Below are 144,179 nucleotides of genomic sequence, written 5' to 3' on the forward strand. Positions count from 1 at the left end.
GGGTAAGTTCACCCAAAAATGAAAATTTTGTCATTAATCACTTACTCCCATGACGTTCCAAACCTGTAAAAGCTCTGTTCATCTTCGGAACACAATTTAAGATATTTTGGATAAAAACCTGGAGGCTTGAGACTGTCCTATAGACTGCCAAGTAAATAACAGTGTCAAGGTCCATAAAAGGTATGAAAGTCGTCTCCAGAATACTCCATCTGCCATCAGACGTGCAATCTGGGTTATATGAAGCGACGGGAACACTTTCTGTAAGCGAAGAAAACTAAAATAACGACTTTATTCAATAATTCCACAAGGATGCACTGTTTCTAAGTGTATTTAGCTTTGATTTGGAAAAAAAAAATAGCGCATCCTTGTGGCACGGAGGACACAGAAGAGCATACACAGCATACGGTGATAATGAGAAACACAGAAGAGACTGTTGACAAAGGAATTATTGAATAAAGTCATTATTTTTGTTTTCTTCGCTTACAAAAAGTGTTCCCGTCGCTTCATATAACCCAGATATATATGCACGTCTGATGACAGATGGAGTATTCTGACGACGACTATCATACCTTTTATGGACCTTGACAGTGTTATTTATTTGGCAGTCTATGGGACAGTCACAGGCCTCCCGGTTTTCATCCAAAATATCTTAACTTGTTTTCCAAAGACGAACAGAGCTTTTACGGGTTTGGAACGACATGGGGGTAAGTGATTAATGACATAATTTTCATTTTTGGGTGAACTAACCCTTTCAGACAAGAACGCTTTTAGATTTTAGGACAACTTTGATGAAAGGTTTTGATCCACATCAAATGTTGACTACTGTAATTTAACGTAGTTTGAAAGTTTGTGGAGATTTAAATACTGTTACCAAGAATTTGCCACAAATTTGGTTCGATTTTTGCATATGAATTTGTCTGTTTAGACCAATGCATAAAAATGGACGACAGGCTGAATAAAAATGCTAATTTGAACTGTAACAGTAGTGGCTTTGGACATGTTATCACATGTGAGAATTTTATTGGTTGGCCAGTTTTCTTCGCAGTGTAATGGAAAAAGAATAGAACACCCTTCTGTAAAATTAAATAAATTGTCACATTGTGTACGAAGGTTCATGTTGGTCTGAACAGACAGATTTAACAGCTGTTGATTTAAAATTTAACATTTTATTGCACCAATTTGTCCCAACAAATACTCATTTTGATGTGAACTTGTTACTTGTTTGTAATTTGCAGTGCTTAATGGGAGTGGGTAGTCATTACTGAACTCTTGCTGCGATTTTTGTTTCCATGATAGCAGCAAAGTCTCTGATTGGTTGAGCTCTCTTCAGAATTATGGGTAGTGTAGTTTTTCACCGTAAATTCCTTTTTTTTTTTTTTATTTTTAATGACATTGAAACTTTGCTCATCTTTTTCAGAGGTTTTCATGTTAAAAACCGGTTGCTGTATGGAGTAAGTAAATGGGATTTTTACTTTCAAAACCGCACTGTTGCGCTCTATTGGACGTTCAAATGGTCTGCCCTAATTGGCCGAGGCAAGTTAACACCTTAAAAATGTCTTGTTGCCTACGAGAAAAAGAATATACAGGTATCGACAAAAGATAACCTGCTTTATACCATTTTAACTAGACGTCGATGTCTTAGTGTCTGTGTAACCACCAGATGTACTCTCTAACTTATGCACCTGTACAGACAAGTTAGGCTCTCCATTGTCATCTCACTCTGCTCCTCACATTTCTGCTTTCGTACGCTTGGAAACCCCTCTCTCTTCATTGGTAAAAGGAGGGTGTGAGATATGCCACGTTTCGGCCTTTGTGTTGAACTTCTCAAAAGAGTGACATGCTTACATACTCTCTGCTAATAGACAGCACCTTCTATTTATTCGGGGGGTTTTCTTTTAATCTCTTTTGGTTCTTTTAAGCTTTGTGATTGATCATGCCACCTCCATGCCTATACTCTTATCCTCTATGTAAAATACAATGAGATGTATATGGAATTTGTGCGTTAACTTTCATAATGGATCTAGGACATGGGCAGACTTTCTTTTTTAATGTAAATTTAGAATACTACAATAAAAACGGCACACAGCTTTTGATGAAAACCAAACCCCATCCTCTTACTCTCTGTGACTGTGGTCTGAATACTAGTCACATCAGCCTATTTATAAATTTACCCTACTTCCCATTCATACAAAAGTATTGCTACACACAAAAGGTTTTGAAAAAATCTACTTTTTTTGCGTCTGTGCCATAAATAGAATGAAAAGAACTAGATACTTGATGCTAGCCCACACAAAATTGACCTCCATAAATGTTTCATACAGTTTTTAGCACAAGTGCATCATCTGGGTATTTTAAGTGCACTTATTGGAATTTTTAGTGTTAATACATATTGCCTCAATTTATTGGAAGTGTATATGAGTTAGTTAAAATACACTATGCACACTTTTCATAGTCGACATATTGGACTGAATAGTGGAAAGTATTCTAAAGACTAGTTTACCCAGAGATAAAAATGTGCTGACCCTAAGACCATCCAAGGTGTATATGAGTTAGTTAATTTTGAACTGATTTTGAGAAATCTAGCATTACATCAGTTGCTCACCAGTGAATCCACTGCAGTGAATGGGTGCCATCAGAATCAGAGCTGATAAAAATATCACAATAATCCACATGTAATCTACACAACTCCAATCTGTCAGTTAATGTCTTGTGAAGAAAAACAGTTGTGTTTGTCATCAATCCATCAAGACATTTTTAACTTCAAACTGTTGCTTCTGGACAAAATATAAGAGTCCTTTATCCATAATCAGTGCTGGGAAGATTACTTACGTACTTTATCACATTGATTTAATCTTGTACCAAGTCACCCTTATTTATATAGCGCTTTATACACAACAAATTGTGTCAAAGCAACTGAACAACATTAATTAGGAAAACAGTGTCAATAATGCAAAATGACAGTTAAAGTCAGTTCATCACCCCAAAATGAAATTCAGTCATTAATCACTGATTCCCATGTCGCTCATTTCAGTTTAAATAGTAGCTGTGCAATCATTTGCAATCAAGTCAATATATTTATCGCTGTAAATGGGGTGTATGCTAGGACTGTATATTATATTATATAAATATATATATATAGGTCCAGAATAGTATATATATATCATCAGAACAGTTCCATCTGCCATTAAAAAAAAAAAATCCAAGGAGAAATAAAATATACTCATAACTCGATATTAACTAAAAGAATAACTAAACATTGCTTAAACATTACATAACCAAATACACAAAAATACCATGAAAGTGATCGGCTGACATAAAGTTGAGAACCCTTGCATTGCATGTACTGTTAATAAGATATAATGTGAATTTATGCATTGTAATGTACTGGAAAGACAAAGGCCTTCCAAAGACATAGTAATACATTGTTAAATAACCCACTGAAGGATAATTAAAAAAAAAAAATTAATGTGTTCATCAGTAATTGATGCAGAGTTAAAATGTTGAGAAAACACATTTTAAATTGAAATGATTTTTGTAAATTGGGTAAATATTATGTAATTGATAAAGAAGTAACTAGTATGATTCAGAGCATTTTAATATGTAATCTAATTACAAGTACTTTATCCAGATTGCATGTAATCTGTTACTACCCAGCATTGTCCATAATATTTCCTCCACCAAAAAAATAAAATCTGTCTCTGAATCATAAGAGAAATAATAACAAAAAAACAACCACCTACAACAGAAAACAAAAATCAAATAAAAAAAAAATACATCAGCTTCTTTACACAACAACAAACAGAGCGACTAAATCTGAAATAATGTGATTACAACTTTATGGACTGGCATTTTGGCCAGAAGTTATTACAAACATGCAGCTTTTTGCTTCACGAGACATTAATTGCTGGACTGGAATCATGTGATTACATGTGAATTACTGTGATGACGGCACTTATTCACTACAGAGGATTCATTGGTGAGCAAGTGTTGTAATGCTAGATTTCTCAAAATCTATTCTGTACAAACAAACTTACTTACATCTTGGAAGGCCTGAGGTTGAGTACATTTTCAGCAATTTTCATTTTTGGATTTATAATATTAAGCTGATAATAAAAAAAAAAAAGAATCAAACAAAACCAAGTTACCACAAAAGCAAATATCACAAACACAGTTAATACTTTAGCCCTCAAGTCTCAAGATACCTGATGCCATTTTCACAGTTTACCTGCAAGGCATGCATTGTGCCAGCTACTACGGATTGTCTATGTGAATTGTGCCATGGTTTGGAGCAGCTAGCCCTTCACTTCACTGGCTATTGTTAGACCTAAATATTAGCCTTGGGATTCTTTTCATGCCATACATGAAGTGGCCTTTCTACCAAAATAACCCTTTATGAGCAAGCACATAATACGAATCATTCAAAACAATTTCTTTCTTCACTGTCATAAAAATAGAATGGAGAAAAATAAGTGGTGTTAAGTTCTTGAAAGTAGTAAATAGTAAACAAGAGTTTATTTTGCTACATTGTTGTGACATGAATTATGCGTACTTTTATTTTATAGCCACTGGTCCTTACACATTAAGATTAATATTTTTGCTTAAATATACCAAAAACAGACATTATGCATGTACTATATGCTACAGTTTAGGAATTTATGTTCAGTGATTTATTTAATTTTTTTAAGGATGCATTAAATCATAACTGACAGTAAAGATTTCTGCAAGATCATGTGACACTGAAGACTGCAGTAATGGCTGCTAAAAATTCAGCCTTGCCATTACAGGAATAAATAACTTTTAAATTCTAACTATGCAAATATAGAGAGAAATAGACACATGCACAACCACACAAAAATATGTGTGTATATCTATCTTTAATTTTTTTATTTATTTTTTTATGAGGAAAACAAGCAGTTAGTAAATGAATATAGTGCTAAGTTTAAAGGGGGTATTTCTTTTTTTAAGAATAGAATTAGAATAGAGAGTGCTAGAGTGGGAGGGTCAAATAAAGATGGAAGAGTGTGTTTTTAGTCTATTCTTGAAGATGCTCAGATTGAGTTGGGCAGGTCATTCCACCAGGAGGGAACATTTAATGTAAAGTGAAAGTGTTTTTGTGCCTCTGGGATGACACAATAATGTGCCGTTTACTTGCAGAACACAAGCTTCTAGAGGGCACATAAGTCTAAAGGAATGAATTTAGGTAAAGGGGTGCAGAGCCAGTGGTGGTTTTGCGGGCAAACATTAATGCCTTGAATTTTATGCGAGCAGCTATTGGTAGCTAGTGCAAATTGATAAACAGAGGTGTGACGGATGTTCTTTTCGGCTCATTAAAAATTAATCTTGCAGCCGCATTCTGGATTAATTGTAAAGGTTTGATAGAACTGGCTGCAATAGTCCAGCCTGGACAGAACAAGAGCTTGAACAAGGAGTTGTGAAGCATGTTCTGAAAGAAAGGGGCTGATCTTCCTGATGTTGAATAAAGCAATCTGCAGGACTGGGTAGATTTATCAATGTGGTCTGAGAAAGTCAGCTGATGATCAATCATAACTCCAAGGTTTCAGGCTGTTTTAGAAGGAGTTATGGTTGATGTCCCTAACTGGATGGTGAAATTGTGATGAAATTGTTTGGTGGAACCACAAGCAGTTCTGTCTTGGCAAGGTTGAGTTGAAAGTGATGGTCCTTCATCCAGCAAGAAATTTCTGAAAAGCTAAGTTGTGAGCAGCTATCATCGGATCATCAGGCTGGAATAAGAGGTGGAGTTGTGTGTCATCAGCATAGCAGTTACATGAAAAGTCATGTTTCTGAATGACAGAACCTAGTGAAGTCATGTAGACAGATAAGAGAAGTGGTCTAAGCCCTGAGGCACCCTAGTGGTTAGATGTTGCGACTTGGACACCTCATGTCTCCAAGATACCTTGAAGGACCTATCTGAGAGGTAAGACTCCAACCACTAGAATGCTGTTCCTGAGATGCCCTTTGCCAATAGGGTTGACGGGATGATCTAATGGTTAACCAGGTCAAAAGCAGCAGACAGATCCAGCAAGATAAGTATTGAAGATTTGGAATCTGCTCTTGCCAGTCTTAGGGCTTCAACAACTGAGAGGCAGTCTCAGTTGAATGTCCACTTCTGAAACCAGACTGGGTAATATGTGTTTGTGTGTACATGTATGTGTGTGTGTGTGTGTATATAAGAGATATAAATATCTATATACACACACACTCATATATATGTTTGTGTGGTTGTGCATGTGTGTCTATTTCTCTCTTTATATTTGTATCTGCATAGTAGTTACGAATAAAATTTGCAACATTATACACAATGTAGTAAGACAAACCACTTTTATTAAATGCACAGTATTACAAGGAACATTTCCACTGACTGCAGAGAAGCTTCTCACAGGATGCACAAGCATAGAGTACTGACACCTAAAGCCGTGAGAGATTGAGTCTGCCGGGAGCACACACACACACGCACACACACATTCACTCACAACCAGTGATCCAGCTAAACAAATAAAAGAAAGGGGAACATAAATGTCAAATTCCAGTTATCTTAACAGGTGTGTTTCACAAAGAAATATCCAGGTTATATTTCATCCCAAAATCAAAAAAAAAAAAAAAAAAAAAAAACTTAATTGACCTTAAATAGGCCTATTTTCTTCTCATGTATTCTTTCTCTTTTGATTTTGGACTGACCGGGACATTTCTCAACACTTTAAGTTAGATACACCCAGTGGAGCATAAAGTCTTGCCTTACAAAATAATGCATAAACAGTGTTCCAGTACTCAGTCACAGTTCTTCATTCATATACAATATTAAGAGCTTTCCAGAAATCAAACAAGGATGGGGGTTCTCTTGGCACTTTCCCCCTGGACATGAATCAACCCTCAGTGTAAAAAAAAAAAAAAAAAAAGGGCGCAGTAAGTGTCGGTAACATTAAATTATTTACTACACAGGGGAAAGGGCTAGTTGATCAATTACAGATTTAAAAAAAATTATAATTGAATCATATTATTTTTTTTTTATGAAACAACCACAGGAAAAAGAACTTATACATTGTCACGCAAAATAACCTGTATTTACACTCACATATTGCCAGAGGCCCATTACATGTTTTTCTTCCCTTTACAATGTCACACATTTGACATGATGCCTGTTTGAAACAGAATATATAGAGAGAACATACTTTTTATATAGACATCTATTAGAACTGTACAGAATGGATTATAAAGTACAGGCTGGCTATTAGAACACAGAAATCTGTATAGCAAAAAACAAACAAACAAAACAAAAATGTCATATTTGTTCAATAAAGTCTTCACATAGTCAGTCTGCCACAACAAAAGAAAAATTGTTTAGCATAACTGACTGAATACATTTCTTCGATATCTGTAACATTACCAAATAATCAGATTCAATGTAAATAACATCTTTCAGTGCATTCTTTTTCCTTTTTTTTTCTTTCTTTTTTTTTTTTTTTTTGCAGTGCTTACAATTGTAGGGTGAAAACTACAAAAATATGAGCAGTACATCTATAAAGAAAGTGCAAAGCTCTAAGAGGTCACAAGTCACTTCTCAAAAGATCATGACCATAATGACCGACACTTTACTTGATTGGACGCTGTTCGACGACTCGTGAAGTCGGCTGTTAAAAGTAGGTCCTGCCAATGTACTGTTTGGAAAGAATTTGACATCAGTGTACAAAGAATGATTGATCCTGCTCATGTATATTTACAGTCTAATTGCATATATACAGATGCATTCAAAGCAACACATCTCCGGTACTTCACACCCTGAAGAATCAGTAAGTCGGTGCAAAATGTGTTGCTGGGGCCCACGAGGAGCCCCGTCAATCTGAATTGAGAAAAAAACATTTACTCCCGCAGAGGAGGACAAGTCGAATACTGTAGCCCTGGATTTAGTCAACAGTAATGAGAGTCGTTAGGAGATTTCGTTTTGACCGGTCTGGTTTGTGTAATAATCAAATAAGCCACAACTATTAAAAAACATTAAATCCGATTCAAGGTTAGCATGAATTCATAACACCACTAAGGGAATAATTACGATGGATTCAGAAAGTTCACCACCTTAATTTCTTCATAAAAATGATGGATTCAGAAATTATTCAGTGTTTTCCTTCATTTTTTTTTTCAGTCTAAACTCTTTCACAGCAAAAACCATCACATGCACAAAGTATTTAAGGGCCAACTTGTGTACAACATGGCGATGAATGAAGAAAAGAAGGTCCCTTTTGAAACCGCTGATTTGCGAAATCTGCATGGAGGTAGAATACATGCAAAATTCTTATTGAAATGTAGTGTGGATTTCACCTTTGGCCCAAACGTGAGCGGCACACATCAAAACTAGCTAAACTCCTTTTACATCATAACAGAATCAACCATTGAAGCAAAACCATCCCAACAGCTGCCTGCGTACAGCATGCACTGGCGCACACACTGAAGTGGAGAGCCAGAGCTGAAAGTTGAATAAAGTCGAATACAGGGCTATTCTTTAATGAAAACACTGATCCAAATTCTGCACTCCATACTTTTATGGACCTTGACAGTGTATTTTACTTGGGACTCTATGCACAGCCAAGCCCCCCCGGTTTTTCATCCAAAATATCTGTTTGTGTTCTGAAGAGGAACGAAGCTTTTACAGATTTGGAACGACATGGGGTAAGTGATTAATGACAAACGAATTTTGGGGTGTCCCTTTAAGAATCTGAATACTGTTAATTAAATGTACAATGTTTTCTTTTATACATTTGCAGTTTTCACAATTTTGTTTTTTGCTAGTCTAAAGGAGAGTGGGAAAATATGTTTTTATCATAGGGCAGTCATAAAAATGACAATTTTATTTGTAATTCAGTCCTTTGTAGTCCTCACAATTTTATTTGTAATTCAGTCCTTTGTAGTCCTCCTCTGGTAACTTGTTTTGTGGGGTTGAAACACACAGGTTGTCTGGACGGTCCCTTCATAGGGTCTTCCTATTGTGACCTCAGGGACAGTCCGACTCGCATCATTCTCACATGAACATTCACTTCACAGTGCCCACCAAGCCCATCGCTTTGAAACGGCCCACAATACATCAAAACAAATCGATCATAGATTATCACATACACGTATTATTAAGCAGTTGATACATAAACAGATAATAATGAATAATCCGAGATCAAATGGAATCCAGCTGTTCAGGCAGGCCTGTTGTGTTATGGACAACATCTATGGATATACTTCCCAGGAACAGGTAAGAAAGAAATCTTCAGTCTTCGCAAAGACAAAGTCCATCAAATTGCAACATGACAACAATTAAGGGTGCCTACACACTAGTTTGCGCTTTGTCAAAGAATGCTGGGAATTTGTTGACTTTGATGCTCCTTTATGTGACCAAAAGTGGAGGGAATTTGTACTTTGGCTGGAATGCACTCTGATATAGGGATGTACTGAGAATCCCAGGGAGGTGGGTCCAGTTGTGCTTTCAGAAATCCAATTGGCTTTATTTCAAACGATCCTGGCACTTTCCATCCATCTGTAATCCAAAACAGATTGTCCGATGTAGAGTCGTAGGGATCCTGGAAACTATCTCAACCTCTCGGGCCGAAGGCAGGGAAATATCCTGGATGAATTATCCAGTCCGGCTCTTTCCACACCCTCTTGAACATTTCAATTCATTAAGCGTTCCCTCAGAGAGTTTTCTAGTGTGTAAGCACCCTAACGTTAAAAAATGACTGTTATCACTGACTGACACAAGAACAACATCTCTCTCATTGTTCCTCGGACCCCAGTAAGAGAGACAACCTCCCAATCAACCATAAATCCAAAAAAAAAGGCCAGGGACCCAAAAAAAACCTAAGTAAAAACTCCAGTGACACTGCCTCTTTACTTCACCCCAAACACTACTCTAAAACGCCAGGTGTCCAACCTCAAGCCTCTTCCAAAGAAAAAAAAAAAGAAGTCTTTGTCGCTGTGCTTCTATTACAAAGTTCGCACTGAGTAAGATGGGGCGCACCGTCATGTCCAAAAACGCCTTTCATCGACCTCAGCATTAGACATCAAAACTTGGCACAGATTAGTCTAAAATTAGATCAGATGTGTAAAAAAAAAAAAAAAAAAAAAGGAAACATGAATCTGGCAGTTCCATGATTGTAACTCGATAGTTCGCGGTATAAATAGTATTGCGATCTCCGTAAAGTCTGCCAGAATGACGCCAGGGCTTTGACAGCGTTGTGCTAATGACTGGGTCCTCATCAAGTCCGAATTCTGTCCATCTCGATAAATGGTAAAAGTAAAACAAATATAAACTTTTCTAGACCAAATGACCTTTTTCAAAAAGGTTGTTAAACAAAAGGTCTGCATTGTCTCTGACGCATATTTACAACAATCTGTAGACCATTTGGGGTTTTTAGAAAACATAATGATGCACGACAGAAGTGGACATGTCCAGATGTGGAAAAACTCAAAGCAATCCACACAGTCAACTTTAAGGCCTTTTAGTCTATGTGGTTAGAGTGCTGAAGCACAAGCCATTTTCATGAACACACACACAGAGATGGACACACATCTATATTCAATCACTCATTCTAATCAAAACCATCCCTAACTCCTTTTATACCACACATTCACACACACTTTTCTTACTAACAATTACACACCCAAACTGGCAAACGGATCAGCCCAGGATGTCCAAGTAAACAGGCGAGGCCTTGGCCAGGCTCTGGAGCAGGTTGTGGATTTCTTTGATGTTAAGTCTCATGTAGGGCTCCCTCTGCCAGCAGCCCAGCATCAGGTCATACACCTCTTTGGGGCAAGTACGAGGTCTCTGCAACACCCGACCCTGTGTGATAAAACACCATTTTTACCGGGTACCGGATTGATACAGTGAGTGCTTTTTATGAAAAACCAATCACTCTGTGAATAATCCATTGATACACATTAGATATGACTCTTTATGAGTGATGTGTCTTACCTCATTGTTACACATTAGATATGACTCTTTATGAGTGATGTGTCTTACCTCATTGTTTGAAAGCTGGTACCAGGGTTGCTTGCCATATGTGAATATTTCCCAGAGGACCACACCCAAACTCCACACATCACTCTCTGTGGTGAATCTCCTGTACATGATGCTCTCTGGGGGCATCCAGCGGATGGGCAGCATGGTGTGACCACCCACCTGAGATAAGAGATACAGATGCACATGCACATGCACTTATTAAATCCATCTCCTATCATTTCAATTTTAGATTCTCCATAATAAGCAAAGTAAACAAAAACATTTTTAGGGATGGACAATATATCAGCACCATGTTATCTGCTATTACTGTATAAGATTTTTTTTCTTTAAGTGTACCTGTATATTGTTGATATTTCATATTTAATTGTGCAAGCTAACTTTGCCTGTTTATACATTTAGATCACTTCTGCCATTCTCTAACACTCAATATTAATTTTTAAAAACAAAAATTATTATTATATAGCATTGTTAAATATAATCTTTTACAAATTTCAAAATGAATATGCATTTTTTCCTACTGTATATCACTTGTAGCATTTCAAATGGTTGATTTATACAAGGAATATTGGTAGCACTTTTTCTATTCATCTAAAGGCTAATCCATACCATACCAAGAGACATAAACCAATGTCCAGATGACAGTATGCCACTTCTCAAACACTGAACACATAATGTAACACTGAAAGCTGCAGTAATGGAGGCTGAAAATTCTGCTTTGCCATAACAGGAATAAATTACATTTTAAAATATATTAAAATAGAAAACAGTTGTAATATTCCTCAATATTACTGTTTTACTGTATTTTTGATCAAAAAAATGCTGCCTTGGTGAGCATAAAAACTTCTTTCAAAAACATTTTGAACAGAACTGTACATACTATGTACTTACTAGAGGATTTACAATAAGTGGGTAATAATTAGGTTACTACTCTTGAACCAATGCTTTATCCCAAGTAGTTACTTTACTCAATACACATACTATAAAATAAAGTGCAACCACAATACCCCCCCCACCCCAAAAAAAAATACAAATTGTCACTTGTAAATCCTCTTGTGTTGTTTCAAACCAAGTTGTGTTCTAAATACCAAGTCTTCTGAAGCCATAAAATAGCTTTGCAAGGAACAGAAGGAATTCATTGTTCATACTCAGCTCTCAAGTGTTAGATGCCATTGGTTCTTGCAGCAGGACTGAATGTGCAAAAGTGTAAATGAGACTGAAAAGGGGATAATTTTCTATAATTCTGGGCATAATTCTTTCTTAAGGAAAGCTACTGTATGGCTTCAGAAGACTTGGAATATGTAATTTTCCTGTGCTAAATTTTATAAGAGAGCACAAAGAACTTTCCACCTATTCAAGACCAAAAGAACAGAAATTGTGATACTCAAAATCACTGTTTCAATCTTGTTTAAATGTGAGACACTTCAGATTGAGCATATGGGTCTTTTATAGCATAAAACTGTATGTAAAACCACTGCCGTGTTTTGCCACAATACATTGTTTATTGCAAAACTTTGACCTCATTACCATGACATTGCAGGATTCCTAATAATCATGCAATGAAAAAATCCTGTGTTTTCTATTGTTATACAACAGACTCACCCAAAAACACACAAACTCTCTCTCCCTCTCTCTCTCTCTCTCTCTCTCTCTCTCTCTCTCTCTCTCTCTCTCTCTCTCACACACACACACACACACGCTGCTGACACAGCAGAGTGTTTCCGGCTGTGTTGGCAGCATGCAGGTTTGGGAGAGCCCTTGAGTGTCAGATGGTCTGGTCTTTTTCTGGAAGAACTCGCTGTGGGGAACTGATGCTTTTTGAGGCACTTTCATATTTACAGTATTTAATCAGCTGTTCAGATGCATGCATTTAAATAGTTATTAGTCATTATAAACCATAATAATGAAAGACAAAACAGCAGCATATAGTTATATTATCCATTATGGATACACACAAACTGCATTTTGCTTTTTTGTGTTCATCCATTGTGTTCGTATGAATTTGTCAGATTCACAGAGATTAGATTCAACAGAGGTTCAACTGATAGATGTCACAGATATCTATTAATTTCTTTCTTTCTTTCATTCTGAAAAAAATCAGGAAACAGAAAGGAGAAGGCTGGGATCAGGAAATGACCCAAGCCAGAACTAACCTTAGATTAAACAAGTGCTACCAGAGAATCTCTGACAGTTGGCTGAACTGCTGAGAAGCAGAATGTGACGAGTGTAACACTGTAGTTTGTGGCATTTTCAAAACAATGCTCTGTTTCAGCAGCCCTGACTTTGACTGCAATGGTCTTCTATCATTTGTTGCTTAATATGCCCATGTTTACATTCACATTTGTGAGTGGGAATGTTCAAGCAAGAATCTGACATGGCCCTGTGGATTATTTTCTGTGGTTTCTCTTAGATTTCCTGTGTTCACACACTTCAGTTGTTTGTTTGAGCGACCAATGAAAATATAGCATACATATCATCCAACTATTCTCAACAAATGCAATAATCATAAAACTGTAAACAAAATCAATTTGTGCTAGCAGTCAGTTGCAACAAATGCAACTGCAATATGTTTATTTTAGCAAAATGACACTATGACAGTATCTATATTAGAAAACCCTGTCTTTCTTTTGGCATTTCTGTTTTGTGTCGCACAGAAATGAAACACTGCCACTTTAAGTAAAGCAAAATCACAAATAGCAGATCTTCTTCCTGTAAGAGGTAAGTGAAGAAAAACGTAATATATTTTCATTTACTAAGAGAGAACAGTTAATATCCATATTGCTAAACAACAAATGCAACAAAAGCCTTTCAGTACCTATACAGAAAGTACTGATTTAATTTTCCATCTAAGCTGTAAACACATGTTCAGGATTTTGGAAGATGTATTATGTAAAATGTAAGTTTAATTTAAGATACCAAGTTATAATTTAAGAACTAACCATTGAAGTATTCATATTGGGCAATAATCTCAGTGTATATGGTGGATAATGTTGCCATGATGTTTTTTAAGGGGTTTGTCATCTATATTTCATATTATATAATTGTTCGATTACTGTAATTTAAATAAAATCATATATAATGCAGTTACGCAATCAGGTTTCAAACAAAATAAGACCTTGTAGTAGATTTTGGGATCACTGTGATATGGAGATTTCCAAGGTGACCCACACTTACCCTATAGTAGTCGGTGCTGTACACATCTCTGGACATGCCGAAGTCTCCTATCTTGACAAGCAGGTTCTCTCCCACCAGGCAGTTGCGTGTGGCCAGGTCTCTGTGCACAAAATGCTGTGAGGCCAGATACACCATGCCTGCTGCTATCTGCTGAGCAATGTGCAGCATCTGAGACTGAGTTAACTCCACCAGCAAACTCTGCTGTCCATCTGCCATCAGCACTGCATCTGGTCCATGAGCCCTGTAAGAGAGAATATGAGAATAGCATGAGCATGACTGAACTAATTTGGAGGTCAGAAAGTGGGCAACATACAGACACATATTGCTTAGATCGAATTAACTATTTCTTTATTGAGATAATCCATGCAAGCTTTTTTTTTTTTTTTTTTAAATAATGAACTTTACAATAAAATGTGTTTCTTCTGCAGAACACAAAAGAAGATATTTTGAAAAATGTCACACAGGTCTGGAACAACATAAGGGCAAAGGATAGGAGTTTTCATTCATTTTGGGGTAAAACATCTTTGTTGGGTGGGTGGGTGTGATAAACACTCTCCTGCAAACCTGAGAAACTTGTTGAGGTCTCCATGTTTCATGTACTCAAACACCATGATGAGAGGGTCGCTTTCTACACACACACCATAAAACTTGACAATGTGATCATGCTGCAGGTTGGTCAGGAGCTCTGCCTCTCGGTAGAAATCTGCTCGCCCACTTTCACTGGCTTCCTTCAGAGTCTGTGATATAAGAAAGTGTGATGTTTTATTACAGAAATACCTACACTAAAGCCTTGTTACATAGCCACAACCTGAAATGTGCAGAATTTGTGCAGAATCAATGTTTTGTTGTGTAAATACACCATACCTTAACAGCCACCAAAATCTTCTCTTGGTCAGGATACAAGTTGTAACATTCAGCTAGGAACACTTTCCCAAAAGCCCCTTCTCCAAGCTCCCTCTTCAGCAAAATGTTGTGACGTTTTATGTGTTGGACGACTGCAAAACAAGGAACATGCATAGTTAAAACTAGATTTCTGACAATTTCTGAATACATTTGAGTGATGTCACTTAGCGGTCACTAAGGTGTACTGATTGCACTATTGATTGATTGAACATAAGAAAGAAACTTATAGAGGTTTGGAACAACATGAGGATGAGTAAATGATGGCAAAAGTTTCATTCTTGGGTAAACTATTCCTTAAATTGCAGTCTGCACTTATTGGCCAGTGTTATGTTAGTATTATTGATATACAATTATACTTTTTGTTAACATTTTTAATAAAAAAAAAAAAAAAATCTTTTTTTCCCCCTTTTGTTAAAGTGTTAGTAATTTAGTTGTGTATATGTATATATATATATATATATATATATATATATATATATATATATATATATATACTTTCAACCTAAATTTCAACTTATGAAAATTATATTGAAAATATTTTTTAGTTTTTTCATTGTTTTTAAAAGTATATTTTTGATTCTTTTAAAAAACTGAAGTTAAAAAACATTTATTTTATATTTACTTTGTAAATTATGAAACTTTATGTAAAAAAAAAAAGTCCCGCATTTTAATGTCACTACCAACACAAGTGTACTGTATGTTTTAGTCCATTGGCTATGACTGATTTTAACTACACCTGTAGTAAACTGTAGTAAAGTTATGCATTTTTTGTTTTTTTTGTATTTTTTTTAGTATAGTAGTGTTTTAGTATGCAAGTTAAAATTCTGTAATGTGATATGGTTGCTACCAAAACATTACCGAAAATAAGCAATCACACCAAAACATGGGATCTTTTTGAAAAATAAAGTATACTGAATTTTCAGCTAAGATGATATGATAGATTTTGGTTCAATGTACAGGTGCATCTCAATAAATTAGAATGTTTTGGAAAAGTTAATTTATTTCAGTAATTCAACTCAAATTGTGAAACTCATGTATTAAATAAATGCAATGCACACAGACTGAAGTAGTTTAAGTCTTTGGTTCTTTTAATTGTGATGATTTTGGCTCACATTTAACAAAAACCCACCAATTCACTATCTCAACAAATTAGAATATAGTGACATGCCAATCAGCTAATCAACTCAAAACACCTGCTAAGGTTTCCTGAGCCTTCAAAATGGTCTCTCAGTTTGGTTCACTAGGCTACACAATCATGGGGAAGACTGCATGATCTGACAGTTGTCCAGAAGACAATCATTGACCCCCTTCACAAGGAGGGTAAGCCACAAACATTCATCGCCAAAGAAGCTGGCTGTTCACAGAGTGCTGTATCCAAGCATGTTAACAGAAAGTTGAGTGGAAGGAAACTGGACTGAACTGAACTTGACTGTTGCCCAGTGGTACAAAGTCCTCTTTTCAGATGAGAGCAAGTTTTTTATTTCATTTGGAAACCAAGGTCCTAGAGTCTGGAGGAAGGTTGGAGAAGCTCATAGCACAAGTTGCTTGAAGTCCAGTGTTAAGTTTCCACAGTCTGTGATGATTTGGGGTGCAATGTCATCTGCTGGTGCTGGGTCCATTGTGTTTTTTGAAAACCAAAGTCACTGCACCCGTTTACCAAGATATTTTGGAGCACTTCATGCTTCCTTCTGCTGACCAGCTTTTTGAAGATGCTGATTTCATTTTCCAGCAGGACTTGGCACCTGCCCCCACTGCCAAAAGCACCAAAAGTTGGTTAAATGACCATGGTGTTGGTGTGCTTGACTGGCCAGCAAACTCACCAGACCTGAACCCCATAGAGAATCTATGGGGTATTGTCAAGAGGAAAATGAGAAACAAGAGACCAAAAAATGCAGATGAGCTGAAGGCCACTGTCAAAGAAACCTGGGATCCATACCACCTCAGCAGTGCCACAAACTGATCACCTCCATGCCACGCCAAATTGAGGCAGTAATTAAAGCAAAAGAAGCCCCTGCCAAATATTAAGTACATGTACAGTAAATGAACATACTTTCCAGATGGCCAAAAAATTCACTAAAAAGGTTTTTTATTTTTAATTTTTTTTATTGGTCTTATGAAGTATTCTAATTTGTCAAGTGAATTGGTGGGTTTCTGTTAAATGTGAGCCAAAATCATCATAATTAAAAGAACCAAAGACTTAAACTACTTCAGTCTGTGTGCACTGAATTTATACACGAGTTTCACAATTTGAGTAGAATTACTAAAATAAATGAACTTTTCCATGACATTCTAATTTATTGAGATGCACCTGTATATTTAAACTAATGAATCCTTAAAATTTAAATCAGTATGATCACTTTTTGCCTTTCACAAAGAAAATACAACAAATCTCATAAATTACAGATTAAATATTGTTAAAAATGTAATTGTCTTTGATTTACCTCTAATCTATCTATCTATCTATCTATCTATCTATCTATCTATCTATCTATCTATATATACACACACACACACATACATACATACAATGGAGATGTAAGCAAAATCTTACTATAATATAACCCTTCTAATTAAATTTTTATTACTGTGTTTTAGTGACATGTTTGGAGAGAGGACAAATATTCCCAAACTTTCAGACTTTTCAAAATGTGTACCTTGGATGTTATACAATTTGCATACATACAAATGTTTTGGAAAAGGGACATTTTTTTCAAGATGTTTCCAATTATGACGTTGGACCAATTCTGTACAATGGCCCATATAAATATAGATATGACGTCCCATTTTAGTGACTGTAACAAATTATTTACAAATGTGATTTTACATACACAGAAAGCATATTAAATTCAAGCGTCTGCTTTAATGTTTCAAATTACTTTTGTCAAAACAAAATGTCAAAACATGGGTGAATTATTGCTTCATCATCACCCAGTGTAACAGATATATTTATGTGAAATTGATACAACTTATTCTGACCAGCACTTGTTAAAACATATAAAAGAATAAGTGATCATATTATATTTTAAAACATCTTGCTGACGAAAGGGCTGCTAGTTTGAAGGATAGTAGCAAAATAGGTAGAGATTTGAAGTTACAAATAATTACTATTTTAGGACTAAAATCTAATCCTTAAATTAAGTCTTTAAATGTCAGCTAATTATTCTTGTTGTAACTATGCCTAACAAGAAGATTGTATTCTGAAATATTGTTACACCAAATTACTTTTTTTCTCTAAATCATGGTAATGTATAATCATTATTTTGTGCTTATAAAACCCCTACAACAAATAAAACCCTATGAAAAACCCTATAGATTAGGTTAGAGATCACACACACGCATATATATATATATATATATATATATATATATATATATATATATATATATGGTGGTACTGTACTTGAGTAGAATTAATCATTCATAATAACACCAGTAACATGCAATAAGAAAACAAATAGAGTCAATATTGATTTTATGCTGACTTAACACTACATATGAGCAACTATGTTAGTTACGATCAAAAAGACCAACATAAAATAAACAACAGCACTATTTACAGATCCTAAAATGTTAATAAATTTAAATGAAAAAAGCTTGCAGATACATCTAAAGACCAACAGTGATTAAGTTACACAGCGTCAGCCACCCTTGATATCATCGCCATGGTGATAGAAGGGGAGGTTACTATGACAACTGACCAGTGGCAACCTAGGCTGAAATCTATTTCAGCAGATGGAGTGGGGCCGCTGACGGCACAGCATGCCACAGCAACTCACAAGTGTCCGATTTCAGCATGCTGCCGGGGTTGCGGAAGTACTGGGGGTTCTCGATGACTGGAATCTTTGTCATTCCGATGATAACGGCATCTGGGCCCATCTCTGATGATGATGGCGTGTTGTTGCCATTGGAAACATGGTGAAGCGGGCTGTAAAAGACAACAACAAAAAAAAAGAAAAACAAAAATCCATATAGGAAAAAAATCATGTTGACCTCAACATGAAACATTAGCATACCACCAAACCAATTCTTTGCCACTACGCACCGCTCTTAAATAAATAGCTAATTCATTCTTTGCCACTAGGTGCCGCTTTTGGAGCGGTAAAAATAGCGGTTCCCTTTCGATTCGGTCACTTTACAGTGCTATGGGAATTACCCTTTCCTCCAAATACTACTGAAGCCTCATTGAATCACGCCAGTGAAACTGGTCAATGGCGTTCAAGTGCGCAAAATATGAGGGGCTCCCACTCTATATAAAGCAGTGATTGTACATCATCCATTCAGAATGTTTTTCTTCAGCCAACCTTCTACGAGAAGCAAGAAGCCTATCAACAAGACTTCTCACCGTGATCTACACGCTGCAGCGGACACGCTTTCTCTTCCCCGGCTGTGTTCCGGTGAGCTTCGGAAACAAGGATGACTCGCAATTGCCTCTCCTGCGCAGATCCAACTGAACTCTCTGATGGCCACTAGTCGTGTGTCTTCTGCCTGGATTGCACCCATGGTTTTTGCCTCCCCTGACTTTTACATGGTTTAGACTAGGTCCTATAGACCTGAGTTGTGTTTAACGAGCGCTGATATCATTCCTGCCAGTATTGCCAACTTAGCAATTTTGTTGCTAAATTTAGCAACTTTTCAGACTACCCTAGCAAATTTTTTCCCCAAAAGCACCTAGCAACAAAATTAGCATTTTTTAAAATTTATTTGGCAACTTTTAACAACTTTGATAAGTGACTAAGACAATAAAAAGGCACACATTTTCTATCCAAGTTACACAGAAAGAGGAAACCAAAGATGCTTAGCAGTACACACATCACATGAATTGAGTTAGCTGCTATTTGCAATTGTTGAATTTAATAATAATTTAATCATTGTTCATTTATGTTTTACAGACTTTTCTCAGAGCGTAGCATATTAACTACTTAAAACACACAATAAATCAAAATTTTTAAAAATTCTAATAAACAATATATTACCATCAATTCAATTATTCAAAAATCGTAATCATTCAAAACTGTGTAAGTGTTCAATAATTCAATGTATTTATGTTGTTATTTATATGTTATTATTATAGAATGCATATTATTTTACAAAGAAATAGAAATTAACATATATAAAATATTTTTTTGCTGAGATTTGATGTTTTGACAATTTGCGTTGTGTTTACGCAATGACGACGTCATCACAAAATGACATCACAACGTCATTTAGCAACTTTTAGCAACAAATCAACCTTCCTTTAGCAACTTTCTCTGAAAATTAGTTGGCAACACTGATTCCTGCTCTCATTACGGTTCCGTATGTGAAACTTGCCATACTTAGTCGAGTCAGGCTCCATGGCTGTGACACGGCGGGATTTTATACATTCCCATAGCAATGTAGAGTGACCGAATTGAAAGGGAAAGAGCGTTTCCCTGGTAACTCTGTACACACTGCACTCACAAACACTGCTTCATCAGGCATTACAGGCATGATGAAATGGAAATGAGACCACCCTTACCAAAAAGTAGTATACTTAACGTTCATTTTAAGTATACTCAAGTAAAGTTCAAGTATATTTTTAAGTATACTTTTTCAATACTTCTTGGGACTAAATTGGCCCACTTTCTAGTATATAAATGTATACTTTAAGTATAACAGTAGCAAACTTTGAGTACACAACTAGTTTACCTCTATGTTTGTAATTTGTACTGCAATTATACTAAAAGTGAATTTATAGGTATACTGATAGTTTACTAATTAAATACTTTGTACACTTTGAAGTATAGTCTCAGTAAACTCACTGCTGAAAAAAAACAGCATACTGGTTAGGTATGTTTTGATGCTGGGATGCTGGTTTATGCTGGTCCTTTGCTGGTTTATGCTGGTTCTTTCTTCATAAACCAGCACCCCAGCGTCAAAACATACCTAACCAGCATATGCTGTTTTTTTTCAGCAGGGCTACTAGTTTAGTAGTTTATACTGCAAGTGTACTCATAAGTTTTCTTTAAGTGAACTTTACATCATACTTTAAGTATACTACTATGTCCCTATTTAGGCTTTAAGTTTTATATATTTTGTTATATGAATATCTGAACATACAAAACATCCAAAGAAAGAACAGGGTATCTGCTTGTAAACAAAAACATTTTATTCTAGCTTCATGCATCCTTTTTTTTAAACACTTTAATATGGGTAAGTTTAATAAAAAATAAAGAAATAACATTTTGAACAAAAAGCTGAAAAAAAAGACTGAATTGGATTCAGAATGATAATCAAAGATGGAGTCGATCAACACCCCAAAGCTTGAAATTATTACCTCTTCATCGTCAACATTTTATTCCATAACGTTACAGTCTTGATGCTGTTTCATGTCGTGGGTGGGTGGAAACGTGCCGAATAAGGGGCGATAATATTATAATAACATCCCCTTTCATGGGGGGAGCGAAATCTGAGATGCTTTTTTTTCACAAGCTTAAAGAGAAAGGCTTATCAAAAAAATTTACTGGGTTGTTGTTGTTGTTGTTGTTTTCAAGTTTTCAGGGTTGGCAGATGCACTGGGGACCCGATTGTAGCACTTAAACATGGAAAAAGTATGATTTTCATGATATGTTGCCTTAAATTTCCATGGAATAACCAGGTATGTGAATTAAGAAGGTATGTTATGTTGACTTGAAAAATTCAGCAGAAGTTAAAAGATAAAGTGGTTTACTCACCTTTCATACCAAACTTGGAGCTTCTGCCATACTTGAGGAAAACTAACATCAGGATACATCCGGTTAAAGCAACCCCAGCTATTCCAACCACTATATAAACCTAAAATATATAAAGGTACAGTAGATTTTACTGAAGCAAGCATGTGGGGGGGGGGGGGGAATGTCTTGCTTTAATGATATTGTCACAAATGTAAATTATCCAATAATAAATCAAACAATAAACAGAATATCCTTGGTAAATATATGTTAAGCTCTTTCAACAGTATCTACAGCTTGCTGTCAATTACTACAGAAATTAAATGTGTCTAGTCTCTCAGTTTGTAAAAACAATTAAAAAAGGAAAGTCTATGGGGCAAAATTCTTCCATCTAGAAAGGTAGTCCCACTTCAACAAAAATGATTTAGACAACTTTAAAGCTCAAATAAACAATTTTTACTGAGGTGCTTAAACAAAAGTACAAGCTTCATATTTCTGCCTTCAAACTCTCTAGAATGCTGGCCCCATAGACTTCCAGTGTAAGTTCAAACTGATGGATGGGTCAAAATAGTTCCTATTCCTATAAAAAATAGTTTGTGTAACTGCACAAACCAATGGTGCTTTAGCCCGTTAGAAAGGATGGAGCCGACCACTATATAAGTCGGCTTAACACGCCATTTCATCAGAATCTTCTCCTTCATCAACGAGACCATCTCTTCGACTGACCCTACTACAAAGCTGAAGAAGCAAGAAAAGAAGACTGCTTACTAGAGGTCGACCGGTAGTGGATTTTGCTGATACTGATAGAATCAGAATCAGAAAGAGCTTTTATTGCCAAGTATGCTTGCGCATACAAGGAATTTGTTTTAGTGACATAAGCTTCCAGTACACAGAGACAACAACACACAGTCAAAAAAAAAAAAGATTAATTAACCAATAGTTTTTAAAATGGATACTGAACAAAAACTAAAATAGTGCTTTATTTAAAAAAATAAATAAAACACAGTACTGAATCATACTACTAGTAGTAATAATAATAAAAGTAATAATAATAGTAATAGTAAATGTTGAAATTACCACAAAATAATTTTTTTCCTAAATTCCGTTTAATTTTTTTCCAAATTCTGTTATTTCCGTTTGATTTTTCTGGATTCATTTTTTTCCGTTTTAATTTTTCTCCACTCCGTTTTAATAGTTAAAGTTTATTAATCAAAAAACAAGTCTAATTAATTAAAACCATGAAACGTATACATTTTCACATCAATTTAATAAATGTTTAACAAAAATTACACGTTTAGGGCCCTATGCAATGTTTTATTTTTTTCTCATCATATTATTTATTGCTACCAAATTGTGTGTTTTAGCATGTCTAATTATTTGAATCCATAAAACAATTTAATCTTTTAATTACTGAAAATTAAGCAAACTTTTTTTTGGCAAACAAAGGGGATTTACTATTAAAATTAAACATGAAAGAAATGTTGTGTGACTGTTCCTTAAAAAATAATGTTTGTTTCATTTTAGTAGTAGTAGTAGAAGTAGGCTATGTACATTCTATTGAAAAAAAAAACGGACTTTTATTTTGACGGGTTGCCGTGAATACCTTTACAGTTCTGTGTATGTGATATGAGACTAGATTTCCTCAAATCAAACGGTCAGAAGCTCATAAAGGCTCTCTTAGAGCAGTTCTGGAGATGTTGCTCATGTGTTTACGTCCTCATTTAGTGAGACACTAAAGAAGCTGAAATCACCGAGAGCGTCACACGCGCTTCAGTATAAATGAAACCTCGCATCTGCGCCATTCATTAGAGTCACGCAGAACATGCAGGATTCATATTTAAATTGACTTTTGCCTCTTAATAGTAACAGATACTAGTCCATATCGCGATTGGATTTAAGTGTAATGACCTACTTTTGATTAATTAATTCAAAATTTGACCAAGTCTGTGACATTCCTGCATTAAACTGTGAATTCTGTTTTTATGACTGGATTCCACGATTCTGTCCGCGTTTTCCACATCACGGAAGTCATAGGGCCCTACAATTATACCAGCACAATGTATACTCTCACACTTGAACTGCTTCTATTCTTGAACACTTAATGATTATCTAATCAAAATAAAAGAGCAGCGCTGAGTCTAGGAGAACTCATCGGTATCACACACACTCCGGACGCATCGCATTCAACTCGAGCAGCAGTCTAACAGTTTATTTATTCACCAAACGGACACAAGTTTACTTCAAGATTGAACAATGAGGCATAGAAAAGTTTGAAGTTCAGTGTTTAACTCTTTAGGCACAAGGGTTTTTTGGAAAAAATGCTGTATTTTGACACCAAGATTTCAAAAGCTTGTGGCTTGAAAGGGCTTAAAGATAGAGATCTACTGTAAATTAGAAAAATGTTGGGTATGACTGAAGGTTTATGTAGGGTGTAAATATACTCATCTTATTTGCATATTATGATGTCATCAGGGGGTGGCCATCTCGAATTCCATAATATTCAGGAAATAGTAGATATTGAATTGATGTTTGAACTTATTTGCATGTTTTTTTGTGTGTGTGTCTTTTTTATCCTCATTCCAAATGATCAGAAAAGAGGAAACCAACAATAAAACAGGAGAAAGCACTAAATTATTACTATACTATATAGTAGTAAAACGCATGTGAACAGTAGCCTACTTTTTGATCAGTTCATCAGTAATATTCAGGAAATAATAGATATTGAATGGATGTTTGAACTTATTTGCATGTTTTTTTATTTATTTATTTATTATGCTTTTTGTCTTTTTATTCTCATTCCAAATGATCAGGGAAAAAAATGAAAGAAAAAAAAATGGAAAGTTAAATTAGTAAATTATTAATATATTACTGGTGCCATAGTAAAATGCATGCTATTTTTTGATCAGTTGACCAGCTATCTGCCCAATCAGGTATCTAGGTGACACAGTTTATAGTTCTTGAGAGTATGGTACTGGTATCAACCTCTCATTGCATGGCACAGTGTAGAGCGCACCTAACCCACACTGACTGCACTTGTACTGTCTTCCGGCAGCCCTTAGAGTGTGCGCGATCACCAACAGCTCTCCTATGGACACTATGACCCACCACCATTCCCGTTGGGCAAAGGGAAATTTCCAGCGGCATTGTTGCAAATGTCGCTACGTGAGTGCAGATGGGCACAGTGAGTCCATTAGGCACATAACAAAGACACTAGGGTATCTTTCGGTGCTTCTGAAGAGGAGCTGATTGTTGACGACTCCATGTCTTGGAGTGACCAGCAAAGAGCCTGAAGCCCCTGCTCTATCTCAGTCTGCACGCCCCAGCATAGACTCAGAGCTGATCCACGTCCTCATGAAAGCAGAGGAACTCAGCCTGGATTGGATAGCCTCCTTGACAAGTGGTTCTTAAAGGGACACCATCAACCTTCACCTTGTCAGCGGTCAGCTCCCTTTCTGCCTGCTTTTCACGAAGTGCTCACTAAAACATGGCGGGCTCCCTACTCGGCGTGTGTTAACCCTTCCACTGCAGCTGCTCTCACCACCGTAGATGGCGCTGAAGAAAAGGGGTACAGTAAGCTCTCCCCTCTCGAAGAGGCTGTGTCGACCCATGGGCTCAAGTCTGTAGCGCACCCCTCTAGGCCCTGCAGAATGACGTCAGCTCTGGCCAACAAGGTTTATGCAGCAGCTGGCCAAGCCGGCTCAGCCCTGCATATGTCTGTCCTCCAAGTATTTCAAGCCAAACTTCTCAGTGACATGGACGAGTCTGGCAGAGATCAGCACTCACACATGCTAGTTCCCCGCCTTCACACGGTGAGGTGTCATTCATAAAAATGGAACCTCTCGCCACCTGGCTAATAGCTTGGAAAGCCATTCCTGGCATGTCAACATGGATCCTAAAAACGATAGAACAAGGATACTTGCTTCAGTTTGATCGCAGGTGTCCTCGTTTCAGAGGTGTCATTCAATCTTCGGTATCGAACAACGATTCTCATGTTCTTCGGTCCGAAGCAAACACATTGCTTGCAAAAGGTGCCATGGAACAGGTACCCTTAGCAGACAGCAAGATAGGTTTTTACAGTCGCTATTTCCTTGTTCCCAAAAAAAGACGTCGGGCTCAGACCAATTCTCGATCTCAGATGTCTGAATAGTGCTCTCATAAGACGGCCATTCAGAATGTTAACTTTGAAAGAGATCCTTGCACAAATTTGCCTCTGGACTGGTTTCTGCCATTGGATTGGAAAGACATGTACATTCATATCCAAATAGCCCCCAGTCACAGATCGTTCTTGAGATTCGCATTTGAGGGAATGGCCTATCAGTATACAATCCTGCCCTTCGGGACTCTGCATTTTGAATTACCTCGACAATTGGCTGATGCTGGCCAGATCCGAATGGGAACTTACCACTCACAGATGTTGTTTAAAGTGCTATATAAATAAAGGTGACAGATCGAATCAACCCGGCCAAGTGTTTTCTGACTCCCAGACAGCGGGTCTCCTTTCTGGGATCAGTTATAGACTATTATATTTATTGTAGTTATAGGGCAACTTGCAAGGGATGCCTACACATCAACTGCCTCAAAATGATGTTTGTCTGGCCCTAAAGACCTTCCTGCCAGTCTTAAAAGGGCACCACGTCTTGGTCCAGTCGGAAAACATGAATGTGGTAGCTTATATCAATCACCAAGATGGCCTCAGGTCACGTCCCCTGTAGAGTGGAGACTACATCCTCAGTCGGTTCAGATGATCTGGTCAGTTTTCAGCAAGGCAGAGGTGGACCTCTTCGCCTCCGAAGACAACTGTCACTGCCCAATCTATTTCTCAACACAATGGGATGCTCTGGCCCACGACTGGCCCAACACTCATCTGTATGCTTCCCTCCAATCGCTCTGCTCCCTCTGGTCATCAGGCGAGTCAGGGAAACAAGATGTGGTCTTCTCTTGGTGGCCCCACTTGGGAGGAAACAACCTTGGTTTTTGGAAATGGTCCAGCTGTCATCAGCAGCCTCATGGCCGATACCACTGAGGAAAGACCTACTCTCCGTATACAAGATGTCTCTATGCTCCCAAGAGGTCAGTATTTTGTGACTGGTGTTCAGCACAAGATCAGGGCCAAAACTCATGTGACGTGTCCCATGTGCTAACATTTCTTCAAGTGCTGTTGGACAAGGGGCGCACCCCATCTACACTTAAAGTCTACATGGCAGCCATTGCGGCAAATCATTCTCTCGTGGCTGGCCGGACTATTGGTAGGAATGACTTGGATTTTAAATTCCTGAGGGGCGCTCGGTGGTTAAATCCTCCTCATCCCAGGACTATGCTGACGTGGGATTTGTCTCTAGTCCTAAGGACCCTCAATGGCCCTACCTTTGAGCTGCTCCAATAGGCAGACTTATGGGTCATGATGCTCAAAACTGATTTGCTTTTAGCCTTAGCATCAATTAAATGATTGGGTGACTTGCAAGCCCTGTCAGTCAGTGCTTCCTGTCTCGAGTCTGGGCCCAACGACTGTAAAGTCATTTTCCAGCCGCATAGCGGTTATGTGCCTAAGATTATGTGCCGTTCAGAGGCCAGGTGATCTCCCTGCTGGCCCTTCCTGTAGTGGAGGGTGAACAGGGTCAGATCTTATTGTGCACGATCCGGGCACTCAGAGTTTACATTGAGCGCTCTAAGTCATTCAGACTTTGGAGGACGCTCTAAATGGCTGGCGGTCGCAAAGCATAGATTTCGCTGGATTGTAGATGCGTTCACCCTGGCTTAAGCCTCAGTGGGCTCGATGGCTGTGGCTTCAGTCAAAGTGATTCTGATGAAATGGTGCGTTGAGCCGACTTACAAATAGGTCAGCTCCGCTAAAGCGCCATTGGTTTGTGCAGTTACACAAACGTTAACAAATCAGGCTTCAGTAACAGGGTAAACAGGAGGATAACCTATAACACAATGCTCGTTCCCTTATCTCAGGGAACCGAGGTTACCTAAGTAACCGGAGCGTTTTCTATGGTAATCAACAGCAGTCCACAGATGTTGTCAATAAAACTTAAGATGTATTTAACCAGAAATTTTCCTTTAATCGCACTATGCAAAAACATACCGCGACTTTGTCCTCCAGTGGCGGGATTTCTTTAAAAAAAAAGGCAGATGAAACAAATTACACTATTTAAAGGACTGCAGTTCAAAACTATAAAAGCCTGAAGGTTTGAACAAATTCATGTGCTACATAAGTGATAAAAGGGAGGAACAGACTTACCTGGACTAAATGTTGTGTCTGTGTTACATCATTTAAATGGAAAGAAATATTTAAATGGATTATCTTGTGATATATAACATTCTATAAACATCACAATATTTAAATATACATATATATATATATACATTGCACACACAATACATACATATATATATATACATTGCCAAAATAAAAGCCTGCTGATTTTATGTTTGAAAATGATGAAAATGCTTTTATTTTTTATTTTTAGACGCTTTTATCCAAAGCAACTTACAATTGGGGAATACATAAAGCGATTCTTCTTAAAGAGGCAAACAAAGAAAGTAGTAGTAAATATTAGCATTTGATTTTTAAGTTTACTATAAAATAATTGTATTTGTATTTAATACTAAGCCTACCTTTTATTTTTAATAATATTATCACACATTATTATTTAGTTTATTATTTTATCAAAGAAAAAAACTAAATAAATAAAGTGCAGTAATATTATAACTATTATTAATTAATTTTTTATAGTTAAATTTAATGGGTCACGCTATATGCAGTGTGAGGACCAAACCAAATCTCCAGGTTGAGAACCAGGCTGAAAAAATGAAAAAAAACAACAAGAAAAAAACACATTAAAACAAAACAAAAATTCACAAATCACAAGCCAATAAATAAAAAAAAAACACATAAAATCAAAAAAAAAATATCAATAAATACAACTAACTGGTCATATTTCACCTCATTATCATAAGAAATTATATTATGCATAAGGAAAAATAAGTCTCTTTTTAGAACCATACATTTTTTTTTTTTTTTTTTTTTTGCGCTGTGCAATTATTTTCATAGCAATTAAGCACAACCCCCCTAATGGCAGTAGTCTACTTAGTCTACTTGCTTTTGAGATGTGTTTGTGATATTTTGGATGCAGTACTTCATTTGGCAAGAGATATGAGTCATTTTGCATTTTGTGTGTGCAATTTTCGGATTATTGTGTAAAGTTTGGAAAAGAAGGGGCAAAGATTTGAAAATGTAAGCAGTTTAAGCTGCAAATTACAGTAATTAATAGTATAATATCCAATAGTCTTTGTACTAAACATTATTTCCAATAATGATTTAAAATAAATAATTGTATCCAAACAGGATGGTTTTCATGAATTCAGTATCAAATTAAGAATAAGAGGTTTTCACAACATAGTAAATAAGAAAGAAAGAAAGAAAATTTTATTTTTTGAGGAAAACGTGCTTAATTAAAAAAAAAAAAAAAAAAAAAAAAAAAAAATAATATAGGGTCAAATTTTAGGGTCAATTTTAATCCAACTAACTTTATTATATTTAACATTTTGTTTGCTCTAATTAAACAAAATATTGTTTTACAATATAACTCACCATAATAGAACACTCCCTCTGTGGAAACAAAGATATGACAGATGTTTGATTGCACAAATTAATAGGCTGTATTATTTATAATAATAATTAAAATAAAACATACATTTTTGAGTGATGCAAGAAAACCCAAGCCCACCTGTCCCTGAGTGGTCCACATCAGGTGTGTGCATGAAGTGCGCCGACACGTTTCCCCTGTCCTCTCCGAACTCATTGCTAGCCACTAGCGTGTAAATGCCGTTATGGATATGAGTGGGAATGACCAGCTGCAGACAGCCGTGGTACTCCGTATCCGTGATTTCATGGATTTCGGTCCTGATGTACTGCTGCTCCTCCAGCAGCTTCCCCTCGTGGTACCAGTGCAGATCAGGCCTCGGGTTGCCCATCACAGTGAAAGGGATGCACCAGTCCTGGTTCCTCACGGGCTGGTACAGCTGCACGATACTAGGGGGAACTGACCCAGGAGAAAGAAGAAGGGGCAGAGGAATGAGAAAGAAGGAAAGAGGGGAGGAGGAGAGGAAGTGAGTTTGCCATGTGCCAAGTTTGAATTTGTGCAAGCATGAATCATACAGCTTCAAGACCTTTAAGATATTTTATAAAGCTTGTCAGCCTGTTTACTGTCTATTACCATTCAAAAGTTTAGGGTTGGTAAGGTTTTTTAAAAAAAATTATTCCTCTGATGGCAAGGTTTGTCACATGATCTTTCATAAATTAATGTAAAACACTGATTTCCTATATCCTAAAATAGTTAAAAAATTTTGTGGAAACGTTTTCAAGATTCTTGGCTTTTTTCAGGAAAGTGCAAAAGAACCATTTATTTGAAATAGGCCTAGATTTTTTTTTTTTTTTTTGTAACAATATAAAAGTCTTTATTGGAATTTTTAATGAGCACAGTTTATTGCATCCTTGCTGACTGAAAGTGCAGAATATTAATTGATGAACTTTTTTTTTTCTGAATCCAAACATTTGAATGTTATTGTATTTTATTTTACAAAAACGAGCAGTTTGGACTTTGTGCTAAACATTTGCTTTTGTGTTCCAGGGAAGACAGAAAATATGGGTTTGGAATGACATGAGGGTGCGTAAATGATCTTCACCAAATCCTCAACTTAAATTGTTTCCTTAATGTGTTAACTACTCCTTTAACTACACAAATATCAATAAAAAACACACAAAATAAAACGGGTAAATTCAATAAGGCTCAAAGCTTACTATTAAGAGGGAAAAGTTTTTGCAACAATGTGAGTTTTGTCAGGCCCAGTAGACTAATGTGATAGCTTGAGGGGAAACTTCCTGAATCTTAAGCATGTGGCACATTTTCAAATGTATCTTGAACTCTTAAAAACCCTCCAATAGTTCAACCTACCATTCTCTTAAAGGAAGCCATCTAATCTTTAAGCATTCATGTCAAATGACCCACAGCCTCCTATTCAGTTTGAAATCCTATTATTTTGTCAAAATGTCAAAATATACTTGGTAGACATCAAGCTTACAAATCAAAGAAAAATGACGGTAATATTAATCACTTACAAAGTTGCTGATGTGACTGCTCAATGACATGAATCATGATTTCAAATTCTAGGAAGTCAACTACACCTTTGATGAACAGACACATTCCACCACTGAAATAATCCTTCATGGGGAAATTATTGGAGGTTCAGTCAGTTTTACTTACAATACCAATTGAAGTTTGGACGCACTCAACTTGAATAAATACTTTCCATGCCTACATATCAATTCATCTTCAAAACTATAGTTATATAAAAAAAAAAAAAGATTGGTATTGGAACAGATTGTGAAAGAAAGACAGGCAACAAGTGTTTAGCATACATGAGGATGCCTTCAGTACAGTTTAAAATTAGGATGCGCCTCATGATTTTGCTTGAGGGAAGCCCAGAGTTTGCAGAGCTGTAAACAGTACCCCTGTAAAGGGCAAAGGGTGGAAACTTATAAGCTCAAATACAAGATTTAACATTTTTCACTTCATAATTCCAATGCCACCACCTGTATTTTTGTTTTGTTTTGATGACTTCACTATTATTCTAAAATGTGAAACAGTCATGATTAGGTCTGATGAAAACCTACATTCAACAATAATATTGTTTATTGCAGTATTGTGACTTTTCAATTTATTTGTAATTGTTTGTGCACATGAGAGCAGAGTTCTATATTTTCATGATAATGTTGGTAAATACAAACCAGATTTGTTAAATTCAGTAACCTAACAATAGCATTATCCTATGCATGGGAACATAAAATGTTCTAGGCTTCTAATACATGGTCATCTGTTATGTTGGGACAGCTTACCAAGTAATCTGTTACACTATTGCATAACTCTTAAAAAAAGTATCTAATTATGTTACATTATAACTTTTTCTTATGGAACTAATGAAGAAACTGACTGACTTTTAAGTGTTTATCTGAGCATGTATCATGGTCCTAAGGGACTACACACTTTGAGTACCTCTCACTTTCATTGCAAAGAAAATCTTTGGACTTTTATAAGTTGATAAACTGCCATACATGAAATAAAGGCATCCTCTATATTAGTAGTTTTTAGCTGTTTTACCTTGCATAGTCATCATTCATTGTATTTAAAGATGAGGATGTCACACTACCTCTCCAAGCTGAAATCTGCCAAATTTGGATTGCTTCTCTCAAGTGACATAGATTTGCACTAAAATACAATAAGATTCATTGGATACACAGCTTTAATGCCCTACTGATTTTATGGGGTGGGTTGTGCAATCAGTGGTGGACAGTAAAAAAGAATTTTGTTGTGTATATATTATTATATATATATTATATATATACAGTACAGACCAAAAGTTTGGAAACATTACTATTTTTAATGTTTTTCAAAGAAGTATCTTCTGCTCATCAAGCCTGCATTTATTTGATCAAAAATACAGAAAAAACAGTAATATTGTGAAATATTATTACAACTTAAAATAATAGATTTCTATTTGAATATACTTTAAAAAAAATAATTTATTCATGTGATGCAAAGCTGAATTTTCAGCATCATTACTCCAGCCTTCAGTGTCACATGTAACATCCAGTCTATCACATGATCATTTAGAAATCATTCTAATATTCTGATTTATTATGAGTGTTGGAACCAATTCTGCTGTCTAATATATTTGATGAATAAAAGGTTAAAAAGAACTGCATTTATTCAAAAATAAAAATAAAAATTCTAATAATATATATTCTAATAATATATTTTCTTTACTATCATTTTTTATCAATTTAACTCATCCTTGCTGAATAAAAGTATTGATTTTATTTAAAAAAAAGAAAGAAAAAAAATTACTGACCCCAAATTACTGACCAGTAGTGTATATTGTTATTACAAAATTTTTATATTTTAAAAACATAGCTTCTTTTTTTTTTTTTTTACTTTTAATTCATCAAAGTATCCTAAAAAAGTATCACATGTTCTGAAAAAAATATTAAGCAGCAGAACTGTTTCCAACTTTGATAATGAATCATCATATTAGAATGATTTCTAAAGGATCATGTGATAATGATCCTAAAAATTCAGCTTTGCATCACAGAAATAAATGATAATTTAAAGTATAATAAATTTAAAAAACAATTATTTTAAATTGTAATAATATATCACAACATTACATTTTCTTTCTGTATTTTTGATCAAATAAATGCAGGCTTGATGAGCAGAAGAAACTTCTTTCAAAAACATTAAAAATAGTAATGTTTCCAAACTTCTGGTCTGTACTGTATATTATATTTTATATATTATATATATGTGTGTATATATATTATCAGTTTTAATTTACTGCATTCTATGGCATAATGTCTCGACTTTATACTCCACTTAATTTCAGAAAAAAAACATGCAATTCCTAGTTATTTTTAAGTTAAGTATTTAAGAGATCCAGTAGTGATGTCCAATCACTGAATGAGTGAATCATTGATGTTTTTTTAAATCATTCAGTTGAACTGGTTCACAATTTGCAATTAATGCAATTGCATCAGTTAACTCTGATTTAACGATCTGGTCTGAGCAAGTCTAAAAAGCTAACAAATTACTGTACTGGTCTTATGCGACTCAAAATAAGCCAAGAACCGAGACTATTATGATCCTCCAGTGTGCTGACTACTAATAATTCATAATAATGTCAGACTGAGCTCTAACCTATTTTAGATCTATTATATCTGAGTGACTGGGACATTAGACCCCTCTCTCTTAAAATAGTTTTTTGAGCATGAGGATGAAGCACATTAAATTGCATAAAAATATATAATGATAATAATATGTAGTTCTTAGTAAGAACTACATATTATTATCATTATATATTTTTATGCAATCTGTAAGAACTTCTTACAGATCAGTACTCTTACTCAAGACGAAATTCAAAAGGAGTACTTATACATTTATATGTAAGTATGGAGTCATATCTCATCAGGGTATCTGGTAGCACTTTATTTTACAGTCCTGTTCCTCATGTACATACTACAGTATGTACTTATTATAGTAATTACAATAACTATGTAATACCTAAAGTACTAACCCTGAACCTACCCCTAAACCTAACCCTACCTCATGTAGTTACCTTGTATTACCAGAACTTTCTTAGATAAATACACTGTAAGTACACTATAAGTACATGTAAGTACACGTACTGTAAAATAAAGTGCAACCAGGTATCTTTAAAACAAGTACAGGACTTGTGTACTTTGTCCACCACTGGTCATGACCCACCATTTGAGCTCAAGGCCTTCTGTCACAGAGGACTGGAACGAACTTTAACTTGGGGCACATTCTGTCAAAGCAATGCAAAGCAAATCCACACAACACAATATGAGTTCTTACAAAGAATGTTGAGAAGGACTGAAGCCTCAGTCTGGCCCACAATGTTCTCGGCACTACAGGTGAGTTCTCGGCCGTTGTCATCAGGTGAAAGTCCACTTAGAGTCAGAATAGACTGCAGCTCCATTGTGTGAGAAATCTGTGAGAAAGAAACCACATCTCTGATCTGATCTGATTATGTTTAAACATATTTTAAACATTTGGCATTCATGCGCTTTGTGGTTGCCAGGGGTATTCTGGGTTGTGGTTGCCTGCTGACCAAAGTCAAAAGAGCTCACACACAGGTCTTTCTAATATTCTAGCACGCTGAAAAAAATAATGATACTTTGAATCAACTTAACAAAAAAAATACTCAGATTTGTTACAGCCAAATGTATTATTTTTCTTAAACTGGAGCTAAATAATCCAAGTTCTCATTCTACACTTCAATGTATTTAATCTGTCATACAAGCTGTTGTTTTCACCATGGGTGAAGGCTCCTTTAATGTAAGTAGTATTGTGAGCATTTTAAATATTAATGAAAACACAAATGCTTTCAATGGCTAGAGTCAAGCATCTGTGGTTTCAGCACTGTGATCAATCATGATATTTGAAAGCACATTATAGGATGCTACAGAGATTAAGTGTTTAAGTCTCCTAAATGTGTAAAACTGGCATAAGGAGGAGAGAGGTTGTAACTGATGTGAAGACGGCAGATATATAGGCCTAATAAAATAAATAGGGCTATCATGGTCTGTTAAAACACTGTTTTCCATCTAGTATTCCATCTGTAGTTTCAACTTAGGTTTACTTATGATTTTGTGGAAGATCTCACTATGCTATGTGTCTACAAGGAATATTAGATCTTATGCTAAAGCTCAAGAGACTTGGCTGTGTTCAGAATGTAATGCTATCATAATTGCATTGCATGAGTATGTCCAGTTGTTACATTTGAAATAAGAATGTTAAGTTTTGTGGGGGTTTTTTATAGAAAAAACTGAATTATGGATTTTATATTTTAATTCAATAAAAAAAGTATTTTTTCAAGATTGATCAACAGTCAAAATAGGGAAACTAAACATTCTGTCAAAAGTCACTAACTGTCATGTCCTTCTAAACCTATAAGACTTTCTTTTATCTTTGAAACACAAAAATATTTTTTAATGAATCCTGAGAGATTTCTGTCCCTCATTTGAAAATGCATTAAACCAAAACTTTCATGATTCAAAAAATTTTTAATGAATCAAGCAGTTTAATCCAATACTATTTTTAAGCAGTTAATAATCTTCTGAAGAGACATGATTGCTTTATATTATAAACTTTAAATTTGAGCATTTATTCATATATAAACATACATAGAGAACATCAAACAAGTCACATGCGGTCTAATGAGAATGCAACATAGATAAACATTGATCAATGTTTATATATGAATAAAAGGATATTAAATCTGTTTATCGTATGAAGCGATTGTGCCTCTTCAGAAAACTTGGATTAAACCACTTGTTTCATATGGATTTCTTTTATTCTTTATTGTATCACTTTATAAACTTCATACATAGTTTTGCTGGACTTTCAATGGAAAGACAGACATTTTTTAGATTTCATAAAAATATCTTTTGTACTTTTCAAAAATTTGTATTGTATAAAATGTTTAGTAAACTGCATTGTTGTGGGATACAATATTGCATACTTATTTTTTGTAATACTGCATATCTCAGCAAATGTAGCAAGTCAACCACATATTCTACATAGCTAATAATATTCTATTCACCTTGCATTCTGTCTACAGAAAGACTAAGAGCACTATAGTAGTATGCTATTCTGAACTAGCTTTATACTGAAAAGGCAAACAGGGTTTTACCTCATGGCTGGTTGAGAGAGGAGGGTGATCACTGGAGTTTAAGCTCCAGGACAGCTCAGGGGTCGGGGCTCCAGACACACTACACATCACTGTGGCATCACTTCCTGCCATTTGACTAACAACAGCAGGGATGACCTCGACACGTGGATACTCTGAAATAATGACATAATTTTCATGTTTGTGATAACGATCCTTTTTTTACTTCTTGGCGCAAATTGCGTGACTTAGATTTGAGTTAAACATCATATAGTTTAAGTTTCATTACCACATAAATTAAGAGTGAGTCTAGAGAGGGCTTTTGCTCTTCCTCCTTCCTGTAGACACTGCAGCCCCTCTCTCTCACTGTCATCCAACCAGACTTTGATCCAGATGTTCTTACATTCACATTGCAAAGGGTTCCCGGAGAGCAACCTAAAGCATATGCAAACAGACTTCAGGAACAGAAAGATGCTTTCTATGTATGCTGTACAAACAGAGCACTGTACATACTGTTTTGTACAATTTTTACTTACAAAGTTGACAAGTTTGAATTACGAAGTGCTCTCCAAGAGAGTGTTGATAAGTTATTGTCTCTGAGATTCCTACAGATAGAGAACAGAAGAAGACTCAATTAATTAAAGAATAAGCAGTATAGAATATTAGTTTGAAAGCATCCCATTTTTGTTTAATCTGCCTTAAATTTAATTAAATAAAGAAAAAACTCACAGATATTGAAGTTTGGAATTGTTGAAGAAGGCCATCGTAGATACATATGTCAGGTGAGTATTGGTCACTGTTCTGTGTGAGACAGAACATGCTCATATATGTTCTGCTGTTTCATAAAGTTTCATTAGCATTTTGCATGACCTTACATCAGATACTCACAAATTCCTGAGATTTGAGTAGAACTTCATATGATCCTCATTGATTGTAAGTAGCCTTTTTTGATTTGAGATGTATCTGTGGAATTGAAAGGAATGATTAGGCACGTTAGATTCATAAACACAGTAGCATTGTGGTACTGTGATACACAGCCAAAGTTTGGGGTCGGAGAGATTTTTTGATGTTTTGCAAGAAGTCTCATGCTCACCAATGCTGCGTTTACTTTATCATATCTATACAGTTAAAACAGCAATGTTGTGAAATATTATTACAATTTAAAATAACATAATGTAATTGGACATTTTATTTATTTCTGGGAAGGTAAAGCTGAGCATGATCCTTCAGAAATCATTCCAATTTGCTAAATTGGTGCTCAAGAAATATTTGTCATTATTATAAATGTCGAACACAATTGTGCTGCTAAATATAATCATGATACATATTTTCTAGACAGAAAGTTCAAAGAATAGAAAGTCACAATGTGAAAGTTTTCCAAAAATTTTGATCCAACGTGGCTATCCAAAACAAAACTAACCTATAAAAATAATTACATCACAAAAATTACATCCAACTACCACATCCAAAACAAAACTTGCCTTTACAAATAAGTACAGCATGGCATTTACATTCATGTACCACAGCATTTACATAGTAGGCTATTCCAAAGTACTTCGAGTGATGCTTTCATAGCACTTTCTATTTAAAGTTTCAGTAATATTATATGTGAACTTACAATTTAACTAGGCACGCGCCTTATAAAATCAAGCCAACTCGCACTGGCACGCGAAAACAATGATAGGACCAAATATTTAATATCATTCAATGTCAAATAGACCGTGTTTTCAGCGAAGGCTATAACAGACGCACCGTAATACGAAAATCCTTTATCAAACCGTCACCATATAAACAAGTTAATAAAGGTGCGCGTGAAAAAGCCATGAATTCACTACAGCGCGCACATGCCTGGAGTGGGTCCGGTGAGCCGTTGTCGTGGAAACGGAGTGACATATTTGCGTAGGCGCCGATGCCTATTGCTCTGCGGACACGTTAGACTACTCCCCAACTAACCTAAACAAAACAATTCATGAAATAACGTACGCGTAAAACTTAATTTCATTCGTAAATAACAGCAGTTTATTAGCGTATCCCTCACGGCAGGCATTTTTTTCCCCAAGACCAAGCCATTTGACGGTCTCGGCTCGCCTGTCAGTGCTGCCTAATGCAGGCACTCGAGCAGATCAGATCATCAGTTCACTATGAAGCGGACGCTGTATCTTCACCTATATGCATCTAATTGCGTTATGTGGTCAATTTATACATTTCGGTGTAAGCCGATAGTTTTTCCTATTCTTTTACATCAAATCCAGCAAACTACAGAAAGCAACCTCACAAAATACATCACCCACAAATAACCACTCTCTGAGTGACCATTTTCATAAAATAAAAAAACCCTTTATATGTGCTATCATACCGACTTATTGCTTATGACCGTGGCCCCCACCCCTTACAACCGCTCTCATCCTCTCTCTCTCTCACACACACACGACACATAATGTCTGTTGCATTCACACTCTATTCTCTTTTTATACGTAAAAACCCACATCCAACAGAACCCCACAAATTAAACTAGCAAACCACACAAAAGCAATCAACGAAGCTAGATCGATGTCATGGAATAGCGGTGCACTAAACTTATTTTGGCCCTTAGACGAATTGAGGAATCTACCCACACACTCCTCACGCGCACACGCTCACAAACACACGCGCGTGTTTTTTTCACGCATCCGTGAAGCTGGAGCGGGTCTCCCGGTTTATTTCTCCACGAAAACACTCCACTTACATATCCGTAATGTTTTCCATGTCAGACTCCGGCACCAAGACAGGGAAATCCTCGATCCCTGGTTCTTGATCGATACACGAGATCCTCGAGGCATTGCAAAAGCACGACCCAGGACAAGCCGAGCTGAGCCTCAGCAGCCCCATTAAAAGCCCCAAGCCCCAGCGAGCCATTCCTTGAACCCCTGCGGTCATGGCAGGTCTAGCGCGGTGCATTCAGCGTCGTGTAACGTCTTATAGTATTTTCAGCAATTCCGAGATGAGACGCCGCTGCTGTGGGATGCGCAAAGACGTTGTGCGCGACGCAAAACTGTCATGGAGTGGCCTTATCTGGTCTCCGTAGAAAAGGTGATAACGCAGCGTGGAAATGTTCGCGTGCCGATATGTTGCGCTATCCAGGCTTCGCTTCTTCCAGACGCGGTGGTAAAAACGTGTGGCCGCAGGCTGTGTGTGTCTACGGGCTGCGGTGGTGACGCTGACGTCTCACATCCAGCGCTGGGCAAGAAAACAAGCGAGAAAACAAGCGAGACCGCACGCTTCATCTCCCGTGTGAAGAGGCAGCAGCGCGTACCTGCAAGCGCCTATTGATTACCGACCGCATCTCCCTCAGCCATCGCTGTAATTACATGTGGAGGGGGACGTTAAAGATGCTCTCAGCGATGTCATATCGGCAATAATTGATCACCTGTGCTGTCAGTGGGGCGATCTTTGGGAGATGTATGTTGACAGGGATGGGGATGCTCGGCATAGGCTGTCAAAGATTGTTTTTCTATCGTGTCATTTGGGAAATTACTTGATTTTTTTTCTTTCTTTTTTTTTTCCAATTCAATCTGAGCTGCCCGTGTTTCTTTTCCATCGTGCTCCTTTCAACAATACCACAACTTCATGAATAGCCATTACTGGAGTGTGACGTGCTGTTTGACGCACAAGATGGGCTGCATCTAGAAAAATAATTGCTAAACAAAAATGCCAGCATATTTAAAATAATAGGAAATTACATTATCAAAACCCAATCACATTATAGTCTATATCAAACTATACAAAATGATATTGGTAATAATCTAAATATTACTTTAGGGTGTTACCGAATTATCAGTCCGTTTGAAGGGAACAGTGATGGAGTCGGAAAATACGCCTTTAGTGCCCATCTGCACTAGATTCCACGCGTTATATAAACGTTTTGATTTTATTTCAGCATGAGTATACTGAAGGGCCTTGGTTTAGGAAATCACTACAAAACAAACCAAAATATTAATTTAAACACAAAGAACATATACCCATTAATAAAAAAACATTTCGACAAAAAAAACACATTTCTATCACAGTCAACGTGAGCAGCAATCACGGAATTAACTATTTATTTGATTGTCCTCTTACACAAAAGAGTATATTTCCGTTGATAAACAAGCTGTTTGGATCTCAAAACAGGGGCAAGTGTATTAGATAGGATTGACTTAGTCATGAATTCCTACCCGTTAATGTGTGTTTGACTGGGTTTTGTATTTTTCCTTCACAACACGGCAAACCAAACCGGTCCGATGCGAAAGACATGAGAGGTTGCACCATTATCGACTGCAAATCTGTCACTACAAACGGCGATAAAATAAAATCTCTTTATATTTATGGTATATGAAGCCAAGCTTTCAAACGCAAGATAACAGAGCGCTTCGCTGTTGCTATGACGACAACCTATAGTGTGAGCGACGGCTAAGGGGCGGGACAACATTACATAGCTGACAGACCCCTCACCCAATTAGATTCTTAAATTTATATTGACAGTCATTTTAACCAATAGGGCCGCGCTTTTGAATTCCGGTATAGCCAATTACGGAGCTAAAAAATGCACGTGAACCTACAATGAAATCAAGGTAGAAGGCGCAGAATTTTCGGGCGAATGTTGGTGTGACGGAAGGGCTGCCCGCAGGTTTGTTAAATATTTTGAATCGTATTATTACAAAGGCACCTCATTTTAGAACTGTACTTATTTCCGGGAGTAATAACAGAATATCGAGCGTAACTTAGACAATTAAATGCGTCGATATGCTGTAAATTAGCCAGCTAGCAATTAGCAAGCAATTCTCAAAATGGAGTTTCCTGCTGATCGTACGCAACAGTCCTCAGATAACTGTGTAGAGTAATTTCCCTTCTATCTAACAAAAGCAAAGTCTCGCACACAGACGCAAACTGTTCATAAATTACCACGTTAAATGGACTAACCAAACCCCGCGTTGTCATTTTGCTCGCAATAATAGTGAGGTAAGAAAACAAGCCATTTTGTGCCCACAGATCGCAAGCGCAGAAAAAGAAATGTCGTTTATGTAAATTTTTAGACACGTGTTCTCGTTATGATCCGCAAAAATGTTATGTATTTCCTTCGTGAAGTTCAGTTAATGCAGATGTGTTGTCAGTTAATGAAGGCTTGTACTGTTATGGCAACTGTAACTCCAAAACTAGAAGTCCAAATAATAAACAACCAGCGCAAAAATTTCAAAAAATTTACCTCTAAACAAACAAAAAATAGTTCTTATAATATATAACTTGTGTGAACGTTGTATAACGTAATGTCTCATTTAGTAATTAAAATACTGACAATTGTGTTTTTGCGGGTAAAATAAATGCAGTTTGCATTTGAATGATCTTGCAAATCGTTTTAAAATATATATAGCATTCTTTCTTGTATATCGTGTTTTTGAATTTGCTTTTAAAGTACTGTATGCTTAAGATATTTGTATCTTATCAAACAAGAAAAAAAGCATGCAAACAAAATGTACCATAGTATATTACCATTTTTTTTTACATTTATTTTCTTTTAAGTGCTGTGTAAAAACCATTGTGCATGAAAATGGTCATATTCAGTATCAGAGAATTGTCTTCTAATACTGTCCCATGGTACAGGCACAGACTTGTTTGGCTCTTTAATATGATGTTTCAGAGTGAACAAGACCAAAATGTTAGACAGAACTCAGGATCTGATTTTATTCATTTGGAAATGATTGGATTGTGAAAAGTTGTCACTGTTTCAGTGGTTTTCGGCTGCTGGGTTGCTGGTCTGCTCTGGGAAATGATGATATAAGCAAATAATAAATGAAACTAATCATGTATAGTTTGGATGACAGAATGAACAGACAGGCTTATCTTTTGTGTTGATGATGTCAAAGGTCATTAGTCCAATCAAACTCTCCAGTATTCAAGCACAAATTTGTCACTTGGTGATATGGCTAATAATAATATAACATTTAACTCACGCTCTCTTCTGCATCTACGTCATGTTAATATTTTTGCATATTGTCTTGCCTATGTAGTTCTTCACAAAAGCAATATATTTCAGTCCTTGATTGAAAGGACTTTGTTTAGGTTTTGAATCACTGACAGGTGTTGAGGCCTTGTTGACTCTGATATGGAGCAAGCGATTACATTTTGATGAAAACTTATAAATTGATTTCTTTTGAATAACATGCATTGATACATTCTGTACCTTAAGATCAGGAAAGTGTATTCATTAAGTATAACTTTGATTTCATTGTGATCTTAAAGATGGTGTAGTTTCTGCATTGTTTTAACGCTCAAAACGCTATGTCTCTTAGAGTTACCCGTCGAGGACAGCCTATTCCAGTTTCACCGCTGGCTGTAGACAATGGAGACAGAAATTGAGCAGCAGGAAGAAGAGACCACTTTCGGTAACACTGACACTAACGGTAAGGAAAAGAGTTCAACTGTGTCGGTCCACTTCTTCTGTGACATTTTTTTAACGTCCTTGTTAAAGAGTTATAAATAAAGGCTAAACGGCAATCTGATCCTGATGGCCTAATAGCATATGTTCCCACCGGTAAGACAGATCCTCGGGTTTTGTCTAATCAGTGTGTTACCCCGGTCTGTGTGTTTATGTGAATGATTTTGTTGGTTTAGTTATGGTAGAAAGATGGTTATTTGTTAAACTGCTTTCTGTAAGTCCTCAAATGTCATGATGTATACATTTGGATTTAAACATAATGTTATTATGGTAGAAAGATGGTTATTTGTTAAACTGCTTTCTGTAAGTCCTCAAATGTCATGAGAACTTCAGTAACTAGTGCCTGGTTATGTTTTGAATTCCCCAATGGCATTCTCTCAGAACGAACAGTTTGATAAACAGGAATGTCTTAATTGTTGTTGAGGCTCACGTGCCAGATTTGTGTTCCCTCAGGCAAGCGACCAGCTGAGGACATGGATGAGGAACAGGCATTCAAACGCTCCCGCAACACAGATGAATTGGTAGAGCTCAGGGTGCTACTCCAAAGCAAAGTTAGTGAAAGCCATACAAATGCACTTTTCATCTCCATTTCTTTGATAAAGATTACATTTTTAGAAGTGTCGTTTTCTGTTTTCAGAATGCCGGGGCTGTGATTGGAAAGGGAGGCAAGAACATTAAAGCCTTACGCACGGATGTGAGTATTAAGACCATGCTCCATGCTTATCATGAACCTTTAATCAAAGTTCTCTAATTGTCAAGTTTTAATGAGACTTCTGACAGCATTTTCAAATCCAACAGTTGTTTTCGTGAGCATTTCAGCTTTGTCAGCAAAAACACGAATCAGTCGGATTTCAATCAATTAAAACAAATCAAAACTCAAGACACCAATCCGTCCATTACAATCCTGCGAAGATTTTTATGCATTTGATCTTGAGGGCAGATCTTCCATTTTGTAGCTATAGGTTGGCTCATTTGGACAGACAAGCACTCTGAAACGAGGCTATTTTGTGAGTCTTTGACATTGTGTACTAAAGGGGAAGCACTTCTCGACTCTGTTCTTGAAGGCATTCTCTTTCACTCTCCCCCACTTTGAAAACCCAATTACAGATGTCTTGACTCTTGAGCTGACCCATAGTCCTGTGTGAACCACTGTTGCCCAGTGGTTCTACATTAAAAACTGTCTTCAGATCTGTCCAGCCCTGTTTCTTGTGCATTCATTGCATAGTCTCTTCAAAAGAAAAAAGAAAATTGGACAGTAGATTAATGAGAATAGCCTTGTATTCAATTAAAAATGTATTCCTTCTCCCCCTCTTCCCTCTCCTTTACTTTTTTTGTTTTTGGCCACCTTCCTCCGTTGCCCATGTACTGGATCGACTTGCCCCTCCTGCGTTGCCCACCTTGATGTTGGCCCAACCTCCGCCCCTGAACGCCCGCCCGCCCACCTGACACCCCGGTTGGCCCCGCCCATAAACGTGCCCCTCCTTAAACGGGCACCTTACTTGACATCATGTGATTGAATGCCCTTGCCCAATGCCAACCTCCACGACCAATGCAGTACAATGCCAGTGTATCAGTCCCAGACAGCAGTGGCCCAGAGCGGTATGTCCCACCAGTTATTGCCTCACTGCCTGATTAGAAAGAGAACACATGTCTTTGATAACCTGACTTCTGTTTCATTTTAACATTTTCACACATATAGTCCCCCTCCCCTTTTAAGAAACGTGTATTGTTCCATTTGACTTTTTTTTTTCTTAATTTATTTTTGTATATATTTATATATATATATATATGTTTCTCTCCTCCCCCAACACCCCCATTAAGTTGAATATAATTTGCGAACTTTCTTTATCGCACAGAATTGTAGATAATCAATCACTTTTCTGATGGGGAGAGACCACACACATAAGTCACTCCCTAATGAATTAAGTGTATTAATTATGGGTGGTATGAATGAAATATTTTTTATTTGGTGCGAATTAAAATATATTTAACCATGCTGCAGTTACAAATTAAAATTACTTTTTATATTTCACTTTTTCTGAAAGCAAAATATCAGATTATTCATAACATATGAATAAGTCTGAAAGCAAAAACAGCTGTAACACATGTAAAACCAATGTTATATAATACAATAAACATCAAACCATCCACAAAACATCAACCAAATACAAACTGAATTAAATATAAAAGTTACAATCATCACCACACCCTCAGTAACCACAAACAACTAAATGTTGCATTCGTCCCTCTGTATTTTGTAGTGATGCACCTACATTTTAAGCAACTTAAAATATACTGCATGAATAAATGCATTGTGCTTAAGCTACACATTACCATGACCATGTAAAATTTTGTTTACAAAGAACTATGTCTGGTTATTATTTATTATAAAGAGTTCACTTACCCAAATCTAATTACAGAAATTTTATTTTCACTTATTGTCTAAATCAAAAGTTTAATTTCAGGTTTATTAATTAATTTTACCAAATATTTTGGTGCATCACTAGTATTTTTGCATTACTCCTTGAAGTAACTTAAAACAGTATATTTCACATTAACACAAGCAAATATATATGATGTAGAACGGCTAAATATCAGTTTTTACATCCTATGCATCATACTGCCCAGTCCTAGTTTGGATGATTATTTTCATTTGTTGAAACTGACGGTGAATTGTGGAGAAGCTCATCTCTTTTCGCTCTGTCCTTGTTGCCTCCCAACCCCTGAGCCCTCCCTCCCTCACTGTTCCCAACATCACTGTCCATGATTCTGAGCTTGCGCCGTACCGCAGCCCTCTCTGTCACTCATCACTGTTTTGTCTTTGATTTTTCTCTGGTGCTGCATATCCTTTCCCTTGTTTTTTTTTCTTTCTCTCTTAGCCCACATACGTTCAGGCTCTTTATCTGCAAATAAATCTATCATCCTTCCCTTCCACTCCCCTTCGCCTCGTTCTTTTGCTTTTTCTGTTAGTTTTTGTTTTGGTTTCTCTCGTCGTTGAGAGAATGTGATGTGCTGATGGCACCATAGAGTGATTTGGAAGATACTTTTGATTATTATTTTTTTATTTCTTTCTCCCCCAAATGTTCTGGTGGTGGGATAGTTGTAACAGGCCTGTCTTGCTCTCTCTCTCATTCTCTCTCTTGGCTCGTGTAGCCGCACAGTGCCTGTTCAGTCTCAGCCCTCCCACTATCGCCCATCTCTTCAAGACCTGTATTAATTGAATGTGCGAGAACTGAGTGCATGTCAATTGCCCGTATCTCAGTCCAGTTTTGGAAGACTTAAAACATGTGTTCAGCAGTCCTCTTTTTAATTTACTTTCTTTTGATTCAAAATCCCCCTTCTTCATTGCTTTGTGGTGTGCAGCAGGGCTCAGCATCTAAAGTTTTGTATCCGTTTGTTTTGCTTTTGTCTTTCATTTGGCTTGATGTGCTGCTACAGTATCCTGAGTGTGAGTGCAGATATAGAGACTATTGGTGAGATTCTGCTGAAGATCATCCCTACCCTGGAGGAGGTAAGCATATAAAACCCAGTATTGAAAGCCTTAAAGACACCATTAAATCAACATTTTGTTTACATATTTGTTTCAAATGCATATGATTTGGAGATTTTCAGTCTATAACAACTTTAATTTTCTATAAGACTTTGTACACTGTTCTATTCAAAATATTGTACATCTATATAAATATTGTACTTCTATACTGCAGCTATACTGCTATATCTTTTTTGATTAATTACTTAAAAAGCTCTTTTTTATAATCAGGTGTTTAAATTGTAATAATGTGATATTTAATTATATAGCAAATGTACATTAAATTGATCAGAAGTGACAAAGACATTTGATACAAAGTCTCTATTTCAGATAAAAGCTGTTCTGTTCATATTTTTAGGATCCTGAAAAAAAGTATCATAGTTTTCTAAAAGTTATCGGCTGTTTTCAATGTTTCATCGTTGATAATAAGAAATGTTCCTTGAGCACCAAGTCACCAAGAGTGATTTCTGAAGGATTTGTGTAGTGGTAGTGGCTGCTTAAAAATTCAGCTTTGCAATCACAGGAATAAATAAAACTCTATAATCCACTTTTATTGTATTTTTAATAAAATAACTGTGATCTTGGTGAGCATAAAATGCTTATTTTAAAAACATTTTGAAAATGTAGAATGCTTAAAGGGTTAGTTCACCCAAAAATTTAAATTAGGCTGTGTTTTACTCACCCAAGAGGCATCCTAGGTGTATATGACTTTAGTCTTTCAGACGAATCCAGTCGGAGTTATATTAAAAAATTTTCCTGGCTTGCAGTGCTTCAGTCCAAAAGAAGTGAAAGCACCCATCCATAAAAAAAAGTGTCTCACACGGCTCCGGGGGGGAGAACAAAGGCCCCCTGTAGTGAATTGATGTGTTTTTGTGAGAAAAATATCCATATTCAGAATGTAATAATCACTTTAATGTAGCTTGTGCAAACAGCTGTACACAGAAGCAGCTCCGGGCGGATGATGTATGAAGTCATGTTGCACATGTGCCTGTGAGTCTCGTGAAAACCAACGTTTGTTTACAGGATCAAAGGAAGCAAAGTTTCCTTACTTTAGCACCCCTCCTTGGCTTATATCGAAATCCTCTGACATTCTTCTTTACAAATCCTTGTTTTGTACTTCTAATTAGTGATCATTGTTTTGTTTTGATCTCCGCAGCGTTTCCGCGTGCGTGACTTCTTAGCCCATAGTGCATGCCCAAAGCCGAACTCATATGTCATCTGCCAGGAACTGTTTCCATTTACAACAGTGAGCGCAACCTAGATTAAAGTGATTATTTCGTTATGAATATGGATATTTGTCTTAAAAAAACGCATCGATTTGTTCACCCCCAGTAGCTGTGTGAGTCTTTTTTTTTTAATGGATGGGAGCTTTTTATTTAACTTATTTTGGACTGAAGCACTGCAACACCCGCTGACTGCAATGATAGAGCTTGGAATAGCTAGGACAATTTTTAAATTAACTTCAACTGGATTTGTCTGAAAGAAGAAAGTCATATACCCCTAGGAAGCATCGGTGGTGAATAAAACAGCCTAATTTTTATTTTAAGGTGAACTTACCCTTTAAATTAAAAATGTAAAAACCTTTTGATCAGTAGCATATGTATGCATTTTCAAAATGTCTATTGGTTTTCAAGTGTCCTTAAATGTTCCTTTACTCTGTATGTGTGGCAGTATCAGCACTACAGCGGGACTGACTTTGACTGTGAGCTGCGGCTGCTGATTCATCAGAGTTTGGCTGGAGGCATTATCGGAGTCAAAGGTGCCAAGATCAAGGAACTGAGGGAGGTAAGCACCGTACTAAAAATACCACTTATCGTAAAATAGAGTAAGTAACCAGATGGCTTAATATTTAAATCTTTTTCACAAAAAAAAAAAAAAAAACTCATGTATATCCCTGACAATGAAAAATTGGTTATTCATTTTTAAAATACCCAGACTACAATCAAGCTCTTCCAGGAATGTTGCCCCCACTCCACTGACCGTGTAGTGCTAGTCGGGGGAAAACCCGAGCGTGTGATTGAGTGCATCAAGGTCATTTTAGAGCTGATTTCAGAGGTGAGATGATAACATACTGACTTTTTTTTTTTTTTTTTTTTTTACAGTTTTTCTCATTAAACATTGTAGCAAAATCCAAAAGTTTCTTCTTGGTTGGTAAATAAAGCTTAAATTTGTCCTGCATTATCTGTAGGCTCCCATTAAAGGTCGAGCCCAGCCCTATGACCCAAACTTCTATGATGAGACCTATGACTATGGAGGCTTCACTATGTTGTATGAGGAAAGAGGGCGACGGCCTATGGGTGGGTTCCCAATGCGAGGCAGAGGAGGATTCGATCGCATGCCTCCTGGCCGTGGAGGTCGTCCCATGCCTCCATCCAGACGGGATTATGATGACATAAGCCCTCGGCGTGGCCCACCTCCACCCCCACCAGGGAGAGGAGGACGTGGGGGCAGTAGGGCCCGAAATCTGCCTTTGCCTCCACCACCACCACCTAGAGGAGGGTAAGAGAATGTAGCAGTGATTTCCTCCACCTGCAGTAACCTACAGTTTTTCAATAAGGGCATTAGTAAATAATAACTGTAATAAAATAAAATAACATGTAAATGTGTGGGGTTTTTTTTAAATAAGTGTTGCAATCTTGTGCCTTGTATTATCTTTTCCACAGCTGTTTGTGTTTTAATTAATTACCATTGATATTGTTGAATGATGTGAGTGAATCAATGCAGTTCTTACGAGTTCACTGGCCAATCTGTCATATCTTGTATAATATTCATTATACCAGCATAGAAGTACATTTGTGTTAGTGGGAAAGGAATAACTGATTACATTACTTTTTGTTTCCAGAGGTGATCGATTTTCCCACCAGAGCTATCACAGCAATATGGATGACAGACCAAAGTAAGTGATCGGAAAAGCTGTAGATTTAACTGACCTTCGCACTAGGAGCAAAACAAAAACAAGCCACAAAACTTCACAAAGAGTGTGAAATGAATACCAGTTAACCTGAAACATTTACTGCCACACTACACCTATCCAAACCAAGATAAAAGGAGAAAGCAAATTAATTTTACTACTAAGTTAATTTTAAGCTGTTACATTTACTGGTCAAATGCTAAAAACATGCTAATTTTTTGAGATAGGAATTTTGGGTTTTCATGAGCTGTATGCCAAAATCATCAGTATTAAAACAATAATAGACCTGAAATATTTCAGTTGGTGTGCAATGAATCTAAAATATATGAAAGTTTAATTTTTATCATTACATTATGGAAAATAATGAACTTTTTCACAATATGCTAATTTTTTGAGAAGGACCTGTAGAAAACAAAATTGACATCATGTTGCTAAATCTTTCTGTAAAAATACATTTTCAATTTAATTTTTTTTCACCGAAAATAAAAAACACTAGTGGCTCTATAAAAAATATATAAAATTTTTCCAAAAAACTACTTATTATATTTATTTTTTCCCAAAAACCTTTTTTTTTCTGGATACCGTTTTTTTTTTTTTTTTTTTTTAAATGTTTCTAGATTCTGCTTTAATGGTTAAATAAAATTGTATTAATCAAAAAAACATGTTTTATTGTTTGAAATCATTAACTTACAATATTAAACTGCAATTTATTAAAAGTTTGACAAAAATAGCATTAAGGCCCTATGATTTTTGTTTTAATTTTTTCTGAAATTCAGTTTTATTTTTACTATTTTATTTTTAGTTTTATCGAGGATGTTTTTTTTTTGTTTTTTTTGAGCTTTCAGAAGCGTGCCCATTATGAGCACATAAAATTAAGCATGTCTCTCTTCCTGTAAGCAGTGACCGAAGGGGGCGACCTGGAGACCGGTACGAGAGCATGGTGAGCATAAATCAACATCTGAATATGAATTTGTAGTTTTGTAGTCATCATTTGATGGTCATCTGTCATTGTGAAGTATGATAGAGATTTTTTTTCTTTTTCTCATTAATGCGCACTTTCAGAAAAAAAAGTGGAATGGCTTGTTCTTTCTCTCTGAAGTGACAGTGTAATAGATTCATCTGTTGAGCTCTTATGCCTAGTGCACTGGTTTGGCCTGCTGTTGCTTGGCAACAGATTTTTGAATCACTTGTTGCCTTGGTTACCAAGGAGCAGTTAAATACGTAGGTAAAAGCCATCACACTCGCCAATGAACTTTGAGCTTTGCTTCTTTGAGTGAGTTGAGAGTTCTGGAAGATGCCAAGCCTGACAGTATCCACACAGACAGAGTTTGAGCACATGCATGTTGAATTCAGTGCTGAAATCTGAATAAAACTGCCAGTGTGTTCAGCTGAGCTCAGTCTCATAATAACATATTCAGGCCTAAAAAATCTAAAGAAAAAAAAAATATGAATGATGCAATTAATTTTTATAGAATAAATGTTAGTTTATTTCTTTCAAATATGATATGATATATTTTGCATTTAAAAAAGTAAAAAATTAAAATAGAAATAAAAAGGCTGTTTTTGGCATTCTTGCAAATTCATGACAAATTAATCCGTTTTCGTCTTCTGATTCCTGATACCATAATATTTGTTCCTTCCAATTACAATGGAAATTTTAAATTAATTTATTTTTAATTTTTTTGTCATTACACAGTTTTTAATAATAGGTATGCTTAGAACCCAGGCATTACAATGGTTTTACAGCGGTAAAAGAATGTCAGGTGTGTGGCAAAGCAGTGACCTAAAACATCTTTATCTGTGGTAAAAATGACTGTATTGCATGGCCTCGAGTGGTTTATTGCTTTCTTTTTAAATAGACGTGTCAGATTGAAAGCTTAAAGTGTCATCCATCCACACACAAACAGAATTGACTAAAATTTTATCCTCTCAAACTGACCCCCCATCGTTGTACACAGAGTGGAGGTGGATATGGTGAGTGTTCTTCAGCTGCACACATACACACTAGCTCAAGGTTACCTCCAGTCAAACGGAGCACTGCACTCCTCAACAGTGTAGCGTTTCCTGCTTTTCTCTCTCTCTTTATCTTTTACTGTCATAGCTCCGATATCTTGATCACTTTTTCCATCTTCTTTTTCTCTTCTTGTTTCATCTGAAGACAATAATTCTTCTTGGGAGCCCTTCCAATCCGGTGAGTGTGTCAGATATTGTGAAAATGGATTATGGATTGGATATACTAATACTGCTTGAATGAGAGGCCTACATATAGGCATTAGCTGAATCACAGTAAGATATTTGTTTCATCAGGTGGTCGAGGTTCTTACAGTGACATTGGTGGGCCTGTTATTACAACACAAGTGACTATCCCTAAAGATGTGAGTGCAAAATGACACAACATGTTTGCAAAAATAGAAAATGTTCTATACAGTGTTACTGCAGTTGATTGAGTTGGTTCAGCAGAACACATCGTTTGTTTGTTTGTAGCATACACATAAAAACCAAAAGATTCTTTGGGCTTTAGACGAAAGATTTATTTCTTATGTAAGCAAAGTGGACATTATAACTGAAATCTACTCAAATCAGTCTGAATGAAATCAAAATCAGATTGAGAGCTTCTGAAACTGGAAATCTGTTTGGATACCTGATTTTTACGTAACTATGTATTTTTGTTTGAGTTAGTATTTCAACCACTTTTTTAGTTTAGTTTTAGTTGAATGGCAGACATTTACTTCATGTCTTGTTTTAGCTGGCCGGCTCTATCATTGGAAAAGGTGGCCAGAGGATCAAGCAGATCCGTCATGAGTCGGGAGCATCTATCAAAATCGACGAGCCTCTGGAGGGCTCAGAGGACAGGATCATTACCATCACAGGAACACAAGACCAGATTCAGAACGCCCAGTATCTACTACAGAACAGGTGAGTCTATCGCCTATTCCAGCACTTTACCACATCCCCATCCTGACACCTAACCATCATGTGTTTTAATCAGGTGAGACAGCTTTCCCATTTTGGACCATTGAGATTCAGTGTGGGCTCTGAATTCACTTAAAAAATTACGGTTCCTTAATAGTTTAATTTAACCATCCTTATAGAACCAATTCTAAATAAGACTCTCTATTCCCAATGCTAGTTAGGACCGAAAAAAATAAATATTCACCTACTTTGTTGTCATACCTGGTTTGGACACAAGGTTACACTTAACCAAACAAATAACAGCTTCCTGAGTATATTAAGTCTTGTATTTTGTTATGGGGAAAATACAGGTGCTAAACTGCTAATTCCAACTGCCTGTCTTTCTTTGCTTACTATTTTGAACTAAAATGTATTTTTAGTAGTTCTTCAAACTTTCTTTATGCTTCATATACATTTGATTGCTGTTTCATGCACTTCTTTTTGCCTGACCTAACAGCTTCCAACTTCAGGGGAGTTTCATATTTTTTTTCTTTTTGTGAAATGTGTACAGAAGGGTTTGTTATATTAATTCCATTTGGGATCAAATCCAAATATAATTTACCAAGGGGCAAATGAGTGGGACCCAGGAGAATGGAGTGAACGCTGGCTTGCTTCTGTGTGGAAGACTTGTGATTTTGTTGTTGTTAGTTAGATGAAGTGACAACAAAGCACGGTCTGCCCTACAGCACAGGCCCAGCATCATCTGCCCCCACCCTCAAACACATTTCACCCATCCTAACTGAAGAGGCCTACTCTGACTAACATCTGAACTCACATCTGACCATAAAAGCAAACCCTTATACTTTATATAACATGCAAAAAAAACATAAACCAGCCTTTCTACTGTAACATGCTAGTGTGACTGCTTTCTAATGCAAAATGCAAACCTGTCTCCTTTCTGTAACAATATACAAATATAAACTAAACCAAAATAAACAACCTTATAATTCACCTTATATACAGTTAATAAACATAAGTCATGTTGTTAAATTTAAAGCAGACATGAAATCATAATTTAGACCCTATTTACTTTGTGAAGTGGTGTAAATGATTAGTCTTTTTGAGAACGATTCATAGTTGCACAGTGTAACTGATGATATGCATCACAATAGTTATTTGTGCTGAAAAAAAAAGTTGTTACAATACCACAATTTTATATACTATTGAAATTCCATAAGTTTCATATCACAGTAAAGTTATCTAGCTTATTAAAGACATGTAAACAATCAATAATAAATTAACAAACTAATTACAAACAAGTGGACACATAAATATATTAGAATAAATGTGCAAATAAAATGCTTTTTAAGTTTTACTTGTAGGCCTATGCTACAAAAATACTACAGTAATTTCATAAAGTAATCAAATATAAAATAAAACTCTGGATATTCCTCACTGTATGCATTAAAGGGTTACTCCACCCCTAAATGAAAATTTTGTCATTAATCACTTACCCCCATGTCGTTCCAAACCCATAAATGCTCAGTTCGTCTTCGGAACACAATTTAAGATATTTTGGATGAAAACCTAGAGGCCTGTGACTGTCCCATAGACTGCCAAGTAAATAACACAATCACAGGCCTCGTGGTTTTCATCCAAAATATCTTAAATTGTGTTCTGAAGACAAATGAAGCTTTTACGGGTTTGGAACGACATGGGGGTAAGTGATTAATGAAAAAATTTTCAGTTTGGGGCGGAGTATCCCTTTTACGCGCAATGAAGCATTGAAAGTTATTCAGTTAATAACAGTGAGTGATTTCCTCTTTTAATTGTTTGATTAATGTTAAGGATGTAAACAGCAGCAGTTATTGCTGCAGTGTCATGTGAGTGTAACCATGAGAGACAGTAATCCAAAATGCTTACCAGTTGTCAAATTTCTGCCATTATTCATATAGGGATACATATTAATTTTACTTAATTAAAAAAAAAAAAAAAATTAAAGTATAAAATAAAATGGGTTAGTAATGCTATTTCATGTTGATTAATGCCTGTTGCATGCTCGTATGAGTAAACCTAAAATATGCAAATAGAGTTAGGAAAACAACCTTAAAATGCTCTCATAAGTAATTCAGCTTGTTTAATTATCTTTTGTACACAGTGTATTAGAAACTATATGATGTACTCACGCTTTGTCAGTACTGTATTTACTTTATTATAATACTATATATACAGTTTGTTTTGTAATGTTTATTGTAATGGCATGTCCAATGCATGTAACAAACTTTCCCAGCACGATGAGATTTTGTCTGTGGTCTCAAGCGTGTCGTTTCCTCTTTCAGCGTGAAGCAGTACTCTGGTCGCTTCTTCTAGAGGATGGAGATCCAAGCCAAACTGCCGTACCCATTCACTTCAACTTGTTTTCAGAGCCTACATTCCTCTGCTTCTTGGGTAGATGTGCTCCCTGCCATTTCTCCTAACAATATTTTTTTAGACAACATATTTGAGGAAGAAGTTTTCTCAAAAGCAAGTGGATCCTCTTTTTTCTTTAACATTATCTTTCTGTACGCGATTTTTCCATTATTGATTGTACTGTTTCGTAAGTAGAGGGAGCCCATCTGTGATGTCCACTGTTGGCCTTACCAGAGCTGCATGCTTAGTCTGTGCAACATGCAGAATGTAATCTTAAGTTGTTGGTTTTTTTTTTTTTTTTTTTTCGCCAATGAATTTATTGTCCCATTATCTTGTCTTCTTGATGATGAGACTTTTTGGGGAAAGTGTAAATAATCAGTTCAGTTCTTCAAAGTTTTAATATCAGTACAGTTTTATTTAAAGGATGAACGTCTGTTTTGATTTGATAAATGGGGTATTCAGGGTGGGAAAAAGGATTCATTCCTGAGGGAATTTTTTTGTGCTAGTTTTCTCAACCCGATTTTCAGATTCGTAAAACCTCAGAAGATGGATTGACCATTTGTACTCCATTGACATTGGGATCCGTTAAATCTTGCTAGCGCTTGTTTTGTACGTCTGTTTGTAAGCATTTTTACCATTTTAGATGGATCTTTCTAGACACCTTTCTCTTCACAGTTGGGGGGAAATAAAAGCTTCTCTGTAAAAAAAAAAATTGTGGCAGGTCTCTTCCATTTTCTTGTCTTTCTTTCTCTCTGTCCCCTCTAGTGTCTTTGTAGAATGTGCTGCAAATCTAAAAAAAATAAATAAAGTCTGTGCCACCTTTTACTAAAACAGTGTCTGTGTTTGGGTTGTGGTACTTTTGGAATAGATTTCTAGTTAAAGCGACATGTGCAGTTAAATGGCTTGTTCTGTTGCGATGAGATGTGTGCCCTAGATACGCATTTCTTAATCGTATTTTAGAGAAAAATGTATGTCATGCTACTTTTACATCTTTTGCACGATTTGATAAATACTATTTCTTGAGTATTTGACACATTATATTTCTATAAATTCTACTACTGCATATTTTTCCCCTAAAAATAATCACAGAAGAATGTGAAATAAATGATCTATTTGTTATATAAGTTATATAAAATAAACAATAAATAAAACATTTTCATTGCTTGAAATAAATATTAGCTGACATAAATGCTAAAAAAGTAAACTTATTTAATATTTTAGCTATTTTGCCATTTCTATTTTTCATTTGGAGTATAACTAAACAACTATAGGGGGAAAAACACCCCCAAAAATAAATCGTAATCGATGATAATTAAAAACACTGGAACTAGCTAAATCTTAAATCTGATTATTTGATTAGAGCAATTTTCCTCAATTAAGAGGTTTATAATTTCTTATAAGTTTATCTTATAGAACTGGCATATGAAATAACTAAAAACAAGAATTATTGAAAAATTTAAGTGAAAGAAAACCTCTAATTTAGGTCATGAAAAAGCACTTAAATGTTCTGTGTAAATTTCCAACACTAAAACGGGTGCCAAATCCTACCTTCCTGTAAAGTTCAGCTCCAACCATGTATGTAAGGGTTTTTTTTCTACAGATAATGATTAGCGTTGGACTATTGTCTCCGTAAAGAAGAAGAAGAAAAAAAAAACGTTTTCTTGTGTAATGTTAGAATCAGGCAAGAAAATTTTCATAAGGATCATTTAGGCTCAAGACTGGTCCAAAGTTTTAAGTCAGAACAATTTAATTCTTTTTGACCAGCTGCTGCTCATCAATTCTGCGCGTCACACAACAGGGAGTGGAGGATGCTGTTGCCTTTAACGAACATTACATATTAGTAGAGTAATAGTCCGAATCATTTTAGCGAGTCGGTTGATTCGGACGTTTGCTTTGAGTCGATTTAAACCGATTCATTTGAATCTCATCAGTACAGTTCCTCTGCTCATATTACTCATTACTTCAGTAGCAAAATAATATCAAGGTAACTTGCATATAATTACATACAAAATGTACATATTTTGAAAGCACAAACTGTCCCCATCCTGCAGTTAACTAACAGTTCTAACATTAGTGATTCACAAACGCTTACAGTTCCTCCGAATCGTTAAAAAGAGCCTGTTCAAAAGAATGATTCGCGAATCGGACATCCCTATTACATATTTAAGAACCGAGAGTCCAAATCGAGCCTTTTCAAACTGGGATTTAAATCAACAGGAGTGAAGACCTCACTGGACTAACGTTAACTTATAAAATCTCTTCAGACGCGTGGACTCCTGACTGTCCGCGGTACGAGAGTGCTGTAGCGTTCACTTTTGTTGGAAAACGGTTTTCCAGGGAATTGTCGGCCATATGCAGTGATACCACGCCCGGAGTGGAGACTTTAACACGGGGGCAACAACATTCATGCAAATATTCCCAACCACAAGTTCACGGACACTATAACACTCTAAAAAGAAAAAACGCTGCTTTATTTACACTCAAAATATAAAACCAAAAACATAAAAACAGTCTGCAATGAGTTTTTAAATACAAAGGATCTGCTGCTTTTCTGAGTAACTTAATTTAAAACACAGATAAACCGTATCAGGATTTCAGTCACTGCTACATTTTGAATACGGTTTGCTGTAACATTTGACTGTCGTTTTCCAACCCCTGCAGAAATATTAGTGGTATAAATGACGATTTATGATTTGGATTCTCTCCTCAGCGCGCAAGGGAAACTCTTTGTCTGACTTTATCTAAACGATTGCATTAGAGTCGGGAATGATGTTCTTTCGGTGGAATTGCTGAAAAGCTCCAAACTGTAAACTGCCGCGGAGAATCATGACGCTGGACACCATCATGGCGTGCTGCCTCAGCGAGGAGGCGAAAGAAGCGCGACGGATCAACGACGAGATCGAGCGGCAGATCCGCCGCGACAAGAAAGAGGCTCGGCGCGAGCTCAAACTGCTTCTGCTAGGTACGAGAATCCAAATAGTCAATCTACAAAACTTCATCTCAAAATAAAAGGCGTAAAAAAATGCAAATAGTTTTAGATTTACACATGTGGCATCTGAAAATAAAAAAACATTCATTCATCCATTAAAATACAAAGCGTAACGTTACGTAGGTAACGTAACTGATTCAGTGTCTCTCACCACTGCACGTCTGTATTTCTGTAAAGAAAAGATCAGCGCTCTTTTTTTAGATTAATATAAGCTCGACAGGTGGGACAACTGTTGCAGGTGTGCAAAATGTGATGTCTTTATTATATGTGATAGGGTCAATTTTTTTTGAAACTGAGTTCTGAAAGCTGAATAAATAGGCGTTCCATTTATTTATGGTTTGTTAGGATAGGACAATATTTGGCCGAGGTACAACTATTTGAAATTCTGGAATCTGAGGGTGCCAAAAAATCAGAATACTGAGAAAATTGCCTTTAAAGTTGTCCAAATGAAGTTCAGCAATGCATATTACTAATCAGAAATTAAGTTTTGATATATTCACGGTAGAAAATTTACAAAATATCTTAATGGAACATGATCATTACTTAATATCCTAATGATTTTTGGCATAAAAGTAAAATTTATAATTTTGACCCATACAATATATTGTTGGCTATTGGTTCAAATATACTATGGTATATTGTACTATGGTATTTTGTTTTGTGGTCCAGGGTCACATGTTATTCACCAATGAATTGTTCTTTTAATTCGGTTTTATTTATTTAGTCCATTTGCAAAAAAATGTATGATTCACTCTTTTGTAAAGAAGAAATTAGTTGCCATCTGCATTAGGCCTATTAGAAATATACCATAATATTATTATAATGTAAAATAAAATTCTCTTAAGGATTCTCTTAAATTCTCTTAAAGATTGATTTATTAGGAATCCAATAAGATTTGTTTATACATACAATGTCTTTAGATTCACCCAGTGTCAGAACAATAAAGATATAGACATCTCTGTTGGAAAAGTCAGTTCAACTCTAACCGTTGAAACGTGGCAGTGTTTTTTTTTTTTTTTTTTTTTTTTTTTTTTTTTTTATAAACTAGTCTAAACTCATCATTACCAGGTCAAAGCTGGGGCCAGCAGCATAAACATAGCCACTATGTTAAGACTGTGTCTAAAAACTAGTCTGACCAACATAGCACTTAGTCAAGTGATAATCACTTTTTTTTTTTTTTTTTTTACTCAAATTAGACTCTGTGAACACAAAATGCTGCATGTGTACTTAATGGGAACCAGTGGCGTAACTTTGCTTTGAAAAGTGGTGAGGGCACCACGCAACTTGTTTTGCTAGTTTTTTATTTAATAACCTAATTTACTTGGGGACTGGGTTTAGAGTTGGAAAAAATTTTACACTTTTAAAAATTAAATCCAATTATACAGACTCATTCCCAGATAATTTTGAATGCAGGTGCTGAGGGGGAGCTAGATTGTTGACAGGGGGAGCTGGGAAATTCAAGGCTCCAGACTCATTCTTCCCACTGGTTGCTCTTTTGCGACTTTCTCAGTTGGTCGCCCAAGCAGGTTTTTTTTTTTTTTTTTTTTTTTTGCTACAACATGCTATTAATTATTGTATGCTGATGAACTTTTAACATAGTTTATAGTTATATGGAAACCAAAGTGGTTAACATTCAACCCGTTCTTTTTCATTAGTATTATTATTTGTGATTTGAATTTTGTGAATGGGAGTTCCTCTTTTGCTGTGTTATAAGCCCGGCTTCAGATGCTTTCATTTTCGATTTCGCAATCTTGTCAGGTTTTACAATAAAAGATAATTGTCTGTTTTGCTTACATCTATACACCTTTCACCTTTTAAGACAAAAAAAAGAAAAAAAAGATGGATTCTTTGTTATTTTAATTAAAATGCACAACAACAATAAAACAGCAAGATTCATTGACAAATGAGCTTACAAAACGTTTATTAACAAAAACGAATAAGATGAGACATGGCATAGGCCTACACTGCATGCTGTATTAGGTTATATAATGACTAATAAATTACAGAACGTTTAGCAAACACTGAGGAATCAAATAAAAACAAAAATAAAAATAAATAAAAGAGAGCCTCCATAGGATAATGTGAGGTAAACGGCAAATATTCACTTTTCAAAATGAAAACTAAACAAAAAGAAAAGTAAAACTAAACTTGCTGCCTGTGACAGTGCTTGCATGTGTTTTCCCCCACAAGAATACCAACATGTTCACCTTCTCTGGTTTAAGAAGCGGTCTTTTACTTTACTTTAGTGTGAAAACCATCAATATTCGCGTAGGAGCACACCTTCACACTCCTATGTCAATCATATAGTATTGAATGGGAAAAAATGCAACACTCAATATGGCCGCTCAATAGCAGGAAGCCCCGCCTTCTGAATGAAAGAGCCAATAGCTAATTGGTAAAGTCAGCATGTCACCGCGGCTGCTGTTAGAAGTCCCGGTTGCTATAGAAACAGTCAGCGTTCTAAGACGTGCGCTTAGGACTGCCAGAACTGGCTGATCTAGCCTGAAAAATAAGCTTTTTATAACACTATTTGAGCAAAAGCAACAACATTTATGACACAGTTGTTGTCAGATTTCTTTGGTGATTTTAAATATGAAATTTAATCATAAGTTTAGTGAACAGTTTTGGAGAATTTGCTGTTCCCCATTCAAAGAGACAGGAGTTGCACTTCTTTTTTTTTATTTATTTTTTATTTTTTTATGCCAAAACACTTAATAACAAGCCTTTAGACACAACAACCTCAAAACAATAAATGACAAAATACGAAAAAATAATACAAGATAATAATTAAAATAAATGAATAAATAAATAAATCAAAGAACATATAAATAACATAAACCAGAGGGTGGAAAATTATACAAGGTTAAACATCGAAAGCATTTTTTGACTTTTGAAAGATTTTTTGTTTTTTATGCCCATCAAAGGTAAAACGTAAGAATTATAATCAACCAGAAAAATTGACAGTACTGGGTTCTTACCCAAAAATTTACACTTATGAAAAAAAAATTTGCCAAACACAATAAAAAGATTAACAATATATTGAATACAAAAGTTAGAGTTATAATAAAAGAAAATAATATCAAAAATATTGATAGATATTCTAACATTTGTTTTATCTGAGAGATAGGTACATAACTCATTCCAAAATGATTTAACACAAACACATTCACAAAAAAGATGTACAGTGGTCTCTTCTAAATCACAGAAAGTACTTTTTTTTTTTTCAATATTTTGCACAAACCTAACAATTACAATGTTACAATCGTATAATCAATATAATAAATTAAACTTCACTTATTTTAATTATTAAATAAATAAATGTGTGGAAGAAACAAACCAAACGGCACTCCAATTAACATTGTATAGTACCATCCATTTAAAAGAAGACACTGGAATAGATTTTCTGTTGATATGATTTCCAACAAAGCGGTTATTGAATTTGTTCTCAACAATCAAAATCCCTTCTACTGAGACAGAATTGTTAGGCCTATAAATAGAAACAGGACTAAAACTTTGCTCTCCTTTCAATAGAGTTTTTATACCACTAGGAATGGCATTAAATACAGTGTTATATTCTTTTAACGACGCCCCAAAATCAAATTTCCTGGAAAATTCTGAAAAGGAAAATAGCTGACCATTGTCATCTATCAACTGATTAACAGAGTACATGTTATTTAAACACCATCTCTCAAAAAATAAAGATTTATTTCTATAAACAATATTCTGATTATTCCAAATAAAACAACGGTGAGGTGAAAAATTGTGTTTGTAAACCAGTAACCATGACAATAAAGCCTGTTGATGAAATTTTGCTAATTTAATGGGTAATTTACCAAGTGAGAAGGGGCACTGTAACAAAAATTCAATGCCTCCAATTTTCTTAAAAATAAAATTAGGGAATGTGTTCCATATAGAATCAGTTTTTCTAACGAATCTTTTCAACCAATTTACTTTTAATACATGGTTAAAGAGGGTGAAGTCAACAACTTCAAGACCTCCATCACTAATCTTATTTCTTAGAACCTCCTTTTTAACTTTGTGTGATTTGTTTTTCCATATGAAATTATATAATAATTTATCCAAAAAGACACATGATGACTTAGGACAATCCATTACAGAGAAGAGATCAGAAACTCTGGATAGACCCTCTGCCTTTGACAATAAGACTCGACCAGCGAGAGAAGAACCTCTTGCTAGCCAAGAATTAAACTTCTTTCTAATCACGTCTTTAATAGGATTGAGATTAAGTTCTGAAAGAACCATGTTTGAATTTAAAAATATTTTTACACCCAAATAATTAATTACATCTTTAAGCTGAATTCCACAAATTGCTGTTTTATCTATATTTTTTAATGACAATATCTCACATTTTGAGATATTAAGAGATAGGCCAGACACTTGAGAAAAATCTTTAATGATCTCCATTGCTTTAGGAACCTCTGATTGATCTTTTAAGAAAAGTGTGGTATCGTCTGCATATTGGGAGATTTTTATTTCTTTATCATGGATTCTAATACCTTTAAACTCATTGTTTTGGTTTACCATTAAATGTAAAATTTGAGTAACTAACAGAAAGAGAAAGGGGGAGATGGGGCAACCCTGTCTTATTCCTCTGTAGATCGAAAATTTTGGTGTTGTTCCAGATATAAGTTTAACACAACTATTTCCTCTTACATACAAAGTTTTTACTGCATTAATAAAATAATGATTAAAATCAAAGTAATGTAATACACTAAGAATGAAGTTGTGGCTAACAGTATCGAAGGCTTTTTGGAAATCTAAAAACATAATTAGAGAAGGATCTGAAACTAAATCACGATAATCAATCAAATCAAGAACTAACCTTATATTATTTGATATGTGACGACCCTTTATAAACCCAGTTTGGCACTCATCAATTAAGTCATCCAGGCCATATTTAAGACATTTTGCCAAAATAGAAGCCAAAATTTTATAGTCATTATTTAATAATGTGATTGGGCGCCAATTAGCAATCAAAAGAATATCTTTATGAGATTTTGGTATTAAACTAATAACACCCTCTCTCATTGATGGTGGAAGGCATATATTGACAAATGATTCTTCATAAATTGCGAGTAAAAATTTAGATAAAATATCATTAAGGAAAAGTTTTATATAGTTCTGAAGTCAACCCATCACTTCCCGGTGATTTATTGTTTTTTAAGTTATTAATGGCTTCTTTAACTTCTTCCAATTATATTTTTTAGAACATATGGAATTAAAGTAATTACTAACAGATCTCTCTAAAGTAACAGAATTTAGAATAGAAAAAGGGTCAACGACCCTGGAGTCACTTTTGTATAAGTTACTAAAAAATTCTGTAATATGGGATGAAATTATATTTTTATCCTCACAAACAACACCATCAATTTTCATTTTCTTAACCGCATTGACCTCTACTCTTCTTTTTTCAAGATTAAAGAAGTATTTACTATTTTTTTCTCCCATTTCTAACCACTGTTTTCTTGATCTGAAAAAGGCTCCCTTAGCTTTTTCTTCATATATTTTGTCAAGTTTATTTTGGAGTTTATTCAAAGAGACCTGATCTTCTAAAGTGAAAGTGCCTTTCTCTATTAAATTATTAATTGCAGCTGAAATTTCAAGTAAATCTGCCTTCCTTTTGATAGCTAATCTTTTACCATAAGTCCTAACAGCACATCCGATTTCAAATTTTAAAAGTTCCCATTGTTTACCAAACATACCACTATTAATTGCAGAGTTCCAATTCTTATGAATAAGTCTTTCTATGATGGATTTCAAGTCATCATAATTTAGTAACGAGTTATTGAGTTTCCAGTATCCTCCACTAATTCTATTATCCTTACGTCAAGATAATGCAATTTTAAGTCTAATAACTTTATGGTCTGTTAGAGCAGCAGGCAATATAGATGTATCTAATATGAACTGCTCTAAGTCTGAAGAAACCAACCAAAGGTCAATGCGGGATTGAAATGAGAAATTTTTGTTACTCCAAGTAAATTGCTTAGTTAAAGGGTTTTTTACCCTCCAAATACCAATTAAATCAAGACTATAACTTAAACGTAAGAGGTCACTAGACTCACTGTTCGCTCTAGGAGGAAATCTGTCTATGGAACCATTCATGACCAAATTAAAGTCACCACCAATAATTAATTTTGCATTAGGGTTGCTTCTCATGGTCAAATTTACATAATTTTCAATTTCACCTAATAACAAAGTGTTTGCTTCTTTTGAACAATACCCATAAACATTAACAATAATGAATTTACAGTCATTCATATAAATTAGTAATATTAACCAATGACCTTTAGAGTCCGCTTTGCTCCACACACATTTTCCGTGGAAAGTATGTGCCAAAATTGCCACTCCACCCGAGTGACTGGAACCGTGAGCCAACCACATCTCACCTCCCCATTGGTTTTTCCAAAAATTAAAATCTTCAGGGCACGAATGAGTTTCTTGAATGAAAATCAAGTTACTTTTGAGTTCTTTGCAAAAAAGAAAAAAAGCTTTTCTTTTAACCAAGTTCCTCAGACCTCTGGCATTAATAGAACATAACTTGAACACCATAAAAACGGCAAATTCAATCAAATAATAAAAAAGTACTATTAGAGAGAAAAGAAAAAGAAAAAAAAAGCTCTGCTTTTCTCCTTCTAAATCCGAAAGTAGAGACAAACAGCCATATAGCAATTGCATACTAAATCGCAAATAAAAGTGCTTATCTTCACAACAGTCATCCTTGATTTTGCTTTAAGTGAATAGGACTCAGGTAGTATCCATTTTTTCTGGAACAACTTCTCTGCCGTCAACGTATGCTTTGGCTCCGATGAAATAAGCCTTTTTTCCTTCCTTGCGTGCTTTTTGTACGTAAGGCCAAAGCAGTGTACGGGATGCTTTTTCTTCTTTAGTCAGGTCTTCTCCAAAGCGTAGTTTGCGATCTTTAAGATAGTCGCTGTTTTTTGCACTCTTCCAGATGAAGTCTCTCACCCAGCGCAGCGCAAAAAGGATGATAATAGCCCTCGCTCGACCCGATACAGGCCTGCCCAATCTGTGAGATACATCCACCGCCTCACTCATCTTTGTCGCGAGTTCAGGTGCCACTCCCTTGCATATCTCCGTCACCTTGACCTTTACGTTTTCATTTTCTGCCTCTGGAACTCCGTATACCCTTACCAAAAAGTAGTATACTTCAAGTTTATTTTATTAAGTATACTTAAGTAAAGTTCAAGTATATTTAGACTTTTTGTAAGTATAAGTCAAATATACTTAAATGTCATTTTAAGTATATTTCTGAGAAGTACATAAAGTCCATTTCTGAGAAGTACATAAAAAGTAAACTAAAAGCATACTTTCCTATTTTTTGTTTAAAAGAAGTATACTAATAGCACACTTGAATAAACTTATTTTTCGTAAGGGTAGTCGTAAACACCACCTCCGTTTGTAGCGCTCTGCATCAATGATTCTGTTTTCCAACTGAGATACAGCTCTTGCTTGTTCGGTAATTTTGGCTGTTAGATTTTACTTTAGTTTGACTTTAGATTTTTGCAAATCCACAATTTCAGCATTGACAAAAAGGAGGGATGATTTTAACTCTTCAATGGTGTTAGAATTGGTTTTAATCATTTCGTCAAGGGAGTCAGCTCTCTTGTTGGGGACAGTGATGATGTTCTCTTGTAGCTCAAGTAACGAGAGATCACCTTTAGATTTCTTTGATGCTGTGCTATTTGACGGAGTTTCGGGGAGAGGTTTACACGATCCACCAAAGTCAAGTTCTTTTGAAGAACCTCTCATCGTGTTAGATACCGCAGGGTATGAGTGGTCCAAAAGTGTCGGTTCTACAGATTCAAATTAGTTTTCTCTTTTAAAGTTTTTATGTTGTATTTCACTTAAAGAACTTAAGCATTACTACTGATAAGCACTTAAACAAACTAGATAATCCATCTATTTACGCATTTTGAAGGACTAATGGCCAAAGCCTTTACAGAGAAACTTATCATGCGTGCGTCGTCGGCGCCATCTTGTCGCCCCCCGTCAGGAGTTGCACTTCTTTGCCCTAGAGGCGTTTCAAAGATGGCCGCTGAGTCCCATGACTCGTCTTAAAGAGACTTTGCTATAAACCAGGCTCTACACTCGAAGCGCTGCGCAGTTCAAACGAGTTGTCCTTTGATGTTTCTCATATGCAACAGAAATGTCATCTTTTATGCCAGGGGTAGGCAACATTGGTCCTGGAGTGCCGATGTCCTGCAGAGTTTAGCTCCAACCCTGAAAGAAAAGCCTCACTTGTCTGTAGCCTCACCCTGCGTCTCAATGTTCTTACTATCCATCCTAAATAGTATGTGAGATTAGAATAAGTGTGTCCCAAAGCATAGTACACTGAATAAAATTATAAACGCAACACTTTTGTTTTTGCCCCCATTTTTCATGAGCTGAACTTTTTATTTATAAGTCTACTATGGTCTACTATTTCAGGTTGATTTTTGAAGTGTGGATCCATGCACACTCTAATGGCTAAAATTGCCCACAATCCATTGCGCTTTGGCGAAGGATTCGGTCCAGAACTACAAACATGAATAAAACAGGCTACAAATGTGGCGGATGTGTGCAATCGACGGTTAGGTAGAGAGGTTTACAAAAAGGGGTTTAAGTTACTAATAATCAGCATTTAACCTGGTAAAAAAAATATATTTATTTATTGTTATCCATGTAATATTTCATCTGTAACAGCAATGTGAACTTTTATTAACATCCATTTGGTGGTTAACTTTTAAATGCATCATTATACAGAAGATATATGCAGAGTTCTGCACATGAAAGACTGGCTGGCAGATCAACAAGCTACTTCTTTTATCTCCAGTACAGTAGGAAGTTAAATTAAATGAAATGTGGAGGATGCTAACTGTGACGAGATGGTTGACAGGCCAGTTTACAGTGACAAGGGTGCATGTAACAGGTGCGACAGAGCGGTCCTTTAAAGACGCAATTGTGTGAAATGATAGTATGTCCCAAAGCTTGCTTACTCTTCTACTACACACTCAAAGTGTGTACTTTTTCTTGACCAAGAGAGTACATACTTTAAGGGCGTAGTATAAGTAGGCACATTGAGACGCAGGGTTAGTAATCCTGAAGACCTTGATTAGCTTGTTCAGGTGTTTTGATTAGGGTTAGAGCTAAACTCTGCAGAACAGCGGCACTCCAGGCAGGGGCGTGTCTACATTGTGGCCAGGGGTGGCACCGGCCCCGCCTGAAATTTGGCTACCCTACCAGATGTTTTGAGATAGGCTTGTTTATGTAAATTTCTAACTGCATCTGGCAGTGGTGGATCCTCGCTTGTGCAGCTGCCTAGGGTTTTTTCTTCTCCTCTTTATACTTAATTTTAGGCGGTTTCTATAGCGTGATATATTACAAATATCGAGCACGCATAATGTTACGTGATCCATGTAATGCGTCTCTCCACTCGCAAGCGGATGTCCTTCACTCACACAAAACTGGATGTGTGCTTTTAAATATACATTGTTCTTTTATAAATGGTATCTGCTCTCGCTCAGATATTACGTGTAATATTTGTATTTTGTTGTTTTTGTATATAGTTTTGCAATGAAAGTGTATCAACCAGGTTCCAGAAAAAATCACTAAGGGTGCTTCTGAATTTAGTGAGGGTGTTCTAGTTTTAATGCTCTGTGTCCCATCTATTGCTATGGTTATCAATATGTAAATCACTGCATCTTTGAGAGTGAATCCCGCATAAATATGCAGACGTCATTCCCAAAACTTTGCAACGTGTGTGTGGCTGAAAAACAAAGTTGTACATTTTAAATGGATTATAGACTAGAAAGCTTGCAAAGAGTGCTCATAACCACTAAAAAGCTGTCACTCTTTGTTTAGCGAGTGTATACACGATGTATTATAACATACATAGTGCCGCATGATTCAAGTGAATCTGTGAATTGCTGCCATTCAAGAACCTTCCAAACCAACCATTTAGGTCAACTGAACCAGATTTTCCACTGCTAACCCTTCACTATTCACATGCTTCCACTTTCAGGAACTGGAGAGAGTGGGAAAAGCACCTTTATTAAACAGATGAGGATCATTCATGGCACAGGCTACTCAGAAGAGGACAGGAGAGGCTTTACCAAGCTGGTCTACCAAAACATCTTTACATCGTTGCAGGCCATGATATGGGCAATGGATACTCTCCAGATCCACTACAAATATGAACATAATAAAGTACAGTAATTTGTCATACCCAATAACTCTTACTAAACTAATGTTTCTATGGATTTGTTATGCATTCTTTACCTTGACATGGTATTCTCTCAACATTTAAAGCGCAAGCTAAAGCTTTAATAGTAAAGAAATAGATGCAATTGAATGTTATTGGTGCTATGAACTCTAGAGTGTGGCATGTTTTTGCATCTTCTGTAGTTCGGAGAATCAGGGGAATGTTGCAAGTTGGACTCATATTTCATTGTCTGCATGAGAGTCATGGCTCAGTGTGTCAGATCAAGTGTCACTCAGATAACTTTGCCATGAAGTAGGTCAAACATCGAGTCAAATACCCTTAGAGAGATACAATCACTTTGGCTAATCATGTTGCCTAGGCTTAAACACAGTTACCCCTCCAAGCTATGAAATTAATTATACCATTTTACTGCCTTGCAGAAATGTGCCATCAAGTTCTCTCTTTTCCATTTGTAGATACCCCCAAAGACAAACCTATTTTCCATTGTGCGTAGTTGAAATATTTTGGAACTCAGACTCAATCAAGTTCTGTCTTATTGGGTCAGGTGTAGTGAGATGGAGAACGGTAAAACGGGTCAATAAAGTTGTAACCAGGTTATGTATAAGTGGGCTAGGACGTGACTCAACGTTTACTGTTGATTGTGTCCCATTGGCTCAGGGTTACCAGATTTGTGTAACAAAACTCGAATAACTGGTACTCAGAACTAGCCCAACCGTGTTCTGGGGAAAAATGACAAAATTAGCCTAATTCCATTGGAAAACCATAGACTTATAGACTTGGCAACACTGCATTGGCTTAAGCATCAGCTTTTAACACTGTTTTAATTGCACTATTTTCTCCTCACAGGCCAATGCCAACATTGTCAGAGAAGTAGATGTAGAGAAGGTCTTCTTGTTCGTCAACCCCTATGTAGATGCCATCAGGAGTTTATGGAATGATCCAGGAATTCAGGAGTGTTATGACCGGAGGAGAGAATACCAGCTCTCAGATTCCACAAAATAGTGAGTGCATCTTAAACCTGTCACCTTCCATAAGAAAGAAGAAACACAATGAGATTAAGCTCTAATGTGGCTTCTTTTAAACAGCAATGAGATTAAATGCAGAACAGATGTGGCTTTTACTGAAGACTTCTGCTTCTCTGATTTATCTCAAAAAAGTCAAATAATCTAACTTGTGTCTTCTAGAGTTTTAGAAAATATCTCAACAATGTCTCACACTGGGGTCAGATTTCGGGCTGTCCCTGACGCCTCGTGTCTTCACCAAGGTCGTGGAGGCAGCCCTCATCCCATTGAGGGAAGGAGGCATTCGTGTTCTCAACTACCTCGACGACTGGCTCATATAGGCCAAGTCCCGAGCCTCAGTTATGTGAACACAGGGACGTGGTACTCAGCCACCTCAGCCGGTTAGGGGTTCGGGTCAACTGGGAAAAGAGCAAACTCTCCCCTGTGCAGAGGATCTCTTTTCTCGGTATGGAGTTGGACTCGGTCAACCTGACTGATAGAGCGCGCTCAGTCGATGCTGCCTGGAGTCATTTCAGGGCAGGAGGGCGGTTCCACTGAAACAATTTTACAGGCTCCTGGAGCATATGGGATCTGCTGCCACTGTCCCTCTGCTCGAATTGCATCATATAAGACCGCTTCAGCGTTGGCTTCACGATCGAGTCCCGAGATGGGCATGGCAATGCGGCACGCACCAGGTCTCAGTTACCCCATCATGCCGCCAAACCTTCAGGCTGTGGTCAGACCTTGCTTTTCTACGGGCAGGGGTTCCCTTAGTGCAAGTGTCCAGGCATGTTGTTGTCTCAACAGATGCCTCTGCCACGGGCTGGGATGCCATGTGCAACAGGCATGCAGCATCAGGCACCTGGACAGAGCCTCATCTCTGGTCAGAGAGGACGAGGAGCAGGTCCTCTTAGTAGCGCCATACTGGCCCATTCAGACTTGGCAGGTCTACTCTCATGTTGTTCTGAGACCCCGGCCTGGATATGTGCCCAAAGCTCCCACCACGCCTTTCAGGGATCAGGTGGTGAACTTGCAAGCGCCACCCCGGGAGGAGGCCGACCCAGCCTTCGCTCTGCTCTGTCCCGTTCGCGCTTTGTGCGTTTACGTGGACCGCACGCAGAGCTTCAGGACCTCAGACCAGCTCTTTGTCTGCTTCGGGGGACAGCAAAAGGGAAAGGCTGTCTCCAAACAAAGATTTGCCCACTGGATAGTGGAGGCTATAGTCTTAGCATATCAGGCCCAACGTTTACCGTGCCCCCTTGAAGTGAGAGCACACTCTACAAGAGGTGTGGCTTCTTTCTAGGCGTTGGCACGGGGCGCCTCGATAGCAGACATCTGTAGAGCTGCTGGCTGGGTGACACCTAACACGTTTGCGAGATTCTATAATCTCCGTGTAGAGCCTGTGTTCTCTCTTGTACTTTGGGTGATCCCACATGTGTATTCTTCCACGTTACGGCTTCCCTCACGGTAAGCCCATGTCTTTCCCTGGCAGAGATTTCTCTGCCGTCTCTGCTGCGTAGTGATCTCACCCAAGACAGGCTGAGTCTACCGCAGGGACTTCAATATGTAGCACTGTCCTATGGCCAGTCCATATGTGTAATTTCCACATGTTACCTTCTATACGCAGGATGATGTCTTGGCTTCTCAGCGAAAAACTGAATGTGCGACTGCACAGGCTCTCCTTATATACCCGCGCTGCAGGGCGGGGTGCGCTTAGGTGAGATCCCAATTCGTCAGTCACTGACGTAACGTCTCTGTTCCCTCCTTCAGGGAACAAGGGTTACATACGTAACCGAGATGTTCTTCTTCTCCTTAGCCCAGGTAAGATGCCTCTGACGTTGTCTGTGGTTCAGGAGTGGCTTAACGAGAGGAATATGACAACTGTAGCCAAATTTCTTGACATGTCTGTGTGTGGTGGCTCTTTGCAGGTGTTTTGAGATGATTAGCTGATTTGCATGTCACCATATTCTAATTTGTTGAGATTGGTGGGTTTTTGTTAAATGTGAGCCAAAATCATCACAATTAAAAGAACCAAAGACTTAAACTACTTCAGTCTGTGTGCACTGAATTTATTTAATACACGAGTTTCACAATTTGAGTTGAATTACTTTTCCACAACATTCTAATTTATTGAGATGCACCTGTGTGTGTGTGTGTGTGTGTGTGTGTATATATATATATGCACACACACACACACACACACACACACACTCTACCGGTCAAAAGTTTGGGATCAGTTAGACTTGTAATGTTTTTTAAAGAAGTCTCTTATGCTTATCAAGGCAGCATTTATTTGATCAAAAATGCAGAAAAAATGGTAATCTTGCTAAACGTTATTACAATAGAAAATAATGGTTTCTGTTTTAATATACTTTAAAGTATAATTTATTTCTGTGATGCAAAGCTGAATTTCCATCAGCCATTACTCCAATCTAAAGTGTCACATGATCCTTCAGAAATCATTCTAATATGCGGATTTATTATTAGAATGATCAATGTTGGCAACAGCTGTGCTGCCAAATATTTTTTTTGGAAACTGTGATACATTTTCAGGATTCTTTGATGAATAAAAAGTTAAAAAGAACAGCATTTATTCAAATTATAAATCTTTTCAAACAATATAAATCTTTGCAATCACTTCTTATCAATTTAACACATACTTGCTGAATAAAAGTTTTAATTTCTTTCAAAAAAAGAAAGACTAAACATTTACTGACCCCCAACTTTTGAACTGGACTGTATATTGTTAGAATTATTTTAAATAAGTGCTGTTCTTTTTCCCCAAAAAAATATTTCGCAGCACAACTGATTGCAGCACTGATAATAAATCAGCATATTAGAATGATTTCTGAAGGATCAATTGACACTGAAGACTGCAGTATTGATGCTGCTTTGGTTGTTATTACAGGAATAAATTAGATTTTAATGTATATTAAAATAGAAAAACTTTTATTTTACATCATAATAATATTTCACAATATAACATTTTTTCCTCTATTTTTTTATCAAATAAATGCAGCCTTGATGAGCATAAGAAACTCCTGTAAAAAACATTAAAAATCATTCTGATCCCAAACTTTTTAAGTGTGTGTGTGTGTGTGTGTGTATATATATATGTGTGTGTGTGTGTATATATATATATATATATATATATATATATATATATATATATATATATATATATATATATATATATGTGAAAATATTATCACAATGCAAAAAAATAAATTCCTCCTGTATCCAGAAGTACATTTGTTAATTCTTATTTTGAGGTAAAATGTAACTATGGTTTCACTCAACAAATCATAGAGATGCTTTAGAACTGTGAAATGTTCACTGTTTGTCCACAGTTATCTAAACTCACTGGATCGCATTGCCGACCCTTCCTATGTTCCCACCCAGCAAGATGTGCTCAGGGTCAGAGTGCCCACAACAGGGATCATTGAATACCCCTTTGACCTACAGAGTGTCATATTCAGGTAAATCTTCTCTTTATAGTTACTCTTCTAGTTCATCTAGTACAACATTGATACAAAATGCTCAGTTCATACAGTTCAACCCAGTGCTCAGATGCCAGATTGTAAGTGTATGACTTGTCCTCCTCCAACAGGATGGTAGATGTAGGGGGGCAGCGGTCAGAAAGGAGGAAGTGGATCCACTGCTTTGAAAACGTCACCTCCATCATGTTCCTGGTAGCACTAAGTGAATATGACCAAGTTCTGGTTGAGTCTGACAATGAGGTAAATGAACAGCCAGCAGAGGGAGCCAAAGTTGTTACTAACCACTTCAAATGTTTGCAGAATTTCTATTTTGCGTGATGCCTTGATGCATATGCTTTTCAGCAAAGAAAAAAAATATTTTTACGAATTAACATTTTATTTATTTAATTATTGGGGTATACAACCCTACAATCAAGATTTTAGCAAACAAAAATGTCTTGTTAAAAGTGTACATTTCTTGGGGAAAAACTTTGTGGCATAATCTTATCAAATAATTTTTTATTAGTAATAATTAAATATATATATATATATATATATATATATATATATATATATATATCCTCAGAAATCATTGTGGATTAACCGACATGCAGGAGACCTGTTTGACATGGCAAAACAAAGCCAGAAATATTATAATTTTGTGTTTTAAATAACAAATTTTAGATAATACATTTAATATTATTTTACTTAAAGGCTATACCGCTTTACATTTTTATAGTCATTAAATGAAACTTGATTAAATTTTTATTTGTAATTAAAATGACCCCATAAAAACTCTGACTGTCTCTGACTGTCTTGGATCATATAATCAGTAGAGAATGAGCCCTTTTTTTCATTCTTAACTTAAAATGGCAAGCTGTGCTCACTTTAGCAGTGTTTGAATGAAACAACTATTTATTTTATTTAATGTTTTCTGAAATTGTCAGAAGCAGGGAATTGAATGTTAGTGGTGATTGCTGTGGTAAAGCAGGACTAAAATAACCACTGAAATGGCCCTGTTGTGTTATTTTCCCCCACAGAATCGAATGGAGGAAAGCAAAGCATTGTTTAGGACGATAATAACATACCCCTGGTTCCAGAATTCATCAGTTATTCTTTTTCTGAACAAGAAAGACCTTTTGGAAGAGAAAATAATGTTTTCACACCTTGTAGATTACTTTCCTGAATATGACGGTAAGTTAAAAAATATTGTGCTGTGTTGTTTTTCCAGATTATTCTGTGAGATTTGAAAAAGATGATCAGTCATGTTTATTGGACTGATGGTCTTTCCATGGTGCTGCTAAAGCATCACTGTATTATTGTTCATACTTCAGGTTCTAAGTTATTTTAAGTAAAAGCGCTGATTAGTTTATAGGACGACCAAGCTAATCAAAATCGATCTATTTTTTCTCTCTGGACCCCAGAGAGACGCTCAAGCAGCACGGGAGTTCATCCTGAAGATGTTTGTCGACCTGAATCCAGACTCGGAAAAAATCATTTACTCTCATTTCACCTGCGCCACTGACACAGAAAACATCCGATTCGTGTTCGCTGCTGTCAAGGATACCATCTTGCAGCTCACACTGAAGGAATTCAATCTGGTCTGAACAACGGCCGGTTATGGTTTTGTCATTGTCTTGCCCAGTTAAAAGACTCGTCAGTCTGCAGCTAAAGTCTGCCGTAATGCTGTGATCCACTAAAGTCTGCTTGTACTGTTTGAGCAGTCCATTGATTCTGCTCTGAAATTGGACACACAAGTTTTTTTTTTATCTGTAACACAAGCTGCTCACTGCTTCGTCATTATTTATTTGCACCTCAGAGCTACTTCACAGGGTTCAACTTGAATGTTATAATTCCATTTTAATGAAAAACATTGTTATTGAACTTTCTATTAAGGTTTATTCTGTAACAGGTTATTTTTGGTTTTCAAGTTGTATTCATTGAGCTGTTTGCTATAAATGTTATGTAGATTTCTGCAACTTGGACATCTTAATTATTCTGTGTGGTGAGGTCTTTAGAAAGCAATGAAAGTACATATATGGTATTGTACCGTGGTATTTTTTTTTTAAGAGTCAGAGCAAGCTTAGTAGATAAGGGTCTTTTCTCCTCACCAAGGCACATGCATTGATGAAGAATATATAACAGCTAGTTTACATGAACATTTACATTAAAAGTACCAAAGTTCTTCTAATGTGATTGTTTATATATTGCCAAACTAATAATCATACCACAGGCAATAAGTTGCCCTTGTCAGTATCATTTGTTTTTATACCATACCACCTCTTCGTATGTATTTCTTGTGTTCTTGGAACAGATTATTGTACATCTGCTGTTCATGACCTGATCCATTAAGATGACCAGTGTTCTGTTACATCAAGCCTGAATGATGTGCCAAGAGAGCCGATTCCTGTGTGTAATACACATAAAACCACAAATATTCCAACCTTACAAATAAATTAACACTTGCATATGTTTAGATTTTTTTCGTAATAAATTACCCAACAGATGTTCTCTGTGAGGCAATGATGCTCTTACTGGTGTTGTACTGAACTGACAGTATGGTAAGTGTGGTGTAATAAAGCTTTGCTCAATATTTGCAGTTGTTTTTAAAGACAGTACAGATACAGTTTACAGTTTCTGTACAGTTACAATACTTGTAAAGAGTTTTATGCGATTAGACACGTGTCAAACAAATGAATGTTTTGTGTTGAGCCAAGAGTAAAGGACCAAATTTCTGCTGTGATCCTCTGAAACCTTTTTTTTAGGGGGTGAAGCTGACATGGTTCACATAGTGTGGACAGTGCTGAATTTTGGGTTATCACTGGAAAGGTTTTTTTTTTTTTTTTTTTTTTTTTGCAATAAAATCTGCTATTTTAGAGAGGTGTATAATGTTTGCTGTCCAAATGTAAAAAAAAAAAAAAAAAAAAAAAAAAACAACAACATAAAACTCATACAGTGGGTCAAAAAGTAAACCAGTTTGTCGATTGGTGTTCTTCCTGGCGGGAAGACCCCCGTAGATGCCTGATCCCGGTCGTGATCTCATTTCTGCAAGAAGTGTTGGAGCGAAGGCTGTCTCCCTCCTCCCTCAAAGTGTATGTCGCTGCTATTGTCGCGCATCACGATGCAGTGAATAGCAAGTCCATAGGGAAGCATGACCTGGTCATCAGGTTCATAAGGGGCGCGAGGAGGCTGAATCCTCCGCGCCCCCACCTAGTACCCTCTTGGGATCTACCCTCGGTCCTGACACATTTGAAAGAGGAGCCCTTCAAACCCCTGCAGTCAGTAGAGCTTAAGTTTCTGTCGCTAAAGACAGTGCTCCTCACTGCACTGGTTTCGGCCTAGTTACAGTTACTATCTAGTTACATTTGGATGTGCAGGTTGTTTGTCTGGGTGACATTTGCACATCCTTGGCCAAGCAAGTGGTTTAAGCTCATTGAATGAAATGACTGAATGAGGACATGTACTCTATTCACATTCACAAATAACTGTCTTATATGTTATAGTATCTTCTCTGCCTCTGGCAGTTTCTGTAAATTTTGCCTCATTTTGCCCTGCTGAAACATCTGACCAAGATTGTGGCACGTACGAATCGCTAGGCTCAGTGACTCTCCAGTTTTGGCAGTTTTGCAGTATTTTTCCTGCTCATCTCGGGTCTGTTCGTACTGCTTTGACTTAACATCTCACATCTGACAGGAGCTTTTGGATACTGGTGTGCACTTTTCCAACAGTTTTATCACCAATCCTTGCCTCATTCCTGAGATCTCCAGAACACCCAAGGCTACGCACTCTAGCCACATGCACTCTACCTGGCCAGGCGGAAGTGCCCATAGACGGTGATTGTAAACAAAGGCGGGGGGAGCACAGAGGTCTAAGAGCTAAGCTAAAGCTAAAGCTCTCTTTACCCAGCATTTTCCTCGCTTATGTGCAATCACTGGTAAACAAAATGGACAAGTTAGGACTTCGTATCACCCACAGTAAGAGACTTTTGGATTGCAATGTCATGGTTTTTACAGAAACATGGCTACACAGCGACAGACCCAGTAATCCCTTACGAAAAAGAAGTTTATGCAAGTGTGCTATTAGTATACTTATTTTAAACTAAAAATAGGAAAGTATACTTTTAGTTTACTTTTTATGTACTTCTCAGAAATGGCTTTATGTACTTCTGAGATATATACTTATAATGACAATTAAGTATACTTGACTTATACTTACAAAAACTCAAAATATACTTGAACTTTACTTAAGTATACTTAATAAAATAAACTTGAAGTATACTACTTTTTGGTAAGGGATGCTATTGAGCTAGCCGGATGCTACACACTCCGGGCAGGTTTTAATACACAGACTGGAGTATGTTTGCTTCTCTGGCTGCCTGTGGCTCTCACACAGACATTGATATCTAAATCTCCTCTGTAATGGAATACATCAACACCACCACTGACAGTGTTACAACAGAGAAACAGATCACAGCTTACCCTAATCAGAAACCATGGATGAAGAAGGAAGTGTGACTCCTGCAAAAGCCCACAACACTGCCTTCAGATCAGATGACTCTCAGGCCTACAGCAAATCCAGGGCTAACCTGAGGAGGGGCATCAAAAAGGCCAAGTACTGCTACAAGCTAAAGGTAGAGGAACACTTTTCAAACTCTGACCCCTGACGCATGTGGCAGGGCATCCAGGCCACAAGGGACTACAAGCCAAGCAACTACAATCCTACAAACCCACACTGGACCCACATCAATTTGCCTACAGTAGCAATGGGAGCACAGAGGATGCAGTATGCACAGTGCTGCACTTGGTACTCACACACTTGGACAATAACAAAACATATGTACGGATGTTGTTTGTTGACTTCAGCTCAGCATTTAACACTGTCATTCCCTCCAAGCTGACCACGAAACTTGGAGACCTGGACATTAACACCTCCCTCTGCAGCTTGATTATGGACTTTCTGACCAACAGACCTCTGTATGTTAGGTCAGGCCAAACCTGCTCCACCACCATCACACTCAACACCGGCGTACCACAGGGCTGTGTGCTGAGCCCATTCCTCTACTCCCTCTACACTCACGACTGCAAGCCTGTGCATGGATCCAACTCCATCATTAAGTTTGCAGATGACACCACGGTGATTGGCCTCATCAGAGACAATGAGCTTTACATGCTTCTCCTAGGCTCCATTCTCCAGAAATATAACATTAACTATCATTGCTACGATGTCCTTCAACTTTACCTTCCAATCAAACTTGAAAATGACTCTTCTTTACAACTTCTTTTCTCATTTTTTGATGAAGTGAGACTTGGATGGGCAAAAATTTATTGCAACTGAACACTGACAAAACTGAGGTGCTTCTGCTAGGCCCCACTGCACTCAATACTACTCTTACAAGTAGGTTAGGTTCCCGTAATGATAACTTACAACACCATGTAAAAAAAATCTAGGGGTCCATTTCGATCCATTACTACAATTTGACAAGCATATAATCACAGTTGTAAAGAGTAGCTTCTTCCACCTCAGATCTGTTGTAAAAGTAAAACATTTTCTCTATCAAAAAGATCTTGAAATTGTCATTCAAGCACTAATCTCTTCCAGGCTGGACTATTGTAACTCTCTGTTTGTCGGCCTTCCTCAAAGCAATTTATCTTGGCTTCAGATGGTTCAAAATGCGGCAGCCAGATTTTTGACAGGAACAAAAAAGAGGGAGCATACAGTATTACTCCTGTTCTTGCTTCATTGCACTGGCTCCCTATTAAATTCAGAGTTGATTTTAAGGTCCTTTTTTTGTATACAAGGCATTGCAAAAGTCAGCCCCGGATTATATCTGTGATCTTATCCAGCCATATACAACCTCTAGGTCATTACGATCTTGCAACCAGCTTCTTTTATCTGTCCCTCATTCTTGCTGTAAATCCAAAGGTGACAGAGCTTTCGCTGTTGCTGCCCCTAAACTCTGGAACAGTTTACCCTTTTACTATCAGGGCCTCTCCATCGCTCTGTGTTTTTAAATCAAACTTAAAGACTTATCTTTACACCCTTGCATTTGAGTGATGCTGTGTACGGTACTTTTGATGTTTTGTTTGTTTGTTTTTAATATGTACAGGTCCTTCTCAAAAAATTAGCATATTGTGAAAAAGTTCATTATTTTCCATAATGTAATGATAAAAATTAAACTTTCATATATTTTAGATTCATTGCACACCAGCTGAAATATTTCAGGTCTTTTATTGTTTTAATACTGATGATTTTGGCATACAGCTCATGAAAACCCCAAATTCCTATCTCAAAAAATAAGCATATTTCATCCGACCAATAAAAGAAAAGTGTTTTTAATACAAAAAAAGTCAACCTTCAAATAATTATGTTCAGTTATGCACTCAATACATGGTCGGGAATCCTTTTGCAGAAATGACTGCTTCAATGCGGCGTGGCATGGAGGCAATCAGCCTGTGGCACTGCTGAGGTGTTATGGAGGCCCAGGATGCTTCGATAGCGGCCTTAAGCTCATCCAGAGTGTTGGGTCTTGCGTCTCTCAACTTTCTCTTCACAATATCCCACAGATTCTCTATGGGGTTCAGGTCAGGAGAGTTGGCAGGCCAATTGAGCACAGTAATACCATGGTCAGTAAACCATTTACCAGTGGTTTTGGCACTGTGAGTAGGTGCCAGGTCGTGCTGAAAAACGAAATCTTCATCTCCATAAAGCTTTTCAGCAGATGGAAGCATGAAGTGCTCCAAAATCTCCTGATAGCTAGCTGCATTGACCCTGCCCTTGATAAAACACAGTGGACCAACACCAGCAGCTGACATGGCACCCCAGACCATCACTGACTGTGGGTACTTGACACTGGACTTCAGGCATTTTGGCATTTCCTTCTCCCCAGTCTTCCTCCAGACTCTGGGACCTTGATTTCCGAATGACATGCAAAATTTGCTTTCATCCGAAAAAAGTACTTTGGACCACTGAGCAACAGTCCAGTGCTGCTTCTCTGTAGCCCAGGTCAGGCGCTTCTGCCGCTGTTTCTGGTTCAAAAGCACACGCCTGTGCACGGTGGCTCTGGATGTTTCTACTCCAGACTCAGTCCACTGCTTCCGCAGGTCCCCCATCGGTCCTTCTCCACAATCTTCCTCAGGGTCCGGTCACCTCTTCTCATTATGCAGTGTTTTTTGCCACACTTTTTCCTTCCCACAGACTTCCCACTGAGGCGCCTTGATACAGCACTCTGGGAACAGCCTATTCGTTCAGAAATTTCTTTCTGTGTCTTACCCTCTCGCTTGAGGGTGTCAATGATGGCCTTCTGGACAGCAGTCAGGTCGGCAGTCTTACCCATGATTGCGGTTTTGAGTAATGAACCAGGCTGGGAGTTTTTAAAAGCCTCAGGAATCTTTTGCAGGTGTTTAGAGTTAATTAGTTGATTCAGATGATTGGGTTAATAGCTCGTTTAGAGAACCTTTTCATGATATGCTAATTTTTTGAGATAGGAATTTTTGGTTTTCATGAGCTGTATGCCAAAATCATCAGTATTAAAACAATAAAAGACCTGAAATATTTCAGTTGGTGTGCAATGAATCTAAAATATATGAAAGTTTAATTTTTATCATTACATTATGGAAAATAATGAACTTTTTCACAATATGCTAATTTTTTGAGAAGGACCTGTATATATAAATATTTTTATTTTATTTCCCTTTTTAATTTTTGATCTCTGTTGCTTTTTACATTTACATTTACATTTAATCATTTAGTCTAGAACAGAACACGTAGCTATGTTTTTTTCCCCCCAAGAATAGAATAGAATAGAATAGAATAGAATAGAATAGAATAGAAAACAAAACAAAACAAAACAAAACAAAACAAAAGGTAAGTGCTAGTATTAGTTGGTCAAGTGCTGGTGAAAAAGATGTGTCTTTAGATGTTTTTTGAAGATGAGTAAAGACTCAGGGGTTCGAATTGAGATTGGGAGGTCATTCCACCAGCTGGGCACAGTCCAGGAAAAGGTCTGTGAGAGTGATTTTGAACCTCTTTGGGATGGCGCCACAAGGCGCCGTTCACTTGCAGAACACACGCTTCTGGAGGGCACATAAGTTTGAACTAGTGAGTTTAGGTATATTGGTGCCGTGCCAGTGGTCGTCTTGTAGGCAAGCATCAGTCCCTTGAATTTGATGCGAGCGGCTACTGGTAGCCAGTGTAACCTGATGAGGAGAGGAGTAACATGAGCTTTTTTTGGTTCATTGAAGACAACTCTCGCTGCTGCATTCTGGATCAGTTGCAGAGGCTTGATAGAACATGCAGGAAGGCTCGCCAAGAGAGCATTACAATAGTCCAGTCTGGAGAGAACAAGAGCTTGGACAATAAGTTGTGTGGCTTGCTCTGACAGGAAGGGTCTGATCTTCCTAATGTTGTATAAGACAAATCTGCAGGACTGGGTCGTTGTAGCAATATGATCTGTGAAGCGTAACTGATGATCGATCACAACTCCTAGGTTTCTGGCTGTCCTGGAAGGAGTTATGGTTGACGAACCCAGCTGTATAGAGTGGTTGTGATGAAACGATGGGTTAGCTGGAACCACAAGCAGTTCTTTCTTAGTGAGGTTGAGCTGAAGGTAATGGTCCTTCATCCAGCTAGAAATGTCTCTCAGACAGGCTGCAATGCGAGCAGCTACCGTCGGATCATCTGGTTGGAATGAGAAGTAGAGTTGAGTGTAATCAGCATAGCAGTTATAAGAAAAGCCATGCTTCTGAATGACAGATCGTAATGACGTCATGTTGATGGAGAAGAGAAATGGTCCAAGCACTGAGCCCTGAGGAACCCCAGTAGCAAGAAGTTGTGACTTAGAAACTTCACCCCTCTAAGACACCCTGTAGGACCTTCCTGAGAGGTAGGACTTAAACCACAGGAGTGTGGTTCCAGAGATGTCCATCTTTCTGAGGGTGGATAGTAGAATCTGGTGGTTAACTGTGTCAAAAGCAGCAGACAGATCCAGCAAGATGAGTACTGAGGTTTGGAGGCTTCTCTCGCCAGTCACAAGGCTTCAGTAATGGAGAGCAGGGCAGTCTCAGATGAGTGGCTGCTTTTGAAGCCAGATTGGTTGCTGTCCAGGAGGTTGTTCTGTACAGGAAACATAGAGAGTTGGTTGAACACAACTTGCTCAAGTGTCTTTACAATGAATGGAAGAAGGGATACCGGTCTGTAGTTTTCTAAAAGTGCTGGATTTAGAGATAGTTTCTTAAGCAGTGGGCTTACCCGAGCCTGCTTAAATGCTGTGGGAAATGTACCAGAGCGAAGCAAGGTTTTGATAATGTGAGTAAGTGAAGGTATGACTGAAGAAGAAATTTCCTGAAGGAGGTGAGTGGGGATAGGATCAAGTGGACAAGTAATAGGATGATTGGAAAGGATAAGTTTGGAAACGTTCGTCTCTGAGAGTGGAGAGAAGGAAGAGAAAGAGTGTGTATTAGTCGTTATGAAGTTATCATCAGTCTGCGGTGTGGAGAATTGGTCACTGATGGTTCTTGTCTTATTTGTGAAGAAAACTGCAAAGTCATCAGCTGTAAGAGTTGATGAAGGAGGAGAGGAAGGAGGACAAAGAAGAGAATAGAAAGTTTTGAAAAGTGAGCGAGAGTCAGAAAATTTGTTAATTTTATTGTGGTAGTATGTTGTTTTAGCAGTGAAGACATTTCCAGAGAAGGAAGAGAGGAGTGACTGATACACACTGAGGTCAGAAAAGTTTCTTGATTTGTGCCATTTCCTCTCTGCAGCCCTGAGTTTAGAGCGATGTTCACGGAGAACATCAGACCGCCAGGGGGCAGATGGGGTGGTATGTGCTGGTCTGGATGACAGTGGGCAAAAGTTGTCCAAGCAAGAGGTTAGAGTGGAGCAAAGAGTGTCAGTAGCACTGTTCGTGTCCAGTGCTGAAAACTGAGAGAGTGAAGGAAGTGAGGATGAAACCATAGATGATGGGCAAGAGGGAGAGAGTGAGCGTAGGTTGCGTCGAAGGGTGACCTGCGGAGGAGTGTGTGCCTTATCTGTATATTTATTGTACATTTGTAACATATTGTAGACACTATTTATCCTGTACTTATTGCTTATTGCACTTCTGGTTAGATGCTAACTGCATTTCGTTGCCTTGTACCTTACATGTGCAATGACAATAAAGTTGAATCTAATCTAATCTAATCTGAAGAAGAAAAAAAAGCCTCTTAAACCAGTTTAGGTTGCTGGTCTTAGCTGGTTTAAGCTAAAAAAAGCTCCCAAAACACCCTCAAAAATCAGTCAACAAACCAGAATCATTCATACCAACTTAAAACATCACAAAAAACCCAAAAAATCAGTCAACAAACCAGTTTTGTTTAGTGGCATTGTGAGCAAGAGGGGTAATGCTACAACAAGTTCCTTGTATGCAAAATGATCTCCAGTCTTGGACAAGGTGCATAAGAAAATAAAATTACAGGTTAAATAAATTACTCACCCTCATGCCATGCCAAACCTGTACAACATTCTTTCTTCTGTGGAACATAAAAAAGAGAGAGATTTTTAAAGATTGGTTCTTTCTTTCTTATTTGTTTGTTTGTTCGTCGATACAATGGAAGTCAATGGGTACCAAAACTGTTGGATTAAACATTCTTTAAAAATGTTGTCTTCCACAGGAGAATGTTACACAATTTACATTTTTAAAATGGCATTCTTCATTTCCTCTGTTCATGATTTTTCCTGTTTGTTTTAATAGAGAGCAATTGAGACTGGTGCAGAGGAAAAAGGAAACTAATGCCTTATGTGACTCAACCCACCTCATCCATTGAACAAGGAAAAAACTATACCTGTAAATTACAGTACATCAGGCTAGTCCTGAGGTAGGCGTGTTTCAATAGGCATTCTTGAAGATGGGTTTTTAACACTGGTGAGCGATTGATGAATGTGTTAACTGCAAAGTACTGGAGAAGGTTCAAGCTGTTCAGGATGGGGGACTGCTGCTTGTCAAGTGAAGACAGAGAAAGCATCAGGATTCACAAAGAAATTGAGAGACAACTTAAGCTGGACAAACGGGATTCATCCCAACAACTGAAACTTTTGCTTTTAGTAATTAACTACTTATTATTTTATTATGTTTTTTTTTTTTAATTTAAGTAATTAAACTTCTATTTTTTTAGTGACACCTGAAAATTTGTAGTGGTCAGTGTAAATAAATTGTTCAGCATATAAAACAATTAAATTGCCAGATGATATGTACTAAAGCTTTTATACATTAATTATAAGGCTCACAGAATTCACACTTCCAATGTTTATATGATATGTCTCCTCTGACTGTCAGCGGTCACATGCAAATATATGCAAAAGGATGTCAATGGAAAGCCATTCATTCTCACACAGCACAGCATTATTTTCTGTTCTTTATGAAACTAAAATGCAAGTAAGCATGTCGAGATATTTGCAAAAAGCATGCAAACAGGAACAATGTGTGAATTCCTAGCGTAAGATCTACTGATAAGATCAGCTCCATCATGTCCTATACGTGTATTTGCATCATAACGAACATAAGCAGTTATGTGTTTCAGTTCATTTATGTTTACCTTTATATGTACTTATGCATTTTACACTACATTTTAGGTTAAGTTTGTTTCTAATCAGCTGACTCAATGCCAGTTTAATAGAAGAACAGATGATTGAGCTTATCCAGTGTGTCCTTGTTTTAACCATGATAAAAATCTCCACCCTTTTAGCAAAACTCCACAATAACAAACCATTCACACACAGGACAGTTGGCGGTAATCATTTACAGCCAGCACTGCAATGTCAAAATTATTTTTGTGTGGATGCATATGGCAACCTTTCGTGTTATCAAACTCAAGAGACTGAGTTTGGTGTTCTGTGTGGTTTTCTCTGTTATTCAGTTTTGAAGCAAAATACGCTTTTGATGATCAATGACTTGATTGCACAGATATTATTTGAACTGAACTGAGCTGGACGATGACATGACTGAATCAATGATGAACAGACTTTAACTGAGAATTTGACTGTTTACTATTGTCCTTTTGCATTATTGACACACTATTTTCCTATTTAATAATGTAAAGCTGCTTTGACACAATCTGTATTGTTAAAAGAGCTATATAAATAAAGGTGACTTGACCACAAAGAGAGACACAAAAATAAAACATCAATAATCAGCAATACTTATCACAATAATCTCATTTAAAAGTTATTAAACACGTTATTGTATTGTAGTGTATAGACTATTTTGTTAAATGATAGTTTCTAAATATAGTTGTTTAACTATGGTTTCATATTAAAACAAATCATATTCAAACTATTCATACCTTACTGGCATACCATTCTGATCACACAATAACAATATTCATATCCTAAAGCAAACATGCAAATTAGAAAATTCATACCAAAAAATGAGCATTAGTCAATACACAATTTCCCTCTAAAAAATATCATTATAAAATAGAAAATCTCCCTTCATATTCTTGCATAAGAATTTCTGTTCCTGAAGGACTATTTGCAAAATAACAGTTTAAACACTTACATTATTAAGAAATAGTTCACCCCAAAAAAAGACCATTGTGTCATGTATTCATCCTTACTGAATGTTTGTTACAGATTTTGTTATGTGTAACAAAAAAGGGAGATTTTTTGAGGACTGACCAAGCTGGTTTTCATGCCATACCAGATTTGAATATGTAGAAGTGTACATGAGATATACGACAACTGTGGCCGAGGGATGATTATTAGAATCAGATCGGAACCAATAATGCAAACTTCAGGATTTATGAGACAAATTCAAATGTAGCTCAAGTAGGCCTATCATTTTTCAGCTCAATAACATATACAGCACATTCAAATTCCACCAGAACAGGAATATTGTATACATGAAGGACATATGAAAAAAAAAGGCAGATCAATGTAATCAGTCCTTAGTTATAAGGCCAAGTTGAGAACTTGCTATTTGGAACTAGGCATTGGCCGGTATAAGACTTTGACGGTATGATAACCTTAAGCAAAAATATCAGTTTCAAGGTATCACAGTGTTGTTGTTACAGCTCTGGAATGTGTTATTTTTAAATGACTGGGTAGAAATATATATATATATATATATATATATATATATATATATATATATATATATATATATATATATATATATATATATATATATATTTATTTTATTTATTTATTTATTTTTTCTTGCTGGACACAATATATTTTGTTTTTGACCAACATACAGAATATTAGAAACAGTAGAATTAGTTTATTTTTTCTTTGATTTGTTTCCTAAAAAGAAAAAAATATAAAGACTGACATCTTTATTTAAACTAAATCTGTAATTACAGTTATTTAATTTTAGTTATATAATTCATATACATATCATTTATATAATTTCATGTAATTTAGTTATATAGCAATAATCATACACATAATTTGATTTAATAATAACCCAAATTGAAGCAAAAACAGAATGTTCTGACAAGCTTTGTGAAATTATACTACATGCCCGAAAGAAACAAACAGCAGAAGCTCTGAATGAGATGTATATTCACTCTCTGGAACACCAGATGCAGACCAGATACCTGGTTACTGCTGTAAACAAAGCTGACCTGCGCTGAAACACTGCTTTAATATGAACTAAACAGAGACGAGATGAAAAGAAAATACCACGTAAAGTAAAGTCAGCTCCCCTCAGAAACACATTCATATAAACTCCCAAATCAATATTGAGGATTTTCTTCCAATAGGTTGTGCATCATGAACAGTGAGTGATCTGCCTTTTCTCTGTGCGTCAGTCTTCAGCGTCTCTGGCCTGTGTTAGCGGGCATTAAAAGACTTCATATTTTCACATAAATTACATTTTGGAAAATGATTGCATTGCAACCCAGTTTGTGTAAGTCCAGAACAGAGAGTTGCAATAAGGCAAAAAATGGCTGGTTGCCGAGTATACTTCGGCCATCTGTGCACCGTCGGCATTCAGTTATTTTCGTCATCAAGAGGGCTCGTGGACCGCCGCGCACCCCATGTGTACTACGCATGTGAGCTCATCCGTACGCGCTCATCTGCTGTTGAGTATAATTTTGCAAGCTGTGTGGACGCGGCTGTGCACGAGAAGGAAAGGAATGCTGAATGTGAAGTGTCCCCGGGCCTTAAGTTCGGCCATCCTACACACACGTGTCTGACCGCTTGCTGGCACCAACAGGAGGAGGAGGGGTCAGTGTTACTCTCTACACTGCACTCAGCCTGAGGGATTCCTACTCTTTCAGTCTTTGAGGAGACATGGAAAACAGCGCATACCGCAGGAACGGTATAATGGAAAATATTAGTGGTTTTGAAACCGCGGTATACCTTGAAACCGGTAATCGGCCCATGCCTATTTGTAACGCATACAAATGCAAAGAAATACAAAAAGAGTCACTTAGTCCAGTCTATTCTTTTTTTTAATACAAAGAAACTGGATTGTGACAAGACAAAGCTGTAAAAGAAGGTTCAAGTGAGTAAGGTTTAAGTAAGTACTACAGGAGTCAAAAAAAAATACATAAATTAAACATCTAATCCAAGAACTAACACAAAAAAAACTCAAAATAAACTTCTAAAATAATAATGCATGATGTCTCACAGCAAAAACTTTCCATGTCCTTCGACAGGCACAGGGGAGAGCGGAAAGAGTACTTTCATCAAGCAGATGAGAATCATTCATGGCAGGGGCTACACAGAGGAGGACAGGAGGGCCTATGCCAAGCTGGTGTTCCAGAATATCTTTGTTTCCATTCACAACCTGCTTCAAGCCATGGAGCACCTGAATATCCCTTTTGCTGATGAAAAAAACAAAGTATGCACCAGGAATTCTGAGACCAATCATATGTTTTATTAGACATGTTAAATATCTTAGCTCTCTCCTCATAACTAGAATCGTATCTGTGTTGTAGACACATGCGGCAATGCTTAAGAGTGTGATCCCCGAAACAGTACAGTCACTGGAGCCTAAACATGCTGAAGCCATCAAGAGTGTGTGGAAAGACCAAGGTCTCCAGAAATGCTTTGAACGCAGGAGAGAGTTCCAGTTATCAGACTCGACCAAATAGTAAGTGCACTGAAGATTTAATTGGTAATCATTGCATACTATGGCATGTGAATATGGGGAGTGAATGAATAGCACTTTCATCCATAATAATTACCCATGACCTTGCCCACGAGCAAGGCATTAAACCCCTAATTGCTGTGTTCACTACTCACTGCTGTGTGTGCACTTGAATGGTATAGGTTACTATACTTGCCCTACATGTCATGTTGTCACTTAAATAAATAAATAAATAAATAAATAAAAGATAAATAAATCCAATAGTGCCAGAAAGTGGTAATTATTATTTTTGTTCAGTTAAATCTTATATGTGACCCTATAACAATATCTTGCATCACATGTGAACCTGGTAGATATTATATATATATATATATATATATATATATATATATATATATATATATATATATATATATATTGCACATTTGCTCTCTGACTTGAGTGTAATAACTTTATGCTAGGGCCAAAGTGTAAGTATATATAAAGTGCCTTGTGAAAGTATTCATGCCCCTTCATTTTTTTTCCTTCACATTTTGTTATGAAGCAGCCTTATGTTAAACTGTTTTAAATTACTTTTTCCACATCAATCTACACTCCATTCACCATAATGACAAAGTAAAAACAGAATTGTCACAATTTCGTAAATGTATTAAAAATAAAAAACTGAATTACACATTCACATAATGCACATTGCATAAGTATTCATACCCTTAACTAAATATTTAGCTGAAGAACCTTAACGGCCTCAAGTCTTTTTGGTTATGATGCGACAAGCATTGCACATCAGCATTTGACAATTATCTGCCATTCTTCTCTTTGCCTCTTCTCCTCTCATGCTCTGTCAGGTTGGATGGGGGCAGATGCACATTTTCAGGTTTTTCCAGAAATATTTGATTGGGTTCAAGCTCAGGCTGTGGCTGGGGCACTCAAGGACATTCACAGAGTTGTCCATAAGCTACTCTTGCTGTGTGTTTAGGGTCATTGTCCTTTTGGAAGGTAAACCTTCTGCCCAGTCTGAGCTTCTGAATGATCTGGACTGGGTTTTCATTAAGGCTATCTCTATATTTTGCTGCATTGAGTGTTCCGTCTACACCGACGAGTCCCTCAGTCCCTGCCACTGAAAAACAGCCCCACAGCATGAGGCTGCTACAAGCACACTTTACTTTTGCTACTCGACAGGTGATGAGCAGAGCTGGTTTCCTTCGAACATGATGATTGGAAATGAGGTTCACAAAAAAACATAATCTCATTTATAAAGTGTTTTTTTTTTGTAAATTCCAATTGTGTTTTCATGTGTCTTAACTGAAGATAGGACTGAGTCTTGCCACACTGCCATAAAGCCCAGATTGGTGGAGTTTTGCAGAGATGTTTGTCCTTCTGTAGATTTCTCATATCTCCACATATGATCATGGAGCTCAACTAGAGTGACCATCGGGTTCTTGGTCACCACACTAACCAAAGCCCTTAGACGGCTCTAAGAAGAGTCCTGGTGTTTCAAACTTCTTCCATTAAGGGTAAGAGAGACTACATGCTTCTGTGACCCTTCAATGAAGCAGATTTTTTTCCTGAACTCTTTTTCCTGTGGCTGGACACAAACCTGGTTCTGAGCTGTACAGACAGTTCTTTTGACCTTAGGGCTTGATTTTTGCTCTGATATGCATTATCAGCTGTTAGACCTTTTAGTAACGCATGTGTGCCTTTCCAAATCATAAATTCAACTGAATTTGCCACAGGTTAACTTCACTTGAAGTGTAGTAACATCTATAAGCAATACGAATGCTCCTGAGCTAAATTTCAACTGTCCCAGATAAGGGTATGAATACTTAAGCAATGGAATCTTTTTATTTTTTTTTATTTTTAATAAATTTGCGAAGATGTTAAAAACCTGTTTTTTTGCTTTACAATTATAAGAAACAAATATCCATTGCCTCAAGATAAGCGATTCTGAAACTGACTCTCTGTGCGACAATCTCCTCTGGACTGCTCCTAATTCCTCCTGGGTCCTCATTCAATAAATACCTCTGTGTTGACCACTTACCTCTGTGTCCCTATCCTGTGTTGTGACAGAAGACCGGAACCACAAGACTTACCTTGCACCATGGGCATTCTCCTCACCCCTCAAGACCCAGGGAACCTACTCATGCGCTTTCAAGATGGCTGCCCGATTGAGGACTATGTAGAGGAGTTCCTCGAGCTCTCACATCAATTGCTCTGGAACGATAACACTAAAGACCATTTTCTGGTGCAGCTTAGACTATCTCTTGTATAATATTGATGGTATTCTGAGGTTGTGTGGATCACCATTTACAGTAGAGGAAGCACTTCCTCAGTCTGCTCCTGTGAGTAGGACTCCTGAAGCTTCCAGTATCTGCTCCAGCCACAGGGCTCGCTTCAGCCCACAGAGGGCTCCAGTCCCCAAATTTTTGCCCAGAGAGGGTTCCAGTCCCCGAGTTGAGGGCTCCTGTCCCCGAGTTTAGCCCAAGGAGGGCTCCAGGCTCGAATCCCTTTCCAGAGTGCACTCATGACCCCGTTCCTGCCAAGATGCCCGTAATTCGCTCTGGACTCCATGTCCCAGAATCCTTCCCGGCTCACACCTGTTGTCAGTCATAGTCACGATCACCATCACCTGGAGTTCTAATCACCCGCACCTGCTGCAACTTGTCAAGCTCTCCTTTATCTGCTCACTCTCCACACTCCCTCGTCATCCAGTCTACTGTTCACATCCCTGAACTATACCAGATTCTCTAGCTAAACTTACTTATGTTTGCTTACCTTAGATGTTCCTGTGCTCCACTGATCCCACTCTTCCACTTTTGTCCTGCAAAGAAACAAAGATCCATTACTTCAAGATAAGCCATTCTGAAATTGACTCTCTGTGTGACACTCACCTCTCGTCTGCTCCTAATTCTTTCTGGCTCTTCATTCAATAAATACCTCTGTGTTGACCACTTACCTCTGTGTCCCTAGCCTGTGTTGTGACAACATGTACATAAATGTACACACTCATTATGTAAACTCTTATTTTGGATGCAATTAATCGTTTGACAGCACTTGTATACATGCGTAAGATTTTAATGGAGTCTCTTGTATCAAGGCTGTATTTATTTAATCAAAAATACAGAAAATATTGTGAAACTTTATTGCAATTTCTAATATTGGTTTCCTTTTTAATATGCTCTGTTACTCTGATGCAGCACTGAATTTTCATCAGCCATTGCTCCAATCTTCAGTGTCACATAATTCTTCATAAATCATTCTAATGTGCTGATTTATTAGTGTTGAAACTGTTGTGCTAATAATATTTTGGAACGTGATACTTTTTTCTTTAAGTTAAAAAGGACAGCATTTATTCAAAATAGAAACCTTTTCTAACAATTTAAGTCTTTATCATGACTTTTTGTATCCATTTAACACATCCTTGCTGAAAAGTATTAATATCTTGAAAAAAGAAAGCATTTACCAACCCCAGACTTTTGAATAGTAGTGTATATTGTAACAGAATTTCTATTTTGAATAAATGGTATGGTATGTTATGGTGTGGTATGGTATGGGTTTTTTTTTTTTTTTTTTTTTTTTTTGTTACTTTTTACTTATCAAAGAATCCTGAAAAAGTATCACAGGTCCCAAAAAATATTATGCAGCACAACTGTTTCCAAGATTGATTATAAATCAGCATATTAGAATGATTTCTGAAGGATCATGTGACACTAAAGACTGGAGTAATCAAGCTGAAAAATTTATTTTAAAGTATAATAAAATTATTTTAAATTGCAATAATATTTCACAAAATTATTTTTTTTCTGTATTTTTTTGATCAAATAGATACAGCCATGATGAGCATTATAAACATATTTAAAAAACATTACAAATCTTACTGATCCCAAACTTTTGAACGGCAGTGTGTGTAAACATTTTATTACCAACTTATACTGTCACTGTGCAATAGTGATTTTTTTAAGAGATCTACTTTCAATTTAGAAGTAAACTGTAATTTAAATGAAAAAAGTAGCTGTAGCTCAGACTCAGACAAATCCCTGGTCATTGGTTTGATTCAGGGAATTCATGAACTGATAAATGTATGCAACTGAAGACTCTTTTTACCTCAGCACACAATCAAGTGTTTTACTACAGAAAATAAAAATTTATGACATATTGCATGATATATTAATTAAAAATATGTATCATTTTATCAAATGAAATTGAAACTTTATTTTGTGTTTGGTGAACTTTGGTGGCCATTTGGAGAAATAACTAAAAAGGAATTTTCGTGGTTTCTCAAAGTGTGTTGTATTTATTTATTTATTTATTTTGTTTACTAGTTACCTCGATGACATTGACAGAATATCTCAATCACTACACCTTAGAACACTCAGGATATTCTACGAGTCCGAATTCCAACAACAGGCATCATTGAGTACATCTTTGACCTCCAGACAGTCATATTCAGGTAACGGTTCATTATGGTGGTGTGAAGATGGATGACTGACTGTTACCCATTTTGTAATTCAAAACCACTTGTTTTTGTAGAATGGTGGATGTTGGAGGCCAAAAGTCAGAGAGACGGAAGTGGATCCATTGTTTTGAAAACGTAACTTCCATCATCTTTCTGGTGGCTCTGAGCGAGTACGACCAGGTCCTCTATGAGTGTGCAAATGAGGTTAGTCACTTCCATGCATTGTCTTAGTAGCTCTTCTAGGTTATTGAGATTTAGCATCATTACATCGTAGATGATTAAGTTGTTCATTCTGTTGATATGATTTTATACCTCCCCAGAACCGCATGGAGGAGAGTAAGGCACTTTTCAAGACAATCATCTCCTACCCCTGGTTCCAGGAGTCCTCTATCATCCTCTTCCTCAATAAAACAGATATCCTCAAGGAGAAGATCTCAAAGTCACATCTTGTAGACTATTTTCCACAATACAGAGGTTAGAGTGCCAAAACCACAGCTTAAGCATTTTTGTCTTGTTTTTAATTGAAACAACATGCATTTACATTGTTTTCATAGATAATTTGTCTAACCAAACTAGCTGATTTATCACTTGTTTCAAGTATAAAAATGTTAAAAACTGAAACAATTAGTACAGTGAGACTTGTATGAAAAAGCCACACTCTCTGACTAATTGTATTTTATTGTTTATTGATTCAAAAATATTAATACATGCCATTTACTGCAGCTATTTTAAAGCCATGAATAAATATTAGATATTATAATGAATATATATTTTACTTCACCCCAAAATGAAAATCATGTCATCATTTCCTCACCCACGTCATCGCAAATCCATAAGACTTAAAACATGTTTCATATTCTTTCAGCATTTTTGTCCATGTATTTAAAGTCCACCCAACCAAAAGTTTCACAAAAAAAAAGTAGTTTCTTGTTTTTTTGCTTACTACTGAACTCCAATGAAATGATAAAAAATGTATGTTATCTGTTCATTCCACAGGCCCTAAAAAGGACGCAGATGCCGCAATGAAGTTCATCTTGACTATGTATGAGGAGCAGAACTTGGACACACATAAAAGAATCTATGCACATTTCACCTGTGCAACCGACACCGAAAATATCCGCTTTGTTTTTGACGCAGTGAAGCACACCATTATGCGAAACAACCTCTCTGCCTTTAACTTGGGTTAAATGACAAAAGTACTTTTACATATATGGCTACATTGACCTCATTCAGTGATTCAGTGAAAATATTAATGTGATCTGTCTGTGACTACTGGGATAATGGCAAAGTGGATTCTGTGAATTTAGCATGTAGCCTACTTGCGTTGCCTGGAAATTAAAAGGATAGCCCACCCAAAAAGAAATACCTAATTTAGCGTTTTGCAGAAGAGAGAAAGTCATACAGTTTTGGAAATATATGAGGGTGAGTAAATGATAACAGAATTTTCATTTTGGGGTGAATTGTCCATTTAACTTTATTAGGGACAATATTTATTCTTTGGAATGGATTTTCAGGGGGTTCTTTCCTTCATGAGGGCATTTTTCCAACCATAGGCTATTAAAACCCAAATTATGCTTTATAGGCCCACAATAGAATAGAATAAAATTGATCAAATATTCTATAACAACGCAAAAACCAATTCAGTAATTATTAAATTAGGTTTCCCAGCCCTGACAACTTCCCATCCATATCCTATTCCTAAACTTCCCAGTGAACAAAAGCTACCCAAAGTCCAACCTTAAATCTGTGGTAAATGGCTATATTTTTATCACTGACACTTCATGTGGCCATCTGGGTGAGTGTCTGCTATTACATACTATTTCCACACAAGATTTGAATGAAATATGAATTAAGACAGGCTGGCATAAAAGACAGACTTTGAATCCATGCAAATCAATTGTAGCCACTGTCTTTGCTATTCAAATAGTCTCTCCAACACAGACATGGACACAAGAAAGATACTTCAGTACAGATAGTTTCAAATCTTTACATTCTCAAAATAACATGTTTGTATATATTTACTGTATGTACAGTTACAATTTCTAGTGTGACAACTGTATGGAAAGTCACAACTTCTAGTGTGATTCTTTAGGTAGAAGCTAAATTGATGTGTGACACTTTAGCATGTCATTAAAATGTTATTTATTCTTGCAACAGATGCAATACAGTTGTGTGTTTAGTGAGCCAAAATAAAACAGATTGCATATCAAATGCATTTTAACATTTAATTCTGTCAAGCAGTGGTTTATTTTTTTCATATAAGTGCCAAAACATGCAATCCCACTTTAAAAAAATTGTTGCATGAATACATCACAAATATCATAAGATAAAAGTTCGGAATATTGTTTTTTGTGCTACTTTTATGTCCTTACAAAAGAAAATCTTACAGTAATCTTATCAGTGAATATTTAAAATATTTTTATTATTATTATTATTATTTTTTTGATAATTGCTCTGATCTTCTGTGATCACATGGCAACTCAGCTGGTGTTAACGCAGAATTTCTTGTATTATTCATACATTGTTAGTAACAAAAGTGGACAAAATAAATAATGTACTGTAGGAAATAGACTCTGGTTAAGCAAGATAAAAGAAAAATCTTAATGTTACACCATCATTACTCCTCTAACATAATACCATAAATCTGCAAAATCTATAATGTTAATGTTTTATATATTAAGTCCTAAAATATTTGTATGCAATTATGATTATATGTTTTTAACTGAAAAAAAAAAAAGGTTTAAATGTGTGTGTTTTGAGCACTGAGATTGTTCGGCAGGGCTAAAGAGTGAATCTATAACTCCAGTCGTGATTTATAACTTTACACTTAGTTACCTCAGGTCTGGCACAGTTGCCATAGCGATGAACATTGGACCAAACACTTTTTGAGTAAGAGGTCATAGAGCACCTTCCATTGCTTCCTTTAACACAAGAGACTTGCAACAGAAAGCTGGTGAGTAGCTGAACACACAACACTGTTCTCGGTTTTCTCAACACTGTTGAGATCTTAAATCATAGAACACGACAAATCGTAATAGAACAGGAAACAGTTTTGAGTAAATTTTATCTTGTGGTTCAGGTGTAATCTCTTTTATGGACACATTGACAGGGCAGATTCAAAGCAGTGAATTTTTATGGGCGATCAGGAGAATGATCACCTTCCAGCACAAAGCTCTGTTTACAGTATAAAGCATAGTGACCACACTATAGGCTATGCAATTTGAGTATGAATGGTTATGACCTCATTTCAATTTAGTGACTTCATGGAATATATTATTTTTAATGATTAGTTACACTGTAGTACTGTAGTACTGTAGAACTGCGGAAAAGCTAACAGTAGTGGAAAACATGAAATGGAAAGCATCACAATTTACATTTTCCCTTATATTTCTTGATTAACATTAACTTTAACATTCAACATCATTCTAACTACTATTTGATTTATCCTGTCCAGAGATAATGGTTAATTTACTACCAGTACTAGCATGATGTAAAAAAGAACAACAATAATAAAGGTATTTATAATATAAAAATATATCATTCTTTTTTTCACAATACAGTAACAAGAATTGCATTTTCTCACATTATTTGAATGAGAAGTTTTGATGTAAATGTGAAAATTGTCATGAAAAGAATGTCATAATGCATTTTAGTGGTCAATATGCTTCAATTTCTTTATGCATTTTTTCCCCTTTTAACTTAGGGGTGAAATATGAAACTGAAATGGCAGGATTTGTGAGACACACACACACACACACACACACACACACACACACACACACACACACACACACACACACACACACACCAAAGTAAATGACAATATTTGTCAGTTACCATTAGTACCCTTTGTGAAAAAGAAGTGCACCTTATTGTATTTAATGTGCACTTGTACTTCAAACCTTAAAAGCATTTAAAAACTGTACTTGCAGATAATATAATATTAAGGAAATAAAAAAGACACTTACTTTATGTGTATGCTTTAATAATCTCTTACCTTGCTTTAAAAAACACAAATTTGTATGTGTTGACTAACATACTAAAGCATACACAAAGTACTTGATTTTGATTTTAAATGTAGTGTTCTGCTAGAATTCAATGTTACATTTAAAATTAATATATTTTAAATGTACTAAATTGCAACATATTTAAATACAATATGACAAGTTTCAATAGAAATTACATATATAAGTATATTAGTTTACCGTAAATACTTGTCAGTACACTCGGCAGTACACTTTAACCATATTTCAAAGACAATAAAATTGTGAAATTGCATATAAAGAATACTTACATAAGTCCTTCAAAAAAAAAAAAAAAAAAAAAAAACTATATGCATTTAATATAAATTTGAAATATAACATTGTATTGCGGCACCCGTGTTGCAAGTTGCCGGAAAACACAGCGTATTTCATTTCATTCATTGTCAAGTGCGCTCGTTCCTGTTTGTGTGCCAATCTGGCAACCTGCGTGTCCATAGACTGTATAAAAACAAGTCTGAGGAGGAGGGGCCGGGTGAAAAAAGACTTTCCAATATTTTTTATTTGGACTGCAATACCTAGTTCAACCACTCGGTTTCAATCTTACATACAGATCCTTTAATGAGCATGAACAGGCTCTGTGAAGATCTCTGGCTCTCACAGACAGACTCATTCATGTCTCTTTACTCATCTGCACAGCCAGACTCACTAACAGTTCACCTGTGCAGTCAGACCCATCAGCTTCATTTATCCTCACAGCAGTGCTGCTGCTGAGTCTCACTAGTTTGTATCTCAAGCTCTGGGCGGAGAGAACAGCCTCACGCCCTTATTTGGTGCTAAACAGGGTCACATGACCACAAAATGGTGGATGCTCTAGGCAGTAGGAGAGCCGAGCATCCCTGACTCTGAGAGACACAGGCGCACATCCATGATCTGAAACCCAGGGCAGGAGACAGACCTGTGCCTCAGCCGTGGTGGTGAGTGCTCTAAGGGTAATTCTAGCAGGGGATGAAGGAAGCTTGTTGTTATTTGAAAACCTAAGCATTGAGATGGGAGGGAAAAAAGGAGGGATGTGAAATTTGTTTGTGATGCATCTTTGGTAGCGGAAGAGGTTTAGCATCATCATCCTTTATGATGCAAGACACGGGCAGCTGCGTTTGTTTGCGTTTGGATCATAAATGAGTGTTTGTCATGTTGAATACAGGCACATGTTGTATCGTAATAAGTCTATGTGACCTGCTTTGGTCATTATTCAAATTCATGGCTCTGCATGACCAGCTCATTTATTTGCCTACGTGTGTGCGATTGCATGTCTGTAAATGCGAATGTTTGTGGACACTGAGGCGGAAGAGTGATTCACAAACAACAGGGGAGAGAGAGCAGAAAGGAAGGGGTTGATGATGATGACATAATGCCCACCCACTTTTCATGTTTCCTGCTGTGGAGGATGGATGGATGGATGGATGGATTAATCCAACGTCTTGATGGAGTGAGAGAGCAACTGACCTTTTCACTTTCACCCTCACCCACTCTCTTTCTCTCCATCAACACACATTCTCTCTGTTTGAGAACTAGCAACCATCTGGCAGCTTATTGTAGACACTGCTGCGAGACAGGCTTCCCTTCTCACGTGGCTCTCTCTCTCTCTCTCTGTGTGTGTGTGTGTGTGTGTATGTATGCATAAATTCACACATGAATTCACACTGCTTCTGAATTCCAAATAGAGATGTTAAAGCAATGGTATGGCTAGATTTTTGGAGCAGGTTAGATTATACAGACTATGTTTTCTGTTGACAGTCAGTTTGTTGTGTATTGCAGCTGAAGCAAATGCAAGACTGATATTATAACATATTAAAGAGCTGCAAAATTTCCGGATTCACAGTATAAAGTGCATCTACTCTGCTTGAAGCTCATTTGAAAAAGCCTTTTGTCTGGGAGTCCTTGTTTTGTTGCTCTAATTTTAAATCTGTAAAACTTGTAAGGTTCAACTGGATAATTTGTTCTTATTCTTATTCTTATTCTTATTCTTATTCTTATTCATAATTCTCCTATCCATAATTTATTATTATTGCTATTTTTAATTATTTGTTTGTAAAGCACATTTAACTAAAGTCTAAGTGAAAGTAATGAAAGTACTCCATAACAATAACAACAACAACAACAACAACAACAACAACAACAATAACAATGGTGTTGTTGGTTGTTGTTATTGCTGTTGTTTTTGCACATTTGACTAGAAGTCTATGTGAAAGTGAAAACGTGAAATAATGTTTATAATAATAATTATATTATTATAATTATTTTATTATTATTGCTAGTTTTTTATTATTTTTTTGTTTGTAGAATACATTTAACTAGAAGTCTATGTGAAGTTCTCCATAATTTACAGTATAATAATAATAATAATAATAATAATAATAATAATAATAATAATAATAATACTAAGAAGAAGAATAATTTTGTTATTCCCTGACAAAAAGATTTGAGTGCAGTGATGATGATGATGACGGTGGCTATACATTTGTTTCTCATAGTTCCCCTTCTGGCGAAGACTCAATAAACCAAAATCATTAACAAAAGATCAGATTTTAGACCACATAAGACAGACAAACACAGACACATAAACAATAACACCATAAAATATCCCTCAAAATATCACAAGAAGAGTGAATACCTTTACAAAGACTACTTCAAACTGACAGAACATTTAAGCTGTTATGAACCTGAGGTATAAAATAACATTCTCTTCTTCTACACATTCTTATTAGGCTTAACATGATTTAGTCAAGTTTGGCACGTTCCTGAAACTTTGTCAATCTTGGAACAATATTCAAATAAACCAATCTGAAATAGCATGACAAACAGACACATCATTTTCAAAACGTTTATTGATTTTCTGTTGAATCCACTAGCTCCTCCCACCTCCCTGCCCCTGCAGGGCCAAGGGGGCGTGGCCTCTCAGAGGAAGAAGCTGTCGGCTCCTCGTATAAGTCTATCATTGGACCAAAGTGAGGATGACCTGTTCGACACACCAGATGACCTCGACATCAATGTGGATGATCTGGACACACCTGACGAAGCAGATTATACTGACCATGAAATAGACTGGGAAGGTAGGACATAAAAACTTGTAAACAATTGTTTAATATTAAAAAGAGATTATTAATATCTTGACACACAATTTTTTTCAGAGCCTCAAGCATCCCAGAGTGAATCTGTTAAAGAAACAGTTGAGCCCATTCCCACGTACAGTGCTCAGGAGGAGCGGCAGGATTCCAAACTCTGGAGAACCGTCATCATTGGAGAGCAAGAGCACCGCATCAACATGAAGAGCATTGAACCTTACCAAAAAGTCATATCCCATGGAGGTACGTTAAAGGAATATTTCAAAGAAAATGTAAAAGAATGTTTCAGGTTAAATGTAAAGTAAAGAGACTGGTTCACACAGAGACTCTTTTCTTAGTGTGCAAAGACATGCAGAGAAATACATGTACTGTATGTTCCTACAATGGAAGTTTATGGGGCAACTACAATGGAGTATTTGTGAAGCTCCTTTGTTGTTGAGGGACTTACATGGACCTTTTAATAAAATGTTTGATATTTGAGCTGTAATGCCTTAATCATCCGCTTGTGAATTGTGTGCACAGAAAAGATTGGTAGGCGATTTGGTTACACTTTATTTTACAGTATGTGTACTTACAGTGTACTTAGTATCTATATGGGTTAAATATAGGTTTAGGGGTAGGTTCATGGTTAGTTATTACTTAGTCAGGGTCCTAGTTATTACCCAGTTATTGCAATTGCTACGTAGTACCTACACGCAGAACAGGACTGAAAAATACAGTGCTTCTGGCGATTCTATCAGATCAGTATTACATTAACATGTAAAGTTTAAAGGTTATGTTTAAGGGCTTATACTTTCAGCATTTGCATTTATTTGTGGTCCTGTACACGTTCCCGAAATGTTTTCATTGGAAGCAGTATTGTGGTTGTGTGGTTTTAGCACTTCAGAATACTTCGAAAAAGAGTTCTTATTGCATAAATACTACATACTTAAGTTATTACATACTTATAAGAACAAAATACAATTTCAAATAATATAAATAAGTGTGTATTGAACAATGTTTTCAGCCACTTAACGTGGATTATTTACAGTTAAATTAAACTGTATTATAGTTTCAATTTATATTAAATGCAATTAGTTGAACTTAAGAGTGCTTTCTGACCTACTTAAGTAGAACTTATGAAATTTTGTATTGCTAAAACTTATTGTTCCCATATGCTACAGTAAGTCGCTCATTGTATTCCTCATTTGTAAGTTGCTTTGGATAAAATAATTTTCTAAATAAATAAATGTGAATATTTCATAATTTTGTAATTTCTGTTGTCTTTGAAATATGGTTAAAGTGTACTGTTTATCACCATATTTTAAAATATACTTTCATATCTATTAAAACACATTACACATTTATAATGGTAATTTAGTAAATTTAAAGTTAACTTTTTTTAAACACAACAGTTATAATGCTTGTGCTTTAATATGTTAGCCAACACATCAAAATAAGTGTGTTAATAAACAGTCATGAAAGTGTACTCACTTTAAGTACACCTAAGTGGCATTTTATTCCATTATAATTTATGTGATCCTTTAAATCTGTTTTTTTTTCTTTACCCACAGGGTACTATGGCAATGGCGCAAATGCCATCATTGTATTTGCTGCATGCTTCCTCCCTGACAGTGACAGAGAGGACTATCACGAGATCATGGAGAACCTCTTCTTGTGAGTTCAGTCAAACTATTACATGAGGCTTGTTCATCCTGACCTAAAATAGAATAATATTAGGTATACTGAGAACAAATCACTAAATAAATGTGAACTACTCCTCAGGTATGTTATCAGTACACTAGAGCTCATGGTAGCAGAGGACTACATGATTGTGTACCTGAATGGAGCCACTCCACACCGGAGGACGCCTGGCTTCAACTGGCTCAAGAGATGCTACCAGATGATTGATAGGAGGTGTATATTATATACCTGCAGAACATGAAATACAGTATATATATATTTAAAAAAAAAAAAAGAAGAAGAAGACTAATGTTGTTGTTTACACTTTTTCAGGCTCAGAAAGAACTTAAAATCTTTCATCATTGTTCACCCCTCATGGTTCATTAGGACAATTCTAGCCATCACAAAACCGTTTATCAGGTATAGTGAAAGGATATATATATACATATAATTATTAATATTTAAAATTAAAATATTTAAAACATATAAATCAAATCACAAATAAAAAAAATAAATTACTGCTTTGCCTTTTAAATATATTTTAAATGGAAAATAGTTATTTTTATTTGTAATACTGTTGCACAGTATTATTTTTTCTACTGTATATCTGATCAAATAAATGCAGTCTTGGTAAGCAAAAAATTACTTAATTAAATAAAAAAATAAAAATATATGTATTGTGAATGGTAAGTTCATTCTATAATAATAATAATTACAACAAACTAAATAAAATTGATTTAAAAATGTTTTCCAGCTCAAAGTTTAGCAGTAAGATCAAGTATGTCAACAGCTTAGCAGAACTGAAGGAGCTCATCCCAATGGAGCACGTCCACATACCTGAGTGCATCATCAGGTGAGCCACACGTTTAACTGACTCACATATATAAATGTATGGCAAACTATTTTAGGCACTGCTCCTTCAAACACAAAATTAAACAAAGAAATCATCAATGAAATGATCAACTCACACATACTGAGAGAGCGAGACGATAGCAGACAGCTGTAGCTGATGAAGAGGTGCTTATGAGAATCTGTACAGGAGTTGTGACTCAATAATTTAAAACCTGTGAAGACACGTTTCTATGGGAACAGACATTCAAAACACTGGGGCAAACAGCCACGTAGATGGTTTATGTGCTTTATCAGGAGTCCTCAAGCTTTTTTTGTCTACCGAACCCCTATAATCTAAAATATTTAAGTGAAGTATAAGTGTTCCTGTGGCTCAGTGGTAGAGCATTGTGTTAGCAGTGTAAAAGGTTGTGGGTTTGATTCCCAGGGAACATACATACTGGTAAAAAAAATGTATAGCCTGAATGCACTGTAAGCCACATCTGCTAAATGCATAAATGTATAAGTAAACATAATTATTGAATTGTATAATTTTTGAATATAAAATCAGAGTAAAGTGTTATTTATTTTTACTGTTTACTGATATTCTACTTTTTTAAAATTAAATTTAAAGAATGTTTTTGAGCTCAAATATAATAAATAATAAGTTTATCTTTGCCTCTCCAGACAGGATGAGGAGTTACGGGAAGCAGCAGAGAACTCTAAGTGAGTATTATACAAGATGTTTGAGACTTTTTACTCTTTTTTTTTATTTTTTTTTATGTCATACTAAAATACAGTGCTCTGGTTGTATGAATATGTTTGTCTTTTTCATTTCTTTATAAAGAATCAGCAGCTTTCTCCAAGGAAGTGAGAATCCACAAGAATCAATGTAAGATTTCTTAATCGTGTAGTATATAGCCATTTCAAGTCAAGAATTATGTTTAAAGTCAACATAAAATCACAACATACCCTTTTTACATGTTCCTCATGCGACATGATTCATCAGTGCATGTTATTTTTCCATTAAAAATTCCTTAAACTCTAATGCTTTGCTGATATCACCAAGAAGTAATGTTGGCAATGAAAAAGAATTTTTGACAATAATGCAATAATGTGAGATGCTCTCAATGAGGAACTTGAGGCTCTTTAATACTCAAGGTTTATATAGATATACTCATTTGGAAATAAATCATAATACAGAAGAAAGATGTGATGTGATGTGATTCATGTAGACTTTAAAGTATATTCAAATAATTTTCAGATTTGTAAAAATAATACTAAATGATGATCAAAATATTTTATTAATAATGATTAACTTTAACTAAAAAATTGTTTCAGAGCTCAACCCAATGCAAGCAGTTCATAAGAGCCGTTGGCTGTGGGTGAAAGAACAGTATGTCTGTAAGGGTTTTGAGTATTTCAAATTGTAACGATTGCACACTGATGTGGATGCAATAATCGCATAAAATAAGATAAAATATATTTTTTGTGCTTCGGTATCTCACAGTGCTGGGATGAAAAGTGCAGCACCATATGTTCTTCATCACAAATCACCTCAAATGTGATAATTCTTCTCACAGAACAGTAGCTTAAACCAGCACAATGCTAGGATCATTCTTTGTCATTCTTATCGTCTTGCAAAAGTTTCTCTTATTACTTGAATTATGCATGGGAGGCATTTTAGCAATAATATAATGTTGTACTTTTCCCCTTTAGACTTTAGAATTTTTTTTCTAATTGGAGCATGCATAAAGGGTAGAATCCCATCACTTCAGCTGCTCTGTATTAATATTAGTGCATGCAAGGTTATTCTCTATGTGTAACACCCTGTTAGCACTAATGCCAACTAGGGCTGCACGATTAATCGCATGCATTTGTCATGCGTGTCTCATCAGTAAAGCTGGTTCCGTGATTAGCGGTAAATATCCGTCACCTGTTTTCAAATGCACCGGGAGTTCATACACAGAGACGTAGTTCACTGACAAGCTACGCAATATCGTGTTCATAATCGAATGCGATTAATCTCAATTATGAACAGAATATTGCGTAGCTTGTCAGTGAACTACGACTCTGTGTATTAACTGCCGCTCCCGTTTGAAAACAGGTGACGGATATTTACCGCTAATCACGGAACCGGCTTTAACTATCAAACACCCAATACAAAATCAATCAATTAAACACACAGCACTAATGCCAACTCTCTACCCTCTCATGCTAAATTGATGACTTGGGGACACAGAAAATAGAGCACTAGTTAATTACTGCCAATGTAATGTAATATGAGTCAGGTTTAAATTTAAACAATGTCTCATATCACTTTATATGTATCAGTTCAAAATCAGCAGGGAGAAATCATTTGTAGTTCTTAAATGTCAAGTGTGTTATGCTAAAATGCTTCCTCTGTTACTTTAATCCCAGGTTGACTTCCTTAACAAAGTAACATAAGGACTTTCGTGGCTCTTTTAAAACATTTGTGCAGTTAAACATGTTGCTCAGCCAATCCCTTTCAAACATTAGTGGATATTGCCTCAACAGGTGGCTTGAGAACATTTGTGAAACCCAGTGCTTGCTACTATAAACTGCTATGGAGTGCAACAGTGCAACAGTGCCTGCTCATTAATTTTTTTTTTTTTTTTTTTAGAAATCTTGGTTATGGAAGTAATTCATCCACTTGTTTTTCCTGTAGGGATTTTTAAAAAAAAGTCTTATTGAAGAGACATAAGCTATGAACCAAACAAACAAGCTACAAGGTTAATTACGACATTACAAAATTAGATTTGAAGCAAAAATCTCATGAAGTATTATTTACATTTACCTTTAATCATTTAGCAGACGCTTTTATCCAAAGCGACTTACAAATGAGAACAGTAGAAACAATCAGATCAACAAGAGAACAACAACGGTATACATTTATGAATAACAGAATCTAATTAATACAGAAAAAAAAGATTCAAAGATATTGAAGATGTTGATATAATATAAGGATAATGTAGGTTTTCACTAGGATTTTCACTGTTAAAACATAATTTAAAAATTTTGAGAAAAAAAGTCAAAAAACGAATTGTGGCTTTAACAAAGGCATATACTGCATTGATCAACAACCTTGTACCTCACAGTAGGTCTTATCTTTAATGGTTTATACGATTTTAAGGTATTTTATAAGTTATTATAAATCAATTCTTTAATGGAGAAAATGAATGATTTTTATTCTGAAACACAAAGGTAGAATATATATTTTCAAGTTTAAAGGGGATTTCAAAACCACTAACTCTAAATATTGATCATTCACATTACCAATTCTCTTTAGAGACACTAGGGGCGCTGGAATGACACACTTCACCTTTAAGAATCAAAAGCCATAGTGATGCATTAGTTGTTCTTGTGCTCACAACACTAAAATCAGTCCAAGGTGTTTCAGATCTTTGATGTCTTTTTGAGTGTTTACCATGTATAAAGGTGAAAATATTTGCCACAATCAGAGATCTGTAAAAATCCTAAGAGCATGCTGTTTCAGAGGTTTTCACGTTCATTGTGACTGCTCTGTCTACTTTCGAACTCTTGTGTCAGTGTGTGAGGGTGTGTTTGTGAATAGGTTTGTATGTGCGTGTGTGATTATCTGTTTATGTGTTTACATGCTGTTAGGTCTCCCAAGCTCTTCCTGCTAACAGGTTTGGGAACTAAAATAAAGGGACTAAAAAAGATTGCTGTAAAGCACAATATTACAAGTGTGTGTGTGAATATATGAGAGACATTATGTGTGTGATTGTATCACTGCATGTGTCCCTGGTTCTTGATATATATGATCCTTTTAGACTAAAATTCTTCTGAATAATATAAATAGATGAAATTTGATCCAGAGGCCTTCTCCAGCAAAGCATATTGAGATTGAGATGTATGTCATATTGCAGAGTAAATCAATAAATTAAAATCATATCTGAGCAGTTGTGTTATTGGTGCTGTTTTATGTAATATTCTCATACCCAAGACATTTCTTTTTAAAATCATATTATGTTTTATTGATATTTTAATACATTTGATATTATAAATTCAATGTAGTAATTTGAAATGAATTTAATTTTACATTACACAACTCAGTCCAGTTCTTTAAAACACACATTTGCTATGATTAAATTTTATGTTGTTTTATGTTGGAATAGTTTCCACAAGAATTACATTTCTTGTATTGATTATTCACAGTTATTTTACCCATTTATAAAATTACATTTGAATTGTATTTTAGGGTTAAAGGAAATGTCTGTAAAATTAATGCATAATGTTCTGGTGGATAACGGATAAAAGATAAGATTTTTAATCACATTCAAATATAATATAATTTCCTTTGATATTCTTTTATTATTTGATAAGTAAAAAATGACCGTCATAAAATTTGGTTCAATACCATTTTAATAGTTTGGAATTATGTTTAAAAAATATGACGAAGACACAAATGTAACTGGAGGGACAAAAGTAGAATCTGGATTTGGATAAATGAAATATCCAAAATTTATACTTAAATAGAAAATTAACACGTTGTTATGCTTTTATTAAAATTTATAACTGACACACTTTCACAACAAAAAATGACCAAGGCCAAAATCACAAGGGGGGAATTTGTACTTGTTTGCACTTCTGGGATGCTTTGTACTTCTGCTACTATCATGTAAAGACAAGTACTGCACAGGGACTGCTGATAGAATGCACACATTCCAAAACATTCACTCACACAGGTAGAACAATACAAGTCTTCATAACAGCTGAAAGATAAAACGATCAGAAAAGACGAGCAGCTGAGATAACTATTGAATGAAATCTTAAGCTACAAGTTGTCATTGTTACTATATCATCACAAACAATAATTATTCACATTTCAGATCAAAACTTTGCTGAACTGTCAAGACATTTTGTTTTAATTATATATGTTGCTTTTGCATTCTAAGTGACAAATTTCAGTAAGCCTGCAGAATATATTTTCATTTAAAACAGCTGAAGAAGTTATCGGTAGTTGTAGCTCTCATCGTCATATTCTAACTCATCCTCCTGCTCGTCTCCCAGCTGCCCATATTTGAATTTGCGATACACAGTGCCGTCCTGTCCCATGTACACAATATCTTCGTCTTCATCATCTTCATCATCATCATCCCGATTCCCCTTCTGATCACCGAGGTCCACCAGCTGCGACTCACGGAACCGTCCAGAACTTGAGCTTGCTTGACCACCATAGGCAGAGGTGGATGATGATGTGCCTCTGTAGAAGCTGTCTTTGCCACCACCATGGCCCAGTTTTTCATACCGGCGTGGGACAGAAGGCTCAGGCATGGGTTGTTTGGAAAGAGAACGCTTAATGAGGATGATTACAGCAAGTAAGGCGAAAACAAGCAGAATGGAGGTATTTACTAACACTCACAATTACAAAATGTTTTCCCTCTCCCTCATGATTACAAAAAGCAAAGTTAGTGCTGAGCACACACTCACCTTTAATAGAAATAAAAGTTTATTTTAAAGCCTCGCACAAATAATAAAGTTAGGACACCCACAAATAAAAATCCAAGCCAGGCTCGTTGGAAAAAAACATGCAAATTTTCTGCAAAATATTACTATGCTTTTTGCAAGTTTTGTCCAGTGAGTGCGTGAGTTATATGTTTATTCTAAACATATAGGCATCAATCTGGCAAAATTATTAATTTGGTTGCTGTATGTCACGAGAGTTCAGAAAAGCAATATCTGGCGAGTGGTGCTAAAAGGTTTATGCTCTCACAGTTAAAAATAACGTGCTATCTACAGTAAACACTACCATAAACCTAACCGATAGTAAAAAAAAAAAAAAAAAAAAAAATGAGGTACTCCAAAAAAGCCATGACATTTTAGCTTGCTTCTACAAGCCTTTGAGCTCTTTTATCATGACTCAAGGGAATGCAGTGCTGTACCGGGTGAGCTACTGAGCAAGATAACTACATCAGCAGAGCCATTCATATTCAAGTTTTTCAATTCAATTCAAGTTTAATTGTATATCATTGCAAAGCAACTTTACAGAAAATTAAGTTTCTACAATATTTAGTAGTAGCTTATCAGTGGTGACTGTCAGTTTATGTACATATGGCAGAAATGTACAGAAAAAATCAATTAAAGACATAATCAAACAGATGATTAACACTATTTAAAGTAATTATTATATGATGCAATCAAATTTGTAGCAAAATTTGGTAGCTCTGTATGTTGTTTTAGGGTTGGCATCATCTGTCCTTTTTATGCAATGGAGCTTGCTATCTGATGCATATGACAAAATGTATTAGTTTACAAATTATGGACCATGATAAAAGTGTTCTGAGGTCAGAACATTGCAAGGATTTGTGCAAAGGGCTTATTTTGCTTGTTTTATCATGGGCTTGCATAAAAAGGCCAATAAGAGACTAATAACTACTACTCTTTGTTTTTAGTATACAAATGTGGCAATAAAGATATCAACAAATTCATAAAACTGATCTGAGATAAGGTAAAAAGCTGTGCCTTTGGCACTTTGAGAGGTGCTCCCAACCACACAAACTGCAAAAAAATATTAAGAATCACAACCAATCATTCTAATCAATAAACAGATACATGCCTTTCCACTCAACCTAACCCGTTGTCAATTATGTCACTGATAGTTAATGTAATTGTAGTTTCTGTAGTTAGTACAGGTAATATTTTGAAGAAGAATTGTCACTTAGTCAAAATACCTCTGGTTTCAGTACAGTTACAGCACTCCCGCTGAACTTCAGCTGCGTCTTCCTGTTCTTCATTGGTGCAGCAGGGCAGACAGCGCCCCCCTGCGGTCAGAATGAACTGTGCTGGGCAGATGGTGCAGTTATGAGGCCCAGGACCTTTGCATTCTAAACAGGACTTATCACATGACTCACACTTGTAGCCCTGTTCCTGTAGAGAGATCACAACAGATATCATGTGACAACATTCATAAAAAAAAAGGTTAAAGTTGATCTGGAAGTAAACATGTTTGAATAGACTGCACAGGAACCGAAGTTTACCTCAGGCTCAGCGTATTCTCCAGTGATACAGGGTGACTCGCAAACACCCTGTTTGAATGTATAACCTGGGTGACATGAGTCACAATCCTCAACACTCTTGCCTGTAAATTGAAATGACATTCCAGCATTTTAGGCTTAAATTGCTGAATGGATAATAGTTAAAAATAGAATTTAATTAAAGTGTTATATAAAATAGTAATTTGCATAAACCATTTAAAAGTTGATTTAATTCCTGAAGAAAATGCAGGTCAACTTGTAATCACTCCCTTGTAAAAAACTGTAGCATACTTTTAAAACTGCTTTTTATGTAAGAAATAATTGACAACAGGCCATTGAACTATTAGAAAAATAATGCACACCCGAGGTGGTGATGCGGCCACGACGCGAAGCAGAGTTTATGCATATTTTCCTTACATAAAAAGCAGTTTTAAAAGTCTTAAAATATTTAGTCACATGCATAGTTTCTTCCATACTGTACCTGTGCATGTTCTGCAGCTGAGGTGACAGGCTTCACATGTTTTATGGTGTACATCATGGTAGTACACATCAGGACAGTAAGACACACAGCGCCCCTGTTTCCTGATAAACACCATTCCCTCTCTGCAGCTCACACACACATCAGCACCATCCTGAAGACACTCCCCACAGCTCTCATCACAACGCTCACACATCCTAGAGACAGCTGAGGGATAGTGACTGGAAAACATTCATTCAAAAATATTTGAAAACAGAAAATGCAATGCAATATCTATTAGAAATTAAGAAGCCAGTCCAGTATGACCTATACTATTTGATTAATCAGCCTTGGTGATATAAGGCAATAACGGCCAAATGCCTTACTACAGGCATTAAAGTGTTGTAGTTACCCAGAGCGGCATGTGTCCACACATTCCTTGGCATCTCTGTAGAGGTGAGCTCTGCAGCTCAGGCACTCGTGGCTGTGCCGCCCCATGCAGGTGAGGCAGTTAGGATGACAGGGCTCACAGCGCTGTGTTTCCCCCCTAAAGAATTCATCTGGACACTGATTCACACAGCTGCCATCTGTGGATCAAGTGAAACCTTTATTTACACTAAAACCTATGAATTATTATTTGAATATAAGGAATTATTAGTATATTTGAACATGTGGAATTACTGTACACATAAGGCTAAAAACATCTTCATTTGAGATTTTAGTTCAATTAAATTTCATTATTATAACATTACCATACCATTAATGCAATTATATAGACATCATAAAACAGCTGAAGTTTATATATTTGGGGGAAAAAAGCAATTCTGTAATATATACATTTCTAAATGACAAAGTACAAAAAAAGTCAACAATACTTTTGTGTCTTTTTGTTATTGTGGCCAAAAATGTCATGTGAACTTTTAACTTTTTTTTTTTTTTTAAAGATTGGTAACTTATATTATCTAATATTAAGATGCAATTACATGTATTTCCATCAATGCTTTGGTTATAATAAATGATTAACAATTACCATATGTTCAAAAGTTTAGGTTCAGTAAGATTGAAAAGTCTCTTATGCTCACTGCATATTTATTTTGGAACATTATTACACTTTAAAATAACTGTTCCAATTTTTAATTTTTTTTTTAAAATAATTTTTCAGCAGCCAGTACTCCAGTCTTTGGTGACACACAATCCTTCAGGAATTATTAAAAATTCACATTTTGATTTGCTGCCCAACAACAATTCTTATTATTATAAATGTTGAAAACAGATGTGCTACTTAATATTTTTGTGAAAACTGTGATACTTTCTTTTTAATTTTCATGATTCTCAGATGAATAGAAAGTTCAAAAGAGCATTATAAACATAATAGTATAAATAATTATAAATATGGTGTCCTTGCTGAATAAAAGCATTGACCACTTTACAATATTTATGGGCTACAGTCCTGGCCAAAAATATTGGCACCCTTGGTAAATATGATCAAAAAGGGCTGTAAAAATTAATCTGCATTGTTAATCTTTTTTGTCTTTTATTTAAAAAATTCACAGAAATGTATCCTTTCATTGGGCATAATAAAACGAATTTTAAAACCTGGATAAGAATTTAAAAACGGAGGGGAAATATCATTTTATGAAATGAATGTTTTTCTCAAATACATGTTGGTCACAATTATTGGCACCCCTATAAATTCTTATGAGTAAAATATCTCTGAAGTATATTCCCATTCATTTTCAAAATTTTGAGCACTCCAGCACGATTATAAACATGAAATCATCCAGCTCTGGCTTCCTGATTCACAGAAATATAAAGAGGAGGGAAAACAAAAGCCCAAATTCCCTTAATCATCCATCACAATTAGAAAAACCAAAGAATATATTTCTGATGTGCAGAAAAAGATAATTGAGCTTCACAAATTGGTGAAGTGGCTTTAAGAAAAGAGCTAGAGCAGTGAAAATGCCCATTTCCACCATCAGGGCAATAATTAAGAATTTCCAACCAACAGAAAATGTTACAAAACTGCCTGGAAGAGGATGTGTGTCTATATCTTCCTAATGTGCGGTGTGAAGGAGAGTTTGAGTGGCTAAAGACTCTCCAAGGGTCACAGCTGGAGAATTGCAGAAAATAGTTGAGTCTCTGGTTCAGAAAACCTTTAAAAGAAATTATCAAACAGAACCTACATCATAACATGTTGTTTGGGAGGGTTACAAGAACAATTGTCCTAGCTCATTCAAAAACAAACTAAAGCATATTCAGTTATCAGCCATGACTGGAACTTTAAATGGGAATGGCTTCTATGATCAGATGAAACTAAAAAAATGAGCTTTTTAGCAGAAAACACTCAAGATGGGTTTGGTGAACACAGAGAAAAAAAAGTACCCCATGTGTACAATGAAATATACTGCTGTATTTTTGATGTTGTGGGCCTATATTTCTGCTGGAGGTCCTGGACATCTTGTTTAGATACATGCCATCATGGATTCTATCAAATACCAACAGATAAAAAATCAGTAAGTGACTGACTCTGTTAGAAATCTTATAGTGAGCCATGTTTGGATCTTCCAACCGTACAATAACCTTAACACAAACCTCAAAAACAACACAGAAATGGGTCTGAGCTCAAAACCAAGCTTCTGCTATAGCCATTCCAGTCCTCTGACCTGAACCCTATGGAAAATGAGAGGAGAGAACTGAAGAGGAGAAGCACCAACATGGAGCTGGGAATCTAAAGGGTCTGAAGTGATTCTGGATGAAGGAATGGTCTCTGATCTCTTGTCAGATGTTCTCTAACCTCATCAGGCATTATAGGAGAAAATTTAGACCTGTTAAACTGGCAAATGGAGGTTTCAAAAAGTATTGAATAAAAAGGGGCCATTAATTGTGGCCAATGTGTATTAGAAAAAAAACATTTATTTCATAATGATATTTCCCCCCATTTTAAATTCTTATTCCCCAACGAAAGGATACATTTTTGTGAATTTTTTTAAATAAAAGACCAAAAGGTTTAACAATGCAGATGAATTTTCACAGCCTTTTTTGATCATATTTACCAAGGGAGCCAATATTTTTGGCCACGACTGTATATATTGTTGCTATATCATGGAAAGATTTTGGTTCAATAGTGAAGTACCCAAAGATCTTCCATTTGTAAAAGTTTTATTTTTAATAGCTATCACTCTAAAAAGAGTATCAAAACAAAAGAGCATCAGAAATCAATAAAATTAAATCAAATAAAAAATGTATCATGCCTCAGTGGCACGAACTCACTGAGTAGATAGTGGTTCTGGTTGCAGCTGAGGCACTGGTCCTGATGTGGGCCAGAGCACTCATGGCAATACTTGTGACACAAGTGACATTCTCCATCCTGGTTGCTGTAGTGGTGAGAGGGACATGTGGTGGGTGTAGCACAGCGCCCGTGGGCATCCATCGCCATGCCCTCAGGGCAGCTGGTGCAGGATGTGTCATGAGGACCAGAACAGGTTAAACAGGAACTGTCACAGGCTGCAGAACACCAGCAGAAAAAAAAAAAAAAAAAAAACTTTTCATTAACATTATGTGATCTAGTGATGATATGAAAATTTTAACCCTGTCATTAATATGCATCACTTAATCATGTCAGTGATTGTGTCAGTAATCACCAAAATGTAATTAGTCCTGTCCCTACACCAAATAAATTGAACAAAACCTCACAGGTTTCATAAATCTAAATAATAATGAATTCATTACTAAAATGAATTAACAAATTAATAATTAATAGAAAATTATACAAGTACCATAAGAATATACTGTACAACCTTAACCAAGGTACATACAGTGTACTCACATCTACCAATACAATATAGCAAATCTCGGCTATGTTCTTGTTTTAATTATTGTAAAATGTAAACTGTATTATCGCAACTCTTTGTAAAGTTGGATGTATATTCTTTCCAACTTTATGTAAAGTGATATACAGCGGGTAAAATAAGTATTGAACACATCATCATTTTTCTCAGTAAATATATTTCTAAAGGTGGGTGTTGAATTTTCACCAGATGCCAGTAACAGCCCAAGTAATCCATACATACAAAGAGAACAAAACAAATAAGTTCAGGAATTAAGTTATGTGTAATAAAATGGAATGACACAGGAAAAAGTATTGAACACATGAAGAAAGTGAGGTGCAAAAAGGCATGGAAAGCCAATACACCAGCTGAAATCAATCAGTGATTAGAAAGCAATCCTGCCCCTAGTCAGCAGAAATTAATGTTAGCTTATTCAGTGCCACTTTCAGTACCAGGATGATGAAGATGTAAGAAGGGTGGACATTTCAGCAAGACAATGATCACAAACACAGCCAAGGAAACTCTCAACTGGTTTCAGAAAAATAAAATAAAGCTGCTAGAATGGCCCAGCCAATCACCTGACTCGAATCCAATAGAAAATAAGAACTATAGATCAGAGTTCAAAGAAGAGGCCCACAGAACCTTCAAGATTTGAAGACTCTGTGGAAGAATGGGCCAAAATCACACCTGACCAATGAATGGCACTAGTTTCTCCAAACAGGAGGTATCTTGAAACTGTCATAAACAACAAAGGTTTTGTACAAAGTATTAAATAAATTTCAGTAGTTTTTTCAATACTTTTTCCCTGTGTCATTGCATTTTATTACACATAACTTAATTTCTGAACTTATTTGTTTTGTTTCATTTGTATGTATGGCTTACTTTGGTTGTTACTGACATTTGGTGAAAATTTCATGTCAACAGCACCTTTAGAAATATATTTACTGGTAAAAATGGTGATGCGTTCAATACTTATTTTACCCACTGTATACTAAATAACAAATCTCAACCTTCATGCAACCCTAATGTAAAATAAAACTTCTTATTTTTGTGTTCATCGTTTTAAACATATTTGTTGGAAGTCCTATTCCTTTCTTTAGGTGTAATAAATAATAATTCAGTGGAAAACCATGATGTAGTGAACATTTAATAGTAACAGTAAGGAACGTCATGTAGTCTCACCCATGCATTCTCCGGACCTGCTTTCCCTGTAAGTATGTGTGTGGCAGGGGGCTAGACATGCTCTGTACAGTGTGTGGTCAGTGTCGGAACAGGAATCACAGTTGTTTGGTTCGGGCCCATCACATAATTCACAGTCGGCATGGCATCGCTCACAAATGCCTTGATCAGTGTCTTCCAAAAACCCATCAGGACACACCACTATACACTGACCCGCATGCAGGAAAAAGTCTTCTTTACACTCTGAAGTTAAATGAACAGAAGAAAATTAAATAGGTAATATATTGAACAATGAATGTGAAAATGCTAAAATTGACAAAGTTAGAACTTCTAAATTACTTCAATTTATGTAACAGCATGTATTTTGTTTATTTTTCTTTTAGTTTATGAATAAATAAACATTTATATATTTACCTAGTTGGACATTCCATCTATTTTATTTAGTTTGATTCCTAAAGATTAGTTATAGTTGTACCAGCACAGGTGTTTGTGTTCAACACACATTTATTACAAAATGATGGAGAATGACAAAAGCAACATCAATATATATTTTATCAAGTCAGGCATTTCTCGGGAATTGAACCCATGACCCGCTTTGCTTTACTGTTTGACCTAGAGGAAAGTTTAATTATCCACATGTATGAAAAAATTTATGAAATTCTGTTGGTATCAATGCTACTGAGAAAGCCACTACATTCTCAGAAAAAAAAATGGTACAGTATTATTTAAAATAGGCGATAAAATTGAATTTTAAGGCATTAATATGCACCCTTTAGGGGTAAATAAGGTACAAATGTGTACATTTTGACAGTGATAGCTGTGGTAGAAGAGCGTAGAAGACTGTTGCAACATCAATAAGACATCTTTGTAACAAGTTATTTTCTTAACATAAAAGAACAGTTCATGAAAACGTAAAATTGTGATAAATTTCAATCTCACCTGTACAGAGTCCCTCCTCAGAGCAGATAACACAGCTCTCTGGACACTGCACACACTCCCCGTTCCTCACTGTGTGTCCAGGCGGACATCTCTCCACACACTCATGTTTGTGGAGCAGTAGCGTCTCCTCACAGCTCAGACAGTGTGTTGCATTCTCACAGGATGTACAACCAGATGCACAGCTCTTACACACCTGACCCACAGGGTACCCTCTGAACACACATAAACATGAACATCATTTAATACAGTATACATTTACAATATAACTACTACAATTGCCGTACACTGTTTTTTGTTTTTGACAAAATTCATATTTCCATTTGAATGAGTTCCATTTTATTTTTAACCCTAAAAAACCTACTTTATATAACGTTTGCTACACAAATGACTAAATCCTCTATATTATCAACATAATCAACACTTTGTTAAAAAAGCTGTTGTATGTACTACATGTAATGTCTTCATCTAATTGATAAATTGATAGTTTATACTTTTTAGTAAGTAAAAGTCCTTAAACAACTGTTTTATTTGTTTAAATAAATAATTTAAAAACTTTGATCATAAAGTTAAGCATTTAAATATAATCTTACTATGTCATATTATTGGGAAATATAGAGTAGCTGATATTTATGCACTTTATGTAAGAAGTTTCACTGATTTGCATTACAAGCTATAGAATTTCCTTACTTTGGGTTTTTAAGAATCAGCAACTGCACCAAATTGCATATTTTTGCCCAGTTTGGGCCTTTGGGCTGAAAAGTCTGATGTATCAAATATGAAAAGCAAATAAGCAATATTGCATAAATTTGCTTAATAAAAATGCAATTACACTGTAATTAATGTAAATTATTTAGCTTATGTTGAGTTCATCCAAGGCTAAATTATAACTAAATGGGTGCAAGAAACCCATTTAGTTATAATTTAGAAACAAGAAAGGGAACCTGAAGGAAAACAGAATATCATTAGCTTTTCATTGCTCTACATCATTGTCTGTAAATGGCTTACCTTGTGCACTTGCGCACACACTGGCCGGCCTGCAAATAAAGAGTGCTTTTACTTACTGACTGGCAGCGTGTGCAGAGCTGCTCATCCTGGCACTGTGCACAACCTTGAGGGCAAGTCTCACAGTGCCCACTCTCCTTACTGCCAAAGCTGCCTGTCGGGCATCGTACCACACACATCTGATCTGCATTCAGATATCTCCCTAGAAGACAGAGTGGTTAAAACACACATGAATAATGTATAATTATCCATTCACCTAACCCTTTATACAACCAACCAAAGATTTTTCCATCCATAATATTCTTCTTTGAGTTGTATTACCTTTGATACAGGTGTTGCATTGAGTCTTCATTTTCCCCCAGCAGGATTCACACGACGTGTGACAGTCCTCACATTCCCCATCATCTGAGAGATGAGAGCAGGAGCAGGAGCATAACTTTCATGACTATGTTTCTTAACACACTTAAGTAAACTTTTTATATTTTGTAATAAAATCAAATTAAAAATATTACTTTAAAGTACATTTTAGTTCACTATGTTATTGATGAGTTGACTAACATACTAAAGTACATGTAAATTCCTTGCATTATTTGATAATAAATGTATAGTTAATATGTTTAAAATATACTAAATTGCAACATATTTATTAAAGAACCTAAAATAACTTTTTCTTTGTTAATGAATGAACCAACAGACAATGATCTAAAGAACCAATAAAGTAAAATGACAGTCAATAAACAAACAAACAAACAAATAACAGCCCAAGATTTATTGCAGTCATTTTGTATTTAGTCATTTTACTTTATATTTCTGATAAGTTAATTACAACTGATATGCCATAGGTTGCCAAACTAAAACATTCTTAAATGATATTACAAATATTTCCTGCTAAATCATCAGTAGGCTTTTCCAAAACTAAGCACTTGAAAAAAAACATTATGTAAAGGTGGAATTTAATTCTGAAGCACTGTGGTTAAAAACTCTTTTGTTTTCAGCAGGATCCTAAAATTAATGTCATTAAAATTAAAGTCATGCAAATGACTGAAAATGTTTTCCAAATTTTCTCCTGAGAAAAAGCCTTTGGTAATCTGTGAACTCTTCAGCCCTCTTCCTGCAGCGTTTAGCTCCAAACCTAATCAAATACATCTTAACCAACTAATTTAGGTCTTCAGCATCACTTTCCAGAAAATCACAGACAGGTGTGTTAAAGCAGGTTGGTAATAAACTTTCCAGGGAGAGCGGGTCTCTAGGAGCAGTTTTGAAGACCTCTAGAATGCAGTTTCAGTGTCTAAGGTTGATGATACACGGCAACTGTTTCAGCAATTTTGCAGAGCTACTTTTTTAAACAATGTTGCTTGGGCACTTTTTTCCATTGAGAATGGGTCAAATTTTTTTTATATCTGGATATTTTAGATTGGTCTTGTGCCCTGTGTCTCCCCTGGTTACCCATTGATGGCAACATTACTAAAAAAGTTGCCCCGTGAATCATCGGCCTAAGACTGTACTCAAATATAAGTCTGCAATCAAACATTAGATTTCAAAAGGAAGATATCAATATGACTGTAACCCTACATAGAACCAGCAGTTTTAAAAATGGATTGATCGATATATTGATTTTAATATGAAGTCATATAAAATCTAATTCTTTTAAAGCCACATTATCTGGACTATGCCATGAGACAAAGTTAACATCTCCAGACCTACAAACAAGCAATCTCTAAATAATACATTTTTCCTCTCTGAAGTGTTGCTCTTACCACTGAGGAATGTCTGGGCAGGGCAGACATCCCGTTCAGGCACACATGCTCCATTATCAAGCATAAATCCATCAACGCAGCTGTCACAGTCACTGTCCTCTGGCCCACTGCATGTCCTGCAGTCTGAGTGACATTCCTCACACTCCTGAGAATCTTCATCACCATTGAAACCATTGGGGCATTCCCGCACACACTTCCCATCTGGAGGGTAAAGTATAATAAACACATGAACAATCTTGTCCAGTTGTGTTAAAAAGAAGGTTGAAAACCACTATAGTGGAGCAATGGCGCTAGCAATGCTATAGTCATGGATTTTCCTGGAAATGCATGAACTGATAAAAAATATATACCCTATTGTGAATGCTATTCAAGTCATTTATATAAAAGCATCTACAGAATGCATAAATTTAGATGTTAATGTCCAACCTGACAGGAAGAGGTCAGATTCACACCAGTAGCACTCGTCTTCATCACAGCTGACACAGTCATGCTCACAGGATACACAGCTCATGGTCTCCTCCACTGTGTATGTCTTAGAAGGACAGTGCTTATAGCAGCCCTTTTCAAACCTGTGCAACAATACCAACTCGTAAAATCCACAAATTAGCACACATCTAAAAATTAACTTTCTGAAAGTTTTATTCTGTCTTTTACACATACATTTCAGCAGACAATTCTATTACATCATTTAAATGTTTCTTACTTGTAATATCCACCAATGCAGGCCAGACAGTGTTTGGGATTATCTGCAAAATGAAGGAACTTTAAATTATGCAGAAATGTCTGTCTGGTCAACTCAATAAGGTTCATGGTGGAATGTGAAGTCAAAATATATTGTCACATCCATTAGCGATATTCTGAAACTTCTTATTTAGATTTACTAAAGAAATTTAGATGAAAGTCCGAAGAGCACATGGCAACAACAGACACAAACATCAGCCATGTGCTCCAATACAAAACTAACCCCATGTATAAGCAATAGTAATAGTATTATTTGCCTTGATAAAACACAGAACAGATAGAATGCTGAACTTACAAAGAACACACTTATTACATCCCTCTTCACATGACATGCAGTCATCATATTCTGGGTCTTCTACCTCCCCTAACACACACACGCACACACAAATTATTAACATACATTGATGTTTGTCCTGGAAGTGCAAAATAATTCCAAAGCCCAACATCATTAATAACAGACACTGTGCTAAATATAAGCAACACAACAAGTGACACTTGAACTGCACAGGAAGATAAAGTCAGACCTTCACCACACTCCAGTTTATTACAGACTCCGTCGTTGATGTAGAAGGAGTCCTCACACCTGATGCAGTGTGTGGCTGAAGAACAGAGTTTGCAGTGTGAAGGACACGGCTCACATGCTTTCAGCGCTGTGTGGAAATGAGCCTGAGGACACACTTCCACACACTCACCACGGAACAGGTACCGGTCCACTCCAAACTTATCTACAGCACACACAAACAAAACACATGATACACACAAAATTACCATAACATACACACAGTGTTAGATGGTTGGACCATCATGATGTTGTTACTCGTATTTTCATTTTTGGTGACTTGAAGCCAGGAACGAAATTGTGGAAATTTAAAAAAAAGCCAAAGGTAAATTAAAATACAAGCTAAGGTCATATTTGCTATTACTATTAGATTTGAGACAGTAACACTGGATTGGACTGTCATTTTTAAATAAACTACTGTATTTGCATCTTTTTGGTTTCATTTGCTTGCCACTGAACAGCAAATGTAAGACTACTGTATTATGAAGCCCATTTTACTCACATTTGGTGCTTGCCAAGTTTTCATTCAGTACACTGGATGGAACCCTTATTAATTAGATTAACAGGATTGTGGCACATGCTAATTTAGTTGAGTTACTGGGACAGCAGCCATTTGGACTATGAAGAGAAATGAATCCTGACCTGTATCACAGCTGGTACAGTTAGCAGCACCAGCATCACCGCACTGAGCACAAGTGTGATCACAGAGGTGACACTGTCCACTGGATGGGTACTGCCCATCTGAGCAGCTGACCACACATCGACCCTCATCAAGCCAACTACAAGAGCAGGACAGAGGAAATGCATATTAGTGGCAAATAACTGTACAATAAAATGCAATGAAACAATTAAGCAAAAATATAATTAGAGTGATTAAGAATTTTTACTGTTTTTGAAAACTCTCTTTATTTGATCAAAAACACAGTAAAACACTAATATTATAGTTGTTCATTACTGAATATATATATATATATATATATATATATATATATATATATATATATATATATATATATATATATCTATTTATGCACTTTATATTATTATATATATATATATATTATATTATATTATATTATATTATATATATTATATATAATATATATATTATTCCTGTGATGGCAGAACTGAATTTTTCAGCATTATTCCACTGTTGCGTGATCCTTCAGAAATCATTATAATATGCTGATTTGGTGCTCAATTGTTAACAATTATTATTGGTACTCAATTATTATATAATATATTGATTATCAAAAATTATTATTAAAAATGCTGCATAATATAATAAGTCATTATTGAAATAGTTTCTTACTGTGTGTTGGAGCAGCTGAGGCAGTCCACACTTGTTGGACCTTTACATTTATAACAGGACTCATCACATGGCTGACACTCTCCACTCTCATCCTGATATTCCCCTTTAAACACAAATATAAATCGATTACAGTTATATATTAAATGGGAAACACTTTATTTTAAGGTGTCCTTGTTACACGTTACATGTAATTACTATTATAATAACAATTAATTATGCATAATTACATGCAAGTAACCCTAAGCCAAACCCTAATCCTAACCCCAACCTTATAGTAAGTACATGTAGTTATTTAATATTACTCAGTACTTAAATGTATAATTACACTGTAACAAGGACACCTTAAAATAAAGTGTAACCCTGAAATGTTACAACAACTCTACTTTATATCAATATTCCGGTTGGAAAAAACAGAATTTACCATCAACACAGTTGTGGCTGAGAACACACACACCATCCAGTAGTGTGTGTCCATCTACACACTCACTGCAGTTTTCTTTACCTGGCCCGACACAAGCCAGACAGCTTGCATCACACCTGCACATATATACACACACTTAAGAATCAAAATACAGGTATAGGAAATTATGATAAATGCTGAAAGGATGAGAGGTTGTAGCACACACCTTTTACAGGTGCTCTGAGTGTCTGTGCTGTCAGAGTTCAGTTGTACAGCGTAGAAACCTTGACTGCAGGAGGACACACATCTCCAGTTCTCCATCAAGTAGCCTTCAGCACAGCGATTACATGACTCTAGGCCTGCAGCTATAGAAAATACATGATCCTATCACATCTACACAAATGCAAACTCAGCTAAAGACACAAAATGTCATAGTCACAAGATCCTGTACAGGATTCCTATTGGAATTTGATCACAAATCTGAACCAAATCTAAATAGTCATATGTATATTATACATTAGGATTACTTGTTTGATAGTCAAGTGATATTTAAACTAAATAATTAGAAATAAATAAAAGAAACTCTATAGTTGGTATACAGTGTTGGGGAGTAACTAGTTACATACAGCCTAATGTAATTACATAATTTAATTACAAAATAAATATAACTGTAATCTGTTACAGTTACTGAGAAAAAAAATCTGTAATTAAATTAGTTACTTATGAAAATGTTAACGATTACAAAGAGAGTTACATCTGAATATTTTCACACACATACAGATTGGACTGCTTGTGATTTCCTTACAAATCTACATTGACTTCTGTAAAATATGAGGGGTTTAGGACACAGGAGAAGACACATGCTTATTTGATAACTTTTTATTTCCTTTTTGGGTTTATTTATATGCGTTATTTTGTAAATTAACTGTTTTTTTTTTTGTTTGTTTTTTTTCAAAGGCATTGTTAGATGCCAGTGTTTCCTGTCATAGCTATTCAAAGATTTGATTTCAAAAAACAGTGTCATAGCTATTAAATTATATCTTATGATTTTAAAGCAGTAAACAAAGTGCTAAAGTCTTATTTTGTGGTTGCCGTGCTTTCCAGGTACTTCCAGGGGTCAATGAACTCTTGTTAAAGATCTAATAATAAGGGTAATTAATTAATTAATTTCATTTTATTGAATACCTTAATGAAATTACTATTAGGATCTTTAATGACATGTTTAACATGATGATTTGATTTGGGAATCTACATACAATCCTAGGGACAGTGGTTCTTAACCTGGAGGCCGGGACCCACTAAAGAGTTTCAGCAGACTTTCAAGGGGCCTGCAGGAGTTAAAACTGATTTAAAATGAGACAAAACAATCATTCAAATAAGCTAAAACAATAGTTTATTATTTATTTCCTTTGAAGAACCAGGGTTCCTGCTGTCTTGGAAAACCTAAATATATTATATGAGGAAGCGGCAGCCTAATTTTAAAAGTATGATTTGTAGACCTGGAAAAGTCATTTAAGTAAATAAAATCTTAAAACAAAAATATATTTCCTTATCCATTAAATCACAAACAACTGGAAAAGACATGTTAATTAATTAGTTAAAAAAAGGGGGAACCCTAAAGAACATAAAAACTTCTAAAACTTCTGGAATCTTGGAATGTAAATAGTTATATTTTATTTATTTATTTATTTACCTAAATAAACTAGGAATAGATTTAAATAATATATTAAAATAAGCATAAGCAATAAACAAAACTAAGTCTATGAAGCCTTTGAATATTGTGGGGGAGAATGTTGGGGGGGCCTCAGAGCCAAAAAGGTTGAGAACCACTGTTCTAGGGTTGGACCCAGGCATGTTGATGTCATTGATAGTGTATTGTATTTTTGTGGATTGTACCAGCACATGTAGCACAGGCTGGGTGGCAGGGCTCACATGAGTCCTCCGGCTCACTGTAGTAACGGCCCACCTCACAACTCTTCTGACATCTGTTCCCCACCAGACTGAAAGAGACAGTCATCTTGCATTACAATGAAAAGACTTGGCTACATTTTGTCATGAAATTCAAATAATTTATTAAAATCTATTACCTTGTGCCATCAGAGCACTCTGTGCAAATGGAGGCTGATGTGCATTTCATACAGTTCTCAATACTACACTTCCTACACACGTTTTCCTCTGCATGGCAAAAACATTAATAACACAAAATTAGTCAAAGGCACGTCAACACTGAAAGTGAAGTTTAAAATACAGCTATGTGCTTTGGACCAATTGCGATGTTGTGGCTGGGGTTTCAAATCCATTGGCTATAAACTAAAAAATAAGTTTTTGTGTAGTGGAAAGGATTCATGATGTCAACCACAGATGTCAATAAAGAACCTTTATTTTTAGAAGTATTTCCTTTGAGTAAGTGAGTAACTGGCTTGTTTTGGTGGCATCACTCTTACCGTGGTAAAGATAGTAGCCATCCTCACAGTTTGTTACACAGTTGTTCTTTTCCTCATTCAGATGATATCCAGATTTACAGGCTGTACACTGATCACTGCGGCTGCCCAAACATGACTTGCAGGAGGAGTAACACTTTTTACACCTCTTCTTATCCCCCCAGTACCCGCTCGGACACTTGGACAAACAGGTCCTGAAAGATGTATAGTGTAGTATTAGCAAAAAGAGGAGAGAGGAGACAGTGAGAGAGGGAGAAAAAGTACAGAAGTAAAATGTTCTTACCTTGTGTTATTTTTGAACTTTAGGAAAAAGTGCAAGCAGGAAACACATTGATGGGGTCCAGGTCCTTCACAACCATCCTCACTACATTCTGGGTCACAAGAGCCTATATAGGAGAGGGAAAATGAAAAGGTATTCCAATATACATAAAAATTATATATTTACAATAGCCCCAAGAAGTTACCTTGTGACAAAAGAAGTACATTTTAGCATATTTGTATAATTAATTTGCATGGACTTTGATAATGATAATCAAAGGTGGGAAGTTATAGCCCACTTAAAAATATATAGGCTAAATGTCATTGCATTAGAAAATAATATATCTAACCAAGTGGCATTTATTTTACAGAAAAATAGCCCAAGCACACTCTAATACAAAAACAAGGGTACTGACTTACATCCATTAAAAATCTCTGTGACCCAGTTAGTAAAAAGTATTTGAAATATGGTTAAATGGCCTTTGCATACCATACATTAAGTATCCAGTGTATATTATAATCATTTGTTTTTTATTTAAATTAAATGATGTACATTTGTTTGGCTTATAAAGGTAAATCACCATTGTACTCCTCTGTGGTGTCATCTTCAGGGAGCAGCGGGGCAGAGCGAGGCTGCTCATGTCGAATGTATGGGTGTGTGGATGTTCCATAAAGCACCAGGGACCATTCTACCAGTTTCCCTAATGTAAACAACAAAGAAGGAAAAGCATTTTACTGTATATTCTTTGGCAGGTGTATTTGACTTTTTTTTTTTTACATATACCATGGATGTTACATACATTGAATAGTTTGAAATACCTTGAAGTTGGAGTACCAATTAAATGGTATTACATCAAGGGTGTCAAATTCAATTCCTGGAGGGCCAGAGCCCTACAGAGTTTTGTTCCAACCCTGCTCCAACACACACTCCATGTATTTTTCAAATAAGCCTGAACAACTTGATTAGTTGGATCACGTGTGTTTAATTAGAGTTGAATCTAAACTCTCCAGGGCTCTGGCCCTCCAGGAACTGAGTTTGACACCCCTGTATGTGAGTGACGTGACATTCATACATATGAGTGAGTGAGTGACGTGACATTCAGCCAAGTATGGTGACCCATACTCAGAATTAGTGCTCTGCATTTAACCCATCCGAAGTGCACACACACAGAGCAGTGAACACACACACACACTGTGAACACACACCCGGAGCAGTGGGCAGCCATTTTATGCTGCGGCGCCCGGGGAGCAGTTGGGGGGTTCGATGCCTTGCTCAAGGGCACCTAAGTCGTGGTATTGAAGGTGGAGAGAGAACTGTACATGCACTCCCCCCACCCACAATTCCTGCCGGCCCGAGACTCGAACTCACAACCCTTCGATTGGGAGTCCGACTCTCTAACCATTAGGCCACGACTCCCCCTTAGTTACTCATCACCTAGTAGTAACTCTATATCATAGTACTATAGAGTTACTACTAGGTGATGCATGCACAAAAAAAAAAAAAAAAAAAGGTTCTTCAGCAGAAAAGCAGAAAATTGATTCAAAATAGCTTTTTCCATAGTAGTAAATTCATAGCAAACATATGAGAGTGGAGTAACATCTAAAATCAACAGAGGAGAATGAGGTTCCTCTTCTGGTTCTACATAGCACCATTTGACAAAGGTCCTGTATAGCGCCTTCAAAGATAGGTGCAATATAGCACTTAAAGCTGGTTCCCCTTTGATTATTTCCAAGCCAATAAACCACTTTAAATACTATTTAGCACCATTTTTGGTTAGAGTGTGGGCACCTTGTAATCGGCTGTTTCTTCGTGGAGATGGTGAGTCCCTGATGTCCAGGATCCAGTCTCCTGCTGGTCTTTCACCCCAGCAGTGAGTCGTCATGAATTCCCACTTAAGGAAACCCTCACTGGAGTGGTCATTTGGTCTGAAAGGAAATAGCACCAGAATAATTGAAGCAAGGTAAGCCCAAAGAATCCTTAGTTTTATGTTCACAGCACTGTAGTTTTTATTAGGTTTAAATGTTATGATTGAGAGATCTAAGAGAGCCTGATCTACCATGTTTGATACTCATTTAAAACAAGATTTTTCAAAAAAATTATGTATTTACAATCAGGTAAACCTAAGTTGTTTCACTCCAGTAAGTGTTCATCTTGAAATATTACCAACGATTCAAAATGTATTCTTACATTTACTTTATAAAAATCCATAAAAATTTTGCCGTAAAAAGTTGTTAACCATGAACTGAAGGTGGACATTTTTAAAATTCTACTAAAAAGGCCTTTTACCTGCTAAACAAATAATAATTTAGAGGCCTCAGAAATTTCATCAAACATGACATATTAGACTTTGAAAGGTGAACCATGTACTGTATTTCAATAAATACAGTTATTATTTTAATTCCAGCCCATCAGAACTGGCTCAGTATATTTGTACCTGTTTGTGAGAAGCTGAGATCTGGTTCCAGAGGGTGATGTCAGTGTGATTGACAGGTCTCCACGATGAGGATGTGTGATTGTGACACGTACAACCACATGCTCCAGATAAACCACCCACTGCAGACGCTGAGAAGAGCAGCCTGAGGACTTAAACACTGACCTCAACACCCTCTCTGCACTGATGATCCTGAGATACAGAAATGCAGACAAAAATACCATGGCATTACTATAAAATTCTCTGACATATTTTGGAGGACCATGTACAGTAAATACCATAGTATATGTGACTAAACCATGGTACCACCACGGTAGTTGAAATAATAAGCACTAAAAAGCATAAAGTTTAAAAGCAAACAGTTACCTGTCAGTCTGGACTACGTTTTCCTCACACACGTGTTGAGGAGGCACCTGCTTCCAGGTCTCTGCTTCCTTCACCATGGCTTCAGCATCCATCAAGCCAAACCCATAAAGGTGACTAACTGCACAACAGCCAATGATCAAACAGTTTATTACATACTGCCAGTGTGAGCAAGCTTTACTTCACATGCAGTTGCATACTCAATGATTATTAATTGCATAAATGTTTGTACTATGTATGTACTACTAAAAGTATGCTGTAACTACACCATCCTGTTCTAAAATATAATATTAAATATAATATATATTAAACATAATTAGTGCTGTCAAATGATTAATCGCGATTAATCACATCCAAAATAAAAGTTTTTGTTTAGATAATATATGTGTGTGTACTGTGCATAATTATTATGCATATATATATATATATATATATATATATATATATATATATATATATATATATATATATATATATATATATATATATATATATATATATATTGATTTCACCATAAATGTATTAGAAGAATGATGGTTAATATGTTTTAGAAGTAGTACAGTAGTCAAGATCTATAAATTAGATCAGGTGTGTAATCTTGATGATGATGTGATATTGAATTGTATTCTAAGAATTTTTTTTCTCAAAGGACATTGTGCTTTCATGCTTTTTTAAATTTATTTATTTATTTATTTATTTATTAACTATGATTAGTTTTTAATCTAAATTAAATACTGTACATGCTGAATAATATATCAAAAGAGACATTTCCAGGCTCATTTTACCATCATAACCAGCTCCATTGCTCTGCCAGTCTGAAGCACTCAGGTGACCACAAACAAAAAAATTAACCAAAACATCACAAACTCAACACCAGTTAAGATATTAAATAATTAATACTAAAAAAAAATAAACTATTAAATAAACCGAACCAATGGAAGGGATGGCAGGAAATGTTTTATCCTACAGCATTATTGGCTCAATAAGACCTGTATGTGAAACTTAGATCCCATGAGCAAAGATGACAGAATTCACCTCTGACTGTATTGGAACCAATGCAAAGATTCAAAGTTTTGTAATCAGGTGGTCCAAGATAAATCTTTTACTCTTGCCAGTTGGCAGAACTTCAGGCTTACCAGATCACCAGATGCACTTTGCCAGATCTAACAGATAGACGACCACATCTAACAGAAAGAGCACAAATAAACCATAACCGCTTACTTTGCCTCCAGTGTTAGGGCAATGATTCCTGCAGCCATGGGGGCCGATGCTGAAGTGCCGGAGTGCTCATCAGTGCAACGCTGCCTCAAATCTGTTGTCACCTAATAAAACACACGAATGTATGGAGCCGGTGAGGAAAAAACAACAATTTCTGACAAAGAATCAAACAAATACACACTGAGTGACTCACAACGCCTAAGCTGTGACTGTCTCCACTGCTGTAAGTTGTGGCCAGAGTAGAGGAGCACTCCTCCAGGTACCACGGCTTTCGGCCACTCTGAGTGGTGCTGCCTACTGAGATGGTGTAAATGCTGTTGGTGTAACCGTCACATGAACAGTGGTCTTGACTCTGCCCACCATTTCCTGATGCCCACACAAAGATGGAGCCACGGCCCTTTCTGCCCTGAGAAGCAAAGAAGAATGCTTGGATGATTACTGTTTAGTTACAATTTTTAGCAGAAATTTTACTTGTAACATCTAAAGAAATTGCTCATTTAAAAATGAAAACAATAATAAAAAATTGCAAGAACACGAGGTAAAAATTAACAGGAGATTTTGTATGTCGGGTAGCAGCCCTTATACATTCAAATTTATTTGTTTTTCTCAAATTATAGTTATAGTATTTTTCATATAATGGCAAAAGATATTTATAGTAGTATTTATATAAACTAAAAATAGTATTAATTATAAAGACCATATACCATACTTAATATATTTTCTTTTGACAAAAGCCAACATGTAATTAATGCAGGTAAATTTTTGGGCATTTACAACTTAATTTCACCATAAACAAAAGCGACACTATGTAAGCTACAACATGAAATTAGAATTTTCACAATAAAACGAAACATTTTGTTAGTCAATGTTTAATTTAGTTTATACTTACTATAAATTACTATACATAATGTTTACTCTCGTCATAAAAAAAAAACAGAAAAACAATAATTTTCTATTAAACCAATATAAAAATGTGCATTAATTAAATTACATGGTTGTTTCATTTTTTTAATGTATTCATTAAACGATACATGTAATTAAACACAAATTTAAGTACATTCCACCACCCCTTGTCTTTATTTGATTAAATTGTGATGGCAATGACTTAACTGAAATAAGGGATGAAATTTTACAAATCGTCTAAAATGAGGGAACAAACTGTACTCCAGTACTCATCAGATTCATCCACATAGAACAGCAGAGCTGAAGCACAACTTATGCAGTTACCAAAACAATGTCCCTCTGCAAATAATTTAAAGCTTTATCAGAATTAAAACTCAAATGGCCCAAAGTTACATGTAGGTTTAACTGCCATAGCAAAGTAATAATACTTTATTACTTTCCAAAACTGGTCAAAGGGAGTCTAGTATTGGTCTTTGGGTCTTGTAAAGTCTGGTTTTGACTCAGACTGCCTTATAATGTAAATAGACACACAAACACACTAACTTTGCGGATGCCATTTTCCAGAGCGAGTCTTGCAAGAGGGCCGGGGCCATCTACTGTTCTGACATCATCATCTGGACCCCAGCTGGAGCTGTAGATGTCAATATACTGCTGTTTCAGACTGAGGGATTGGGCTTCCACCATATCAGTCATATCGCCATCAAGCATGCGCACACCTACACGTGCAGGAAAGAGAAATTGGGAAACTTCGTAGATATCAATAATATTACAAACTACTTATAGTAACAGTTAGTTTATTGTTACATGAAGCATATCAACAGCCAGTTTACCAAACATAGCCATATAGAGACATATCATGTATGCAAACATAAACAAACACTTCTGATAACTCACCACCAATTTTTGCATTGTAGGCAATTCCAACAATGCAGAGGGAATTGTTTGCAGAGGCAGCCACCACACCAGCACATCTTGTCCCATGTCTTTTGTGAAATCACAAAGAAAAGAAAACCCTCATATTTGTCTGGAGCACTTACTATAATTTTCAAATGCATTTTAAAATCAAAATATGTGGAGAGTGAGTGAGAGGGAAATGGACTGACTTATTTTCATTGGTTGCATCATAACGTGGTGTTGGATCGGGATCATTGTCGTTAACATCATAGCTGGCTCGTGCATCCAGAAAGATAGAATGACACATTAAAGGGACATTTTGCCCACAAAACGAACATTCTGTCATCATTTCCACTCTCCACTTTCTCCAAACCTGTAAGAGTTTCTTGCTTCTGATAAACACACAAAAAATATATATTTTGAATAATGTTGGTTCCAGCAACGTTAACGTTACCAGCATTCTACAGAATATTTTATTTTGTGTTGAAAAGCTGAAAAACAATCGTACAGGTGTGGAACAAGGTGAGGCTGAGTAAATGATGACATAATTTTAATTTTTGGGTGAACTATACCTAAAATAACGTCTGTTATAGATAACATATAATAGTCTCTCATATTTTTCATATCCCACTCACAATTTTAAATCTATAAAATAAAGATTTGACAGACTAATACAGGGGTCTTGCTGGTTATTCACACAGTATTTGAGATCATTGACAAGTAACAATTTCAACTTGGCTGATTACTAGAAAATAAACCACCGGGTTTGTTAATGGATAATGTTTTTATTTTTTTAGTGCATATAATAATTTATATAATATTATAAACATACAGTATATCAGATTATATCAGCCACCCTTCACTTTAGTTTTTAAATGTAAATAATATACACAACTCAATTTATTTCTATTATTACTTTTTATTATCAGTTTTCTTTATGCAAATATCTCTCCCTCTTTTTTTTTCATGAACTTACATAGTTCTGTTTTAGATCTGGATGCTGTCTTTCTATACCATCATCCAGAATGGAAACAACAACCCCTTTCCCAGTATAGCCCCTACGCCAGGCAGCCTGAATGTTCACGTCGGTCAAGCAGTTGTGATCACAGTGCTATGAAACAGAAGGCAAATATAACACATTTTTGTACATTTTAGTAAAGATACTAAAATGTATTCTTTTAAAAAGTTTGAAAGGGATATTTCAATATGATATAACACATTTTGTGGAATTTATTTGTTCAATTTAATAATGTCTTTTAGCAGAATTTAAAATTTCTGGCACAATAAAAAAAAACCACACCCATAACCATAATTGAAACTGTCTGGCGTGGGTTTAAGCCCGCGGTGTGGGCTTGGTCCATTGTGTCAGTTCTTTTTACTCTCTTCTGAACCATCTGTTGCTGGATCCACTTCAACTTTAGCATTACAACATATTTATAATATGCTGCTGAATACATAACATGCTTCACAAACCACAGTGAATTAAATTAGATATTCATTAAGAGCAATAATCAATGTCTCATTTAGTTTTTGGCAAGTTTAAGGAAGCATCCGTGTGGATTGGTGTACCGTCTTAATCTGTTTTGGTAAGTGTGTGTGGTGTTTATAGGGTGGTGTAGTCTAACTTATTAACTATTCAGTGGTGTCTCAGTGACTGAAGGTACATGATCCTTGTACCTTGGTCTCCGTGGCGATGAGACTGTGGTTTTCTCTGCTTTTAATTGTGGACCGTTTGATAATTCCGCTGTGCTGGAACTGGTAATGGTCCACTAGCCCACCTATCTGCAGTGGCACAAGGGGAAGAATATTGTTTTATATATACAACCACTGCTCAAGTGTGACTGACAGAGATATAAATTATGTATTCATCCCTGACGTATGCCTTTGAAACAACAAAATGGTTATCCAACACCGTTGATACACTTACCATCAGAGGCAATCTGAGTTACCACTGTACAATTCAGCTGAGCTTAAACTTTGGCTGCTGATTACTCTTTGACACCCTCTGCCTTGACATTATGATGCTGGCCGAAGCCATACCAGATTTAACCGGAACTAAACAGCCCTGCTGTGGACAGCAGTTACACAGTTCATTTGACTGAGTAGAGGAAGTCAGCATCTTACATGTTAGCAAAGACAACATGTGTGCATAGACAAAGCAATATAAACTTTGTAATCAAACCGGAATTCAAACTGGCCTAAAAGTAATACTACATGAATATTCCAAGCTCTACTGACACCATTTTCAGAAATCTATATATTTATAAATATATATTATATTTTTAAGAGAACTCTCATATTATTATCAAGGCATTTATTTGATCAAAATACTGTACAGTAAAAGCACTAATCTTGTGAAATATTATTTTAATTTAAAAATAACTAATTTTTAAAATACATTTTATTTTGATAATAATAATAATAATAATAATAATAATAATAATAATATACAATGGCTTGCGAAAGTATTCATACCCCTTCATTTATTTCATGTTTTGTTATGTCACAGCCTTATGTTAAACTGCTTTGAATAACTTTTTTCCCACATCAATCTAGACTCCACACATCATAATGACAAAGCAAAAATAGAATTGTCCCAAAAAACAACTGCAACCCCCCCCCCCCCGGGAAATAGGTACATTACATAAATATTAATATCCTTAGCTGAAGCACCATTATAGCCTCCAGTCTTTTTGGGTATGATGCGGCAATCTTATTTCTCAGAATCTGAGGGCCCTTTAGATTTTTTTTTTTTTTTTTTTTTTTGCAAATTCCAAGTGTGTTTTCATGTGTTTGCACTAAGGAGAGGATAGAGTCTTGTCATACTGCCATAAAGCCCAGATCGGTGGAGTGTTGCAGCAATGTTTGTTCTTCTGTAGATTTCTCCTATCTCCACATATGATCATGGAGCTCAACTAGTGTGACCATCAACTTCTTGGTCACCACTCCAACCAAAGCCCTTCTCCATCAGTTGCTCAGTCTGGTCAGAAGGGCAAGTTCTAGGAAAAGTCCTGGTTGTTTCAAAGTACAGTACATGGTTCTGTGAACCTTCAGTGTAGCAGACTTTTTTTTTTCTTTTGCTTTGCCATTATGGTGTATAGAGCATAGATTGATGAGGAAAGAAAAGTACTTTAAAGCAGGTTAACATAAAGCAGCAACATAACAAAACATTAAAAAATTAAGGGGTATGAATACTTTCGCAAGGCATTTTATGTATGTGCAATTATATAAATTTGATAAATTATGTAATTATATTTTAAAATGCATTTCTGTCAATGGCAAAGCTGCAATTCAGCAGCTATTACTACAATCTCAAGTGTCACTTAATTATTCAGAAATTATTCTAATATGCTAATTTTGGTGCATTTTCTTCATATATTCAATGTTGAAAACAGTTCTGCTGCTTAATATTTTTTGTAGAAACCATAATACATACTTTTTTATATTATATTTACTATCACTGTTGATCAAGTTAATTTGCTCTTGCTAAATAAAAATATTAATTAGAAAAAATAAGAATAATGTAATAAATCCACAGTTTTACACTGTGGGTCAAATGCACAGTAGTTGCATAATTTAGATTACTTCAATTGCATATGTGCACACCTTTGTTTCTTTTTTAACCTCAAATATTAAATTAACTTAAAATCACATCTAAAATGTATTTGCACTGTAATTTCCTTAATTATTTTCTCTTCTAGGAGACAAAAGAAAGTGTGCCTGTTGGTTAACTAACTGAAGTAGGTTATAAGATGCCATGGAGGTTAGGAGCTCGTCTTGCATGGTTAAACACATTTATTATACAAGAGCCAGTGACCCAGAGACATGGACTCGGTAAGAATGAAAAGCTAATTTGAAAGAAAACTAATTCTAGGAACATGTACTAGAGTTTGTGTTTACTAAGTGTTCATAAGAATGAGTTGGTCTTAAGTTTTATCCTAGCAGTAATTGGACCTGGTGAAACATCATTTCACACTTTCAATGACAATAAGTCAAGCTGGACTTGAATAAAAATTCATGCTTTTCAAAGTACCATGGCATTACCAACTGTGACCATCACTGTATCATAATAAAAACAGAAAACAGGAGAACACAAAAGCATACTACTATTTTGATAAAGCCTTTGAGATACATAAGCATTTCGATAAGGAAAACACACATTTTAAATAATAAATTCAAAGTTCAAAAATTTAGATAATACCCAGTTTATATTGTAAAAAGTGAGACTGTTCAGCTTTTATTAGAATGAAACATTCTTAACTAGCAAAACATTTCTGCAAAGTACTTACCTGGCCCATGTTCACAAATCCGTACTTTCCTGCAATAAGATCAGCAACATCAGGACCACCAGTTATTTTAACCGCCCAGCGGTTTGTGTAGATTTTTGTCTGGACAAATTGTAGTCCAATCCAAATTAAAAATGCATATAGAAAAAGTGTTGTAGGAGACATCTTCAGATGGTTATGCTCTCTGCTTCATGCAGAAATATTGGTCTGATGAAGCTCTTCACTGAAAGGTTCTTATGAAAAGGTGGCTTGACATTGTCTACGACAGACTGGACTTTCAAATGACTGTAAAAAAAAAAAGTTCCTAAAGGACCTAGTTTGACTGTGTGAGCCCTTCTCCACTGTGATGGCTCCGCTGCATCTGTTGCCTGTGGCACATCTTCTCCGATTACAGTCCTATCAGTTTCTACAGGTGCACTGTGTGCTCGTACAGCAAACAAGAAACACTGGGAACACTGGATAATAGGCCTAATGTCCATTCATGATATTATTATATTAAACAGCATTGGATAGATCATAATCAAAGTGCTTTTTAAAATGATTGGCTTGCTGCATACTTATTTGTATTCATTTTTTTTCTTAATTGTTATTGATTCTTTCTTTTATGATATTTATGATCAATTTACTTAATTGTTGATGTCTTCATTGTGTATGAATATACCTTCAGGTAATTTAAAAATGTGTTTTTTAATTTTTTTGTTTTATTCACAAGAACTCAAGAAATGAATCAATATCAAGAATAAACCTCAATGCATTGGGGTTACACCAAAACATGTGATCAGATCAGGAAGAAAGAGCTCCTTATGTGTGCAAATAATCATACAGATTATTTGCACACATATAGATATGCAGATGTAGAAGTTTATTCTCATCTAATTAATGATGTTACTTTAAAGTATCCCGAGACACTTAAACCACATGCCTTTGAGTGTACTGGGCAAAGAAAAAATATTACACAATGAGTTGCACAAAGAGTTTTAATGAAACACTCCTGAAGAGCCACACCCTGAGGAGATTAGGCATTTACACAGGCCATAAATACACCCAGTTTAATGAACAGATGTGTTTAGCGTGATCCAGTTAAATAAAGATATTTATCATTGACTACTGAGTCCCACAGACAGCCAGCAGGATCTTCTCATAATCTCCACTTGTTTCTTTCTGTAAAAACACAGAAGCCACTTTTCATTGAGGTTTTAAATAAGAGTGATCTAAGAATGCAAAATTCAAAAGCTTTTCAGATCGCCCATTATGAGTTATGTAGACTCACCAGAAGGTCTTCATGAAGGCTTTTGCCATACATCCTCTTGTACTCTTGAATGATTTTCAGCAGGTCAGGTTCTGAACGACTCACAATGATTCTAGTCAACGTGTCAGTGTTGGTTCCCAATCCCTGTAAAGCAAGACCATATTGCAGGTTAACTGATTTGATGATGTGACTGAATTCTGTTGGCAACTATTTTTGTTAGTCCATTTGTTAATAATAGGATATGGTAGCACTTGTACTAAAGAAAACTTTAAACTCCTCAAACTTTGATATAAAGTTATAATGGTATTACTTAAAATGCAAAATCAAACCAATTCTGGAGTTATTTGTGAAAATGCAAATTTGCTTAATATAGCCTAGTGATATATAGATTTGATAGTCATTTTCATCAAGATATTGACACCCTGGTGTCCTTTAGGCCAGAAAAAAGCGTTATTTGAAAATCTCCAGAAATACAAAAGAGTTGTAGCCTCTTTGATCACTGGGCCAGATAAGAAACACAGACATTCACTGACAAATTCAATCAAATTTAAAACATTTTATGAATTTCTCTGCAACTTTACCTTCATAGCCATATGGAGCCTTTCTGCAAAGTAGGCAGGTTTGTTCAAAACACACAACAAAAAACATAAAAAAGAAAAAAAAAAACATAATTAATTAAAAAACAAACAAACAATTCTATGGAGCCCCGCACATGACATGCAAGAAAAAATAAATAAATCGTGTGCACGATTTACTAATTCGTTCCCTTGATGTACTAAAACGTGCACACAATTACGATTTCGTTCCCTCAATTTGTTAAATCATGTGCACAGTTTACTAATTCGCTCTCTTGATTTATAAATAGTGTGCACGATTTAGCCAATCGAGGAAACAAATTAGTAAATCGCGCGCACAATTTATAAATCAAGGGAACGAAATAGTAAATCTGCAAGCCATGTGCGGTCTCCCTATAATTCTTCTTCTTGTTATTATTCATTGTAATTATAAAAAATAACTAAAAAGTGAATTTGAACAACATTCCATATTTTTTAGATAAAAATTTAGTTAATCTTGGATATTTGTACCTAACCTAAGTTTTCGTGTGTGAGAATAAAACCACCCTTAACATGTACAGATGGAAAAACAGGCCTGTCTCTTGAACAAGTTTTTATAGAACTGTCTTTATTCAAATCACCACTGAAGCATTTAAAATGACTAGTTTCTCTTTCGCACACCCACACAGACACTATTGTAAAATTGTAATATTGTAAAAATGTAGATTTTAAACAACACTGTTAGTGCTAAACTTCTCCAAAATGGCACTTTTTGTACCTTGCAAAGGGCGAGCAGGGAGGTCTTGAGATCTCCTTTAACATCACTTTTAATATTTTCCTCCAGCAGCTCTCCATAGACTGTACAACAAAAAAAGGTTAGCAGCTATCTCTGCTTTTAGAATGAACATGTATAGTGTGTATATAAATCTTTCTTGTTACCTTCTTTGTACGTATTTTTTAATGCTGTAATCAAGAACAAAGTGAATGAAGAAGTTATTGCAAAAATTGTGCAGATTAATCTACTGCAAATTGTCATATCAATTCCAATACCATCAATCACTTCATTATGAGTATAGCATCATGAATTGTTGGCAATATTAATTAGGGTAAGCTACAGACAAGGACATGCAACGTGTTAAGGAGAGAACAGAGGATATGCAAATCCATATGCAGAGCTTTATTCAAAGGTATGGTCACAAACAGGCATGGGTCAATAAACAGCAAACAGACATGAATGAGGCAAGACAAAGAGTATTCCTAGGGCAGGCGTGGGTCATCGATCGGAGAACATAATCCAGAGGGTTTGACAAATAATCTGTAAACACGAGCAATAGTCCAGACTGGGGCAAACAAGTATCCAAGACAGGGTCAGGCAAACGGACAATCCAATATACACAGGTGAGAATCAAAGGACCGGAAAACAGGCAAGGCAAAACTAAGACAGGACTAGGCAAGACTAGGAAACAGGAAATCAATAAACAGACTCTGTAAAGTAGCTATCAACCAACAGTGATATGTGCTAAACAATACTTGGCAGTGAATGGTTTTTTGAGACTGATTCTTATAGTGGGTGTAATTGGTAGCAGCTGTGTGTGATTGGTTTCAGGTGAGATTGTGATTAGTGCAATGGAGCATGGGAAATGTAGTCCAGTGTGATGTGTAACAGTCTATGTGGTGTGAGAGTCAATATAAAGGGAGGGCAACCTCTGATGGCAAGTGGATGGAAGTTCATGGACAGGATTCATGACACAGTGAAATGCATTTACAAACATAACTCACCTGGAGTTTGATCGAATCTAGATGCAGGATCTTCTGTAGGTGGCATACACAGTCTCCCATATTCAATAATAAAGGCCTGACATTGGTGGTAGACACATTCCTCCTTCGCATTGGAGTAGGAGTGGTGTTCACCATTTGAAAGACACTTATAATGATTCTGGTTTGTGCTCTTTTCAAGATATTGCAAACTCATTTAATTCACCAGCCTCCTCATTTTTCTTTTATTTACTGCTCAGATCAGCTCTCAAAGCATATGGTGTACCTTGGCAACAACCTTTGTGTGTACACCCATTGCATTAATTTTTTTCTCCATATGTGCATATATGTATGGATGTATGTGTGTATCATTATATCAGAATCATTATAAGCGTCTTTCAAATGGTGAACACCACTCCTACTACAATGCGAAGGAGGAATGTTGTGGCCTAGTGGTTAGAGAGTTTGACTCCTAACCCTAAGGTTGTGGGCTCGAGTCTCGGGCCGGCAATACCACGACTGAGTTGCCCCTTGAGCAAGGCACCGAACCCCCAACTGCTCCCTGGGGGCCACAGCATAAATGGCTGCCCACTGCTCCGGATGTGTGTTCACGGTGTGTGTGTGTGTTCACTGCTGTGTGTGCACTTTGGATGGGTTAAATGCAGAGCACGAATTCTGAGTATGGGTCACCATACTTGGCTGTATGTATGTCTGTTTATTTTATTAATATGTATCTGTATATGCGTGTGCACAGTATTTGTATATATATTTATGTATATTATATGCATTTATATATGTATATTTATGCATTTTTTCTTTTGAACGGTTTGGTGTGATTTTGAAATGCTTTGTAATATTGTGTTGATCATTTCCTTTTAATAAACATTTGATCACAATATATATATATATATATATATATATATATATATATATATATATATATATATATATATATATATATATATATATATATATATCATATATATACTGTTTTAGTACTTAATAAGCAAACATCAATGCCTTAATCTGCATGACCATATTTTAATTCCATTAATCCTTCATAAAAAACTTAACCTTACCTAAACTACCTTACTAACTAATACTAAGCAGCAAATTAGGAGTTTATGGAGGCAAATGGCACAGTTAATAGTTAGTTAATAGTGAGAATTGGACCCCAAAATAAAGTGTGACCAAACTCACATATGAAATGATATTGTTCACTAGAAGTAGCATTAGATGCATATGCTTTATACTAGATTTTTAAAGAGTTTATTAGTTGTGGAATTTGTCTCTTTGATAATGAAAATTGACATACAGATAAGGTCAAGCCATTGCTCACAGTTCTCACTTACTGTCACATGCTAAAGAAACCAATATGTTCATCACAATGTAAAATGTTGCCACAATTTACAAAGCAATTTATTACAATAATACTAATATATAGTTGCCATGTCATTGTAACACTTGAATTACCACTAAGACAGTATGCCAAGTTGTAGCTTGGAATATTATGCTGATGATAACATTCACATAATGACACTTTTTTTCATATTTAAATTAAACAGTTTTTTTTCTTAAGCCAACTAAGGGGGATGGAGTTTTATCAACAAGGGTAATTAATATAACCATGTAATGAATCTGCAGATGTTTTTCACATAATTCCGACATGTAAGAGATTATTACTGCGTGCCACAGAGAGTCAACAGAATCTTTTCATAATCTCCACCCGTTTCCTTCTGTAAAACCAGAAAAGGGGTAAATGAAGAGGTGAACTTGACTTGAATTCATTGGAAATTGACTGGATCATGAAAAGCAATCATTTCATTCCATAATGAATGTGAAGTAAATGGGCTCATTTTTTTATTTTATGTTAGCATCAAAGTTAACTGTTGTTTAGAGCCTTTCAAATGATGGAGACTCACCAGAATAGCCTCCTGAAGGGTTTTGCCATACATCCTCTTATATTCTTGAATGATTTTCAGCAGGTCAATTTCTGAACGACTCACAATGATTCTAGTCAGTGTATCAGTATTGGTTCCTAACCCCTAGAAACCCAAATTACAGTTAAATTCATGTAAAAAATAATGCAAAAGCATATGCAGCACTCACAGTGCACAACTACATGGGCATACTGAAACACATCGCATAAATTTCTTTGCAACTTTACCTTCATAGCCAGTTGGAGCTTTTCTGCAAAGAGGGCAGGTTTGTTCCAAGCAGACTTAACTAAACATAAAAATTAGAATGTTGTGAGGTTTGAATGTTTGAAAAAATGAGCACACAAATGGAAGATGTGACTTCATACTGCTTGATTTAGTTGCTATTGTATCTTTGTGTGATAAAGGTTTGTGTGATAATGCTGACTGGACCCACCCTCGACAAGCAGAGCTGGAAGAACAAGCTTCCTAAAAGCTTTTCTGAGAATAGTCTTTCGATCACTGAAGCATTTAACATGTCTACAATCTCTCGCACACAGCCACAGACACACAGACTAAAATGAAGGCTTGTTTCCTTACCCAGGGTCATCACACAGTCTTCAAATTTCCCATGAAGCTCACTCTCCAGCGCTTTGGCCAAACCCTCCTTGCTGTAGTTCCCATAATACTGGAAAACTGCAAGCACATTTTTAATGACACTATTAGTGTCTAAAAATATAAAGTCAACTCTCTGTGAAAAATAATCATATAGGTAACATTTGTATTCTGTCATAGATGTTTCCTCACTTACTTTTACACAACTGAGCTTCACTCCTGGATGTGAGGACATCAATCAGGACAGAGCAAACAGTACCAACCCGATTCTCTCCTGCCTCAAACAGAGCCTGTATAAAGCAGACAGTGAGTGCATTTACATGAACACCAGCATGGCATGTAAATAACCTTACATATTGTTATTACAAACTATAATGCATACTTCTGTGTTCCATTTTATAGTATGCATCATTCATGTTGTGAATACTGGTTGTATTCCTGTCCACCAAACAAGATGACCAACAAGGGACCGCACACAACATACTTTATGTAAACTGGACAACTTTACCACAGACCTAGACATGTTGTTGTCCTCCTGTCCCAAAGATGGCACTGTTCATCGTTTTACGTAGACCTGCCTTATGCCTTTGCATTGGTACAGTAAATCACCAGGGGCCGGTTGCACCAGCTGGACGTACACTTGGTTGTAAGACTAGGCTGGATGCAAAATGTGCTTTCAATCTTGCATAGTATTAATCCCTCATGCACCATCTAGGCATAGGCATGTGTTTGAGACTAAATCTTACACCTAGTCAAAGGTAGGTGTAAAGAAAAAAGTCATGATTTGTTCAGACATGATTTGTATTTAGTGTATTCATTTGTGAATTAATTATTGAACTGTACGTGAACTGTAGCAATTATCAAGATCGGTGTAGACTACCACATTGCTGACAGTGCTAAATGACCTTACACAAAATATATTTCTGTATGTAATTATGTAGTAGATTATCACACATTATCTTGCATCAATAGAAAAAACTCAATAACTCACTATCATTCTACAAGAGACCTTATGAATGCTTGGAAATGATATTTCATGTCTGTAAGAAACAGAACAACTTACTGAAATTAATCATGTCTCATGTAATCCCTCAACCAGTGTTTAAACTGCAAATAGATGTCAGTAAAACAGCTTGTGAACAATGTGTCACATAATGTCACATTTACCACAGGAAAGACTTTCATTGTACATAAACTCTATAGCCAGCTAGAAAAATAACTCTAGAGAAGAGACGTTTTCATAAACGTCTTCATTTTTTAATGAATGTTTGAATATATCTGTCATAAGAATGTGGAGGGAGACTTGATATAAAAATGCAGACTTAGGAAACGTTTGCTCAATGAAATCATGGTGGGGTGACTTTACTTGTTATGATGTCTTGAGCAGTTAATTCTTTATTATTAGGGGCCAAGCACTAGGTGCTTAGGTACCTATTGTATCCGTTGGTTTTCTTCTTCTTCTTCTTCCACTCTGGGAGTCTATGGCAGCCCATACAGTAGAACCGCTTGTGGGAAAATTATGAAACTTGGCACACAGATAGAAGACAGTTTGCACTCATATTTTTGCTAATAACTTTTGAACCATGAGGTGTAGAAGCAAAATTTCCTCTGATTACTTGGCCGTGGCGAGTCGAATGCATACCAAAATGTAAATTTCTACGTTTCAAGATTTTTGCGCAATTGTGAATTTGTCTAAATACCTACTTTTTCTAGCTCGTCCTAGACAGTTTGTCCAATTTTTACCAAAATTGCCTCAGATCATCTTCAGAGCATTCTAGCCAAAAGTTATCAAAAGCTTTTTGATATACCAAATCATTTTGGTAAAGCGCACTAATGAATTTAATGAAGTTTGTGCAAAAAAGGGCATGAGGCTATTCTCAAAAATCATTTACCAAATCCAGACCAAAACCTACATCTCACAGAGTGCCACCTACCTCACAGCACATACGTAGTTTCGGCACTGCATCCCCTACTGGTCAAACTATATAATATTTGGCCAAAAATCATAAGATTGGTCTTACTAGATTCAAAACGGCATACAGAATCAAACAGTATCTAATTTTCCTATGTTGGCCTTTTTGGGCATCAGCCATTTTGAGTTTTGAAGTAAAATTCTGTATAAACAAACTTCTTTAACAGGGGTCTCCAACCCTGCTCCTGAAGAGCTACCATGCTGCAGAGTTCAGCTAAAACCCTAATCCAACACACAGGGACCAGCTAATCAAGTTGTTCAGAGCTACTTAATTACAGACAGGTGTGCTGAAGCAGGGTTGGAATTTAAGTCTGCTGGAAGGAAGCTCTTCAGGAGCAGGACTGGAGAGCCCTGGTCTTTGCTGAGTAATTAAAAAAGCTCCTTAGCTCTTCATTTTACTTCTTTTGTGCTTGGCCCCTTAATTGCTGCTTGCAGCTATATTTAGTAGTTGTAGCCATTGCTGCATGAATGATTTCTCAACTATCACTGCAGTACGATGTGTTGGTGTGGTTGGTCATTGCCTACGCTGGGCCTAGTTGTGCCTGGTCATAGTTTTAGTTGGTGCAATAGGTGTAAATATTTATCTGGACGTTAAGCTGGACATGGCTAAACCCAGCAGAGGGATTACATCCAACTTTTTTTTACATCTAGATGGTGCAACCATACCTAGATCCTCATGTCCATCATCTTTGGACTGGGCATTACACTAACTGGACCTTGCTGTCTTGAGTTTTAGCTCAGAGGCAAATCTATCAAGACAGCTAAATACTAGGGTGCCACAGGGTTTAGTGCTTGGCCCCCTTTTTTTCAATATGCACCTTCATCTCACTGAACCAAATAAATAAATATATAAAAATAAAATATATAAAGCCACAGCTTCTACTGCTAAATTCAGTCCCTGATTTAATTGTCTTACCTTCCAAAAGGCAGCTAAGTAAGCTAAGAATTTGTTGTAATGTATAAAGCACTTGTTAAACCAGAAAATCCTCACTGTCCACATCATAACAACTGCCCACTCATGAAGATTCCCACTTTACAACATCAAAAATAAAATAAAATAAAATAAAATAAAATCAATAAATCAGACCCTACCTGAATAGAACAAATTGATCCTGGTTCAGGCTATGATCATCCTTAAGACTACTGCAAGAATAGATTAAGCCTCTACAGATTGTATAGTACGCAGTGGTACTTTTGCTCTTCAACCCAAACATAACCCCCCAACTGCCCAAAAAGATCTGTTAGAGCATTATTAATTTTAAAAGATGCCTGTAGACACATCTTATCTGTTAACTCTAATTAAGGCATAAAGGTTAAGCGAGCAATAACAATAACAAAAATAAAAACTACTAAAACTGTTGTAAAACTGCCACAACATTTCACAACAGTAGTGCTGAAGCACAACTGATGTAAAGCAACAAATCTGTAAGTAGGCTACTTTTAACTTGCAATTTCAATCACAGATGGCAGTAGTGCAATTTTAAATAAAACAAATGGCTATATTTTGTCTAAAATGTTAGTTCAAAACAGGTTACTGGAAAATGATTTATACCCAGACAAATCAGCTTATTTAAACACACTTATTAATAACATGTGTTGCATGTTGTTTAGTTCAGTTTTTACAGTGTTGGCGTAGAATCTGCCACAGTACCTTTGCATCACTCTTTGCAAGCCCATCGTCAATATTACAGTCTTCACTCCTGGTAGCCTGTTATAGGATATATATTCAGTACACATAAATGATTCAGTTTTCTTAAAGTGTAACATACATATACTAAACAGCAACCTTTTTCTTACCTTGCAAAGGGCAAGCAGGGTAGTCTCAAGATCTCCACTAACTTCACCTTTAATTTGTTCGTCCAGCAGCTCTCCATAGACTTTACAACAAAAAGAGCTTAGCAGCTACACACACATCTGCATTCATCAAGTACATGTATGTATTTGGATCTGTGTTGTTTACCTTCTTTAAAAGTATTTTTCATTGCTGTGATCTCCTTGTTTGATCTGGTCCCTAGAATTTCAATTAAGACATTCTCATCTGTCCCAAGACCCTAATTATAAATTCATTTTTAGTGTTTAAATCTTTATATAAAATATTGGATGGTTGTGTAAACTGTCTAACATTTTGAACTATTTAAATATTAACTGTCAAGGTTTAAAACACACAAAACAAAACAAAACAAAACAAAAAAGATAAAATATTAGACCTTCATGGCTCTTTTCATTTCAAAAGCATCATATTCAGGGGGTGTCATCAGCAAGGCAAGGACCACTTCCTCAAAATCTGACTTCAGAGCCTTTTTCAGTGCATCTGCCAGAGGCTAAGCACAAAAAAACAATACATAGTACAATACACTAGTACACACACACACACACACACACACACACACACACACACACACACACACACACACACACAAAGTTGAGCAGCTGTCAGATATTTCGATTTTTTCTTTAGAACAAAACCAAATTTGTGACCTTATGACTTAAGTCTGCCACCTACTGGTAAAGTGTTGTAAATGTAGGCGACAACATGACCTTTGAAAGAATTGGCACAAAAATAGTTCAGTCATACTGTTGTTCATAAACTATTACAATCATAATTTTTTAATTCCTTGGACCATGTTAAATGCAGTGTACATTATGTCACTGATGTTCTTAACTTCCTAATTTCTGCTTGCAGCTCTATTTTGTGTCTATTTCTGTTCATCTGTCTTGAAAATCTGAGTCAACATTCATATTTCAATTACAATTAACTGAGAATTATGAATAGACAACTTCTGAACATCCTCTATCTATGCCTCCAATCTCATATTTAAATGCCAGACCATCATTACACATTTAAATAGGCCAAAGACAAACATTGTAGGATGTAAAAATGCTTACTTTTCCTGTACTCTGCTGATAAGCTTCTTTGATCAGTTGTCTTTGTGCATTGCTTCTCTTTGCCAGCACCTCCACAATAGTGGCTTCATCCACACCTTCATGAGAGGAAAACAGTCAAAAGTCAGAGGCTTTTTATGATCAAACTACAGCATAATTCTGGTGGGTTAAAATGAGCCGCTGCATCGTGCACATAATTCAAGGTGCATAAGAAGTACAA

At 36.1% G+C, this 144,179-nt stretch overlaps 6 protein-coding genes and 1 pseudogene across 13 annotated transcripts in view; 4 read left to right on the forward strand and 3 right to left on the reverse strand.

The window, feature by feature from the left end:
- Positions 1 to 9,906: 9,906 nt before the first annotated feature.
- Positions 9,907 to 39,238, reverse strand: ntrk2b (neurotrophic tyrosine kinase, receptor, type 2b). Its single transcript, XM_042723408.1, has 18 exons — positions 38,732 to 39,238; positions 36,895 to 36,969; positions 36,736 to 36,807; positions 36,543 to 36,611; positions 36,296 to 36,441; positions 36,031 to 36,182; positions 34,191 to 34,326; positions 29,490 to 29,804; positions 29,354 to 29,371; positions 28,001 to 28,018; positions 27,845 to 27,873; positions 21,780 to 21,883; positions 18,868 to 19,016; positions 15,053 to 15,183; positions 14,753 to 14,925; positions 14,189 to 14,429; positions 11,010 to 11,176; positions 9,907 to 10,853 (listed from the first exon to the last, which is right to left on the reverse strand). The coding sequence occupies exons 1-18, from the start codon at positions 38,941 to 38,943 to the stop codon at positions 10,673 to 10,675; spliced, it is 2,388 nt and encodes a 795-aa protein (XP_042579342.1). The 5' UTR covers positions 38,944 to 39,238; the 3' UTR covers positions 9,907 to 10,672.
- A 1,267-nt stretch (positions 39,239 to 40,505) lies between these two features.
- On the forward strand, positions 40,506 to 55,029 carry hnrpkl (heterogeneous nuclear ribonucleoprotein K, like). 5 transcript variants are annotated; one of them, XM_042725000.1, is made up of 16 exons: positions 40,506 to 40,651; positions 42,312 to 42,422; positions 42,911 to 43,008; positions 43,095 to 43,151; positions 44,013 to 44,056; positions 45,896 to 45,968; positions 47,658 to 47,771; positions 47,913 to 48,041; positions 48,175 to 48,485; positions 48,829 to 48,882; positions 49,795 to 49,837; positions 50,856 to 50,871; positions 51,056 to 51,088; positions 51,205 to 51,272; positions 51,644 to 51,813; positions 54,129 to 55,029. In XM_042725000.1, exons 2-16 carry the CDS (start codon positions 42,362 to 42,364, stop codon positions 54,157 to 54,159), a joined length of 1,302 nt encoding a protein of 433 aa, XP_042580934.1. In that variant the 5' UTR covers positions 40,506 to 40,651; positions 42,312 to 42,361; the 3' UTR covers positions 54,160 to 55,029. The 5 variants fall into 5 exon arrangements, with proteins under 5 accessions (XP_042580934.1, XP_042580935.1, XP_042580936.1 ...); XM_042725001.1 differs by having other exon boundaries at positions 49,798 to 49,837; XM_042725002.1 differs by lacking the exon at positions 51,056 to 51,088.
- Positions 55,030 to 56,344: 1,315 nt separating this feature from the next.
- gnaq (guanine nucleotide binding protein (G protein), q polypeptide) lies at positions 56,345 to 74,319 on the forward strand. 2 transcript variants are annotated; one of them, XM_042725006.1, is made up of 7 exons: positions 56,345 to 56,487; positions 67,230 to 67,414; positions 68,277 to 68,431; positions 71,782 to 71,910; positions 72,042 to 72,171; positions 72,951 to 73,102; positions 73,325 to 74,319. In XM_042725006.1, exons 2-7 carry the CDS (start codon positions 67,268 to 67,270, stop codon positions 73,515 to 73,517), a joined length of 906 nt encoding a protein of 301 aa, XP_042580940.1. In that variant the 5' UTR covers positions 56,345 to 56,487; positions 67,230 to 67,267; the 3' UTR covers positions 73,518 to 74,319. The 2 variants fall into 2 exon arrangements, with proteins under 2 accessions (XP_042580940.1, XP_042580939.1); XM_042725005.1 differs by lacking the exon at positions 56,345 to 56,487 and adding an exon at positions 56,689 to 57,160.
- Positions 74,320 to 82,770: 8,451 nt separating this feature from the next.
- On the forward strand, positions 82,771 to 93,623 carry LOC109049083 (annotated as a pseudogene).
- A 4,629-nt stretch (positions 93,624 to 98,252) lies between these two features.
- On the forward strand, positions 98,253 to 102,845 carry prune2 (prune homolog 2 with BCH domain). Its single transcript, XM_042725008.1, has 9 exons — positions 98,253 to 98,526; positions 98,605 to 98,781; positions 100,092 to 100,194; positions 100,303 to 100,434; positions 100,534 to 100,620; positions 100,955 to 101,053; positions 101,716 to 101,754; positions 101,876 to 101,920; positions 102,370 to 102,845. The coding sequence occupies exons 1-9, from the start codon at positions 98,268 to 98,270 to the stop codon at positions 102,395 to 102,397; spliced, it is 969 nt and encodes a 322-aa protein (XP_042580942.1). The 5' UTR covers positions 98,253 to 98,267; the 3' UTR covers positions 102,398 to 102,845.
- A 2,483-nt stretch (positions 102,846 to 105,328) lies between these two features.
- On the reverse strand, positions 105,329 to 133,334 carry pcsk5a (proprotein convertase subtilisin/kexin type 5a). The gene is given in 38 exon segments (XM_042723409.1): positions 105,329 to 106,458; positions 106,460 to 106,503; positions 107,745 to 107,940; positions 108,051 to 108,151; positions 108,529 to 108,746; positions 108,917 to 109,091; positions 111,775 to 112,008; positions 113,514 to 113,753; positions 114,450 to 114,661; positions 115,455 to 115,653; positions 115,773 to 115,856; positions 117,209 to 117,409; positions 117,635 to 117,777; positions 117,912 to 117,954; positions 118,245 to 118,313; positions 118,474 to 118,674; positions 119,151 to 119,287; positions 119,821 to 119,923; positions 120,242 to 120,357; positions 120,447 to 120,585; positions 122,117 to 122,220; positions 122,308 to 122,395; positions 122,665 to 122,855; positions 122,945 to 123,047; positions 123,501 to 123,620; positions 124,709 to 124,845; positions 125,355 to 125,543; positions 125,718 to 125,835; positions 126,500 to 126,537; positions 126,936 to 127,036; positions 127,126 to 127,338; positions 128,379 to 128,551; positions 128,730 to 128,818; positions 128,939 to 129,015; positions 129,706 to 129,840; positions 130,025 to 130,144; positions 130,407 to 130,511; positions 133,019 to 133,334. Coding segments are annotated over 38 exon segments (5,553 nt in total). The 5' UTR covers positions 133,181 to 133,334; the 3' UTR covers positions 105,329 to 106,023.
- Positions 133,335 to 133,974: 640 nt separating this feature from the next.
- Positions 133,975 to 144,179, reverse strand: part of LOC109049082 (annexin A1-like) — an 11,455-nt gene continuing 1,250 nt past the window's right edge. For 2 of the 3 annotated variants that reach the window (XM_042725009.1, XM_042725011.1), the window contains exons 4-13: positions 143,963 to 144,057; positions 143,284 to 143,397; positions 143,037 to 143,127; positions 142,874 to 142,953; positions 142,728 to 142,784; positions 139,301 to 139,394; positions 139,090 to 139,185; positions 138,741 to 138,799; positions 138,496 to 138,618; positions 137,829 to 138,309 (exon numbers count right to left, since the gene is read on the reverse strand). In XM_042725009.1, the coding sequence (XP_042580943.1) occupies positions 138,253 to 138,309; positions 138,496 to 138,618; positions 138,741 to 138,799; positions 139,090 to 139,185; positions 139,301 to 139,394; positions 142,728 to 142,784; positions 142,874 to 142,953; positions 143,037 to 143,127; positions 143,284 to 143,397; positions 143,963 to 144,057 (866 nt within the window). In that variant the 3' untranslated portion in view covers positions 137,829 to 138,252. Of the gene's footprint in view, positions 134,177 to 134,285; positions 134,409 to 137,828; positions 138,310 to 138,495; positions 138,619 to 138,740; positions 138,800 to 139,089; positions 139,186 to 139,300; positions 139,395 to 142,727; positions 142,785 to 142,873; positions 142,954 to 143,036; positions 143,128 to 143,283; positions 143,398 to 143,962; positions 144,058 to 144,179 lie in introns of those variants that run through there. The other variant, XM_042725010.1, reaches the window with a different exon arrangement.

Source organism: Cyprinus carpio, chromosome B5 (genome assembly GCF_018340385.1).
Source record: "Cyprinus carpio isolate SPL01 chromosome B5, ASM1834038v1, whole genome shotgun sequence".
Classification (NCBI taxonomy): domain Eukaryota; kingdom Metazoa; phylum Chordata; class Actinopteri; order Cypriniformes; family Cyprinidae; genus Cyprinus; species Cyprinus carpio.

Bases quoted from the DNA above. Each gene is read 5' to 3' on its own strand.
- gnaq (XM_042725005.1), top strand. From the start codon at position 57,025: ATGACGCTGGACACCATCATGGCGTGCTGCCTCAGCGAGGAGGCGAAA. The intron at 67,415-68,276 runs GTACAGTAATTT...TTCTCCTCACAG, and splicing joins ACAAATATGAACATAATAAA to GCCAATGCCAACATTGTCAG. The intron at 68,432-71,781 runs GTGAGTGCATCT...GTTTGTCCACAG, and splicing joins CTCTCAGATTCCACAAAATA to TTATCTAAACTCACTGGATC.
- hnrpkl (XM_042725000.1), top strand. From the start codon at position 42,362: ATGGAGACAGAAATTGAGCAGCAGGAAGAAGAGACCACTTTCGGTAAC. The intron at 42,423-42,910 runs GTAAGGAAAAGA...GTGTTCCCTCAG, and splicing joins CGGTAACACTGACACTAACG to GCAAGCGACCAGCTGAGGAC. The intron at 51,273-51,643 runs GTGAGTGCAAAA...GTCTTGTTTTAG, and splicing joins AAGTGACTATCCCTAAAGAT to CTGGCCGGCTCTATCATTGG.
- prune2 (XM_042725008.1), top strand. From the start codon at position 98,268: ATGACAAACAGACACATCATTTTCAAAACGTTTATTGATTTTCTGTTG. The intron at 98,527-98,604 runs GTAGGACATAAA...AATTTTTTTCAG, and splicing joins CCATGAAATAGACTGGGAAG to AGCCTCAAGCATCCCAGAGT. The intron at 98,782-100,091 runs GTACGTTAAAGG...CTTTACCCACAG, and splicing joins AAAAGTCATATCCCATGGAG to GGTACTATGGCAATGGCGCA.
- ntrk2b (XM_042723408.1), bottom strand. From the start codon at position 38,943: ATGCACCGCGCTAGACCTGCCATGACCGCAGGGGTTCAAGGAATGGCT. The intron at 36,970-38,731 runs GTAAGTGGAGTG...TCAATTCCACAG, and splicing joins ATGGAAAACATTACGGATAT to ATACATCTCAAATCAAAAAA. The intron at 36,612-36,735 runs GTGAGTTTTTTC...CTCTATCTGTAG, and splicing joins AATTCCAAACTTCAATATCT to GAATCTCAGAGACAATAACT.